The sequence below is a fragment of the Rhopalosiphum padi genome, chromosome 2, assembly GCF_020882245.1.
Source record: "Rhopalosiphum padi isolate XX-2018 chromosome 2, ASM2088224v1, whole genome shotgun sequence".
In the NCBI taxonomy this organism is placed as follows: domain Eukaryota; kingdom Metazoa; phylum Arthropoda; class Insecta; order Hemiptera; family Aphididae; genus Rhopalosiphum; species Rhopalosiphum padi.
Genome location: NC_083598.1, coordinates 39,957,730 through 40,101,908, shown reverse-complemented (window position 1 = coordinate 40,101,908; position 144,179 = coordinate 39,957,730). Strand labels below are relative to the sequence as shown.

The window sequence follows — 144,179 nt, the reverse complement described above, 5'->3', positions numbered from 1 at the left end:
CGTGTATACAATACACATAAATAAATAATATATACAAGGATGCCAATATTTATAATAACGCAAATCACACAATAAGAAAATAAACATTAATACTAAACGATTAAATTTGATTGTTAAAAATAAATTTTTGATTCAGTTATTTCACAATTTGGATGTATCATTAGATTTTCATTTATATAAATGTTATATTAGATATATAACACAATATTTTCGTGTACGGCTTACTATCGTTTCGTTTCGTTTTTACTAACTGTTTTATCAACTAATTTTAATTTGGAAAAATTCAAATAAAACAACACTTTGTTGTGGTTAATATTATGGGTAGGTATTTACTAGAAAAAGATTAAAACGAAAAAGAAAAATATTAGTTAAAGAACTGCGATAGTATTATATTATTACGATGATTGTCGTAATGTCGTATGTCGGGTTAGGTCAGTAATTAATACAACAAGTGACTTTAATCAATGACTGTACAGTGTACATCTAATAATTGTGTGATATCGTATTTAGTTATCGGCGTAGGTATATACGTAAATTAATAAGTTATTTTAATAGATAATAAGATAAACGAAGAAAAATATTATTATATACATCTTTATTCATTGTTGGACGTGGCTAAGATGAATATAATATTGAAGAGAAATTGTATTAAGTTTAACAACTTTATACATTTTTTAATTGTTGTAGCCCTAATAAGATACTTTAATTTGATTTGGTTTCAATGTATTAAACTTGATTTGACATCTGAATACATTTAAAGACTAATTGCTCATAAAAATTGGCATAGTATTTAAGCCAATCTATTAATGATGTCGCTATAAAATAACAAATTCCAAATTTAGAGAATACGGAAATATTGAATATATAGATGAACACGTTTTTCCATAAATAAATAAACAACACAATTATTGACTACCCTGAACTTTTAGAATTAATAACTTTTAAAGTACCTACAGTGTTTACACAACTATTTATTACAAATTTAGGAAAAAAAATTTCATTGTATACAGTTCACTAAACCACATGTTAATGTTTAAATCTTAAATTGTATTTATTTTATGATTGTGTAACAGATTAAAAATTGTAGTAGCTATTAATATTTAATTTTTATATTAGTTCATAATCTTATTGTGTAAAAATTAATTAATATTTATTTATCTCACATTTTAGGTACTTATCGTTTCTAAAAATATTGTTAATTTGGAATTTTACGCGTGTTGTAATATTATTTTCTTGTATAACTACTCTGTAATATATTACCTTTCGAGGGAATTATATTATGGAATAAGATAAATAAAATAAACAAATAATGTTATTATTTATTATACCTTCATCAAAGCGAATCTTTGATCATCGCTCAGATCCAAATCGGTTCTTCTAGACATATTATTGTGTGGTTTGCAGAAGTCGGATGACGATAAAATCGAATGCCGTCTCACAAAACAAGCGATAATGATTATAAAAAAATATATAACACTAGAGACAGCGTATGAAATGAAAACGGAACCTTATTCACATTCACCACGGAGTGGACTCTGTGCGAACTGCCGACCGATCGACGACGGCAGCCACGGCGGCCGACCAAAGGAAATGCAAACGAGGGACATTACGCCCTACCACCCATAGTACGCCTATAATATCATCTATCTGCTGCACTTTCGATACGACCTTAACACACTAATATTAACGCCAATACATACGACGTATTATAGACATGGGCCTAACAGCAATAATGATGAGTATATTTGTGTGCGTATTTGCTTCCTTTGTAATATTGTAAAACAATAATAATAATTGACGACTGAAAATAATGGCTTGTGCTCGTACGACCGGCTCGTGATAATATAAAATAAAAATAAAGTACTAAATAGTCATCGAAAATTCTAAAATGCCTGTAATAGTTGTCGTGTCTGTGCTGCAATTTACCTATATAATAATATAAAGTACCTACAATATCATTACAAGATTCTGCGTGAAGGGCATGTTGTAATAAGGAAAATATTTTACCTATACAAATATTATAGTAGGTATATAATAACATTTATAAATATATTAACATAATATATTGTATTGTAATTACTTATTTGTTATTAGTTTTTATATTATTTAACTCTATCGTGTTAATGTCAATGTCAATGAAAAATTTAAAATACGTTCCGATATTAAGAGGTACGTATGGCTTGTGGAAAAACGGCGAATAAGGGGAAATTGATAACATACCTCGATATAACGGTTGGTCTTAGTTATAATATGTAACGCCCATTACTATATTGTATAGCGTGGGTGCAAAAGGTCGGCGGTAAAAAAACTTTTGGTATATAAAATATGTATAAAAATATTTAACCGTCTAAATATAGAATTTACCGACTTCGATTTTTGTATAATATTTTGTATAATACTATATTATATATATATTAAAAAAACTAATTTATATGTATACCAATGTTAATCACTATTTCTATTATAGATGTTTAAATAATCAAGTAAGTCAGGGTAACTTTAGATTTATAATAATAATAAAAAAAAAAATAGATTCAACACACAAAGCCACAATTGAAATGAGGAAGAGATAGGTTTTAATAGTGAGGTTAAGTCTAAATGACTTATTGAGTTTAAAAAATCTAAAGCGGTATCACTACTAACACTGGACACTAACTTCAACCATGTCCCACTTTCCAAATTGTTTTCCAACAAGTATACATTTTTAATAATAAGCACATAATATTTTGCAAAAACCTAAAGATTAGAATAATTATTATATGTGCCTGGTTTGTTTTGCCGAAATTGACCAAATAGTGATCTTATTAAATGATAATATTGTTGTCATAGATAATAATAAACATTTAATTTATACATATCTATTAAATTTATTATATTATTTCCTAACACTATATAGTTGATATGCAATATAAAATAATACGGTTTTAATAGCTCAGTAATTTCTAATCAAAAAATTCTGAAAATATAAAATAAAAAAACGTTTATCTAGACTTTATAGGTTGGCTTAATAACTAATTAAGTACATACTTTATATTTTCAATTACAGTAAAATCCAAAACATGGCCGTGACGAATAAAATGCATGTATAATGTATATAATAAAATTACGTATAATAATAATAATGGTTCATCTCAACATTCTAATGATGCGATTACTATTATGAGTATTGTATACATTTTGTATTGTTCAATCATAAAGTCTTCATGATTATGATAGTGTAATGTGATAGGTCCATTTTGGTCAAGGTATCTACAGACCAGAGTACTTAATTGTGTTTTCCTCTTGAAACGCGTAAGAACAATTACGTAAAGAATGTTATATTGAGGATAGCATAGAGATTGACGGTCACAGCAAGTATATACATATTTTCATTAGTTATATTTACAAACGTAAATCAGCTAAAAAAAAAGTAGAAAACATAGAAAATTATAGATTTGAAGTTTTGTAAACGAATGCTATTTTGAATATTTAACTATCTGTATAGGTATGCATTTTTAAACAGTAAACACAAATTTATCGAAATAAAGTTTAAAATAATTTCAACGTCGTATCGCTATATGTCATATGTATACGCGTTTAACTATTTTAGGTGTATAACATACATAATAATTATTATTGTTCAAAATATATTAATCATAAATAATAAGTAATGTTTTGAACGAATTCTATAGGTAAAACATGTTATCTACGACATTCTTTATCATATGTTGAGTACGACGCATGTCACACGCGCACTCTTATGACTTATTGTATACTATTATAATATTAAATTCGCGTTCATTTGGGGTGCCTTGGTATAAGCCGAGATCCACGCATTCAATACTCAATATTAACTGCGCAATCTTATTTCTCATTATGTAATTTTAGTATTGGGTTAGTGATTATATTACCCATACCTGGTCGCAAAATATAAAAAAATGCTTTCAAGTTTTAAGATAATATGTATTATAAAATTTATATTTATTATTGAAAGAATAGTTATCATGAATTTAATTGAATAATTTATAGATCTATAAGAACGTTTTAAAATCGATATTAAAGATAATATGATACGTTTAGACTGCACAAAAAAAAACGATTAGAAATATAGCAAAAATGAAGAAAAATAAGAATACAATATACATTATACCACCGTCTCTGAAGTTTTTAAAAATAAACAATTTATATACATATTATATAGCTAATATATCTATAATATGATATACACTATTATACATGTATATATATAAAAGACACAAGCGAATAATAAATTAGCATAATATACTAGGCACACATACATACTTAGCTAATTATTGTTTTTTTTTTTTTAATTTTTCTAAAATTAAAGTGTATATTGCATGTCGTATGACTGTTGTTTATATTTATTATTTATATTAAAATTTAATTAAAAATAAAGTAAAATTTATATTCAAACAATTTTTTGGAAAAATCCATATTTAAAGCGCACTATTTATAAAACTATACTGTTGTTTTATCTTAAAAATAACAAAATATAATTATTTTCATTAAAAATTCCTGGTATTATATACTCGGCGTACAACATGACATAATATAATATAATACTTGTAGTATATTGTTGTATTCTTGGACTATAAAATCGTATCACTGCTTCCCAAATCCGAATTAAATAATGCTATTATGTTAATAACCAATAATTATGCATTAAGATTATATTAAATCATTGTAAAAGTATTAAAAATAAAAATATGTACACAGTTATTTAATAGAAATCAAAATCGAATAAATTAACAAATATTATTCTATGGGTCGGCGTATCGTGTATGAACCATGTTTAAAAAATATTTTTTTTTAATTTTTAAACATTCACAGGTTCACTTATAACATTATACGAAATTACATCGTGTCGTTTATCTTGTAAACACTAAATTAGTGTTGAATGCGTACTTATTCGTTCTTATATTAGCACTTTTATAAAGACTTAAATAACCTCCGACAATTACAAGTAAATAATTGAAACACCTACATTATACCACATTCAAGATTCTTGGGATTAAAAAATTTGATATACACAATGTAAGGAATCATCATACGTTAAAGTATGACGTATTATTTAATATGTGACTATATAAGTGACCAGTGTATATTAAAAGGTGTTATCTTATCAAATCATCTTTTTTTAACCACTTATTATTATTGTATATTATTGTATAATATGATTTATACCACTTTTATCTAACTAGTAATTATTTCAAACTAACTTAACAATTTATAAGCGATTTATAAATATTATAGCAAGGACATTTTTTTTGTTCTCATCCCACAGAAGGACTTGGGTAATTATGTAGAACCTAAAGTATAAAAACTTAATTTATAGGTACATATTATTTTGTAACTTTGGAGTAATATAAAAATAATAAATTAACCGTAATACTTACAGATTTCATATTTCTTGTAGCATTGATAATTTTAAAATTATATTAATTTCTAAGTATAAAAAACTTAAATTTGACAAATAACATTTTTATTTCACTGTGTACTCCAAATACATATGTACTATATTATATTTCAATGAAGTTAATTTTTTTAGTCATAATACAAGAAGTAGGTTAAAACTTAAAAATGTTTTAAAAATTTTCTGAATTAGTATAAATATTTTATGACAATTAAATAATATCATAATAGAATAATAAAATATTTTAAGACTTGGACACCCACAAATATGATTTATAGTACACTACTATTTCTAACTTTGTAAAATAATTTTTATATATATCTTATTATAATATACTTTTATGGATTGTATTTGATGTGTGTATAGTAAACCAAATAATAAGCTTAAAAATTAGATCGAAAGACTGAAATTTTTACATTGTGTTCTAACTATTCTAATAAGTTATATAATAATTGTGTATGGGCACAAATTACTTATATTAATATTTATTATTATACATATTTTGATATATTTTTTCAAGAACAAGTTTATTATTAAAGCTTTTACCTCTTTAAATTTACGTATAGTCTCCGGTTAATTGCAATGATAAGCACATTTTTCCGTGTACTACAGTGATTTAACAAGCAAACTTGACTCACTCATACATACATATACGTCATATACTATATACATACATACATACATACATACACACATACATACATACATATATACATTATACATACATTATGATACATAAATCATATATTATGCACAAATGCATATCGAGTATACAATTGTTACTTGTCAGTACTTATATAGTTTCAATATGTGTTATGAATTATTATCGTATGCCCGTTAATGATGTAAATAAGATTTAAACCATTTAAAAATAGTTTTTAATTTTTTTTAATGTGGTTGACGGTGATTTTTTAATTCGTATAGGTACTATTAGAATATAATTAATAATTATTGTAGTTACCTACTAATTTACTACATTAGTATATTATATAAGTGACTTTAAATTTAAACATGAGGTCAATTCGTATAGGTATTATACATTTTTTTTCTTCAAAGTGTTTTGTATAGTTAAAAGTTATAACACCTATGAACTACCATAATAATATTATACTATTTATACTGTGCATAGATATGGTAAACCGTGTTTTGCTGAAATACGACAAATTAATATTGCAATTTTTAAATAAATATAAAAATGCATTGTGATATTATATTGTATTCATTTTGAAAACTACCCACTATCCTACAGGTTACATGAAAATGAGCGAAGTAAAATGTAAAATTATAATTCCTATCGTATTTGTTTTCTACATATAGGTATCCAGACAGACTTTCTTAGAATTAATAGTAGGTACTAGGTACTATGTTTTATGACAATAATGAATATAGCATTAGTCATATTATTATTTAAATTTTGATTAGTTTGTTCAGTCTGAAGTACCGTTGTTGGATATTCCTTTCTATCACGTTTACATGCTTGTAAAAATAATACTATATCTCTTTGGCCTATTGTAATATAACTGTGTACATTGTACAGACTACAGATCGTTAAACATTCTAGTAAAAAATTAAAAAAAAATTTCTTCAAAAATAATATAATATAATGAATGTCATACCAATAGTATATGCAATGTATTTTATTTAAAGAAATTATTATTATATTATGACTTTTTTTAAAATACGTGCTTTTTAAATATCTAAGTGGTGGTGGTAAAAATTAAAATTGTCTACTATCACACTAACATTCAAAATTACAGTTATGATTATGATTATCATTATTAAACGTGAGAACCAAGCGATTTTATACTTTTCGTCGTATTTTCAAAAATTTGATTGTTTCGGGCGTGAAAATGTTTTTAATTTCAAACAATTTAAAGCTTAACTTTAACGTGTCCAAGTTTTCTAAGTTTTCTTAGGAAAAATTGTAATTGAAAAATAAGAAAATGAAAATATCATCAACGTGAAATCTTACGTGTCGTTACAATTTTTTTTTTGGCCATAATATTGGTGTAAGAGTTTGAGTGATAACTATTATATAATATAAGTAATATTCATCAGATGTTACTTGTAAAATCTACATATAAGCGCGTGCAAACTATATTATACCATAATTAGTATTCGGATCGTCTTACATTTTTATAGATTTTATAATGTGTATAGAAGATGCTATAGTAATATACAAATTAATTAATTTAAGTAATAAACTAGATAAACTCAGAAGATTTTGTTTTGCACTCTTCTATATTTTTTGTAATATCTTAGACGATTAGGGAAAGAAAATATTTAAAAATGATTTGCATTTCAGTGAGATTTAGAATTTTATTATTTTATAAATATAAATATATTACATATTATATCGTTGGCCTCCAATCCATCAGTAGTATCAAAATATTATCGAAAACAAAGAAATTTTGAAGGGATTTTCTAAAAATATGAGTATTATCGACTTATTGTATTATGTTAGTATCCAATTACCTACTTGAGAGGACGCAAACACTATTTCACTACATGAATACGTACAAAAATATAATATAATAAATAATAATCACTGTGTATTCAATATCTGGATCGTAAGAAAATGTCTAAGCAGACGGTACAATAATTTCAATGGTAAAATTGTGCAATAATTATTTGTAATTGTTTTCAAATTCATAGGTATTTTAAATAATACTTAATGATTCATATGTGTATTTGAATTTTTATTCTCTAGAACTTTAGTATATTATAGCTTTTTCCTGGTAAAAAATCTGCATATTTTTGTAATTTTATAATTAAAAATTCGATCGTATTACATTATTTATCGTACACGGATTTTTAGTGCGCTAAGTCCTGAATTCTAACAATCATAATCGTCATACACGACTACATATTCAAATATCTGGATATGTCTTCCGGAATACAATATTATATTATATAACACGAACACATATTATATTATTATATATACACGATGCATATTATCATATTATCGTTGCTGCAGCAGAACAGTGTACGTCGCACCGGACGTATATATAAAACGACACGCGTTCCAACTTTTTAACGCTTTTATAAGGTCACGGACGACGGGCACATTTTCGTTGTTTTTCTCAGAACTACCGAATCTGAACAATAACGCCGGACGGACAGTGTGGCGTCTATATTATAATAATAATAACGTACCCTTCATACGTACACCGCGTACAACCGCGTACTATTGCGCGCGTTATATAACTATTCGTATAGGTACTTATACTTTACACGTACGTACGGCTATGTGCGTATATTACGTATATTATATATAGTCAATAAGAGTGTGTCGTGAGTGTGTGGGGAATATACGCGAGGCGCAAGGTCGCAGCGAACTGTGACTGGACAATCTGTACATATAGCTTGGTGAATAAATTGTGTAACGCGTCCATTATATTATGTGTTTTATGTGTTTAATTCGTCTCTCTCTAATGTGCGCGGAGTGTACAACGCGGCTAGAAGTGCCTAGGTATAACTGGTATCGATAAAATAAACGTGTGTAGTATATCATACTCGTGTATACTACGCGGCACATGGGCAGTATAGGTAGGTACCCTTCGGCAATCGCGTAGTCCGCCGCGACTGCCGCAGGTGAACGAACGAACAGACCGAACAGTATTCCCGTGCCCGTCAAAAACGTTTACTGTGAATGGTGTATTGTATAACACGTCACACGATATATTATATTATGCGTGGACAACTGCCGTTTTCGAATATTAAAATAATATGTGCACGGATAACGCACACGCGTGTGCGTATATAAAGCTCTCTCTTGCATCATAAAATCGTTTTTTTGGTTTTTTTACCGAGCCGGTGGTGAGGTAGATAAGTACGCGACTGTCGTACTTGCTTATTGTATTTATCTATTTTATGCAATTACACGATGAGACACATCACCGGCGGAGGTGCAACTATAAAGGGTGGTTAGAGGGTCAGGGGAGGCGGTTTTGGCAAACCCAAAACTATTTAACTAAGAAGTAGTTTTTATTATCCTCGTGTTATACACAGGTCAATTCATTTTTTTTATTAATTAATAATTATATTAAAAAAAAATACCAGCGAAGTAATAATAATATAGTGGGTGTGGACGGTGTGGTGCTTAGAATTTTGAGTACACTGCGCGACGGTTATATATTCTTATAGTTAATGGATCATCTTAAACGAGAACATTTTTCTCCACGTTCAACGTGCTGTACATAATTCTCAGTGATCCTTTTAAGACCCCGATAAATAGAAAATAGAAAATATTATATCTTTTGCTATATATATTTATGTACTTACTACGAGCTGGTAACCGCGATAAATTATTCCACATCGTCGTGTTTGTCTTGAGAAAAATACGGTTCTCAACGAATTTTTACCCTATTCTATTATCGTATTATCAGTCAAAAAGTTTTCATGTCATTGATTGCAAATACGTGAACGTAAATAGTATTCCTCTGCACTGTGCAGTGCGACGGAATCTCAACGAAACAAGACTATACATAGAACTCCATACGTACCTATAATAGGAAATGATAATGATAATTTTTATATGGACTCAGATTAGCGTTAGTTAATTTTTTTTACACTATAAACTTACCTGATATTGTCATCATAATGAAAAATCACGTTATTGCGCCCCGACATATATAATGCAATGACGAACGGAAAAAAACATGAATCGCTAACTGCAGAAAGGTCCAAAAGTAAAGTTCAATTTTTATACAGTTTTTTAAGGAGAGACGAAAATACATGTTTAAGACATATCTCTTTTTTTTTTTATAAATTGATATTTCCAAGTGTTGACAAGACAGATTAGGGTAGGATTTGCTTCTTTTCTGTAGTAACCGATGTATAAGTGCACTTGGTGCAAAATGATGTAACATTAGAAATAAAATAAAAATCAATAAAAATGAATTTGTCCCCTTTTTGTAGTTAACGGTTTATGTTTTCAGCAAACAAGTGTACTAATGTGAGCATAATGTTCCTTTATGATTAAAATGTTGATATTTGATCTAGCTGAGTTACAAATATAAAAACTGAGAAGAGAGTGAAGTTGCAAATAAAATAGAATCTGAGTTTGAAAGTTTTGGTTATATGTTCGACCTTTATACATGGTGATATATCAACGCATCGTTTGAAAATTACGGTTTTCATATTTTAGGCGGATGCGGAGGTGGTGAATCAAAATTGTATCAATACGGTTTTCTGTATTTTTTACTTGGCGAAAATATTGAGTATAGGGAAAAGATCATTTTGTTATGAATTTGTATAAAAATGATTATTATCAGCCTATTATAAAATACTAGAAATATTTAATAATTAATAAGTAATTATGTTATAGACGTTATAGGTACAGCAATTATTGTTGGTAACTATTTATTTTTTAATCATGAAATTTTTCTAAAACGTCATAATTAAGTATAATTTTTGTGATATATTTAAAACAAAAATGTGTTTATTTTTTGAGAGGATAACCAGACTTACATTATTTTGTGGCATTGCGTCGAGTGTATGTATAGGTTAATCAGTGGCGTTATTTGGTGGGATTGTATAGCTCGTGCGATTACACTCAATTTAGTAAGTTTAACTTCAAGTCGCCTCAAGTCGGTACAATATAAAAATATAAATACACTTTATTTTTAAAGCTATGGATGAATTTTTATAAAAAAAATAGAAATGACTGATAATTGACAAGTTGAGTTAAAGAACGTTTTTACACCTACACAGTTTGCTACACAATATACGCAGAACGCGCACGAATAACAATATTTTTGTAATTTTGTAAAATAAATGAAGATTTATTAACATATGAATTATAAATTACTATTAAATGGTATTTTATAAAAGGTTTATTTACATATTATTTATAGGTGTTTGAAGTAACTGCGAAAACGAGGTAAAAAGGAAGCAAATAATTATGTGTATAAAAACGGCATTATATGTACAAAATTAATCAATAAATGTGTTATAACTTATAAGTTAGTAGAAAATACAAATTACCTACACGCTTTTACCTATATATGTGTATAAAGTGCTAAAGTTTCAAGTTTCGAAGAACTCGATGAAGGATGCAATATGTAATAACGATGGTCTACCTCTGCAGCATTGTATTATGTACCAACGTATTGAATTAAGCATAATGAAGCAGCATTGTAAGTACAACTACACTATATACGGTGAGCAGTTATTTTCAGTAACCTATGTTTGAGAACAATTATTTCGAATTAATTATAGTCTATAGAAATCTTATAAGTCGTATTAAGAATAAATTGTTTATCTGGAGCTAGGAAGTTTTGACAATTTCAATGAATCTATTATTAATTTTTATACACATAAAATTCCTTATTTATTGATTTGTTATTATTATTATAGATATTTGTATTACTCTTTTGTTAAATGTCACTATGTATGCATTATTTAAATTATTTTTATTATAATGAATTTATACAGCAATTTTTTTTTTGCAAGATACTATTTATTTATTTGTATTTATCGTCTTCGAATGATTTTTGGTTCTATGAGTACATAAAATATAATACTACTTAGTTATATTGCAATGTCTTAGAATCGCGACGGATATCATGCGTATGGCGTATCTTATATATTATACGTATATTATTGTTTACAGTAGAAGCACTAACTATATGTTTTGTTGCAGGTCATCCGATTTGATTTCGTGGACCATTTTTTTTAACAAAAAAACGACCATATATATTTATATTTTATATATATATATATACAATATATATGTACAGATGCATGACACGTACAGACTTCTGTAGTTAGTGTTATATTTATATACTTTCTCTTTTTTCGTCTACGACGTCTACGTACACATCACAGCATATATGTATGGTAATATATGCAAGTTTCTCATTCCTTATATTATATATATATATATATATATACAAATTATAAATAAACATAAGTAAATACATGCATATATATGTATATACCTATAACGAGAACTAATAATTTTATGGAATGCTATTTTAACTTTTATGTTTTTGAGCTCTAGACGTTCGGTTAACTGTGTGTAAACATTATAAATCTGATGATTTATATATTAAAAAGACTTTAATATTTCGATTGTGATAAGGATAATAATTGACAATAGTATAATCGTTGATGATAATAATATTATGTGTTTAGATGACGGAAAAATGGAGTTAAACGTGATGATTTATCGTAAGTAATATTGGTAGGCCGGTCATAAAAAAAAAAGATTATATATAATCACATTACATTAAATTCTTTTATCTCTCTCTTCACGCGAACGAAAATACTACTCCAGTACTGCACTAACATGCATACTATGTGAAGTTTTCGGTCTCTTTCTAAAGATATAGGTATATTAACAAAAGATTATTTATTTAACAAGTTATTATATGCACTATATGTTCGACCAATGACATGCATCGCTATTCCTATTAGTTACTAGTTACTAGAGATGGATAAGTACTAAAAAAATATAAATTGAAATGCGAATAGAACGATTCACAAGCATTTGTTGTTTTTTGAAGTTGACGATGATGCTGAAACCCACATAAATGGAGGTTATTAAATGCATCTTTATCAATCTATATCTGAACTAAGTACGAAGCAACAATTTTTTATTTTGTGGGGTAATTATTGCAGTTTATATAAATACATAAATATTCACAACTAAATTTGGATCTATGAAAACTTATCCAAAAATATAACACACTTAACGCAGCCATTCCCAATTTCGCTAGTGTCATCTCTGTGGATTTTAAAGAATTCGGGAGAGCTTATATATTTCCTTCGTGTAAAAATAATGTTGATCCGGGAGAGTTTACCATACAGTCAGAAAAGTGACCATCGCTCTAAAAATGACCAACAGTTTAAATTAATATTTTTGATTGGAAAAATTATTATACACGATTTATACGTATACTACAATATTTATATCGATGTAAGTAAATTTATTTATTTTGGTGGAGGAGAGAGTTATATTACAGTCAAAAATAATATAAATCAAGTATTAAACATCTTCTTGAAAACTATTTAAAATATGTAATAACATAATATAAGTATACCTATCATCGGTTTTATGGTAACCGCACATAAGTCAATTTTATTACATTTTAAAGGGGAAGCTGCAAAAACCTATAACGCAAAGTAAAATGTTCTTAATATGAGATACAAGTTTTTGTACTTTAAATATTATTAAATGAATAAATATTGTGACAAGCATTTTATTATTTATGTATGACCAAAACGTGCGGTATTATATTATTTATACAGTATATTTCAGAGCTTAGAGCTAGTAGACGCACATACTATTATTAATATAAAACTAATTTTTTTCTAAAATTTTTAAATTTCTTTTTTTAAACGAAAACGTACGTTTTAGTTTCCTATTTTAAAACAGAATATTTTTTTGAGAATTTTAGTACAATATGAAAATCGGATTTAGAATGATTAATAGTATAATGGTATCACATTATCATATATCTTATTTATTATTAGTATTATTAGTATAGTATAGTAATATAGTAGATATAGTAATTGTTTTTTATTAGAAGAGCGAAGTAGTGAATCAACATTTTGCGGGATACCACTGTGTATCAACACAGTCCACTCATTAAAACTTTAAATATATAATCATAAGCTGTTATAACTAATTAATTTCGCGTTCAAAATGTCGTCCTGTAAATTTGGATTTTTACAAAACAATAGTGCTGGATGTATTGTAAACTATGAAAACTGTTTTCATCGTATAAATGTCTTCATATTTTGTTTTAAATATTTCAACTCAGTCACTGTTGAAAAAAACTGATCATGGGTTCGAGTGATGATAAAATAGTTAAATGTATGCGAATTACGAATATGCGACTACGCAATCCGTGTGTTTTTACGGCACAATTTACGTACCTATATAAACGCGCATAGGTGTACCTACATAACATAATTATATCGCAGCATGTAGATAATAAAACGTAATGTATAGTTAAGTAAATTGTACACCTCTAGCTGTGGCATAAATACCATACGAGTCCTATGATATTCGCCGCATGGTTGAACAAAACTATCATGTTGATGGACATCGAACAGTGTATATTTATCTTTTATTATATAGTTTAAACTACTGTGTGTGTGCGCGGTGCACAATGTACATAGTGTTATAGCTAGGTGTACATTACATATTGTGTAGTTGTATAATATATCAATTTGTTATTTTTTGTAATTGATTACAGTTAAAACATCGACCTTGACCGGTATAGAGTTAGGTGTATTTATAAATGATAAACAATTTATCTTTTTTTCATTTATCCATTTTATATTATATTGTAAACTTTATTGTTAAAATAGAAAAACTTTATAAAATATTGAGAGAGAGATAGATTAGATAGAAAAAAAAAACAATTACTTCATCAACGTTATAATTTTTTATTATTAATTGAAAGGTAATAGTATATATATTTAATATATGTCAAAGAAAAAAATTGTTTTTAAAGGGATGGGCAAACATCGGTTTAATGGCAACGATTACTGGATAAGAAAAATATAAAAATATAAAATAATGCGACAAACGTAGAAAATTCTTCATTTAAAATCGAAAGTTAAATTCTATGCAATGCTTATATAAAATAAAGATATAAGCAATTTATCATGTACTTAACTTTCATCGTCGCGTATAAACAATATAATTGATCGATAGGTAAAATTAAATGAATAATTTTATATTAAAAACGCAACTAAATTATCTCGGGTAAATTATACTTCAATATACTAAATTAATTATTTTCCTTATGATAGTCAATCATTTTTTAACGTACGTCATGTATCGTTAATTTGATCACTCTGTGCTAAAAATTATTGATAAAAAAATACGTCGATTCTTGCATTTATTGTATTATAATTTATAGTACCTAAAGTGTACTTTATTATTTTATAGTGTGTATTTGTATACAGTCCTCGGACGTTTTCAAACGAAAAATAAGTTAGTGTTTACTTCAAAATTCTACAGCTAGTGGCTAATAAAACACTGATAAACATAATAGTATAATACCCATCCTGATCATTACCTATATATAAGGCAATATGTCTACAATTATTCGAAAAGTGTTACTGAAACCAAATTAGAAAAAGATTTCAACCTTTCGCTTACAGAATTAACGTACGTTATTTTATATTTATGTGAAATTATAAACAAACTCTTGTAAACAAGAGTTATGAAGAAATAAAATTAGTGTAGTCTAGCAGATTGAAAAATATTATTGATTACATATTTCGCTATATATAATCAATGGGTAAACCCGTAACTGCAGTGAACCGCGCGGATCATCGACACTGGTAGCAATTATATTATTGTACTTTCGAAAATGTTCAATGTTTCAAAATTATAGTTATAAGTACGACCACATAATAGAATAAATGATACTATCTCCCAGACGTGATGGATAATAGAAATTTTTGATACATAAAAATTAAGAATTTTTTTCTCATGCTGAAATTCATTTTAAATGTTATCTATATTTTATTATGGAATTGCGTAAGTTTGATTCGATCATCATTAACGAAAGAAAATATTTTACACTATATATATAAAACTTGGGTGATATGATATTCGTTAAAACGGCTAAAAATAGTTCAAAAGAAGAGTAAATTAAAACGTATAAGTTATTGTTTTATATCAATTTGATTGGTTTCACTGAAATAAAATGATTCAAATAATAGAAAACTGTACGTACATTTAAAAAATTTACATTTCACAGAATAATGCTGTAAAAATAATATAACTGTTTACATATATTGATATGTAGTGGTTTTTAGTGAAATAAACATTCACACTGAAACAGTAATACGCACTAATTCACATATTATATGTATACAATTTTAGTTTATTTTTTTAGACGACCTCAAATTCTCGCTACCTACCTTATTAAATACATTTTAATGAGATACAAATAATATAAAAGATATTATCATTTAATTTACCTAATAGACTACATACTTAGCGTTATCCGCATTAAAGGCTCGAGGGGAAAAAGATTCTATTGTATATCTGTCTTACGGCTTAAGCACACGAATGTTGCAGTGCGCCAGTGCATAATTGTTGCTTGAGTGCTTGACACATACTTGTTGTAATTAAACGGTTTAAATAACGATTTAGATATATTTAGAGACTGGATATTATATGCAAAATGCTTACAAACAATAATTTACTCGTCTATTTTGTTAATTTATTATCTTTTTTTTTTAAAAAAAGTTTTGATTTTCAATAACGTTATAGCTAGGTATTAATTAGTGTAATTATTATTACAGATCACAGCTAGATGATATATTTTTTGAAATGTATATTTAATATATATATTTCGATACCAATGACCCATTCACCAAATGTTAGCGCTTAAACACTAAAATAAATATATAGTATATACTGTACAACAAATACTATAAATAATAGAAAAATATAATGACAATAAATTATATTAACAATTTTAAATGATCTTATATAAATGTGTATTGAGGCCTTTCAAAAAATTCCCGATTTAATTCAGCGTAATCTGCACGAAGAATATGTTCCTTACATGTATTTGTTGTACATGATGTATATTTACTATAGTTTTCGATCACTTTTTCTGTAATTAATCATTATCATCATTATTTTGAACAGATATCAATAATATTTAATATTTTAAATGAAATATATTTCAATAAATTACCGTTATGTAGACTTAAGATACCACGGAAAACTAAATAGGTATTAGAATTTAATTGCGTTCAAGCGTCCAATCAGCGAATATAAGGGTGGTAAACTGCGTTTTTTAATCGGTTTTCATAATATTTTATAAGTTAATACCTATAATTATAGTATAATATTAACCACATATAAGAAAAATAGCAAAAAACACCCATCTTTTTCTCAGACATCATGTATCACCTAGTTCTGATCATTCCTATGTAAAATTTGCCACATATTATGTAATATCGAATATAACGCCGTAATTTCAGTGTTGGTTGTACGATAAAGAGATCATGATACACAATTTTAATAAATGAAATACACACGATACAATTGCTGTATTATCTTGTATTTTTGTATGTAATTTATTATTTTATGTATATAAATTATCGAGTCGCATGTTTATGATATGAATTTATTCTCTAATTGATTCCTGTAGAGAAACAGACAAAACACTGTACTCTATAGATACGTCGTCAAGTACAATACGGAACAATCCGTGGTCTTAAAGTAAAAAATAATCGAATCAAAATTATATCGAACCAGCGACAGATAAATAAAAAAAATATTAGACGAGCACCTACTTTCGATTATTTATTTTTTTTTCACAGATGTGTGCGTACACGTAATAATAATAATAATAATAATAATAATAGAAAATAAATCCTATCGCAACTACCAGCTACATATATAGATAATGTGCTACTCGACGCATACGTTTTTTATACGGTATATTAGCAACACGATTTCGACATATTCGTATAGACTATAGATCCCTCAGGGCAACTGCAGGATCCGGTGCTGTTGCAGCCACGCGATATATACTTATACATATTACATATATTATTATCATTATTATACGCGTGTACTGATGTTATTGACGTGTATCATTTACCGTTTTTATAACGTCTTTCAGAAGGTTTGAACTTTCAGCGCGTTTACGAAATGTTTTAAATTGCTCATATATCATGTATATACCTACTTATTATATTACGTATATGCCGCGATATTTAGGTTTAGGTTTATAGGATTCGTTCCAAATTATACTATGTATTATGTACACACACACACATACATACATACTTGTTTTCACTGTACGTCAATATTTATAAGCAAATTTGTACAAATATAATATACGGGAAACGGGAAATTAGGAAATAAGATGAGATACAATTTATAGCACAATGAAGAAGTTTAGCTTTGAAGATAATATATTTTAAAACCTAAATATATTAATGACAATTTCTATCGATTATATTTTAGCAAACATTTTACCTGAAAATACTATTATGGTTTTAGTTTTCAATGGCAGCTATGTAATATGCTGTATAATCGATTTTACATAATTAATTATTATTATTATTATTATTATTAATTATTTTTATTTTTATTATACTTTTATGTATAGACGACAATTTTACCGGCTTCGCTTCGATTTGCTTGTTAAAAGGATAATAAATTAATAAATTATTTAGTATTCACTGTCGTAGTTCTACAAGCTTATATAGACGACATAGAAAATTGGTTTTAAATAATAAAGGTAAAGTATTTACTGTTTTTAATGTTCTTATAGTTATTCAAAAGAGTATTTAATTAGTTAAGGGGGCTGCAGAGTGCAGACCTATAGTTTAGCCTGTAGTATAATACTTTATTCTACTAAAGCCATTTAAAAAATATAAAACTCTGTTTATTAGAATACAATTTTTGTATAGCCATTAAAAACGTTATATATAGTAACTGAAACAACACATTTTTATTTACGTAGAAATAATAATAATCAATAAATGTATAGATTCTTATAAAATAAAATATATTCCTGAGAAATGTGAAGTGCCACCAGTGAGCGGCTTTTCTTCAAGATATTTATGTCACCTTTAAAACCACAAATGCTCATTTTACAAAATTGTATAAATACTATACATGTATATAAGAAATGAATAATTCGATTTTTATAAGAGTTACAAGTTTACGACTTACTAGGTTTAGGTTCATTCTTCAACATTGTTTGTGCTTAGTATATAATCATTATTTTATTATTTCTTATAGGTTATAGAGATATTCTAGTCTATTAATTGAGTGCTTACAATATAGTTTTGTGAATTTCGCCAAATTACATAATAATATAATATTGGTTCGCAAAATATTTATTGGGAAAATTAAATTGCCGCATACCCTCAAGCATAATAACAGCGTAAACTGGATGCGCGAGAGTGGCAAACGTCCTGTAGTCTTTTTATTGTATTATATATATATATATATCAGAATCACAAAGCTATTAATAATTGATTTACTTAATATTATACCTATACCATATGAACGTAATTTAATAAAACACCAATAGTAACGGTAAATTATAATACAAACCATAGTTAGCTACTATATACTTACCTATATATTATGTAATTTCCAATTCTCAAAATTCGTACGTCACTTCTCGCCCTAAAAATCAGTTATATTATATTTAAAAATTTGATAAATCGGAATGTGAATAAATTCATTATTAAAAAAATTTCGGTGTAAGTATGTTTGGTAAATTATCTTGTATAGTTTAATATAAATTATCTAGCTTTGTTTTTTTATAATATGGTAGGAGGTGAAGATTCTTTATGGTACGTTTAATAAATTACACAATATACTATATACTAAATAATATGCTAAATAATCATTAATCAGCAATCGACTGCAGGCTTCAATCAAAGAAAGTAATACAAAATTCAAAATAAAAATTTTTTATTAAAATTATGACTCGCTGAATTCTGGTATATTGAAATATATAAGTATATCGTACATCCCAGGCCAAAAATTTAAAATAGGATGACTGTAATACATCGGTACAGGGAAAGATATTCTCAACACCTCTGTAGTGAACAAAAATCTTGGAATAACCGCTCTGTAGATAAACAGGAAAATCTGTATAAAATATTCCCTTCTATTGAAAACAATTTAAAACAAGTTCAGTAGTATCATCAGAAACATTCTACTTAAAAAATGCCCGTTCTTTAATATATAAAGCATAAAAGGATAACATATAATACTATATATCACAACTCCCAATAGCCCCATAGATCACCCTTAGTATATCTACATAGTTAGACAGTAAATATATTATAGGAACGCAGTTTTAAAAAAATTATTTATGATGTATTTCTTTGTTAATTCTGTGCAATTTAATATTAATTCGTATTTGAAAATCAGTAGTTCGTCTATCATTATAATTTTAATTTAATTTCAAACGAATACACTTTTCAAAATTTTAAATAAATACAAAATAAAATAATTATTATTACTGACATAACAAGCTATTTAGGCTCACGTTCTTATACTAATAAAGACATAATTAAATATAAATAATGTTGAACTTATTTGTTTGGAATTGAACTGAATTTACTCAGGAAAGTTGTCTATACATTATTGAAATTGTTTCAATAATAATAATATATTTTGTAAAAAATAATGTTAAGATACGCAGGTGATTAAAGAATGTACGAGTACCTTTCTGATATTTTATTTTATCGACAAATGATGACCTCGTCGTTCCATGCATAGGCAACATATGCTACATCAGTACATCACTATACTGATTAGAAGTTGGAACAGCTGAAAATAGGTAAAACTGGTAAAAGTTAAGTATCTAACAGGATTGAATAGGCATAAATTACAAGTGAATATGTATATTTATTTACAGGCTGCCAACCAACAATCAGTTCTGGACATCGCCCGAACAATGATAGTCTGAAATATTGTCCGAACCCTTGAGCCACATTTTGTATTTGTTTATAAAAATCCCAATATTTATACATTTTGTTTTGAATTTTTTCAAAAAAATTATTTTTGTTGTTAAAAAAAATTAATAAAATTAACGATTTAGTATCATGATATAGTTGAAACATCATACACTATATGTTAATGAATTGTTCGAAAATTGAAAACATAATTATGTATTTATGTCAGTTGATAAAATAGGTCTAGATCATGACTTTAGATAGAACTATCTAGTTTGAATAGAATATATTTTAATTAATGTGCAGTGCATGTTTTTGTGTTCAACGCAAAAAAGTGCCTGAATTGAAGAAATAAAAGAAGTACCTACCTATCGTAGTATGAAGTATTTTTAATTAGCCATATTCATTCTAATGCTTATTTGTATAACATATAGTTAATAAATAATAAACAACATATTATGCAATGGATATAAATATATAATAATATCAACTATATCATTGATAATAATATATTATGTATCTGAAGATTAATGTATAAAATATAATCTAGTAATTCGGATATAAATAACGTGGTAGCACATAGTGGAACAATACACTATACGTAAACTATGAACCGCAAAACATACTACTTCTCCACGATCCTATTTATTAATAAAATTGTACAGGATAGATTCCGAATTATAATATCGTTGTTGTTACTTAGGCCTTCATATAAATAAACACGTATCCGTGAATTTCTGTTTGGCAGAACATGAAGAATAAACAATAATAATGGCTCACATAAAAATATATAATAATATAGATAATATGTAGAATTTTGTTCTTTTATATTATTAAAAATTAAAGGTTTTTATGTTTTTAATCTTTCGATCGCTTTAATTTGGTTTAACTATATGAACATATTTAACTATAAACTTTGAATTTTGTAAAAGTAAATCTTCATTTCTCACTAGATATTATGTGTTACAAAAGTCTCACAAAATTCTGTATTTATTGAGCTTATAAGTTATAATTATTAAACAAATGTATTAATCCATTGTTAATTTCATGAAATTTAATAAATAAAACAATTACTTACATTCACGACTTTATTTAAATCGTAATTTTTTTCTCGTTTTAAAGTCTCCTGGTTGATTGCAGTTGAGAGGTAGGTACTTAAATAATAATTTGGACTAAAAGTTACAAAGTATAACTTCAGCAAGGATTTGTTATAGTTCTATACCTATTCATAAATTTCCGTCCATTATAAATATAATGCTATAATTTTTTTTATTATTATATCTAAATAATAAATAAATTACAGTGTACTCTCGATTATCCGTTGTCTTCGCGGAATCCTTACAAAATATATATATATATATATCTTTACATTATACATAATTATCGGTTTAATTGGGTTGTGATTGCCAATTACTCAATAACGACGTAATATACAATACGCTTGTTTAATACATAACAATACTTTTTGGTAATTATTGATACGTTTAATTCGTAATTTTAATTTTTTGGATTATCCGCGGAATTTGCTTACCGTGGATGCCCTGCCACCCTATTCCGCGGATAATCGAGAGTACACTGTATCTTTAACAAGAGTGATGACACGCATTTATAAAACTTAAATACTGTAAATTATCTTTATGAAAATAATAGAAAGTGAATTCAGAATTTGACTCACATTATGTATTTTGTTATTGTCACACAAAAAAGTAACAACACATAGTAATACGATTAAAATAAAAAATAAAATGCAAATAAGTAATCTTAATTAAAAAAAAACTACAATTAACGTCAATATATGTGGTATAATCTAAAGAATATTACAATATTATTAGAAAATATTATAATTTAAAAATAGTATAACGTTTTGTGGTTCAAATAAAAGTTAGTCGCTCCCAGTCATTATATCACATATAATAAAGACTGCAAAACATAGCCCGATTTTACACAATTAACATAATAATAATAATAATATATAATACTACCTATACTTTAATATTATTTTTCCATTTTCACTGATAATTTTAGGGTTTGAAAATCACAAATAGGGAAATGTAATATTTTTGAAAAAAAAACATGATTACTTCAGAAAAATGAATTACTTACAGCAATATATAAATATAAAATAAAATATACTAGACTGACAGATCGTCTACGATCGTAATTTTTGTTTTTACATATTATGAAATTCTTGATGGTTAGTTTGTATTAAATACATACACACTTTGTTAAAATCTGTTAAAATCTTTTTAAGTAGAATATTAATATTTGAGTAGGTAGCAACATTATATAGTTATTAGTTATATTATAATCAATTCAAGTTAACTCATTATGTAATAACTAAGGCTCGGCTTTCAATGTATTTGAACTTTTTTTTAGAATGTCTTACAATGTAAGACTTACATGATGTTTTTCAAGCTGCACATGTGTTTCAAGTACTCCAAGTTGTAACTACAAATTTTTTTGCGGCATTTTTGACGTTTTTATTTTTTTAAGATTTTTTTTTACTTTCTCGTATTATGACTAAAAAATTGAAATATAAACATAGTACATAATAAAAATGTATAATACATAGTGAATACAAATGTAATTTGTATAAATTACATTATATTTATACATTATATTGGATAAATTTTAATATTTTTATTTCATTAATACATAATTTTTGTTCTTTAAAAAAAAAAAACGATTTAATGTAAATTTATGTTTAAATTCATTTTTTTGATATTTTTAGAGTTTTTAGGCCATTGAAGTGCTCAGATTTATTTAGTTAAGAAACTTGGACCTTTTAAAAGATAAAACTTATAAGTGCTTTTAAAATTCCTTACCAATTTGATTGTTAAACTGCTAAAACAATATAATATATCTTCATTGTACAATAAACTGAATAAACATACTAATATAATTTTTACCGTAAAAATCACTATTCTGAGATTTATTTGCTTTAAGTTTAGCTTATTTAATGTCTCTATTTATAATTTCTTATGTGGTAGTTTGTTCTGTAATCCTAATATGGATCTGAATAACTGAGTATTTCTCATAACTTCATTTTGTATTCTAAAATATAAAATAACCACAATATTAATTAATAATAAACAAAATCATTTAGTTGTAAGTATCACAGTTTTTAATTCATCATTAATAATGTACACGTAATATTCATCATAATATTCAAAAATCATAAGTAAAATATAATTAAGCCTAAATCTAATATATTTTCTCTTCTTTTTTTTTTTAATTAAAAACATATCACATTTTGAACGCAACACACGGTACATTTGTTAGGCGAATGACATAAATTGGTACATAGTAAACGTGTTAAGATAGTTCTACATGTACACAGTGTAAATAGCGGAAGGTCATACGACTTTTGAGACCATACATAATATAATATAATACATAATTGGCCGAAAAAGACAGGTAACTGAACGACGAGTTTGAGAAAAGATAATAATAATATGTTTAAATGATGAATGTGAACAATAATAATAAATAGAGCACGTTGAATAAAAGCATCAATAATAATAATTAAAAAAAAAAAATAATAAAATAAAATAAATAATTATATAAAAATTACATTGAGCGATTCTTTTAAAATCTTTTTATTATTATTTTTTTTGGTTGGAATGAATATGATGTGATTAACAATAAAAATTGTACGACGGATATTGAATAATTGAATATAATATTGAGTATAATATAATATTTATTATATAAAACAAATAATTTAGGTGTCTTTTACCATATTCTAATTAAACATTATTTTATTATTATCGTTATCTTTATTATTATTATTATATTATTAATATTCAGTAAAAAATATTAAGCTTATCGTAATCGAATATATAATATACTCTCGTACATACATGCATATATATATATTTATATATGGATATGTATATATATATATGTATGTATATATATATAATACACACGCATAACATAATGACTCAAGTCTACGTTTTTACGTTTTATTATATTATAATATATATAAGTGTAAGCATATATTTATACACATTATACATATGTGTGTGTGTGTGTGTGTGTTTTATAAAATCGACGAGTATAACGTATAATATGCAAGAGGAGGTCATTTTTATTGAATTCGCTTTTGTTTTTCGCACGTTTTGTTTGGTTTGAATTGACGCGGATGAAATATAGTTGACGTTATCGTAACGATGACGCACTGTAATGTGTTTTTTATACTTTTTAAACTTGGAAGAAGCGAATATAAACGGTACGCGGTTCGTTGCCGCGGGCTCGTCGTCGATAGACGACGGGTTGGACGAAACCGAGTGACCAACTTGAGTTGGCCACGTAGCTATCATTAACTGCCGTCGCGTTTTACTGGCGACCGTATGACACTGGGCCTGGACGACGACGACGGAGTGGCAGGTGCTGACGATCGTTTCTGCAACGGTGGCGATGATTCGACTTCCACGGGAATTGACGATTGATCGTCGTCTTCCTTGTAATGAGGACCCTCAGAAAGTGTCTCTTCGATGATTACGTATATCTTGTCTTTGTCCGACTGCGAGTGAAAAAAAATCGATTAATTGTTTTGCATTACCTAATGATTTTATAACAATCTATCCCCATCAGGCCTGCAATAGCGCACAGTAGGAAAAATGAGATAACATGAAAATATGATATCTATTCTAAAACATAGTTCACTGTAGTATACACCACTTATAACTTACAAGGATATAGGATATATACTTTATGCTAATTATAAGCTAAGGCCACTCTAATTTCTAGGTTAGATTAGATTAAGAGTGTGTTGCGATAAAATAATTACCCTGCATAATAAATACTCAAAATTTGTGAAAATAATATTCATGCTTTTAAGTATGTTGTATAAAAAACGTATAAATCAGTCTTCAGTAAATATTATCGGAATAATAGTTATATAAATAACTTATAAATGAATCAAATAACTTGTAAAAATTGCTTATCGGTGAAATTTTAATGTATAACTGTATAAGTGCATGCAAAAATAAGAACTCATGAAAATTACGTTTAGTCATAACAGTAAAGTGGTATATGTACAGCATAAACATTTAGAAGTAAACATGGTTAATATATTATTTTTTTCTTAAAAAGGTTTGGCAAAAAATAGATAGGCTTGTTTATCATTCCCCATCCCTCAATGAATTATCATTGTTGGTTCTATGTTTGAATCAAACTCACCTCGTTGATGAAGCCGAAGTGCACTAATTCTTGGGAGAGAGACAACGCAGTGTCCGCGTCTGTTATAGAACACGTTAGTTGACGATTCATTTTGTCATCCATCCGCAGTAGAATTGTCATCTATTTGGAATAAAAATTAAATCATTAACAGTTTGTTCTTCATTTTGAGATCAATTTTACTAAGTATTTTATTATATAAAATATTTTAATAAATTATATGATGCATATTACGTGAATCGATTTATGTAACAACAACACGATACACGAACTACAATCCGCAGTTATATAAACCGATACATATTGTTAAAAATGTCTACCGATAAGGAATCTCTAGTCATATTTTCATACGTGGCGAAATTATATTATAATAATTAATAATATACCGACCATAAAGTCATTTTGAGCATCGTCTCGGGGTTTGATGTTGCACATCGTGTTGACGATACGTCTGACTTCGACGTCGATAGGCCCAGAGCTACTTCTATCCGACGGGATAGACTGATCCATGGAACCGGTCGGACTCTGAGGCTGGTACGTAGTAAGCCGCACAGGTCCCGCTTCCAAGGCGTAAGCAGTCAACGGGTAAATGCCAAACCTATATTTTTGATAAGATAGAACAGAGACAAACGTTATATTATATAAAATTATTTGGAATGCACACAGTTTTCATAAAAAAAGGAACAACAATTAACTTAACATTTTGTGTATATTATGTGTGCATGTGGAAGAGTGGGGTAGAAGTAGGAAGTATTGCTCTATATAGTTATAATATGTTTATATAGGTAGGATGTGCTAATAAGTGGCTTTAGTTTACAATTGAATACAATTTTAAACATTGTTCATAATTTATATACATATAATATAATATGTTAAGTGTTGAATCAGCTTCATCTCTATGCCGCCTCTAAAATGACCACTGTGATGTTTAATAAACGAGGTGGAAAATTTATTTTTGAAATACGACTTCCATCGATTTAAGTTAAATATAATATATAAAATATAAACAGTCACTCGATTCAATAAATAATGTTAATCGGCTATCGTGGATGAGTGATAAATTATGTTGGATAACTATATTTAGTTAAAACATTTAATTATTAAACGGTAAATAATATTATTTTGACGTCATGATTTAATGCATACATAAGTTGTCAAGACTAAGAATTATGCATAGTGAAACCAGTAAAATATGCCAAGTTAAATTTCGTTTTTAACCTTATCGACTTACTTATCATTATATTCTACGAAGTGGAATTTATGTATTAGCCAATACTTTATATTAATTATATACATCATAAGTTTAGAAAATACGCAAAAATAGCAAATTCTATTATTTTCTAGTTTTAAATCAATAATAATGATTAATGATTAATGAATATAGTTATATATTGCTCACTATAAAATATAAATAATAATATTAGGTATTCTACACACCTGACGTCTTCGACGAACTTTTCAAGTTTGTTGCTCTCTGGGACATCAGACATTTTGAACTGGACCGATCGAGTTTCATCGTCGGGGTGCACAATGTCAGCAATTACTTTTTCTTGAGGATATACCTCATCAGACAGTCTGTCGGCAAAATGTTCTAGAAAATAGAATAAATAAATAATATTAATAAGAGTCTTAAGAAGGGGATGCGCTTATTTATGAGTTTATGACAAATAATATAAAAATACTTAATTTGGTCATAAGATAATTATATATGTATATTACATATATTTTTGCTGATATTAATTATTATATTTGGAAAGTATATACTTAAACATTTAGTGTTTATTGATTAATTCCTCATATTGTAAGTATATTAAATATTTATATCAACAGTTATTAGAAGATTATTAGGAGAACTATTAAACAATATTTCAACGCAGATTTTGCGTTAAATTCTAATGTTATTTTTTATTTTTAAATGTTTCATGCAAACCCAAATATACCACAGACCCCAGAAAGCTCAAAACACTTACCAGTCTTGACCAGAGCGTGCGCCGCAAGTAATTTCAACGCGTGCACCTCAAACAGTACGGGGTGGAAGAGTAACGTTCGCGCCGTCGGACGTTTCTCAAAATCAGCCGTTAGACACTGGTAGATCAGGTCCTTTTGCAGTGGATCGTCCAGCGACTCGATCGTGCGATTGATGTGGTCTTGCGTAACAAGCGTACCACTGTCGCCGTTGCCCTGTATCTCCAGCGTGGCCATTTCCAACGCGCACATTCCAAACGCATAAATATCGATGGCGGGTGTCACAAAATCTGAAATCGAACGGTGGTTCTTTTAATAAAAAATAACCTCATAAAAGTAGAGAGAGACGTAGTAGTGTACGAAATTTATAAGGCAAACACGCGTTCTATGATACAATTGATAAATACAAACTGCACACATAGAGGTGATGAATTTTTCACATCTATCAGTCGATATAGTACTTTCTTTTTAAGTATTCTTATATTTTTTTTACGAAAAAAATAATTTCTGCAAATTTTAGGAAAAAAACATTTTGGATTCTAAATCGAGCATTAAAAGTGCGAAACGCGGACACTTTGTACAATTATATACATTAAGTATACATATAATATAAATAAGTCAGAAGTCATGACCAATTTTATTAAAAATGTTATTAAGTTTAAAATATTATTTGGTTAATCTAAGTATCTTCCAAATTTCTACAAATCATACAGATCCAGTAAGTACCTACTATATAAATATTGTATTTCTTAATTATATATGTTTAAATAATTATAGTATATACTTCTTATTGTTAAAAATATTATTTATTTATATTATTTTTTTCCAACAATATAATATACCTATTGAGTATATATATTTTACAAATATTATAGGAACTTACTACTTACATATTATACAAAATCAGTATTTTTGTGAACATTTTTATTAGGGTTTTTACTTTTTAAAATCTAATTATTACAAAGAACTGATTATTTTGACTTGTAGTTAACATACTATATTAATAACGTTTGTAATTTACTTTTTTTTTATATTTAATTTTTACATTATACATATACATACTTACTACTTCATTGTATAATTATAACAATATATACTTTATGTATATAATAGTACAAAGTGTCCGCATTTTTAAACTTAAATTTTTATCTAACCGTATAAAGTAACCACATTATGCAGTTTTAACAATGTACCGTACAAAATGACAGCTTTATAGAAGCTATAAAACTTTTTATTTGTAACCATTTGTAAATAATATGTATAGTCTGTGTGTAGTAATTTAATTTAATGTGGAATTTTTAGCGCATATTATTGGTGTTTCTATGAGAATTGATTCAATCGCTAATAGGTACGTTTGAAATATCTTAATTACTACAGCTATATTGAAAAAATAAAAATATAACGTACAAAGTACAAAATGATATACATAGACATGAAAAAAATGAATCATTATGTAGTTTTAGTGTACCTATATCTTAATAAATATTATTGAAACAAATTAACTTACTTCCGCATTCAGGTGCAATAAAATGCATGTTTTTCATGTTTTCCCGGCAAGTCTTGATGTGCACGTGAATGGTGTCCGGAGCAACTATAGTTTTTTTTTTTTTTTTTAAGAAAAGAATCACTATTAGTATCGTCGTAATCACAGTCGTGCGTCAGCTCGATCCGACCGCATGTACATTTAACCCAATCGTGCCCGGTCCTGGACAACCCACGCGGTCCTTAACGCCGGATCAATGTATACATCGCGAACGCGTTTACAATCCTACACAGAAATATGGGGTGGCCCTAGCATCGTCATTGCCTAGGACCGTCAGCCGGCGAAAAAGTACAGTGCGGAACGTTTCTGAGCTTTGGCACTGAAAACAAGATTTTTTCCGTTTTGTTTTTAAACCATGCTTAGTATCATAACAATTATCATCACCTTCCATAATAATTGCATACTGCGGTATATATATATTATATGTATGTTATAATTTCTAATATTTTTTTTTATATATAAATTGTTTGGTAATGTTCCCTTACATGGCATGTTTCGCTCGTGCGGTACTTTACCTGATCCTATTTTCACGAGTCCATTGTGTTGGATAAATATCGTGTCACAGGTCAGATTCCCATGGATGATGGGCGGTGAACATGAATGCAAGTAACTGAAAAACAAACCACAACTTTTGTTTTTGTTTTTTTTTTGTTTTTTTTTGCTTTTGGGCAGCGGAGGTCTTTTTCACAGACACACACACTACACGGCTGGATAGCACAATTTTTTGCCCCGTAATTTTGGACGTTCGTTATTCTACACAGAAAAAAAACACCAACTATTGGCGGTTGTCCGGTCGGACCGGCGGCGCTCGGGACGACTATATAAATTATTTGTTCTCATAATATTATATAAAATATTATAATCATAAATTATTGCTAGTGCACAACACAATACATATATATATATATATATTAGTTTAAATATATACAATATACATATATACGTATGTACACGTAACACAATAAAATGTACAATCAAAAATAGTAAAAAAAAAAATTGTATATATGTATTATAAATATTATTTTATAACTGAGCGCCAAAACAGCAACAGACGAACATAGCAAGATTTTGTCGAAGTAGTCGAAGAATTGTTGTCGCCTGCACTTGCGACGAGGGAAGCAAAACCACAACGACTAAAACATTCTCCGACAACACGCACGACCCGCGACTATATTATATATTACGACTGTACAAATAATATAGCTGGTAGACTATATTATATTATATTATTATTATAATTAGTAGTAGTAGTAGTAGTAGTATCTAATTGTATTATATACACAGGTCGTGTGGTGGTGGTGACAGCAACAGTGGTGTCAGTTTGGCGAATCATTTTTCCATATTGATTATATCTCGATTTGTTTTTGTCTTATCATTTTTCGATTTAAATCCTTCTGAAAAAATATAATTATACACTCACACACACACACAAATTATAATTGGGCGTGCGCGTATGACGGGAGATTATTGCCATCAGTTGCGATCTCGCTGTCCCAAAGGTAGTCTTCCACATCTTCTCTTGAGTAAAGTGAATATTAGTTCTGCAATCAGCGGCGGCTACGATGACGGCGACTATTCCAGTTATACCAGTGTGATATGTTATTATAATATTATTTTATGTTTATCGAGTATTTACTATACTGTTTTATTATTATACTAGTTATACTCACATATCTATTATTATTATATATATACAACACCTAGCTATACATATAAATGGCATAATGTATATACTATTGTTTTGTTGTTTATATAGACAAAATACATTATTAGTTATAAGTACACGTAATATTTTATGTTGTTACTCGCTATTCTAGAAAACGTAATGTATACGCTTTGCGCCGGTAACGGAAAAGCGCAACGGTAAAGTGAAGATTAAAAAAAAAAAGTAAAATGATCCTAATACCAACAGGATCGGAGTGTCCAGTGCTAGCACATACCTTAGGGCCGATAGGATTTGCGTGCACCATCGTTTCCACGCGGTCAGTGAAATCTTCTTCACGTTGCGTTTGGTACGTTTTAGGAACTGTTTCAACGAGCCAGAAGACATGTATTCTGTGATGAATATGACCTGCGCAAACACACAATAGACGTATACGTCGAGGTTAACAGACGTCATTTATAAGCAATATTGAACAATAAATTATGCACAAGGTGATTTTTTTGTAGGCTCCAGTTTTTTCCGCGATAAAGTAACATGGTATGATAGTATTTATGTGATATGCAGCCGTGACGTAGGCATCATCATGTTGTTTTGTGGAGTGATCATAGCTGTATACAGTATTATACGCATTGAATTGACTAATCAGATGAGGCGCAATTTGTGTGCACAGTCCATCAAATACGGAAAAAATATCATCAAACCATGTTACTTTTATGATAGTTTTTCCCTTTCATTTTTGAAATAAAATGCCTATAGTTTATCACATTTCTGATAAATAACATACAAATAATAAAATATCGAACCAATAATTAGTTATTTATATTATTTATATAAGGATTTTATGTATTAGCAATTTATATGTCATCTTGTCTCCCAGTATTTGTTTCTATCCTTGAAAACACAGAAATATAGAATAACTTTAAGGGTTAACATCAGAAGAAGAAAAAAATATTTTTGTTATTAACATTTACCGACAAAATGATTGCTGAGCGTCTATTATACGTCAACTAAATCACACCGTGAGCACTTATGTGAAACTATAAAGTATAATATGTTATTAAGAAGCGCTTATCATTATTATAATATAATATAATACAAAATAGAAATTGCTTGATGCAATTTCAAAGAGACCACATAATTTGATATCATTGACTGATAGTAGGTTGTATACAAAATTATAGACAAAAAACATAGAAATTTTAGTTAGGACTTAAGATTTTGTACATATATCAGTTAATATGATAAGATTAATGCTAGATGTGTTAACCGATGATTTACTTAACTATTTCTACTGTATATCTTAGTTTTTTTTTTTTAAGTTGGTGGGAGGGGCATGAGGATTTTCGATCATATAGTAATTACGCGTGGTTTGTCGTTGTGCGTGTCCGTCCAGTACCGATGGAAGTTCACGATGTTGGGATGCTGGAGTTGTGTGAGGCTTTCAAACACTTGCCGGATCTTGTCTTCTTGGGCCTTGTAGTTTTTGCGCTCCGAGAACTGCACCTCGTTCCACACCACCTCCACGCCCTCTTCAGTGTCCATGGCCAAGTACGCGCAATCGATTCCGGGAACATCTCGTTGCTCCACCTACGAGAAAACAAAACAGAATGTACCCGCGTTAATTATTATACACTGTCATGATTCTACGGACACAGACACGTGTCTATTATAATATGTGTTTTATATTAAACACTTCCTATGTAATTATGTCGTCCATTAAATAATGTTCAATGGCATTATTATAAATAGGTACCAAACACTCCAAAAATCGGTAATTCTTGAAATGTAAATGCTTGTATCGTACATGCCAAGGACGAATCTATAGTGTGCGGTTTACGATAAAATACAACCCCGGCACAGATAAATGCTATGTATGAAAAAATAAATCGATGTTGATGAATATCAAATGAAGTGTTGTAGACCTGTATAGTATAATACCTCTTAGACCTAATAAGCATGTTATGCGTGACACAATAACCCTCGATTCATCCTTGCAAAGACTCTACATCACGATGGACAACGAACTACATAGACCGCGAAACTTAACGGCAATAACGCAGCAACGGTATATTGACGTTCTGCCAATTGTTACACGACGTGTTCTGACGCAATTAATGACGTAAACGGAAAATCGGAATTAACACGTGCAGAACACGTCCGTCGTTAATATATATATATTATATTAATAAATATATATAAATTGTATTATACTTATCCGAGCTCCATCCCACGAAACACTTTCCGGTTGCTATATAGAGGGGATGACATACTCCTTATGTCTCACGTGAATGTTTGTATTGATACTAAATAAAAAATATGATTTTTTGGAACATTAAGCCGATCGCAGGGTCTCATGTGAAAATTTTTTTAAATAAGACGAAGTTGTCGAGCTTTACAACGAGAGAGAATATATAAGCGTATTTATATTATATTATATGGTTGTATACTTGTAACTGTAAAAACGTGAAATGAATTTTCGGGAACGATCAATACACTATAATAATATAGTAGTAAAACTACAGCGAGAACGCGCAGCAGCTTCATTGCAGAACACAAATTACAATGTCATATTTCTTGAAACTATAATACATTTAAGTTTTTAAAATTTATAAGCAATATATGACACATGAACGATAGATTACAACGAGTGTTCATGGAGTGCAGTACACTTAAGACAATTTATGTATCTTAAAAATTAACATACTCATAATTCGCTAAAAATTTAAATATTGTAAAAAAGGACAATCAGAAGGACGAATTCAAAAAATAATTGTCTATGTTATAAAATATCTGAACACATACTAACTTATTTTAACTAATTTATTCTTTAGAAGACAGTATATTTTATTATTAACATATTACAAACATATTGCATAGTATATTTCCGTTCAGCAAAACCAATTTTGTGTTATTAATAGATTAAACATTTAAATAGTACTCTAATTAAAGTGAATTAAAAATATCTAAAAGTAAAAATATGGTATCTGTTTGTACGGTGACTTTTTAGGAAGTTTTAATTTATATTTTTAAAGTATGCCAAATATTGTAATTTAAAAATGTTTATAATTCACTTTATTATAATATATATATATATCTATAAAAGATAAAATCACACTAATATGAAATTCACCAACACGTATGAGTATGACGTTCTCTTAAAATGTTTATACAAAATTAACTCTATTGGTTACACTATTAAATTAAAAATATAAGTCCTCATTGTGAAAAATATTTGAAAATTATTAAAGTAAAAATATAAATTGTTTTTATAAATACTAAAATTAAATCGAAATTAAATTATTTAAAATTATTCTGTAATTAAAAGTGCTCTTATACTGCATTGTTAATTATTTTATATAATATAATATTATATACGACTGCAATTATGAAATTGTTCTCTACAACGTAGGAGCCGGCATGACACGTGCAGCGTCTTGCACAATGACAATATTTACTTATACATTCTATATTATTATACAACAGAGAATAAAACCCGCTCACGAGTTTGGCATAAATCGATATATTATAATGCGACGACTAACTACTGCGACGGAAAACACCTTTGAGGTACGGATAGAGTAAATTCATTAGTCATAAGTACCTACTTAATATATAATTGGAACACCTCAACGAACACGCTATGTTTAAGGTGTAATTCATCTAACTAATTGTTGGTAAAAACAATAAAAACAGTAAAAACCAACGAGGAAACTGCGTTTTACGATATTCTGGCATAATAATAAAGTAAAAAACGATATAAATAAAAACAACGAATGCAATAATCGATTAGTTATTTTTTTCAAACGTCTGCACGAAAACAAAATAAAAACCGAATAACAATAGGATCACGAAAATGTTTCGAGATACAAATGTACAAAACACACGATATTATAAGTAATGTACAATTTAGTATTAAATATCATCGTTGTACATCCCCTTTAGGTATATCCATAATCCATATCCTATATGTGAACGAACGATATAAAAATAAACAATTTAGTGATGGCCACCAATTATAATGTAGTATATAGTATGTATAATATACCAAAAGCGTTGTCGTATAATCGTAAAATTATCTGTATAATTAATATATTTTTTATAAAGGTTTTTATAATTGTAAATTATTAAGCAGCATAGTGTACAGCAATCAATATATCAGTCTTGGTTATAACTTATAAGTATATAATAATGCGGTAATGAACTTTTGAGAATAACACATTAGACTAGGACTACTAAAAGACTAGGTAGGTAGTAGGTGCATCTACTATGTGGAGACTACGTTTTAGTCCTCGATTATATAGTTTTACAGGTGAATGGATGAAGGATGGAGTCCAAGCTTACACTTTAACGCGTCCCTTGAAATTTGTTTATTATTGTATTGTTTATAAGGCTTTCAATACAAAGAACAAGGATTTTCTAAGCCTAATAGTCTAAATAGATGAAAATTTTAAAAATAGTTTATATTATACTTTATATACTTACGCTATTAATGTTATGTCACATTATTTACTACTTTTGTTTGATTGGGTGACTTATGATCAAAAATATATAGTTAAATGCCATAGATGTTTCGTCCATGTAGTTAAATTATCATTGCAATAGGATATAGTGTGGTTCGGACTCATTTTGATTATAACATATACATATACATTATACATACATACATACATACATATATATACATATATATATATATATATATATATATAGACCGGATATGAAAATTATATTCGTACATTTAAGTCCTAGTTATAATTACGCGGCGCTATTGTTTTTAGTCGGAAATAAGACATCGAGGATGATTTGCGTCATATTAACGGAAACGCGACGCCAGTAATCACTCTCAACGAGTATTATTAATTATTATTTGACACGTTTCGCAGCTATAAGCTTCTCGGCGCCGTATCATATATCTTAATTCGACCTGAGACAAGCTTCGACAAGTTGTCTACAAAATTCAAACTTAATGGTAACAAACAAAGACAACTATGTAGTATGTACACATAAGTTGAACTGATGATGGCTATATCGAAGGAATCAATACTCGAGTATTACATTAATTGGTTTTGAAATGTAAAAAAAAGTGTATACTTTGAATAAAGATAAAAATTGTTTTAACTGGCTTAAAGACTACAGACATAGATGCTCTCCTAAATTCTAGGCGAAATATTATCACCCAACTCTGAGATGACAACGACCCTTCTCTTCTCAGAGATAAAGTTATTCCAAAAATTCGTCTAAAATATCTTTTAATCACATGATTATAAAATAAAATTGACACTATCTATTATATTAATTTAATATCAAATAAAATTAATTTATTAGAAATATCAATAACTATATCAGTTGTAGCGTATATAATATATACAAATTTTTTTAATTAATCTGAGATATTTTACAACGTCTTTATTATTTTAACAATTTATCATCCAGTTCTAAATGTAGTTGCCTATATACGATATAGGTATAATACTAGCTGTAAGAAAAATAAGTTAAAATTCCCGCCGTTGAACAAACCAATTATGTTACATTTTCGCAACGTTTCCTAAACGTCCACTTCAACAAAACAACAACTTCTAACGATAATCGTATGTTTAAAAACACGGTCATTAAAACCGAACATAGGTATGACAATTGTTATCGAGACTACGTAACTTTTGACGTGTAATTTGAACAATAATATTATTATATTTTAACGCAGAAACAGCGTAAACAACAATATGCATATAATACGGCTGGTTTCAAAAACAACTAAATATGAGTGAATTTATAATTGTATACAACCGTGAAAAGGATTCAGAAGTGGCAATAAGATATTCTGCTACCTATAATCTCCTTCGTAGTATCAAGTATACATTTCATATTTTCAAAACATCGTTTATCTGAGCCAGTCACTGGCAAGACTCCGGGGATATTTTGAAAAAAAAATCAATCACAAGCTTTGTGATAACTTTCACACCATTACCGAAATGCTGTAGAAATAGGTAAATAAAAGGAATATCAGTTATAGTATTTAGTAAAAATTATTTACACAAATTATTTTTATAAAATTGATACAAGAAAATAAAACAAATTGATTATTTATTTTTAATTGATATAAGATATTTACGATATTTTTTTATTGTTCAAATTATACACAGTTTAAATTAGCGTTAAGACTAGGTACATGATTTTCTTTTGAGTATTTTTTCGATGGTGTTTTGTTCACGCCAACCCCGAAACCCGACCTTGCGTACACTGTGCTGTTGTTTTTACTTTGATTCCCCTTCCACCCCTTATAAAATGTATAAATATGTATATTTTGTACATACACGGTCCACCGGAGTCAGCCTCGTCACGACGATAATAATATACATGCAGAGACGTCGTTTAATTCGAAAATAGACGTGCGCGCAATTTAATTTTTGCACAAAGCACAATCGGCCAAAAACTTTTTTCCTCTTGCATAAAGTCATATGGTTTATTATACATATATATAATATAATGAATCTAATAGCACGCGATATAACGATCGCGTCGTGATGTCGGCCTTAAGGCATATCCACTGCTCTATGTTGTCGTCATTACTATTAAAACCGTATAGAAAAAAAAAAAAAAATACGCGCAGATGAACAACACGCGGATTTCTATGACAAGGACACAAACTAGCCGCAAAGGCATTTTTTAACTGAAAAAAAAGTTTTTGTTCGTCTAATCGAGCGCACGAATTTATCTTAAATACATGCAACGACGACACTCCTCATCATATTATATATACAGGTCGAAATACTTGCCAAATAACTGTACCGATAAACGACATTCACAACTACTGAATTCAAAACCACTTTATAGACTCGAGAAAACAGTAAAAATATAATATATATTACATGGTATATTGTAGTGATGAAGTCACTATCATGTGAGGAATGAATCTTATAAAGAAAAACGATTTTTCACAGGTCGTTTGAGCACTGTTGGTAGATACTTGAATTTGCTTTTTCAAAAAATTAATATACGTATACGTTTAACCTCAACCCTGAAATCTTGACGCCAGCAGCGCACGGACGATTAATAACATTTGCCGAAAATAATTTCGGACAACGGGTGTGCTTAAATAACGCACGACCATAGAATGAAAAATAAAATGTAAAAAAAAAGGAAACGCGTGAGTGACGAAACTTGGCGATTTCAAGAAAAACACGCTATATATTATGTGTGTACGGTTAAACATATTTACATAATACACAATTTTATAGTCACATTTCGTTTTCGGTTAAACACTTTCATTTATAATAATATCATTATCACGCATCATACAATCCCACCGTTATAATAATATACAATATTATATTTTACACAATACAATTTGCTAGCGTATTCCAACTGTCGAGTTCTCGACGGGAAAATTAAAATTATTGCTACCGGTGTTTGTCGCACACCGTTGCAGTGTTTTATTGCCGAGGAGCTATTTCGAAGAAGCTATAACATATCTGTAGTATAACGTTTTGAATACATTTACACATTATATATATGATAAACCGTTGTTTTTCGCAGAACGAAAATAAATTAAATTTCGGTGTAAATATAGCGTTCTTGGATGTTATAATCATAAGTGCGAGTCTTCTCATTCGTGACTTCAAAACGGCAGCGGTGGCGATATATTATTATACGTATTATTTATTTAAAAAAATATTTTAATAAACAGACAGATTATAATGCGTTTGATCTCAACAACCTTCCCGCGTATATATACTATATAGTATATAATATATATATATATAGAGAGAGAGAGAGTCTACACTCGTTGTAACCGTCTAAACTGATATTCGTTCGTTCGGTGCGAAATACTATAGGTAGTACTATTACCAATAAACTCGTTAAAATACAAAAATATTACCTGTTTGTCGTCATTACTTGTACATTTTATTATAGACATTAAATCATAACAGGGCATTGCGATTTGCGTTTGATTCAGAAATTCAATTACTTTAGTCGAAATGAGAAAATCTCAAAAAACACTCCTGATCGATAAAAGTTAGGTTAGTTTTCCTTTACGCATTATGTCGTAACATACTAACATCCCAATATTTTACATTCGCGTCACAAATCATTAATCAAGCGGGTAGGTAGTAGGTACGTTATAATTAAATCCTCGATTATAATAATTTTCTGCTGTTATATCATCGTATATAATGAAGTGCCACTCGAAAAGTATTTATGTGATATCAAGTCATTTATTGCAATATAGACAACTCTCGTACGTACGGGTTGTTTTCTTCTATATAATAATGCTGGAGCCGAGGACACGCCACTCTCGCATAAATTACACGCCATAACAGTATACACCAACGCCTGTAGACTATAATAGTATACTAAACATTAACGGATCCACTTTTGATAATTAATTTAAAATGAAAAACGCGCCGAAGAGCTTTCCGCAGAGGCGTTGAAAAACTCATGCGTGGGATGCAGAAAAAAGCAAAAGTAACCTGACACTGTCGGTAAAAAAACCAACGGGTATAGAGCGCGTAAAATGACTAATATTCTCCATTCTCGGTCGTTTTTTTTCATTTCCGTCTCACAATATTACACACAATACACATACACATGCGTTCAAACACCAGCAATACAACACCTCGTCGTATAATATTATATATAGTCAGTCGTAAATAACGCAGGAGCGGGGTAGTTACACCTTATAAATAGTATGTAATATACTGCAACAGTTTTGTCAATACACTGCCACCGCGTCGTCGCCACAATAACAAATAACAACATAAATATATTATATTATTGTGTTATGTGCAACTGCGATAAAATCGTGGTAGTTGTGTTTATCCACCAAAAGGGGAAAAAAACTTAATTATAGCATCGAGTTAGGTCCATAATCCTCAATAATATGACGCTTCTTTGTCAAAATGCAGTAAAAAAACTTCCTAATCGATGGGACAGATGAGTTATTGTTATTATTTATTATATATCTAAATATTTTTTTGTCATCAAGATTTCATCGCAATAAATTTCATCTACAACGAACATGTGTTTCATTATCATAAGTTGTACATTGTAGTATATAATATAATTAAATTTCTGTTTATGGATGTTTAATATTTTTATATATCTAATATAATAAAATAGAATCACTATCGATTTACTGACAACAGTGCGATAACTTTTCTGCGTTCTGTCCTATAAAATATTAAATACCTGACCCATATGCGATACGTATCAAAATCAATTATTATCAAATATTATTAAATGTGTACAATGTTCATAACTCTCAGTGGCATATTGAGAATCTTGTCCATAAATCACAGATAACTTAAATAATGTATATTATTATACAATGAAAAAAAAAACAGTTTCTCTTTCCGACGTTTGACGATAGAAAAGATACCCAATATAATATAGTATATATACGGTGCATGCGTACATGCACCAATGCAATAATTTCAAAAAAAATTATACAACGCGACAACGTTTAACGGAACAGATTGCTTATGTTAGGACCGTGTGTTCAATTGACGGTTATTAACAATTTACGATCTCGTTTGTTATAAATTATAACATAATTATTTAAGAGCGGCCATGGGACGACAGATACAGACGACGGTAGAAACCACCATATTGTGAAGATTCAGAAAAATACTGAAAAATAATTTTAGTATTATTTGTGTGATTTAATGGTTTATGTACAATAAATTATATTGCACATTTCAGTCATTACACATTTATCTAAATACTAAAGTTAGCATCTGTCTTGCCAATCAAATAATAATATAATAATATTAATATATATTATATTATATTATTATATACGTTTTACAATGACTTAATTTTTTCCCGTAAATATCTAGACAACAACGTAATATATTCAAAAATCGATAGAATTTTAAAGCCATGATTCTACGAAGAAGTTTGATTCAGTCGGTATTGTATTATACATAATATATGTAAAATCAATAAAAAAATCCGTAATTCCACGAGGACGGAGAAAATGTTTCAAAGGAATATCCTATTCATAATATAACACTTAATTTTGCCAAGTTTCTGTTGAATCATCGTTCTAAGGAAGGTAGTCAAGTCGATGTTGACAACGTCTATTTGAACGCAAATGATTCACATTTCACGAGATACACGGCGTCGTAAGTGCGGGTACGACTGATGCGAGTGAAGTCATCGTATCGTCAGAAGGAAGAATACGATTTATAAATGAAAAAGGGGGAAAACGTTATCTCGAATTACAGAGCGCCACGTTGAGTAACGCGTGTATTTTTATAATATAATACGCTACCCGACAAAATACTATATATTATAATTTATAATATATAATGAAATACTATGCGTATTGTACACATTTATATACCTATACTTATCGTCACGGGCGGCAGACTAGGTTGCAGGTTGTGGTCATGACACGCACTTATTGGCGCCAACAGTCTTTTCGTGATATGTATATTATTTATATATTATTATATATATTCACTCAACAGCTATAATAATAATATTGTTACCAATAATTTATGGCATATGCCGTATAAAATGTCTAAATATAGGTACGTCGTGATCATATCATTGATTAAAGTTATCGAAGGATCGACAGTAGAAAAATTTACTTGTAATAACAACGTTTGAGAACACATGTTCTAGCGACTTTTGAATCGTCCATGTATAAATATTAAACACACTTAGTTAGATTTTTAATTGTGAGTCAATAAGATAAATACAATAAATCAATCATCATAGACCGGTGGGATTTGATCGACTATAAACATACATTTTACAGATATGTGCATTGTGCACGTGGTACATCGACTAGAAAAATGTGCTCGTCCTAAAAAACCTTATGTATTCACAAATAAAAGTTAAAAAAAAAAATCAAATGTTTCATCTTAACTTCAGAAAGTCAAATATATTTTTGTATGTATATAAATCATAACTAATATAAGTGTAGGCATTAAATATTGATATATTGGTATACATTTAGGCGGTTGAATAATATAGTATATATTATAATAACGGGTTAACGATGTAATCGGATTATATTATATATATATAAAAAATGTTTAATATTTGACAAATGTAAATTAAAATCATAAGTATCGTTAACATACAGATTCCCCAGTTGATCAAATAATATTAAAATTAATTAATATTCATAAATTTGATATACAGAGTGATCACCAAACATGCTTAGCCCCTTTTTCTTCGATAATGAAGTTATTAAAAATCTTTGAATTTTTAAATAGGTATACTTAAAACCATATTTCTAAATTTTTGAGATTTTATGCACTACTTAAGATTTAGGAGTGTACAAACTTCTGCACTTCAAATAAAAACTTCTATTTTCTAATGTAAATTATTAGAAGTATTCTAATTATTTAATAAATTATTTTTTCGAAAATATTAACGCATATTAATTACAATTCCAATGAATACTTTAAATACTTATTGAGTTATTTAATTTTGTAAAACCCTGTTTAACTACAACTTACGGGTATATGGTCCTTACTATAAACATTTTAATAACTAACAATAACTAAACGTATGAATTTTTAATTATAGTTACATCAAATTTATTAAAAAATATCCAATAAATTATTGACTGTAAGAAAGCGGGGTTCTTATTAGTAAAAATATAAAAACTGACCATTTTTATTTTTGGAAAAAATATACCGAATGAATTATGTTTAAAATTACCTAATTAAAATGATTTAAAATGTGATCAAGAAAATATAAGGGCTTTGTGTAAAATAATCACTGCATGTACATATATAGCCTAAACTGTAACTAAAATTTTTAGTTACAGCCATTTTATCATATAAATATTCAAAATTGATGAATAAAATGTATAATACAATTTTTTTTATTAAGAAACATCTAAAATGATATTATATTAATTTTTATATTTTTTTACAATATTGGGGATCAACTTTAAACATTTAAATGGGAATATATAAACTTATTATTTTTCTCTATTTTGAATCACTCTGTATTATACATGTACCTATATAATATGACTCAACTATCGTTTTCAAAAATAATTACGTATACATAATATATACATATATATGAGTCAACACATCGCCATCTAGAATAATAACAATAACACTAGAATAATACTAGGTGTATATAGTTTTGATTCTACTACAACGGAAATAATAAGTAATGCAATTCTAGAATATAATAATTGTATTTAACTTCTCAGTGGACAATATACATCTAGTGAGCGTGAGTCCGCGCGCGCGTACCACAGTTTCAGTACAGTAGCTTACGTACACCATCAGAGATACACTATTTTAATTAATAAATTAAAATTTAAATGGGAGAAAATAAGGTACTGACTCAGCTATATGTTGAATATTGAAATCATTACATACGAATAACGATTCTGAGTAACGGTCAGTCAGCTTATATTAGTAAGTATATTTTCATGATATATTTATATGTATAATAAAAATTAAAGTAATTTATTTTACTATTAGTAATACGGTAAATTGAATTAATCCTTGTCAGAAATATTGCATTTAAAAATGCCAATATGTGTTTGAAATATTACCTATACGTTTAAAGTTTACGAATAATATTTTTATTTTAAAACAAAATAAATAAAATTGTTATTTTTCATTTAAATAATTAATTTCATTCAAAATTGATTTTAAAATGTTTATAAAAAACTTAAATTTTTAGAAATTTTGCTTACACGGTAAACTACTTAAGAGGAATCTGTATTAAATTTTTAAGCTTTTTGATTAAGCAAAATTATTTTATCGATATTAATAGAAAACAAAAATCAAAGTTAAAATATTTTGAAAAATATAGCATGAATAAAAAATGCAAAAATAAAAATTCGGTGAAAATATAATGTGTCTACCTATTGTCTTTTGTTTTTGAGTCACAGCAAAATCGATTTAGCATTAAAATTCTCGTTTATCCTTAGTAAATATTTTTTGTCTTTTTAGGTTATTTTGAAAAGTATAAAAAAGCTTTTTCTTTTGACCACCTAAAATACAAACTAGATTCAATTTTTTACCAGAAACTTCTTTCAATGTTGAGAATTGAAGAATTAAGTATTTATTTATTCTGTCCCTAAAAGGGATGACCGACACAAATATAAAAAACAAATTTAAAAAAAAAAGAGAAAAACACATCATTGTATGGTCAATACTCAATACATTCATTGCTCCACTTAGAATCTAAAACCATCAATTAAGCATTAGGACGCCTACGATATTTTATTATTGATTAAAAAAATATATATTATATATATATTGTTCTATTTTACGCGACCCCCGACGATAGTTTGTATATAAACGATACATAAAATCATAAAAAGCGTGAGCCATATCTATAACGAACGTCTTCCGCACTTCCACCGACCGGAAGTCGGGTCACCAACACGATCACCACCACCGCTACCACCACATATCCCCGCAACACGTCACACGATGACGATTTTTATTTCAGCGTTCACTTTTAAACGCGCGGACAATAACAAAATCAATTCATAATATAATTGATATCCGCCGGCGGATCGTAGTCATGCGGAAAGTCACATTCCTTTAGCCAGGCATATATAACATTCTTTTCTTACCGTAAAATATGACACGTAGAATAAAATCTACAATAAGAGTTTTATTAATTATCGTGCTTCGAGTTCTTTGGACAGTATAATAATATGTAGTATAAACTAGAAACTATGACTCGAAACCGTTACGAGTGGCATCGAACAAGAACGGTTTTCACACGCATTCGTAGAATCGATACAATATTGTTTAGAAAACGATCATTAATATAAAATAAGATATATCAAGAGAGTATTTTTTTATTACTTGTGTATAATGACGATTATACTACAAAATTAATTGCGTACTAAAATTACAAGTATAATATATTGTTAAGTATTTACGAGCGTTAAGGGAAAACACTGATAGTTGATAAAACATAATATACTACAATTTTTTGTATCGAGGTAGTTGATATCAAGTAGACTTTACTAGTGATGGTTAAGTTAAAGTGGTTATACTGATGAGCGTGGTGAAATGATATTCGATCATAAATTATATTTTTTTTTATTCTACATCATTATTTAAATTTAATTCACATAACGCGCGTAACGCTTGTTTAATGAATAATACACAGTTTTCAGATGTGGCAAAGATCTAATGATGATGTTTTATAGTAATTACTAATTAATTAATGCAAAAGGACAATGACAAATGACAATAAACACTTGTCCGTGGTTAAGCAAAATAAATTTGACAACAAGATAATTTAAAAATAATCTCAAATTCAAATTGAGTTTCAATAAACAATTGGTTACACATAATTTTTATGGCAAATCGAAAATTTCAAATAAAATATGTTGGGAAATAATACGACATGGCCGTCGCCGAGGTCGAAAAAGAACGTGGGATATAATGACAATCTAAATGACTACACGTCTACACGTTTGTATTGCATTCGATGATGAGCCGATCCGAAATAATACGTTATAAACAGTTCAAACAACTGAGACACCATAAACCACCAATGATGAATGAGTTCACAACGAACAGTTTCATTAAAAAATATCGTATACGTAGGGGTCATAACACTAGTATCTTAAAACTCAAAATCATTGCAAGGACGGTTTTTTACTCTATTGGAATTGACGTACGTACTTAGCGACTTAGCGTTGTATCAAAGCGTTGCAAGTATGTACATTATTGTTTTTATTTGTCTTCGGAAAAACAAAAAAAATGTTTTAACAAAAATATAAAAATATATATAATATTACATACACGTACGAGTATATGCATACTTTTTTGTGTATTGTGATAAATTATATACAATAACAAACATGACGTAGGTCCACGCATTCGGCGTATGTATTCGTTTCTTGGAGTTTTTCACTACACACCTATTTTATTTATTATTGCCGTCTATTGTTTTTGTTTTTTGAAATTAGTGAGACTATTCAAAAACCTTAAAACAAATAGCGGCCTTATATTACTATTAATGATAATATTATCACATAACCACAGAAGCTGTCATAAAAACGTTACACAAATCACAAATTATGTATAGTCCGAGTATGTAGGTATAGGTAAGTATTATTTTCATTTTTTAAATGATTATTTTAAGACTTTAAGTAATAGGAAAGTAGGTATACAAAATATTAAATCAAATGTTTACACCACCGTGATGTACTAATAAACCTTTTTTTTTTATAAAATCGATCTAAATTCATGGAAACGAAGATAAACGTGACAAACAATTCATATCCAATATAAAAAATTAATAAATAATTTTAGTGTCTCGATTAATATTGCAATAGATAAATCCAATAAATTAAATATGTTTAATTGGATACATTTATAAGTTAATACTAGTATTTATAATCAATGTTTCTATGTTATAAATCTTCATTATAATCTTATTTTCCTAAAATATTCTTAAATTAACAAAAAATAAAATATATGATTTTATACCGAACAATAATGCTTACCTAATACAATATAGAGAGCATAAAAGTAGATACCAAGATTAAAAAAAACTGGTTTTTCGTTCTAAATTAGGTTAAAATAGTTTTGATTAATGGTATACCGGTTGTATATGGAAATCGTATAATAAACAGTCATATAAATTATAGGACAGTATTTTGGTTAGTATATATAATATTTCGAAGACGATATCAAATTGCTCGATTTAGGACTCACAACTATTTTGTTTTATAAAACTGAGATCAACTATGATTGTTTTTATATTATTTTTCACCAGTAGAAAATAGGTCATAGGTATTCTGTAAATAAAGAAAACCATCACATCAAGTAATCGAGAAAAAAGAAAATAATAGTTCGCACGGTAACAGTTTGCATATACAAACATAGTAATAACACTTATAACAAAATATTCATAACACAGAATTATTGAACAATTTGTATTTTGTATGTCATTATACTTATAGTAACAGTGTTTTTTCTATATTATATTAAAAACAGAATATTTTAAATATCTTTATTATAAAGACGTTTTCAATAAAATCTTGAATTATACACCTATAAATAATAATTGATGATTGATTAATGAAAATACATTTGCAGAATATATAATAGACAATAAAACTATACAATTAATACGGATGAAAGAGACAAGTAGGAGAAACCGCGTTAAATAGTAACCATCATGAACTATATATATATATATATATCAATCGTTAATTCGTTTAAATATAATTTTTGAGTGAACCAAACAAAAAAGTATTTATTTAATATTGGATGTAATTTTTAACGAATGCATTGCGCACTTGATAATTACTATTAAGGGCATCTTTCCATAAGTGACAAGTATTTTTTCATAATACAATTATGCGTTTAAATTTACCGGTTAGGACCTAACCTAACCTAGATGGTTATGCTAAAACGATATATACGAATGTCGTATTTAAAATTGTGTCCCAGTAATCAAATCAATATTATTCTGCCGATATATTCAGCGTTACTTGAAAAAAATTATACTCGCAAAACTAAAATATATCTGATGCGCAAACAAAGATCAAATATTATTATTTGATAAATTATGAAACATTTAATCCGAACAATGAATCTGAAAACTAATTCTTTCTATAGTCATACTGTCACGAGTGCCATCCGTCGTTATTAAATTCATTACATTTTTACCACGGTGGAAAAAATAAATACAAGTTCTCGGTCAATTTCAGAGTCCTGGATTATTTCACACTCATATACGACGACGACGACTGGATCTGAAGTGAAAATCGTATGATTGACACGGCGTGTATTAGTCCATAATATATTATTATGACGTCTAATAAATGCCGCAGAGAAAATGTTACATTTAATGTTCTTTTAAACTTTCTCCTGAGCAGCGATGACGGACACACGGGTCAATGTCGTAAAATCGAAAGAATACAATTCGCGGAAAATAATAATACGCATAACATTACTTTGCACACCACACACCTCTCTAAACACCGTGGTACGCCATCGCCACTGTTAGACACGACTCTGACCTAGGACAAGCTTTCGTCGCGTTTAACGACAATTTATACGTACATATTCCGTGCTAACCTATGCGTACCTATCTACTATACCGACAGTGCTAAATAAGGGGTGAGACACTAGACGGGTGTTATCGACCAGGCAGCGGCGGCGGCGGCGGCGGCAGACCGGCAGCCAGACGACAGGCGCCCCCGGCCACAACATTATGCGTGTGATTTTCGTCTGGCACTCCCAATTCCCCCCCTCCGTCGCATCTGCCTCACCCCACCATTCGATCCGTCCAAAGCACACGCAGACGAAGGGGTTATTTCTTGGTAGTGGGAGCGGTGATGGCGACGGAGAGTAACGGTTTTGGCTAGCGAATACATACACACACACACACACACACACACACACACACACACACACACAATATAATGTATGTGTGTGTGTGTGTATAATATACGCCGGCCGATGTATTTGCCGCAGACGACGCGTAACAATTGGCACGAGGAGGATAGACGGCGACAACGACGACGACGACAATGGGGCAGAGGGAAATAATTGATCGCCGTGCATTATACAATTATATACGTATTTGTATAATGCCGAATTCCAGAGATCTTTTTTGTACTGCACCCGGACGAAAATTTACCGAAAAATATATATAATATAATATGTTCAACGTACCCGCGTGCTGGCGATAGGATTTGCCGCGCTTCTGTTCTGCTCTACTCGACAATATTATACAGTGACGAATAAAATATGCAAATATATCACGGGTACCTATTACCGCACCAACTGTAGAGTATAGACATAATATTATTATAGGTACAGCATGCACAATGCACATATTTATATTTATTTTATTTATATCCTAAACACGATATAAGATATTACTGGTTATCCATCAAAAAATGATTAACAGCTTCTAAATTTATTTACAAAGTGACTATAACATAAAATTATATAACAGCTGTAAAAATAACTACTGGCGACTAGCGTCGTACGACTTATATGTCAACATTTAGAACTAATCGTATTCTATTTTATACCTATTATAGTATTATATGACTATATACCCTTAGATAATTTATTTATATTATGATACAAGTATATATCGTGTAGTCCGTAGGTGGTAGGTTTACGTTTTATTATACGATACTGTCCTTTAGATTGCTAAGAATTATTTTTTGCTAGTAGTTTCATAAGTCACCTTATCTGAAATCATTAGATAACCGGTGTAATATCTTTAATCGCGGTCCCCAAACACAAATGCAGTATTGTATTTATAATACATAGGTATAATAATATATATGTGGTGATGCGGGACTTTATTTCGGTGACAAAAAATCTAAATGAATAAACGGTTTTCATTCATGACAAAAAAAAACGAAGCACCCCCAAACCTAAGACAGTTTTATAGCTTGTATACCATAGGCCATAATGCACGTTTATATGTAATATCTGTAATAAAATATAAGATACTTCTGAATAATAATAATATTAATACGATATACAACGTTCTATACTATATAATTAATATTATAACTAACAATATCGTATATCCCCCGTTATAATATATATTTTATGACAACAAAAGAATTTTATACAATGATAATAATATTTTAATGTATACGTTTTTATCAAAATCGTGGCCAATGATCGTATTACAATAACTATAGCACAACACGAATTCTTTCATTTTTTTTCACATTTTCTACCTCTTGTATAAACTATGTTATAAATTATAATATTATAATGAACGCATTTACGGTTTGATATTATAACTATTAAATTGATAGATGTAACGACTATAATGTTATCATTTAATGATGATTAAGTATGTAAAACACAAGCAATTTTTTTATAATGTTCTTTATCATACGAACTATAAAGTGTGTTGATGGTTAAGTCTGCTATACTTTGTTTACTTAATTTAAAGAATACTGTGTACCTATAGTATACACATTACACATACACTAAAATAATGTTTAAAATTCAACGGATGTTTTTTTTAATTAAAGGGAATTTATTAAGCGTGGGTTATGTAATCAAAACGTTGACACATTGTAGTAATAAAAAAAGTGTATTAAAGTACCTACCATTTAACATATTATGTATATTTTATTTTAAATTCAATAAAAAAATTTACACATTTTTAATAAATAGTAACAGATTTTTTAATTTGTATATTTTAAAAGTACATTTTGTTTTGATGGTTTCACTAAATAAATTTCTGTACCTAATAAAGATTATTTATTTATAATAATTGTTGAATTGCATATTTATAGTGTTTTAATTTATTTTATTAAATGTATAGTGGTTTAAACTTTAAATATTGATTCTTAATTTCAGTTTGAAATTTATTCTTAAGGCTTTCGAAAGTATCTATAATTAATTCTAAAATACACACTAAACATCGTTCTACGATGCTTTAATGCCATGATCAGAATCCTAATAGTACGAGTAATTGAGTGTTGAAAAGACCGTATGGTACATTGGTACTATAAAAATACTTCAAAATATTTTGAGAATAAAATGGTTCGATATAAAATTAAGATGCATGTTAATTGGCACCAACCAATATTTTACTCTTTATGTTGTTTAAAGTTTTAACTACTAAGCACAAAACCTTTTCATTATTATTTAAATGTTTAAATAATATTATAATATAATAAAATATAAAATTCGAGCGCACATTATGTTACCTATTCGTTCACTTACTGATATCTAATCTATCTTTCTATTTTAATGTAACGTTACTTATTTAATAGCAGTATCATAAGTTGCACATAATTAATTAATAGACGAAAAATTTAATGAACTGGTTAAAATATGTTTTAAGGTAAAGATCTTGCCCCCAATTAAGTTAACCCCAGTACTAGTTGGCCGCGTCTCAATTCTACAACCGACTATAAATACCGCTATATAAAAGTTGTACAAACGAACCGGTTTAATTCTTAGTTTGCATTTAGAAATTAATGGGGATTTCCCTAAAATCAAGCAAAGTACCTATAAATTATATAAAATATACACAATATATTCGAGTGTTATTTTTTATTCGAGAAAATAGTGACGATCAGAATATCGGATAATCAAAACGAAAACTAAATACTATTGTAGTCGTCGACAGGTGCAGAATATGTTAATGTCGAATCTGGGTAATAGAGGTACTACATACAGACCGATAAACTGAAGAGCTCTGAAATCTGAATAAAGTTTACAAATCATTATCAAACATATAATTTTGTACAGACATTGACGAATAGAAAAATAAAAAAAACATGCATAAACAGTTAAACGACGTGCAATTGATGCATTTCGATTATTATTTTTCTATTCACTTGTCATCTTGTACACAATACCGATATTCAGAAACGAAAACGTCTATAATAATATAACACAATAATAAATAAAGTATATTGTTGATTGGAAATAAAATTACTTGGATTTATTTTAAAATATTGTGCATATAAAATAAAAAAGAAATTGATGTACATCGAAAATGTGCAATTGCACGTGGGTAGGCATAATTATTGTTTAGGATTAATTGAAGGACTAGAACTGAGGAACTGTGAAGGAACTAAGCTATCTAAACTTTACAATGTATAATATGTAAATATGTTAAACAAAACACATTGTAAATAATTATCCAGAATTAGTTATAGATACGTGTTTAATATAAATAATATTATAATTTTATAATGATTACGGAAGTAGGTAATAGGTAATTACATGACGTATAAACTAACAGAAATCTTTCATCAGCGGTTCACTCACTATCCAGTCGACCGCATTACAGAAAGAGATGTTAATCTCAATATAAATTATAATGACAAATATAATTATTATCAAATCCGAACGAGTTTATTACAAAGAAGATTCAACGACAAAAAAACAGAGTAAAAGTGTAAAAACTAAAAACTGTATTTTTAGTTGTGTTATGGCTGTTATGGCATTGACATGCCTAATATAATGTGGCACATTGGCATTATATTTATATTAATTCTATACTTTTTGAAAGTCTATTACAATGGATCAAATAATACTATTGTTATATTTTTCAAAAAAAGTAGTTTGATAATTAAAAAGTTCACAACTGTTAGTATTAACTGTTCATATATAATACATAGTCGGTTTGGGATAATATTTTAAATTGTTCATTTCATCATTAAATATTTGTCCTTAAAATATTTACGATTTTAATATTATTTTATTATATGTCAATATGTGTAACTTTTAAATTATTTAGGTAATATAAGTAAATATACCTATACCTAATAAAACATTTTCTTAGTTTATGATTGATAAATGAACTAATTAAAATTAATATTATATAACAAATTTATATTAATAAACCCTGAGCCCTAATTAAAATCGGGCCAGATTAAATATGCGGCGTACAGCTAATAAGTAATAACCTAACATGAGCTCTTCAAATAGTCTCAAATTCTCAATTACATTTTATGTAGCTAGAAGGTATCTTCCAACCCGTTATCATAAATGGCGTAAGTACAACTACTATATTTCTACTTATTATTTTGATAACTTCATTCCATTTTTCCTGGTTTCTAAATTGTACCTAATCTAAATCTTTTGTTTACAGCTATGGTTGTTTTATAATTATCCTAAAAATAGTAAGTCATATTATACGAGCATACAATATCGATTCTTATCATACAATGCACTTAATAATTAATGTATAAAGAAAATAGTACTTCTTATTTACTTTAAATTATATTGAAAAATGTTGTGTAGTTCAATTAAAATAATCGTAAAAATACGTACAAAAAAAACTCAGATAAACAAGCCATTTTTGAAATTTTTTTTTTAGACATATAGATAGAAAAACAAACATAACTATTAACAACTAGTAATAATTAGTAAACTAATTTATATTACCTATGTAGAAAATATTACAACCATCTATTAGATAATGATGTTATCCCCTTGAAAATACTATTTACAAATTTGTGAAAGATTTTATGTTTTAATAATTCATTTTTAAAATGTTAAAATTAATACATTACAATAAATAGTAAGTACAATTAAAAAAAAAAATTCAGAAGGTATAATATTTTTATTTAAGTAATGAACAAAATAACTGAAATTTAAAGTAAAATTGAAATATTGAAGAATGTCATTAATAACACACGTCGACACATATCCAATTGGATTGCAATTATGACGTGCTGTTAAGTTATTCTAATATTAAAATATAAATGATAATTTTTAAGTATATATTAATTATACGATATGCTTCCCAGATGCATTGCAATAACCAAATATGATATAACAACATTTAATTTACTAGAATTGATTCCCGAATTTATAGTATCGATGGCGAGAACTTTTTAAATATAGTATTATGAACAAAATATAACATATATGTAACACTTAATATAAAATAAAATTAATTTACCTATATAAAATATTTATTTTTAACCTTTCACAATCATTTTTATAATAATTATTATTTTTGATAGTCTTAAATTATTCAATTGTCAACAGAAACTTGTATTGTAATTTAAAAGATAATATTATTTTTTATTAATGTCACGTTTAACCTTAATTCATACACACACTACAGTGGGCTTAATGACTCCATAATACATTTTTAAACAAAGGTAAATTCCACTTTTTAATTTCTGTCTACTGTAAATTAACACGTTTATTTAATAATTGTCAAAATGACATAATAAAAAAACAATTAAGTCGAAAAAAGTGCAATGTATACTATAATAATATAAAACATTTCTATTTTATTTGGTACTGATCTAGTAAAATTGCAAAATTATAACATAATATTATAATGTAATTCAAAAACTGGTAATAAGTAGGTACATTATATTATTGTAATAGATAGGCATTACACTATTACGACTTACGAGGCAACAGTGACATTGAAATAAGATTAAATTCCATACATTTCAAATGAAAATGTTTAATTGACACGTGGTTTTAATTAAATAGAAATTGGTCTTAACATTATACATAGGGTTGTACTACTTGTACCAAACTATAAAGAAATAATATCGTCATTTTGAGAAATACAATTTTTGGGAACCAATATAGCACCTATAGGTATACGTTTTTCTTTGTTTTATATTTAACTTATATTATCTTACATCGCACTTAATTACCATCAAATTTTATTTTTAAACTTGGTCGAAAAATTTTAATATTATAGGTAGGAACATTTAAAATGTGTACATACGTGGTACAATGACACTCATATTCAAGTGAATGAGTGAATCATTAACTATATGTATATTATGTTTTTAATAAAATTATAGTTTTAAATTTTAAATAGTTACTTGATTTCATATAATTACAACTAAGAAAATAAATATTAAGGACTTTCATCATTTAAAAATGTAAAAATATTGAAGCAAAATTGATACTTAAAATTTCATTGCAATGGAAAATTTATTCAATGTATTTCTCCCAAAAATAAAGATTTGAAGGACATTAAGTTCAGATTAATATACAATAAATGTATATAAAATATAATCAATTGTAAATATTTAAGACGACATCCCAACATGGACGGCATAAATAAAACGCGTTTAAGCAGTCTGAGTAGAATTCGCTCAATTTTGGTTCTAGAGTAAATACTTATTATAAAATTAAAAGATGATAAAATTCTGGAGGGCAAGACGCTGAGTTTTCTTTCATTATTCCACTATTCATTATATCGTTTAGAAATAGCGAAAATTTCAAAATTTTTTAATTAACATTTAACTTTTCAAAATTTTTATTTTTTAAAAAAACTCATTGTTGTACCCTCTAAAATATTGTCATCTTTTAATTTTATAATAAGTATATTTATTCTAAAAACCAAATTTAGCGAGTTCTACTCAGACTGCGTAAACGCTTTTTGTTTATGTCGTATTTGTGTAAGACGGATACAACACATACGGGTGCGACGTCCTCTTAAGTTTAATGTTTAACTGAATGTCTGAATGCATATTTTATGGTACATGGTTATATATATATAATATATATGTACCAAAATATCACAATTATGTATAATATACGGATAATATACAGATAATATTCTGTTTTTCATAGAAATATGTAACTATATTATTAATATTAGGGAATTTTTACTTTGATTGATAATGATTTATGTACATTGAAAGATTAAAAAAAAAAAAAAAACGATGTACCATTAATGGATAAAGAAGGCGAATGACTAACGCGCAGCTGTTTTTATTATAGACGTCTACGCCTGTCAATATAACTATTTAAAACTTTCACATATAGTCTGGTTTTGTTTAATCATCACTAAGCATTTGTTTTGTTTTTTTTCGAATAATTTCCATTTAATTCTTATATTGTAAATAATATGTGTTGTATATTTTCAACACAATCCTAAAAACTTATAAAATATAAAATATTGTTCATTTGTTCATAAAAACATGTTCAGAGGTGAGAAACTTTACGACCTTAAATTATCTTTGATACTTCCTAATGGTTTTCCTGGCGACCTCGTGACATAATATTATCTACAATTTCTGAATTAATAAACTATTAAAAATATTTCAAAAATAAAGTTGTCTGTTTTAAAATATTAATATATTATAGATAGATCCCTATAATTAAAAAAAATTATTATTTTCATTACAAAATATGAGTGCTTACGAAATTTAAATATAATAAATATGTTTAAAATGTTTTAAATTATTACTAGTTACGTCAATCACTAAGTTAGCATGTTTACCCTCAGCTCCGTCATATGTACCATGTGAATGTTTCATTAATCAATATTCAATGTCTACCAGTTACAGTTCCGATGAACAATGAGTGTGCATTAAACAAAATTGAACAATAGAATAAATCGTTATTATAGAACGCGATGTATTTGAAGCGTAGTTATATAACAACCCTGTACTAGAGTACATAACTGAAGCTTTAAAGTCGAATAATAATGGATAAATAAATTATTTAAACAAAAAATATAAATCAAATAAGTATTTCACAGTAAAACAATTTAAAAACAACAACGTATCACTCGCTCATTTTTAAATGTCTCATGTATAACACACATAATATGTATATTATAGTGAAGTAGTAGCTTCTATTTTGTTGTGTTCAATGGAAAATAGTTAATCACAATACGTAAGTATAGAGTTACGTTTAACTAAAAAAAAATAATATTATCTTGATTCGAAGATATTATAAACTTTGGTACGAGTCAATATAAAATGATTAAACAAACAATTGAACAATATAGTTGTATTACTCATGAATCACTCACTTAAAATAATAAAAATATTAGCATTTTACAATTTATTATCTAACAAACAAAGAAGATTTTAAACACACTCACCTAATTTAATTATACTCAATCGACAATTAATTATGATTTATGAGTTTATGACTCATAATTTATGAGTAAATAACACGTGTTTTATGAAATTTTTAAAATTATTTTACAGATATATCATGGTGGTCATACATCATACAATTACATTATTGATTATTGACATTTTTATATAACGACTTCAATTTTTTGTAGGGGAGTAACGTATTCATCCGGTTCACTTGAATACTCACAATACGATTGTCATCAAAATTTAAAGAACTCGATAGGGGTGGCGTCCAATGACCCCGCCGTCGCGTCGCCAGCCATTTCCCAATGATCGGAAACAGCTGGCAACACATAAACAGACATAATATACAACTCGTGTGCGCGTGCGCGCACATACACACACAGATACACACACGTGCACGCGATTTTACACTTATGATCTACGTAAAAAAGATATATTTTATGTTTTTTATTTACTAGGTTGTACAAGAGATACAATATATAACTTTATACAAATATCAATAATTAAAAATCGATTTAAATGAGACTACACTATCTGACGATAACCATTGCATATCTCAGGGAGGGCCCGTATACCATTTTTAACTGGCCTGGTGGCCCATTCTAAATTTCAAATCATTTTATAAAAATATAAAATGTTAGGATTTTTCTGTTTTATTTTATTATATTTATAAGCTTGATACAATTTTTATTATAAAACGGTAGATATGAATTCTTATCTAGTATTGAACTATAATAAATGTCAATTGAAATTTTATTGACTTTTTTTTTGCTTTCTATGTTTTTTAGCCTACTAAATTCTAAAAATTGGCTATCTAGTAGCATTGAGTTGCCTATCCCTGGCATATATCATTATAAAAGAAGAAATCATATAAAAATATTAGTATAAAGAATTTATATTCAATTGAATTTTATTCAACCCATTACTACTCATAACAAACTTCTACGATAAAACTATAATGATTGATTAAAAATACTATTTTTATTTTTTAACTCATGTAAATAATAAAATAATATGTATATCTAGCAGTTATCTATAAATTTATATTATTTCTAGAGCATAATTCGAATACGATAGAGACGATAATTTTGAGTAAATTAGAAATGAACATTTTACATAATGATTACCTATGTTAAAATAATTCGTTGGCATAGCATTTGTGTTGGCAAATTTCCAAAATTCAATCAACAAGTTTCTTAGCATAATATTCGTAAAGGTATGATTCCAGATCTTTTTTTTAAATTTTATTTAGGTCATTTATACAATTTTAGGTACTTGTTTATTATCGCCCCGCTAGTACGCCGCATAAAATTTATCGCCCCGTCACTATTGTTTGTTATTACCTTGCCATAAATAAAATAAATGATATGTATTATTTTAATAATAAAAGGTTAAAAAATAAATGTATTATACTTATAAATTTAAAAAAAAATATGTATAAGTAAGTATAGGTATAATATTTTATTTTATCATAATTATAAATTAGAATGGAGGCTAGAACTCTGATATATCTTTTAAAATAGTTTCAAATGTATCTTGTTTTCCGAGACGTTATCTCCACATAAATTCTGTCGAATACGATTTCCGAAAAATTTTTTTTGTTCTACGACATTTTTTTATTTCGTCATTTAGCAAAATTGACAACATTTAGATAAAATAAACGATGAACATTTGCATTTATATTATTTATTATTATTTTTTTTTATTTATAATTACATTTTTTTTTAAATAATTTTATATTGACCGACTATCGACGTTTAACTCAAGAAGTATAATGTGGACTGTATTAAATGTTGTAATATTATATGTTTTAATCAGTTTTTAGACGGATAATATAGTTATATAAATTTGGGCGCCCAAGAATTGGACCAGTATTTTGAATTTTCAACGATTTTTATTATTGTATCCGGTAATCGGGCCACCAATAAATTTAAAATTTTTATAAAATAATATTAATATAAGTTTTATTGGGATCAATACTATTATTAGATTCAATCAGAAGTTTAAATTAAAATTAGAAGCATAGGAAACAAATTTAAATTCAAAACAATTATATTCTTGATGAAATTAAAAAATACGAAGATGGGAAAAGGACAAATTTGAATTTGTAAAATCTGTATCATATTATTCAAAAAAATAATTGTATTTTAATGTCCCTATTAGTAGAAAAATTAGTTAATAAACGTTATAAATTTGTATATTTTTATATTATATATTTACGGCCCAATCTATGGGTAGTAAAAGGTAAGCACATATTGTATATGAAGCAGGTAGATAAAATGTGGCCCAATTACCGTCCGCCCATAAAATAAATTCATTAAGCATAAATATATAAAATACGAAAGCAATATTTATAATTTTAAATTGATAAGAACACAGTCTGTATAAAAAATATATTAATTAATAAGCACACTATATATTTGATATTCTTTCTTATACTCAGAAAATATATTAAGTATATAATGCTATATTTTTCATGAAATCGTATTTTTTTTAAATCTATTTCAAATAATTTCGCGGCACCCTGGTCGGGAATCTCTGCTATATAGTTAAATAGTTGAGTTATATCCAAAAACAAAACTTTTTGGTTCGCATAAAAAAATTAAATCAAATTATAATAACTTCAATAATTAATATTTAATATACTATAATAATAACAAGGTAAAAGACCCATAAATATATCACGTGTAGTTATCTACAGATAACATTGTTTGTAACTGTATTTAGTTATTATAATTTACAATTTAACGAAGCACTAAAGTTTAAAACCTCGAATTGACAGTACCTACTTAATTTTTATACAACATATTATGAATTTATAATTTCAATTTTCAGTCTTCGTGCATAGTATGAGGTAATATGACGAAAAAATATTCTTTTACACATAAAGTAATACTTAAAGTATACAAAAGTATACTTTTTCGCAAATATTAATATTTTCTTTGCACACACTTACAATTACTTCATTAAATTATATACAATATCTACTTTATAACATTAATGCACCCGCACACATACCAATAATGAACAAAACAAATCTAATTTGTTTGTAAAATGTGTAATATAATTATTAAGTTATATTAAAATATTTCTATTGACTTTATCTAGTTATGAAAATTATCATCGTGTCTTGCATGTTTTGTGCGGTGTAAATCTCGTAACTTGTAAAATATAACGTAGGTACACCTATATTTTCAAACATTTGTTTCCATAATGATTTCAATAAATTCAATATTTAACAATAAAATGATATAATGATTAATAGATATTAACTTTGGATGGCTTACAGTTTGTGCTGGTTTACTACTATTATCGTTATATTAAGCTATATAAGATATAACCATATGGGACATGGGTACTTGGCTTTTTGTCCTACATTATACCAATAGGCTGTCTCATCGCACCTCTCACGCTGCTACAGTCATCACTGCCACCATACCGTTAGCGACAGTTTAGCCTTCACACAATATGTATGCACGTTATTTTAACACGTATTGGACCCAAAGTACCAAACATAGACGACTTAGATTTTTCAGCTGATTTTACGATAGAGTAAGGAAAATAAAGATTTTTAACAAACTCAAACACCGATGAAAAAGCGGAACAATTCCCAGTTATTAAAAGATAACCAAAAGCACAGACGTTATTACTTCGGTGTATTTTTATACATAGACGTTCATTTATAACTGTTACGTATAATTTAGCGAATAAAATTAGAAAACAGTGGCCGGTCCGAAACATTTCAGACGCTAAACTGAGTATAAATTCAAATGTATTCAAATACAAAAAATTCACAATTACAAACGTTTAATTTTATAATTACGACTACAACCATTTATAATTTTATTATAAAATACCAACTATAAAACAATAATCATGATTCCAAATATGTTAGTTATTTTAATTATTATAAACTAATGCACCTTAAAATATGGTAATATGATATATTTGATATTATAAAAATAGTTATTGGTATATGATAAATTAAATAAAAATAAATTTTACTGATTCTTTAAATACGTCTCAACGGTAGTACTATTTGTAGTACAAAAAACTACTACTATCAACTGGTACACGAAGTCAGTCACATACCATCAAAAGTTATATGTAATAACTATTATGCTCATTTATTTAACGATTTTCTTGAATTGTAATATAATATGATAATGATAAATATACGTTTATAGCATACAATTTATCATAAATAATAGTATACAATGTATCTACAAAAAAAAAATATACAATAATAAATAATTATTGTATCAATATGTAAGTGATAACTGTTCAACGGTAACTTGTCGTTTAAATTAACACGTCAAACACATCAATATTCACGTTACATGGAAGACAAATTTTATCCGATCACTTTAAAAAACTATATTTATATTTGGTTATTGGTTTCTTTATGGAGTTATTACTTATTAATTTTTAATTTTGGAAAAAATTATACCTAGAAAATAATAATATGAGTCTTAAGATAACTTAAAATTAAATTACAATAAAAAGTACAAAAAATATTATCATTAAAATATGAATTTTAGGTAATATATGTACACACTAAAAATTAAAATGTTATTACACATAATATTTGATTTAAAATTTTAAACTCTAAATTGAGATATGCTATTGTAGATTTCACTGCAATATTACGATATTACGTATTCATGGCGTTCATCAAGTCTTTAAAGTTATTACTAAATTAATTAGAACAAAGGGAAAATGTTATACTTAAATATTTAAAAAAAAATAATGAATATAGTATTATTATAATTTATAATAATAATTAAAAAAAACCTTAAACAAGCAATAATATAATAATACAATCATGAATTATGAAGCATATTATATCAGAATATAATATATAATATAAAGAACTAAATAAAACAAAAAAAATTTTCATCTAAAAGGCATTTTGTTTATCATATAATTGACCTATTGGCTTTAATATTAGTATATAAGTAATAACTTATAACACAATGGTAATATAAACACTAAGAAATTTGTACAGATAGCAATATATGATATGAATGTTATCTATACCTAAGGAAAAGGCTAAGCCAACTAGACAATTAGTCTTAAAATTGTAAAAAATAAATTACTTATATTATGACTAAATTAATTTCTGAAACAACAAAATTATTATGGCATATTAAAGGCGTGACCAAACTATACGTACAGACTGTATAAATTATCTGGTTTTGAGGATATAAAATGTACATGGTATTATGTTAGACGTATATGGACGTATATATTCATATTATAATATAGAAATTGTCACGTTTATAATTCTTATAAAATGTTTTGGCAAAGCACAAATAACGACATAGATAACCTTTTTGTTTTTTTGTTTAATTTTAATATTTTTCGAACAATGACCCCAAATGTTCTTATAAATACAAAAAATAAAATTTTAAAGTATTGTGTAGATAGTTTATAGTAATAAATCCAAACAGAAAAATGTATTAACTAGTTCCTTTACAAGCGTTCGAATAAGATAAAATAAGAAATAAGTTTCTGTGACAAATCGTCATACCAATCCTAACAAAACTATATTCATAGTGATATGTACAACTTTTGGCTCTACTATTTCTAGTTTATTAACGTGATTAATTAATACCAATAAGCATAAGTACTGCATGCTACCCTTAACATACATGTACTATAATTGTGCCTCTTTGAGTATTTAAAATAAAGAGTATATTTAAAATATTTTGATTTATGAGTAATGAGTATAATGTACATTTTTTTTTTAGTTTTTATTACTAAACCAAACTCAACTATCCCCATAATTACCTTTATTTTGTTATTTATACTTATTACTGATGGATAAGTATAATAAGTAAATAGTTTAGGAAATATGAAAATGGAAATGTACAATCATGATTGTATACACAGTTATCTTTCTGTATCGATAATGAATGTTTAAAATAACTTTTAACTATCTAAATTATTAGGAAACTGTAGAATGTAGATGATTTTTTTTTAATTCTTAAAAATTGTTTCTATAACTATATAAGACGGATTTAAAGAATAATTTAGTCTTCGTACACCTGACCAAGCTAAATCCTAACTTAAAATCATGCTTATTAAATTTTAAAAAAATACCATTAATTTGAAAACATAAAAATAAAAAGCTTTACGATAAATCAATAAGTTACATCTTACATTGATTGATAATATATATAATATTTAAAACGTTTAAATGTTATTAAGTACCAAAAATATTTCGTTACATTGGCAAGGATACAACAAAATACTATTTGTATTGATTTATTTTGGTAGTTAAAGGAATTCTTCAAATTCATAAAAAATAATATTTATAAATAGGTACATGCAAGCCAAAATTTTTAAAATATCAAGTCATCAAACGTTTAAGAATAAGAAAAACAAAGTACATTTCACTCCTTTACCTCTATATATCTACAAGTTACTAGTTATCGCAATATTATTTATCAGTAATAAAATTAAATAAATTTATATATTAAACAGTTATATAAATATACTCGAAAAAAATACGTTTATACTAAAAATATATTAAAAACATAATATTGATAGGTAAGAAGCTAAAATTTATTTATTATATACCTAAACAATACAACCTCAATATGTTGATGATTTGAAAATAGTATTTGGAACTTAATTTTATTACGTAATAGGTGTACTTTTATTTTTCTGTCATATTATTATTTAGTTAAATGAATTCGAAACAAATATTCACAACACATACTTGCAGGTTTTTTTTTTATAAAAATATAAAACTGGTTAACATTGGATGAGTCACGTAGACGTCGAGAATGTATCTAAGGATAATCCACATAACTTACTGCCTACTTACAACCATTATCCTTAGGGCCCACACATTTATTGTACAACTACAAGTTGTATAATTCTTTTGTCTAAAAATAGACACTACATAAAGTTTCGAAGTACACATTATTTTCTAAAAAATAAAAATTTCTACGTCTATCATATGCCAATATACATCCTTGCAGAAGACGACGAGTATTTTATTGTATGCAATAAAACTTAACCTTAATATCGTTGTTCGAAATAAATAACCGTCTAGTTTAACACATGTAACACATTAAATAATTCTCTCGTTGATATTGGTCATAATAATTATTAGCTACAAATAATTAACAGACAATAGTAATAAATAATAAGAAGAATACTTTAAAATATATATGTAATCAATATATTAACATAGATTATAGATAAATAATTACACAAAAAATAAATAACGACATTTTTCCGAAGTATAATTTAATAATTTAACTTATAAAAAATAAATTGTTGAACTAAAAGTAATTACTAATTAACGCATTTGCGTTTTTTGTTTTTGAATACAACACACTATTAATATCATATTATTATCTTTAAATAGAGAGTATCATTTTAATATTAATATTAGAGCTAACCACACACAATCATTATGATGTACGTTTGTGAAACGGACACAATACATGCGGGTGTGGTATCTTATTAAGAAAACAATGAATTTGAATATTGCCATAGTAAAACTAAAAATCATACCAAGTAATGTGTATTTGTAATTTTATTTATTATCATAAAGGAATTGATTTTTTTCTCGTTTAATCTATTTCATTAATTTAATATAAAAGTAATTAGAAAACAACGAACATAGATTATGTTGATTGATGAATCAAATAAAGTTATGACTAACATATTTAAGTTGGTTCCAAGTCACATTTAACCTATCAAAGTTAATGTTTTTGAATGAATTTGTACAAAATAGTACCTTTTGTTCAAGGTCAAAAAATCTCAATGCGTACATCCGTTAACTCGATTGGGCGCGTCAAATCATAATACAATATACCACATTATAGTAACAGAATTTAACATCCGCACTTGAACCGCACACATAATATCATAGCATCATATTATTAAAGTGTGAAAAATTGTCATAGGACCAATAAGACTAAAATAATTTAATTGTATAAAATTGTTATTTTATAATTTAAATAACACAAACAAAATATAAAGTATTCTTATTATAATTCCAACATGAAATAATTATATGCTAAATAAAATTATTTATGAGTGATGAGTAGATTATACTAAAAATATTAACCAGAATTCTCCAACCTTTTTTACGGAGGGCATAATCTGAAATATTTAGAAATTAATAATATTGAAAATATAGATATATAAACATTTATATTTCAATGAATAATAATCATAACTTTACAAGGCGAAAAAATAATTTTAATTCATTTGATGTCTATAATAACTACTCCGATATATATAATATAGTTAGTATATTGAAGATCAACATCAAAACATTAAAACATCAGTCAGATTGGTATAGACCAGTTCAAAAACATGGAAACCATAATCTCAACAATTTATAAGATTGACGATTCCCTGACTTTTCAACGGTTTGAGGCCATATTTTTAAAATGTCATATAAATCTTAAAAAAATATGCATAACAAAATCTCGATAGGTATAGATACATTTTTAAGTACATTTTTGACCTGACTATACACGGTTGCCGAATGTATACTAAAATATTAAACAAATAATTAATATTTAAATTTCAACACATTTAAATAAGAATAAATAAATTTCTTTTGATTAAATCGCATTTATAATATATACATACTAGTTAATAATAATACTATTGCATTAAAAGTATTATTATTTTTAAATACTAAACTTCAATTAAGATTAATTATTTATTTTATTAAGTAACTTAGTTAATCAGATATCATAATAATTACTGCAAGATAAAAATATAATGATAATTAAATTCAATATGTATATACAAGCGTTACCTATAACTAGTGTGAATTCTTGATAAATTTTTTTTTTTTATTACCCACCCATGTTAATTTTTGAAATACACTGATTCTATAAATTTAGTAACTATTTTTGTTTTTAGTTATAGAAAAAAAATTAAAAAAAACCTTTTTAACTCAGGTAAATTTAGCATATAATTTTCATGACAAGTATAACATTCACTGCAATATCTAGGTTTTCTATTTTCCGTATATGGTGGTTATAGGTTAATTATAAAAAAGCTGGATAACCCTGATAAACAACTACACAAGCTAAACTATCTAACAAAACAACACGCCAATACTGAACGCATCCCCAAACAACCTCCTACCATTGAAATCGGTTCCATTATTATGAATGCAAGGTGTCACGTGGAGATGAGCTGAAGAACCGAAGTTCGTCGGGCCACAACGTGTACTCTCACTGAACAGTAAATACCAATATAATTATTCATAAATTATATCAGTTAAATATCAATTTATATTATCATGATATTCTTAAAATACAAAGATATATTTACCTGTATTTTTTTAAATTAAAATTGAATGTATACACAAATATTTATAACTGAACCGTATAAACGCATACTCTATTATACGAATATAGCAGAATTAACTATTAATATAACATAAAAGTGTACCTAGTTTAGTATAGTCTACACTGTCTACAGTAAATACTAATATATCATCAGTCTTTGTGTGTACGTAGACAACGCCCGCTGACAAGATATTTTCAACCCTATACAATATTTCAGTGTCACCAAATTTAAAAACATTAAATTATAACGATGGATTTGATGTTATACTGATTAACTCTACTCGATTTTGTTCTAATTAAATGGCCAATGCAATGCGTTTTTGTAGAAATTGAATTTATTTATTATACAAAAATCAGTATTAACATAATAGTCCTTTGTTCTAGTTTGATTGGTTTCCTCGACGTCCTTGAGCGCCGGCGTTAGCTTTATAAATTCACCATACCTATTTTTTCGATGTCAGTTTTGTGATAATTATGAAATCATAGGTAACCAAACAGGATTTCGCATTAAAAAATAATTGTTTTTATTTATACATAAGAAATATATTAATTAACCATAATAGTACACAATATTTTTATCGATCGTTTATAAATATAAATTATAATATTAGTTACCCATTAAGACAATAAAGAAGATATGCATGAATTCGCAATCAATGGAATCTCTAATATATACTACGGGTATACTATATATTCATATATATAACAACCAACAAATAATAGCTAACAACTAGTAAAATATAACCAAAAATTAGGTATATTAAATAAAATAATCAAATTTAGTTCAAAATATAAAGTCGAAATCAATGTGTAAGACTAAGACTGTGCCTATTAAAATAAAACTATTTAGTATTTACTAATAGAAACAGAATCCTTATGAAGTAATGAATAATGAATTTCGAGTTTTAAGAAAAAAAACCCTAAAAATAAAGACGTGTCCTTGATATAATCGCATTAGAACTTCATAAATTAAACTAACAACCAATAGGCGAAAATGAGCAAACTATAAACTAAATTTATATAAGGATTTATAATGGGTTAAAATCTCATATCTCTATACACAATATTTTTAAACCATTTAAATCAATAAGAATCATATTATAAGCTTACCTATATATCTCAATCCTATTATAAAATCACTTTAATACCTAAATATTTTATTAGTTTAGGTGTAAATTGCGGTATTCTATTTTTTATAAGCAGAGTTTAAAATTTGAACATTGTAAAATGTATAAATTAAATAAATTATATAGGTACATGCTAATAGAAAAAAAACTGAGGTAAAGCAAAAAAATTGAATACAAGAAATGTAGACAGTAATATGATACTAAGAATAACAAGAAGCTTTGGAAATACGTACTACCTGCAGAATGATATCAATATGGTTTAAGTAATCAATTTTTCCACTACACAATCCGGAGGTTATAACTTATAACTGGCGGTGCCCACGTAATATATCGCGGTCTTCATTAATATAACGTAACCATATTATACATTTAATATTATAAACAAGGTTATGATTATTATACCAAAGCAGTTTTATCACGTTCTGACGAAATTTGATGAGCCCATACTCCAGGGAGCCAATGTCAAAATAATTTGTGATTCAAATTACGTCCCATGATTAAGTTAAGGGCATTTCAATTCATCTTTTTATGGTATTAATGAGTTTAACAGCTCTACTATGTCAATTGCTCAAATTTTAGAAGGTCAATCCAAAATATTTTATTAAAAACTTTTGGGTTGCCGACCCTAGGCCTAGGCAATTCCACTCTTTTTTATTAAAATTTTAATACGATATTAAATATGCATAATTTTTCTAGGGGCACACGAGCAACCACGTTGACCACACAAAATACATAATGCGTCTAAATTATATTGTTAGTTAGCTATTTTTACATAACATAGAGAAATATATTGATGAATTTGCTTGTAAATTTTTTATACATAAATTAGTATCTACACCTCAGTTATAGTACTAAAACTAATTATTGAGAAATATTTAGATAATTACTTCTATAGTATATTTTTCAAGCCATTCATTAAAATATAACTATTAATTTCAAAATAAATGTTGAAAAATATTATCAACTGACCTATCTGGATTAACACACTGAACAATATCAAATAAATCAATGTGATAAAAGTATGAAAGTATGATATATTTTGCATCATAAAAGCTATATCACACTACACACAATTATATCAGTATTATTCTATAAATTAGTGCCAAGACCATAGTAATAAGATGCAAGACTACCTAACCAAATATTTTATAATACCAATTTATGAATAATAATCAACAAATGAACAATCTAATAACGCGATGAACATGTATTTTTAATGTTTGGGCATTTATTTTGGTAGGGTAGATAACTTTATAGGTAGGTATATTACTTGTTGAATATAGATCAATATTGGTAGTAAGGTAACTCAAATTAATTAATTTTAATTTTTAATTTTATTTTTTATTATGGTTTTTAGAATATAATGATTAAACGCTGTTTGTTATTTTCAAAAATATTAATTAAACAGTTTTTAAAGTGAAAAAAATCGAACTTGACATTTATTAAGCTGAATTATAAAAGAAGATTATAATTTATAAACCGTCTTCAGCATTTAATTAACCACGGTTGTAAGCCTGTTATGACATTTGAACACGCTTCTAAAAAATATCCGTAATAATTTCTCATTTTGTAGCATTTGAATATGTACAATTAATTAATTTTTACAATTCCGGTACCAAAAAGCAAATGGTACCACACATAAAACCAAGGTCAAATACATAAAATATATAATTCAATGAGGTATTATTAATAATAGACATGTTATGTAAAACGATGTCCACCATTTTTATGAAAATTAAAACTTCTAGAGCAAACATACAATTATTAATAATTACACCGAACGTAATAATATAACGTTATTAATATAATTGATATTAAAATGTTTTACTTTAATTTTAGGAAATACGTTATACAGAATAGAAAACAATTTTAAGTTAAAATTTAATTATTTATCACTTGTTAATGTGCTGAGAATAATACTGATTACTGATTTACGAAATATAAATTCAACGTTTGTTAAAATGCTGGTAAAAACATTTCAATTACCTATGTAATGTTTTAAAAATAATAAAACTACAAAAAATTCAATAAAATATACAATAATAATTTACAAATTGTGTGTTTAAAGTAGATTTACGAGTAATAAATGCATGGACATCTATTATATGTCTTGAAGTATATTTTTCTTAAACATTATATCTTATTTTGTATTAATAGTAAATATAGTGTATTATACAGAGTGATTCTTTTATCATAAAACACTCATTATTTCAAATTTTTGAATTAAAGAGTGTTTTATGATAAAATAATCACCCTTGTATATATTTTTTAATAATTACGAGTACTTATAGTATATTTTACTTATAACTCAATTGTTTAATATTTCAGTATAAGCTGTTCTTATAAAAGTACAAGAATTGAAAGACTTGATCATATATTAAACTATTTATATTTTATCTATTTCCACTTTCATAATATTAAATTTAAAAAATATATTTACCAGTAATTATCTAACCTTGATAGTAACGAAACATTTATTGGAAGAAAAAAAAATGTTTAATTAAAGATTTCAAATATTTAGTGCGTCATTTTTTAATGTATTTTTCACATTATTTACCGAAATATTATGTATGTTTTGGAATTAAACTAACATCCGTTAAAGAAAACAAAATTAAGATTATTAAGATAAAATGTAGGATAAATATGTGAATCTTTGCCAAAGGTTAGGTTTAAACTAAGTTTAAACTGTATTAACTAGCCACTGGTGTATTTCAATAAAATATACATTTTCGAAATAAATATTATACCTATATCGAAAAAAATACAAGTGTTGGAGTACTGACGATTGCTGCTTTTGATTTCTACTATTCTAAAATTATAATTGTATTATGTTTTTCGTACACATAATAATAACATTTCAGTGTATCAATGCAGATAAATGATAAAAGATTTTAACATTTTTAACTTTAAAATAAATTCTATTACATATTATGTAGGTAAAATAAATTAAATTATGACAAAAAACACGTTTGTTTCAGTAAATTTAGTTAATTCCTATTCAATAAAATTTTTAACAGCCAAGTACCCACAAATTTAACAGGTAAAAAATAAAAATAAATAAATTAAGGCATATTTGATATTTTGCTGTTTTGAACGATACACCTTAATAGCTTAACCGGTCAACAGTATCGTCTTGTCAATCTTGAATGCCAAATGCCGGGCATTAAAAATAGTTGTTTTCGCCTAAATTAATGGATCGTAATAGGGAATGTAATGCTCGAACGCCAACGAGAGTAGTAGTGAAGAAGAACGGATATAGGGTTGGCCATTAACCAAAAATATTTTATAAAATATAAGCTACAAATGAATTTTTCGTTAGTATATTCACAAGTTCTACGATATTCTTAGTAATATATAGAAATATTAGTAATAGTTAACCAGTTCTTATAATAAATCTAATTTTTAAATATGTTATGGAATAGGGAAATAAAATATTTGATTAATACATAATTTAAATTTCAAAGGAAAGAAAACATGCAGCTACTTTTTACCATCAATATTTATAGAAATTAATTGATAACACGCACAGCGTATACAGCAATGCACTGGCAGACACAATATAATTGGCACTATCCAGGGTCTACCATTGGTCAAGAAACACAAAACATTAAAAGTAGATACCCGTGATAAAAAAAGAGAAGTAGTACAGATTTGGAACAACGATTTAATTATTAACTGAATATTTATCTACCCGATTTACCTATAATATAATATGTTCACGTGCACAAATAAAATTATTTTCAGAAAAAACATCAAGATTTTAGAAACTATGTTTGATTTTAAACACTTACCTATTTGAAAAACTCTAATTGAAACAATTTGTGTAAGAAAAAAAGTATTAATTAAGGGACCAGCAAAATAGGCACATGAATTATTTGCGACACAGGTAACGCGCGATCTATGTGTATAATTTAAGTATAACACATTATGTAAGTATTTTTTAATATTCTTTTTCTATAATTTACACGAATGAAAATACACGAATGTAATCTAAATATTCTGAGAATTTGCTTACCTAAAATACAACTTGAATCAAACTGATATTTATTGAGGTTTTTTTTCATATTAAGACAATTTTAACATAATATTATCTATAAGTATTAAGTTTCATAATTTCTAAGAATGCACGAAAATTACGAATGTATTGATTTTATACAAGTATCTTATTTAACTGAATATTTTATAATATTATATAAGATTTAAGAACATTTCGGAAGAAATTGATAAATATTGTGTACTGATCTAAATTATACAAGTAAATGTACTATTATGTACTATTACTTAAGTGTATTCTTTAAAATTGTTGTTTAAGACTTTAAGAGTATGATTTCAAATGTTAATATCCTTAGATATTTGTTTATTTATTTAGAAAATAGAAGCATCTATGTACCTTACTAATCGACGTTTACATAGATCTCTTATTATAAAAAAACAAAACATTGAGAAATAAATAATATTAATGCATGGAAAATGTATTTCAAACTTGGTTAAATATAATAATATATATTTTTAAATATTTTTTTATACTTCAGTCTTGTAAGTCAAGGACATAAAGGACATAATACCTAAAGTATTACTGATAACTAATAAAGTATTGATGATTACCTACCTAAATTATATTTAATCTTAGGACAAAGTTCACTTTGTAAACAATCAGATTCTAAAATTAAACATTATGTCAATAAATGAATTAATTTCTTGAGGTAGACCCCCTTATAACAGATAATATTATTATACCCAGAATAATACATATAAATTATTATCTATATTTAAATAGGCAAATAGAAAATCATTTAAAATCACACATCATGTATAAACTAATGCATATCAAATTTATTTCGCTGTATCTACTGACATATATTTAAAATTAACTTAAACGTTATTTATGTTCACTCTATTTTAATCTCTTACTACAGGTAAGTGAAAAAGTTCATTGACAGTTTTCTTCTTTGGACCTACATACAAAACTTCCAAATCCAAAAATGCTATAATTAAGGTATAATGACAAATATGAGTAATTTAATATTATGTTGATTCTAACTATGAATTAAGTATGTGAAATTCAATATATACCGGTATTTTTCGTTACGTATACAAGCATATCAATTAAAAAAATAATAATTTATAATAGTTTTAAATAGCACTTTTAATTTAATGCATGATAATTTTATTGAAATACTTTTTTTAAACCCAAGTGCAATTTGACTAAAATAAGTGCAATTCGACCATACTCGAAACTGATTAGGGTAAGAATCAAGTATCGTAAAATAAAAAATAATATTCTAGTGATTATACATGAATACTGGATAACATCACCCTTATAGCATGTAGTATGTACCTACTTTTTTTTATAAATTCCTAAAATACAAACGATTTTAGTATTGAGGGTACCTATCTCGCTTATATATGTAGGTATTATTAGATAAGTGATTTAGGTTTATTAAGTTTATGTACTTATCACACGTGTTAAAAATTAGCACACAACTAGACAATCGTGTACACAGTGAACTATAGTTTTCACATAAATTGTTACATAGATAATAGGCAGGTATTTTTTTTTATAATAAAGCAAAATTATAGAATTAAAGCCATTATATATAGAGCTACAATTTAAATAATTTTATACTTCCAATATACATTGCATTATACTTCTTGATCATAACATCGATTCAAATATTCCATTATACATTTAAATCATATAATTGTTAATTGTTGTAATTAACACAATATTTAGACAGCTGTCACGATAACAAGACGATAGTTTTTCAGGACTGGAAATCAAATAATATTATGTTCGATATTATGTCGAACCGATCACACGGGTCAAGCTAACCAACAACGACGTGGAATCGACAAGACAATTATTATCATCGGTCAATAATCAATATAATAAATTATAATATACTTATTGATATAATATAAATTATTATAAAGGGGCGATTTATTATTATATTTAAACGAAAATAATAACACAATGTGTCGGCAATTATATAATAGTGCGTAATGACAATATAATTTAGTCGTGGGCGGACGTTGCCGTCTACTAGTGGCAGTCAGTGGTGGTGGTAGTGGTGGCGGCGGCAGTTGGGCACAGTTCGATTTGGAACGCATGTTTTAAAAAAACCGGCTTATCACGCAATCGCTTATCAACGATTTACAACAACGATCGACGGCGACGACTACTGCTACCTATTACAACTGCCCATTAGAACTGGTGATTAGTGATTACCGACGACGACAGTCACGACTGTTTGGACGGCGGTCAATTTTATAATAATAATAAAAACGTATCATCCTGACGTTATTACGTCAACCCCATTCGTTCCCATCACAATAACAACTAAACGATACCGATCGACAAAACAACTCTGAATTAATGAAGTCGTTTAAAATAATTTAAGAACACTCACCACTTCACGTCTTTTCAGCCACCGGCCACAAGGGCTCTCCTCCAGGATTTCGCTTTCCTCTTCCGAATCGTCACCGCTTTCCAGCGAAGTTTTCTTGATCGCGACGGCTGTTGCTGCTGCTACCGCGGCGGCCGTCGGGTCCAGTCCGCGGCCACTGGCCGGCATCGCTCGGCAAGCTTAATCTGCCGCCGCTACTGCGACTGCTATTCTCACTCCACGCACAACCGTAACAGTTACAGCGGTCACACCCGGACGGATACCGCAGTTCGGCGGCGGCATCACCGTCGTCGTTCGGTTGACGCGCGATCGATACGTGCCAAGTGCAACGAACGGGCAGCAATACCGCAATGGTACTATTTCGACAGACTCTTTTTGCCTCCTAGGAGATCGGGTGTAGAGGGATTTTCCGAGGGATTTACCACGACTGTGGGCCACACCGATCGACCGACCGCATCGTATTTTCACCACAGAGACGCGATTGAAACCGCTACAACGCGGCAAAACGATGGGGGGAGGGGAGGGAAACGAAAAAAGTGAATTTCGTCGGTTCGCACTGGGTAAACGTACTCGCGCACACACTCCTTGAGCGATATAAAGTAATAATAATAATAACTATAATATTATAGATAGTACACGATTTTAACGCGAGTACGCGCGCGCGCAAAACGAACAAACGACCAGCAGGCGCGCGCACACACTCGGACGACGGCTTGCAATAATATGCAATACGTATATCTATCCGATTTAAAACTTTAGAGCAGACGGACGGGCGCGCGCGCACAAAACGCAAATGCGGTGCGACGTGCGAACAAACAGTGACGACGGGTCGGAAGCAAATGATCTGCTGACGGGAAATGCACGGACACGTCGGAGCAGCTAACAGAAAAACGCGATAGCGAGACGGCCGAGACTGACGCTGCCTCTGCGCCCGCTGCTAGACTTCAGTGTCGGCGGTGGCGGCGACGACGGCCGAACGACGGGCGACCGAACGCGAACCAGCCCTCGCCACCACCACCCGCCACGCGATTCGGACCACGTAATCACGCCGTCTCCGTGTGGGCGTTCTCCGCGTGCAGATAACGATTATCGTCATAACCGCGGCAGCCGACACGCCGGAGGAGGGCCTTATCACAAAATAATTTAAATAATCATGTTTCGTGACCAGCTGTTCGTTTATCATCAATCCGCCACCGACCGTTTCAGACCCGTTATCAAATGTGACCGTGGTTGTGTTTGTACGACCGCGGTTCCATTGCAAAGTGCATCGGACACTTCCATGTTTAGACGGTGCAAGTCACTGCGTACAGATAGCGCTAGACATTCCTCCTGGGGGGGGCTGACATAATACTAAATTTCTACAATTTCTGCTGATTTTATATTTTACCATCGTCATCTTATATTATGCGCGGTATTGGTATATGATAGATTTTCAAAGATTTATTACTCGGATCACTGATTGGTGCGTTCTCATTAAAATGTATTTTTCTTTATTTTTTTTACGCCTTCATATAATTTTTAGCTACTCATCAGCTGTGACTTATCTCTGGGGCAAATCTGAAGTCACATTTTTTTTAAATTTTAATCTAAAATAATTAAACAGCATGATTAATTAATGACATCGATAAAATGAATAAATTATGTTATAGATTACTACAGAGCAATAGAAACGCGCATACGCAACATAAGAAAATTTATATTGTTATTAAAACATTATAACATGATAACAAATATTTTGTTACATAAAATAAGTACCTACTTGTATTTATGTTTCAAACAAGTTTTTAACAAACTCTAATTTGTTAATTGTTATAATTTGGAATAAGTAATCGTAAATTCGTAAGAACTTGAATTTTTATAGTATTTATTATACCTACATATTTAGTTTTTTTTTTTTATAACGATATAAAAGTTACGATAAGAAGTAATAATACAATATCATTTAAATATTTTTTTAAACAGTTTTTAATTATTTTGTTTGTATTCTATAAATGGTAATAATAATTGTATTGTATTAATATCTATGTAACTTTTATAATAAAGGTTTACATTTTGAATAAATATTTACACGGGATATTTTGCCATGGAATATTTTTGCGGGGTTATTTTGACTTGTCACCAATATAACTAGCTCTTCTAAGACAACGTTGGCTATGACAAATTAAATAATCATGGATTTACTCCTTCTTAAATCCAATAAATTCAAACTGCATAGACAATAGACTCATTTATACTTAAGATTTTTTTACTTAATATAAAATTTAAGTCTTAAATAATATCCAATCATAGTATTTAATTTATTTTCTGTAACCAATGACTATAATATATAAATAAATAATTTTATAGTTTTTTTAAGACACTATAAAGTATCTCTAATGGTCTAGTTTTATGTGTGTAAATTATATTCTCTATCTATAGGTTATCAGGTTGAAAAGTAAAAAGTAATAATACAAAGTATTAAAGTAATAAGTATCATATAAGGATATTTCTGAATTTATTAACCTATATTTTATGAAAATCGGTCGAAAACTGCGAATTTTATTTAAATGGTTATCTGTTTAAGCTGTTTAAGATCCTTGTATCCTTGATTTAATATAGTAGATTCACCTTATCTTAAAATCAGTTAAATATCAAATATGCATTTTTTTAATGTATTCATTTAGATTGTTTTGAGCAAATTTAAAATATAAGTCCAAAGTGACCAAAGTTATATTATTTAAATATTCGATTTTAATGACTTTTTTTTCGATAATCAGTTGCAATTGTATAAAAAACAAAATATTCAATTCTTGTAACCAAAAGCCCGAAACATGATATTATCTGTGTGAGTTTATCTCAAAAATGCAAATTATTTTTTAATTCGTTTTCATTGCACATTTGAAATTCTGAAGCATTAGAGAAACCACTTTTCCATTTCAAGTTAATACGTTTCATATTTTCTTTATAAGTCAGTGATATTTGACTTTGATATACATAAATGTATTAAAATTACATACATTTCTAATACAATAAAATTGTATACATTTTTATTCATCCGTTCGTTATTCAACCCTTTAGTCATAATTATTTTCCTATAGTTTATCTATGGTAATGAATAATGATAACTTTAATAACTAGTAAAATTATTATTAAAATCATCATAAATGCGTACCCATATAAATGGTTCAAATTGTGACGGCTTAATAAATATAATATACACAATATACCTAAATATTTATACATAATACACATATTAGTCATATTATTTATTATGATAGATACTACGTTATATATTAGTAGTATTTTATAAAATATAAAACCTATCAAAATATCACTAATATAATACTGTTGACTTTTGACATCACACCTTTTTTATTTATGTTGTAAGCTTGTGAATTGTGACTATATGTATAACTTGAGCAAATAGTGAATCATAAATTTATACAAATTTTATATTTTTATATATATGACAAAGACAATAATGCATCGTAAGTAAGGTCTGTAATGGTTAAGTAAAAGTAACTGAATAAATAAATACTTCAAATCCTTTAATTTCATTTTTTAATTATCTGAGTAGTTTTTTAATATCATAATAGTAGCCTTAAGTTGTTTTAACTAATTAAAACAACTATTATTTTATCTTATTATTTTAGATTTAAAGTTTGAGCTTATTTGAAGTTTTGCTTAGCTTTTTTTTTTAAAAATACACTTCTATAAATATTCGTTAGGTTTTATACCGGAACTATTTATTCTATAGTTTTAAAAACGGAACCGAAACTCTGCTAAGTTGTTATTATTAATGTAAAATCAAGATCACGTAGCAAAAACGAGTGTTTTCTTTGTGGAAAAACATCATTACTTTTTTCAATTTTTTCATTTTAACAAGTGCCATCATTCAGAGTAATGCGTGGTTTTTATTTTTTCCTTCGCAACTGTCACATAATAAATGGAATTCCACACCAACAAAATTATTAGTGTAGCTAGTGTACAAAAAGAGTGCACATCATTTGGCGTTTTTCTTGCCATTTCCTCATGCTTAAAAACAACAAAACAAATTATTTATGTTATGTTTAAATTATGACATAAAAAAAAATATAAAACACACCTATTGACATAATATTTTTATAACAATTCTTTTGGGGTAAAAAGGTAAAATATCTAAGACAACGACAAGTGTCTTCTCTAAAATTAATGAAATTTTTAATTATTTAATTCGGGATATGTGCCTCGTTAGCTAACTACTATTTATTTATCGTTATTAAATTTGATGATGTAATGAAGTTATTTTTGTAAAATATTGGACATGTGTCCTTTCTGTATTTAGTGATGTCATAGAAGTACATAATATAATTTATAAAATTAAAATGTTCTCTTTCGAAAAACTGCAAAATAATTTAGAATCTTAATACTTAAAAATGTATAAAAAATAATACAGGTTTATCTAGTTTTTTATAATTATATATAATATTTTCTAGAAAATCTTGATTTTTTTTTATGAACATTTGAAATTTGTACAACGGTGAATCTGTTTAACTTTACGATGACCTTGTTTAATATTAATATTATTTATAATTTTGGTTAATTACGTCAACCACTCATATACACTTATACATGTTTATAATATACTCATACGGTATACAGATAACAACAATTAATAAATATAAAAATTGACTTAGAAAATTAGTGTGGTCAGTTTAAAAAATCTTTTTCTCTCACTACACATAAAAACATATACTCAACACATATCACAATATCATAATCAACCAATAAATATAATGTAATTAAATCATTTTTCAGAATCATTTTCTGAATGCGGTAATGTCATAATATAACTATAGTATATTGTATGAGGTAAAAACTATAATACAAATAATACGGCTAGCTGAATAACGAGTGATTCACAACACAATAATTTTTCAGTCTGGTTCAAACCTTTCTTTTCTATTAAATTGTATTCTTTTAAATATCGAAAACCACTTTCACACTTGAAAATTAAAGTATTTTTACCGTTTCTAAGCGACGTTAGACAAAAAAAAAAGAACACGTCATTAATAAATCACTAAATTTATTGCTCTGCTCAAAATCTAAAAGGGTAATTCTCATTTAAAAAAAGATTTTACTGTTACAAAAACATTACTAGAATCAATCAGATTTTTAATAAATGCATTATTAATTTATATTAAAAAAAAAAAAGGTGAGCATGCTTGATGAATCATTTATCATACTATATTATATATATATGGTTAAAATCGTGACAATGAAATTTTCATTTACAAATTACAAGTAGTAGTAGCTATACAAAATTAATCAAAAATTATTAAATATCTACGTAAAACTACTATTATCAAAACCGATATCTTACGTCACCACATCTGAGATTACAACAAATTGATTGATGCTTTAAGGGTACAACATTTCAATTAAATGTTTGTTTTAACAATAATTAAAAACAATTTTTATATGTTTACTAGTGAAGTTAGAACAAAAATACTTTGTTTTAATATTTTATAATATATACTATAATAAATCATATATTAAATTATAAAACTTTAACAACTACTATTATTAAGAACAACTTCATTCAGTGTTAAAATAATAACTTAAATCTCTAAACTATTTATAGTGATTGTTTTAAATTTTACTTAAAATATCTTATTTTTTATTTGTTGATTAAAAAACTGACATAAACTATTTAAATAAAATAACAAATTCATTAGATTATACACATAAAATAAGACAATCAATGTATTATAATATATTATAAACAATAAAATTGTTCTGATTATAATATTATGTACCTACTAAAAAATTATATTTTATAATTTGAATAATACTAATCAAATACAAATCAATCAATAAAAATGATACATTTTTTTGAAAGACGAAAGTTATTACTTATAATATTATTTTCAATGTAGGTAAACATTGTGATATTACATAATTATAACCTTAAATTTTTTCCAGAGTATTGTAAGTAAATTATTTTAGTTTATAGTTGGGATTTAGTATTATTTAAATTATTGAATGATAAATTCTATTATTTCATTAATGTTTAGAAATTAGAATTATTGCCGATATCTATTATCTAAAATATAATATTATAGTGAATTAGCTGTGTTTCGAAAAAGTTTTCAATTTATGCAAATGTACTAATAATTTAATGTCCTTAAAATAAAATAATATTACTATAATTATTATTTAATATGATAATACGAATTTACAAATTGTATACACATATTAACAAGCGTGTAGGCAGTGTATGAAGCCTGTACTATGTTTGTTCAGGCGCACCGTGCACATAGACATTGCAGACTGTAGTACCTGATTAAGATTTATAATAATATAAGTATTAAGTAATAATAAAAATAATATAATATTGCTCATCCAAATATTTACAATCCAAGTTGTAGAATTCACGTACAAAATCGTTTACTATAGCTATACCTACATGCCTAGATTATTGTTTTTAAAAACAAAATACAAATTTTAATTCATTGTATTATTAAAATTATTCGACGTTTAGGCATTATTGCTGGTCGTACTATTCGAACATACGTGATAATATTTGACTTGTACCATGAGTATTGCATTTGTTGAAGTAGATAGGAATATTGCGTACTATTTTATCGTTTTATGCTTGTATAGAAATAGCTCTAATACTGCTATAGCACCAGCACCACATAATTTTAGTAGTCTAGTAGTGTTACTATTATTATTATTATTATTATTATACAGTATACACCATAAATTAGTGCACACAAATTGCCTCTATCATTATTTGAATTATTTCTTTTCCTTTGTGTAAAAAAAAAGTAGTCATTCGAAATGGATATTATGATTTATGAGTACATTAGAAAAATCAGTGAATACTGAATACTACTTATTGCTTCTCAAAATTATTCTAATAGATAAGTTACGTCTAGATCATAAACATCAAAAACAGTTTATAGCCTATAGTTGCGTCTCATAGTATACCATTTTTTATTGGCTAATACCTAAATATGTTACTTAAATAATATGTTATTTAAAAGCTGCACTTCGTTAATATGCGAATAATACCTATTATAATTATAAATACTAATATGCTATAAACAACAATTATATAAAGTATTAAAATAATATAGAAAAAAAAAATTTTCACTTTCACTAAATATTGCAGACTTAGATAGTATGTCATTACATAAAAATTAATTTTGATCCCCATTAAAATGTAGGTACATATTATATTTAACACATATTAAAAATAATAGTTTATAATTATACATAATAATATATACCATCATAAAAATGATGACTATGATGTCAATTTTATCTTATGATAGAAATATTTATATTGTATATACAATAAATTAATAAAGAATAATTTATATAATTATTGATTTAGCACTCTAACGTGAATATATATATATATATTACACTTCAGTACTTTACCTATAAAGATTCTTTAATCTATAAATTTACTTGTAATTTTATAGAATATCGCTAATTAACGCTATAACTATATAACGTATGTATAAATATGTTGTATGTAAGTTTAATGTTTATACGAACCAGGACATAAAAAAAAAATATTTATATTTTAGATACAGAGTGGAGTGGATGATGGATATATTGATTTTATAATACTATGTTTTTTTCATTTTCATTTTTTATTTTTGTGCTTTATATTACATGGTACAATTTTCAAAATATTTAGTCTGTTTTTCGGCCAAAAACTTTGTATAAGCGTTTGAACTTTGCAATTAAAATTTTAACTGATTTCGTAAAAATTGCAGCGAAAATTAAATGCAAATTATTTTGTAATTAAAAATGAATATAATTTTTAGAATTTATACCTAAGATTTTAAAATTGAATACATGGATCTTTATACATTACATATACCTATACATTAAAATACAATTTCTTAGTGGTACGTCAAATACATTTTTTTTTCATCGGTAAAATAACTATTTTTTCTCAATAAAATTTGTTGTTTTGTTATAATTAAAAAATAAATCAATAGTCATAAATACTTGAATTTTTAACTCTTTTTGAGCTAATTATACATATAATACATTTTCGATATGTTTTTTTTTAGTTTTTTAAGTTTTTTTACTTAAAAATTTCGATGAAAGAGGAAAGAGTATTCACTATTAGACCATAACTCCCAAGCCCGAATCAGAGGTCTCGGGGGGGGGGGCACGGTCCCGGGACCCATTATTTTGAGAACCCATCTTTATCTCAAAAATATATCTTCTTAATGCGTTTTTAAATAGTTTTAAAATAAATTATTTTAATGGAATTAGTAAGTAATTAATAATTATAAAATAAAAATGTTCTTAATTTTATACCACAAAAAATTACTAAATGATTATAAATATTAAATTGTTATTATAATAAATATCTAGTAATAAAATGAGTTTACAAAAAATAAGTGTTCTCAAATATTTTAATTGCTCTTAGATTATATTTAACTATCCCAGTGGTCAATTTTTCGACCGAAAGATCATTTTCTAAGTCGACAAGAATAAAAAATAAAAATAGAACAAACCAGGCTCAAGAAAATTTAACATCATTAATGATATTGTACTCAGAAAATGATATTTTGTAATTGATTGATTTCAATGAAACTATGCAACAATTTTCAAAAGATAAAGCAAGAAAAAAAATTTAAGTTATACATTTTTAGTAACAAATAACAGCGTTATATATATATATATATATATATATATAATATGTCTATGATAAATATGATAAATTATTACATAACTATTAAGTTATATAGCTTTATATTATATATTTTTTTATGTATTGTACAAAATTATACAATACTCTATTGTATTTAAAAGTTTAAAATGCAATGATACAATTTTTTTGAAGTTAAAGTTTTAAGGAGGCCCACTAAGTTTATGGTTTTATGTGGCCCGATTCATCTTTAATCCAGGCTTACATAACTTATAATTTTTAAAAATATACAATATCCCACAAATGTATAAAAATATTAAAAATAATTCATGGGAATAATTTGTTTTTTTTTCTGTGTGCATTTGAAATTTAAATTTGGACAAAATTACATATTTAAATGATGATTAACGATGTTCATTGTTTTTCTCATAAATTATAATTTAAAATCATTATTCTTGGGGACTTAGACTTTAACGTATATAATGAATTTTACTTTAAGCAATGACATTTTCAAAATAATATTTAGATTAACAACTGTAAGAAATTACCTGTTTATAGGTATACTATGAACCTCTTCACATTGTTAGGTTAATCTTACAGTAGATAGTGTTTACTCCAAGTTAACAATAATGTAATATGACATAAATATTAAATATATATTGTTATATTAATTAAATATTAATAATATAATTAATTTATAATAAATGGAATGTTTCAATAAAAGTTAAATCAACTTACCGTTATAAATTACTTTAATAGCAATATATTATAATATACATAATATTATGAAATGTGTTTAGTGGTATATAGGTTTAAATGGTTTAATAATGATATAGGTAACCGAAACGGGCAAAAATATGTCCATTGTCCATCTATAATCCTTTATTATTATAAAATTGTAATCAACTGCGATGTAAAATTAGTTAACTTAGCGCACACTGTCTCGCTATATAATTTATATTACATATTTATATTATTATGACTTCGGATTCAAGACGAATTCGATGAACATTTCATATTCTATGTAAGGTTGTTAGTTGGTACGTCGACGTAATACAAATATAAATATAATATTTATTTTTTATAATTTTACGAACGTTTGAACGATTTCATCTTGTAAAGTGGGCACGTATTCTGCAGCCACGCCGGCTGTGGCCTACTACAGTCCGCAGATGTTTCGCGGCTGGACCGCACTCGTATATGATGCCGTTGGTTGGCGGTGATGAGGAGATATCGAACATGCTTTTGTTCGTCGACCACTTGCAGATGTGGCCGATCAATGTCCACCTGCAATGTAGCCTGCAGCCTGGCCACGGTACACGTGCCGGACGATTATGCAGTGCTGCTACAACGCTCGGCGGGCCGCATCACTCGCACTGGCCGGGCTCAAGGAATAAATAATAACCGGGCCCGATCATCGCTCGCGCCAATCATTCTCGTCAGCGACACGAGAAAGGGCGCAACGATCAGCTTGCGGGGCAGTGTGCGATTGGACGAGCTATAATGTTATTTATCCACGAGACGATCGGATCGCTATATTACCTATCACCAGATCTCGCGAAGTACACAGAAATAACGCAATTCTGGCCTTTTCTTGGTAAAAATTATGATTATTGAAATTTGTTTGACGAATATAACGTTAATGTACGCCATTCTCGTAAACGTGCGAGCTTATTTTTGAAATTCTCACGACAATCAGAAATATAAACAGCGAGCAACAGGTTGAGTGATGTATTTTTGGCAAAAATTACTAATAAGTTATAATAATTCCTATCGTATTATTATAACAGTAAAATAGAATACCAACCATAGTTCTTTAAATATATATATATATATTTATATCATACGATAAGGTATCCTAAGAAATATTTTGACGATCGATTCTGCTTATAGAAGCGTTTTTCGTATATGTATTTACGCAAGTATGCGACGACTTGTCCATTTTTCATCACAAAATAAAAACCATATGCAATAAAAGTAGTAAAAAAAACCAAAATTAATCTTTATAAATTGTTTTTAATCCATCTCATTACAATTATTAAATTTAAATTTAATTATATTAATTGGTCTACTATATATTTACTAATCTCCTTTATTTCTTCCGTTATAATGCTTTTATCGCTAAAGGTACCTTCTATTATGTCTCCCTATAGTCTATTCTTGTTTAATATTTCCACACTTATACTTATCTTCATTATTAGCTCTCATAATAATATTCCTTTATTAGCTTCAACAGTATTCAGTTATTATAACAACAGCCAACAATACAATTATTGTAATTGCTTACAATATTATACTTTATGTAATGTATTTATATCAATGGTTGAGCTGTAATAGTAATAACTAATAACTAATAGCAAATAATAAAAAAAAATTAACACAATCAATACATGACTAGCTCAATGGTGAAGTGCACTCGACACCTAATGTACACTATATGACTATACAGCGAATCGAGTTCCTCGTCTTTATTTCAAAGCAACGATTCCTAATCACACACATAATTTACAAGTTTGTGGTTTCTCCTCACTAGTGGTTTGTTTCTAATTTATTACTATCCGGTTTAAATATTAATTAGACAAGATAGCTTACTCCGTCATTCGTGATAATAACTCAATTCGATATCCGCCACTTTTGTGAGAATCGTGGTTTTTTTTTATCATGAACATTCTGACCATTCTCTAATTACCAAAAAATATTATGGCTTTGTTCACATCAATCCCATGCAAAAAGGATACAGCCTGCTGTAAGCAATCTAGTTCATTATGAGATTATCTGTAAATTGTAATCACTAATCTGTGGTATATTCAATTTTGAAGATAGGTGTTATTATTTTACTTAAATTTCAGTTGTGTTTGTGTTGTACATATAAATCTAAAATTAAATAGGTAATCTAAAAATAATTGGTTTTTGGTAAGATAATATGCTTATTGTTTAATGACGATGTAATATGAACTATTATAGTTAAAAATAAACAATAGTACTTAATTTAATAAAATATTATTTTTTAAGCAAACATTGTTCTGACGATTATGCGAAGGTGTGCAGAACTACAGAATACAACGTGTACAAAGAAAACTTACCAGGATTTGAGATGCAATCATAGAGCGCATGTGTGAAGTATGGATATATATATAGGTGCAACTAGGTTTAATTTTTGCTGGTTTGTGAATACTAAATAGTAAATAATATTTAAATAATTTCAGTTTTAATGATTATCTTGGCTTTAAATTTTTGGAATATTATGTCGATTGCGTTAGCTATTGCTTAAACTAGTTAAATTTGAATATCGACGAAATTAAAATTAGTTAACGTCGAGTCTGGATTCAAAAATAATGTAAATCTTAATACAATGATTTACATAACTGTCTCGCCCAGCGTTGCTTTTTCTCAATCGATTAACCGATTATGTATTTTTCGTTAAAAATAATCGATTATTTGAATAATCTAATAAATTAATCGCACAATCCTGAACATAAAAAAGAGGTAATATTGAGGCCATTAATCGGGATAAAAACTAGGTATCCTATCTTATGATGGAGACCAAATCACACACATTGATCATCATTTCATCAAAATCGGTTGAGTATAGTTTCGGAGTACATCGCGGACATACCCATTGTACACCAAATTTTTATATAAAAAGATAATATATGTATATACTGTAAATGTATTACATATTTTTTTTACAAATTCATGGCAACAGTGGCTATTGGGCATTGATGTTGACAATATTAAGTTATTTAAATTACCTACATATAAATTAGCGATTCACAAACTACGGGCCGCGGGCAGTGTGGAACTAGCTAGGCCGTGGACCATATACTATTGACATTATTAATGTATTTATTTAAAATAATATTATTATATACCTAATTATATTACATATTATATCTATACGTATATAGGTGTGTTATTAGTCATTAGTGGGCCTCAAAGATTTTTTACAAAATTGGTGGTCTGTACAACTAAAAAGTTTGGGAACCGCTAATACCTATAGAAATATATAGAATAGACATCGGCGTAACTAAGGGATTCTAAGGGGGGGCTTAGCCCCCTGTATTTATATTTAGCTCCCCTATAAGGTTTTATTTTTTAGCCTCAATTAGCCTTCAAATTATTTTTAACTTTGGTTTTCTATGACTCTAGCCCATGTATTGGCTGTAACTATTAAATCCTAGTTACGCCCATGAGAATATAGATAGGTAATGTAAAAATATATAAAGATGTACAATGTACAAATAATAATAAAACTACTTAGATACAATATAATACTCGTATAGTCGTATGTCAGGGAGGGTTATATCTTGTTGAGTAGATTGGCAGCAATGATGAACTTTATTGAGACGGAAATAGTGTTATTTTAACTATGTTATAAAAATATCAAAAAATTATTTAATGGATTATATTAGAGAAATCAAATTAAAAAATACTCACGTATAATCATTATAGTACCTTAAAGTTTCGGTTCCAAATTAATATATTATTATTATTTCGAATACACCAATATCATGTTAATTTACTATTAGTAATAAAATATGCTGCAACGACAGTGTACTACAATAGTATAATATAATAATATATTATTACATTTTCAGGGTTTTCACGGCTTTAATCAACTTAGGAGCGTAGATTTGTGGATATCGACCCAACACGTCCAACATATTTGTCGGTAATCTGTAGGACTTTATTTTCACTAAGGGGCCAATTTAGATTTTTACACTTGTCAAGTCCACGTTGGTAGTGCAACTGCAATGTCTGCAGGGTCAATACAATGTTGTAAGTTGTCAAACAATGGCCAACACATTAAGAATAACATGTTTTATTACAAAAAAAATATCCCGACAATTAGTTGCATACATATATTATAAGCTGGTACATATAATATGTCTTGAGTGCTTGACAAGACTCATCTAAACTCTAAACGTGAAAAAAATCTTAAAAAATAATAACCGTGTACTTATTTATATTGGCACGTGCGCTGCACTGTCGTTGTCCGATCTTTACAATGGATTTTGAAACACTATAAATGAAGGACGTCTCTCAAACATTTGCTGGAGTACGAAATTAGTATAATACTTTAATAACAATAAAAAATAATGATATGCGTACATCTATTATATTATATATTATAATGTATGTATACAAAGTGAATTCGATAAAATTGAATTCTACTGCAAGGTCTCACTTTTAAATGTGGTATTAGAGAAGACGGGGCATTGAGAGTTTAAACATTTTGAGATATTTTTTCGCAAAAATATGGAATAAGTTGTTATCTACATTTTTGAATACGAACGTTTTTATAGCATCTAGTTTTTATTATTCAGTCTTATAAAATTTAATGATTTATAGTTACAGCCTTGAGGTATTGCATCTATGTTAATGTTATAATATTATAACAATGTTGAAACTTATAAAGAAACTAATATTAGTTACTATTTAATACATTAATTTATATAATACGAGTAGGAGGTGTCTAGTGATATATATTTTAAGTGTAGGAGAAATAACAATAATGTTATTATTTGTTTTTTGATCACGAGAAATAAACGTATAAAGGTTTATTTTTCTTATTTTTTTTTTCTTTATATTGCTTAAATTATGAGTATCTGCGAACTTAGCTCACCCACTCGTATAACAATTAATTTACTATATTCGAGGCAAAAAGTAAGAAAATAATACTGAATCGATTTCTAAAAGTAGCAAATTATTCCTTATATAGTTAGAAAATATTTTGATCATATATGTTTAACACCTAATAACTTGAACTAAATCATTTTCTAGTGATGATAGAATGATTTGTTATGTACAAGTCGATATGCTAAAAAAAATTAATTTAGGTATTATTTGTTAAATGCTTACAAAAATTGGCAAGAATTTAAGTAAATTAATTATTTTTATATGCCATAGCTAAATTTATGAACATTAATATACGATGGGCCCAAATCAATAATATATTATAATTTAGGTGAGGTAGCAAAAAATAGTAAATAAATCAGCATAATATTTCAGGAAGCGTTTTAAAGGGTTTTTGGAAGGTGGTTATTATTAAGTTTATTCTACTAATGTATATTATTCTATAATTTAGTATAATCATTATGATATATTTACCTTGCTCTTATTAAGACGAATTGTTTAAAATTATGTGGACGTAGTGTATTTGAGGAGATGCCCTTACGTTTACAGGGTTGAGTTTAATACTTAGCTTCACTATGATGTATGTTTATATTATGTAATTTAATTTATATATTTACTCGATAAACTAGTTACGTATTGATAAATATTTCCTGTGCTCATTTTATGAAGCTGACGTTATTCAAACACCGTTTAAGTTAGTTAGCTTATACGATTTTTATTATAAGTATTATAATATTATTATTTCTAGTATGATATTATAAGTTATACATTTCTTATATTATAAGCTAGCTTACTTATAATAGTACTTAAGAGTTTAATTATAAAGTATCTTAGATTCTAAATAAAATTCCTACATTTATGGCTAGCATACGTCATTTCCAGACATTGATTGCCAACGGAATATAATTAATTTAAACTATTCAATACTATTATATTGATTAAATCGTAAATTAATATTGTAAGCTTTTAACAATTCTTGCATTTGTGGTTACCATGCATTATTTCTAGAAAATTGAATGCACCTAATTTTGGTCATGTCATAATTAGCTGTATATGTATACTGTGTTTTTAGTTAAATATAAATACATAAATTAGAAATATTGTATGATACATGCCCACACCTAAACGCTTAATATAGTATTATTAATAACTTTTACAATTTACTTTTCTTTTATAAATTATTCTTCAGTTTTAATAATATGCATTTGTAATAGTGTAGTAATTACATTTAAAAAAGTCGTAACTTAAAATAGTACTCTAGTACTCATCAGTCAACTTGTGTTAATATGACTGATAGAGTAGGTAAAAGTAATGGAATAATCGGGTATGTTTCACATATATAATTGAAGATTAAACATTTCTTCTATTATTTTTGATGTTTACCTTTGATAAATATTTTATTTTATTGAACTTGACGTTTGACTGTTCCACTAATCACATACACATACATTTGAATATAATTATATAAGGTCTACCAACTATGATGATGATTTTATAGAAAATAATACATAAACAAACCATTATTACTTTTCTACTAATTATTCAATAGAAATAAGTTCTAATACTTTACCGATATTAAATTATTAAGTTAAACCTCTATATTATAAAGTGATAAATTGAACATTTTTTATGCTACGATAAGGATTGACGATTGTAAATGAAACGTACAAGACTAAATTAATAATAAAAAGAAATTAGTCAATATAAATTATATTTAACATACATAAACGATAACAAAATCGCGAGGATTACAAAGGTTAGAACACATCGTTTACAATATTTCGGGCTAAGTATCATATTCAGGGATAATTCTGAAATTTTTGGAAAATGTATTGGAAATATAGAGTTGTTAATTATTGATAATTTCAGATTTCTTAAAATGTTTTTGGCATTACGTACAATGCCTGAATTTCGTTCTTTGCCCTTAATATAACACAACATTAATACAAAAATATAATATATATATACAAAATTATACATTGTTTTCTTATTAATTTGTATTTGTGCGTTAGGTTAGGTGTCGTGCTTACTTACAACAAAATTCAAAATGGGCAAATAGGTAGTGAGCAGTGACTTAAATCGTTTGTGTTTCTTTTCTTCCTAATATTCCGCGGTTCGCTGTGTCCGGGCTCGTGTATTACATACACAATGTATTATTACAGTATACCTATACTTATCGGCCGATTTCTGTATATATCGCTTTGTTCGTTCTCAAACAAACGAAAAATGTAGTTATGTATATAACCCACCAGGCATTGCACTATTGCATACAAATTTATAATTTAATGAGTTATCCGTACTAGTAAGTGCGCGCGTATATATAGTGTGTGGGTACGTGTGTCAAGGCAATAATTTTTGCTACAGCTGTGACGTATTATAAGTACACTGGAATCCTTAGGACGAATACAATGTGTAATGTGTATAATAGATATTATAGGTACCTATAACATTATATTATATTATTTATATTATGTATAATACATGTCGTGATGCTCTACGAGGCGTCGTGCGTATTTTGAAGTCAATGAAATTCGAATCGCGTATATACATATTATATACTCGATGAAAGTTACCTAATAGCATAATATATTAAATAACTATTAAATTGGAAAACATTATTTAGCAGAACCGTTCATTAGTGATTGTGAAGAATACACTATGACAAAATTAATATGGTTATTACTTATTAATTTATTATAGTTATTTTATATGAACCCACGGGGACTGAATTTTAAAATTTTAATTTCTTCCATGTTCGTATAAAAGCATTGCATGTACTTTATTCGACACGAATTTTATTTAGGATTTTATCAATAGGTCTAGACGAAGTTAAAATTAAATTTCATAAAAATACGTTCAGAAAGTGCCAGACCATTATATGGATTACTGTGCAACAGGTTTCTTAGTATGCAGTACGCATATTCGTCACATGTACCTATTCGATGATTAAGTGTATTGAGGGAATTTACTGTTATTCTCTTTAAAGATTTTGAGTAATTCATAGTTGAAGTTATAATGTAAGTTTTTTCATTGTACACTTTTCCATAAAAAAACAAAATCATACATTTTAATGTGGCACTATTTTAGATCACAGAAAACGAAACACAGATATATACTTAGTATTGATTTATCATTTATGGATATACCTAAGGCCTAAAACTGAAAAGATTTGCCCGCAGATTAACAATATATTATATAATCGTCTATACTCGATAGAGTCTATAGCGATGGTGGTTACAGGGCTATAGAAAACATATACAGCAATATTCGTTCGGCAATTGGATCACGAAACGTAATCATCGATCTGGGTCGCGTACCTATATTGTCTTATTATTAATAAAAATCCAAAAGGAATTGAATCATAATTTATTGTGTTTTGGCGTGAACGTCATTGTGTACATGATATATCTTACACAAAGACAAAAATACAGTGGGAATGAAAATTATGAAAAATATATATTCATAAAAAAGTATGTCGACAACGTAAAAATCACTACAATATAAACAGTATTTTTTTCTTCATATAGGTTTTGGACACACGATAATATTCTCAACATATGTATTAATATACATACTCATCGTACGTTGTTATGAAATTAATGGTAATTAATTATATTTTTAAATAATGGTAAAAAAAACTTTCTTTAACGTTTGTATAATATAATCGCATATTGTTATAAATAACGAGTTCTCAATCGAGAAAAATATTTTTTTTTCGTTGTGAACCGTGATAATTGTGCGCAAAGGATTCAAACGTTTCATTTTTGTTTTTGTCATATCAAATCGATAAATACGCGTTTTGATTAATTTTTATGAAATAATAAACAACTACTAATACTGTTTTGTATATTATACAATAATAATAACGTACAATTATATACATACAATACGTTTTGTTGCAATCACATGACCACATATGGTCTCGTGTACGATTCGTATAACGCGTGAACGTACATTATACATTATTATTATTATTATATTAGGTATTAGGTACTTTATATGTCTCATGCGTACAAAACCACACACGCAAGCACATTACGAAAATTAATGAATACAAAAAATGTAGAGATGCACATTAATTCCGGTATAATAGTACCTTACCTATAATAAACTACGCTTAACTGCATGTGGTTTATATTATGTCAATTTATAGAAGAAATATATATATATATATATATACATGATGTTTATAGACGCGTATTGACTGTATAAAACGATTAAAAACACAAATACTCCATTTGTACGTATTCGCACTACAGGTTTTAGAATTTATACAGCAGCCCTTAAAGAGATTAAGAAAAAAATCTCATATCATTTAGAATTTAATTTTTTTATAGCTCTAAGGGTTGCCGTAAATATATTCTAAAACCTCTCATCAATATACACAGTGGCGGATTAAGCTATTTGCCACCGTCTCAAATTATAACATAATATTATAACTATTTTTATTTTTAAGTGCGTCAAATTTGCCGCTCCAATCACCTGATTATTTTGCTTGTAGGGTAACCCAACGCTGAATATACATATTTATACATTATATATTATAATGTCCAAATTGATGGCTGATTTTTATTGAAAATTCGGATGCTGAAAGTTGATGATATAAGTTTTAAATATGTAAATATTACATTTTATATTGACTAGATTTATTTTTTAGTTCTTAATCGCCAAAAGGTACAACATACACATATACAGTGACATATATATTATGTATACACTATATATATAAAAATGATATTGCTTATTTGCTGAAATAATAACATAGCGTGACCAACCCCCCTTGTAATATTGACTATTTTTATACATATAATTTAATACAATAATTTAATTTAGCAGATTAATTTTTTCTTCTAGTTGTCATCGCATTTGAAACAATAGTACCTATTCTATAATTATTATTTACTATTTTTTATTATAATACTATATCTTTTATTTATATTTAATTCTTCCATCAACACATCTCAAAATATGCACTTCTAACAATCACTTAACAATTTATGACTTATACAAGGCATACCTAAATATAATAAAAACTTGTATATACGCAGTGACTTTAATTCAGTAAATTCAATAACTCCTATTATTTATCTTTATTTATATATTTTAGCTCAAATATGTAGCTCATCTACTCTTATGGTTTTAATAGTCAACATTTATTATTTTATCATTACCTTTAGTTTGGCTTGAATTTTCAATAAATTTGTTGGTGTATAATTATATTTATATTTTCAAATATGTAAACAGAATATGTATAACTTATACACAAATGTATATTTACAATATGTTTTTAGTGTTCATGTGCGTGGTTGATGTAGAAATTATTCAAATTTATTATTAATATAATTTATAGGCTTCAGCTTTTTTAATAGGTAGAATAAAAATACTTCAGTTGGCTTTATTTGCGAGTATCTATCAATACTACTAATTTAATATATTTTATTAAATTTTAAAAATGGGCCAGTGCAGAGTATTGTTATTATTGTTGGTACTGGTGGTTAAAATTTTTAATTAATCTAATTATTGTTATTTGTGATTTAATTTATTACACTGTTGTTACACAGCAACATATATAAAAAATACCATTGTTGCCATTTTAATAGATTACAAGCAAAGTAGGTACGTACAATGAATTAAAATAGTTACATAAATACATCCTATGTTCTGCATAATATACGAACACATTACACATATTATAAGTATGAGTACACGTACAATTGGGTATTCACTGAAGTAACTCATTACTCATTAGTATTAGCCCAGCAATCTCCACTGATTGAGCTGCTTTAAGCTTACACCCATTGAACCAAATGCATTGTAATTACAGGATTAGTTCAGTTCTGGACACTATAATATCTCATATAACTACATAAGAATAACCTTAAGGATATAAGTATGTCAGAAGAGAGTCAAATTAGTGATCTAAAAAAAGTAGGTACCTACACTAACCTATATATTGTTTTTTGATTTGGGAATCTAAAATACTGTAAATCTTAGCGGGTTAATATATCATTCAGTTCTATAGTCTATAGAATATAAATTACATATTTTAGCACCTGATGAATAATTTAGTTTTCTTTACCAATCGGATGTATTATTGTGTAATTTATATTTAGGTGTACTTAATTAATTTTTACGACAGTGGTACACGGAACGTGTTTTAAATTTAGACGCACATATTTATAATAATAAAAAAAAAAAAACATTAATATTAATTTTTAATACATTAAACAACGCGTGTATACATAGATGCGATGCGTTTAACTAAATCTTTATTATACAATTATGAATTAATATATTAATATATATATATATATTAAATGTATACATTCTATTACATTATAAAATATAGGTATATAGGTAAAAATAGATTATTTTTAATGCGTATAAACTATCGCCGCAACGGAATAACATCGCATTCGACCAACTGCGTGTTTAAGTCAGATTTTTGAAGCGTATATAGACTTCATACAACGTACAAAATATGTTACATTATGTATGTATGTAATATGTGTACAGTGCGATTTCAAGTATAATATTATGACCATTGTTAATCAGCCTTGAATATAACGACAGATTATTATAATATTATATGAAGCACTGAGAGCAGTAACATATCTAATGTTTTTTTTAAATTTTTTTGCGGACGTCAAATTCTGATATCCCATGACATACGAGATTAGACTCTAGAAAACTTATATGCAACATATTGTTTAATTTTTATTATAGTTGAAATTATTTGACAGTTATAAAATTATAATTATGGTTCAACATTTAAAAATATATTACATTATAATTTTGATAATCTAAAAATTCACGACAAAAGGCCTCGAAAAACCGTTTTTTTTTTGTTGTTGAAAAACTACGTTTCATTATCTGGACGAAGGAGTAAGTTTTCAACTTCAAAACTTCACAACCATGGTTAGGTGTGTTGTTAACAATATACGCACATAAAAACGATAAAAATAAAAAAAGTCAATTTTATTTTTCTCACATTTGGCCACATGTGGACGGGTTTTTTTTTTAAAAAATAAGCCAATTTTACGTATTTTTAAGAGTGAAGAGTAATCGCGAACAATTACAAAAAAATCTAAAATGTTAAACGAAACCTCTCCCTGTCATATACAATACGTTTAGACATACAATATACATATGTATCCATTAGTCGTTCTGGACTTCACGAGTGTCGAAAAAATTAATATGGATATATAATTGTTATTTGTGTTGTTCTCGTTTACATAATATGAGCTCGTTAAACGCGTGAATCGGGAACAGACTGGCAAGGTGGGCAAACTTAATATGAGTTACATGTTCTAGGCTGATGAATATTATAAAATGACTCTTTCCTATTAAAAAATTTTGCTCCCTATTTTACAGATTGGTTTTTTTCGTCAAAAAACCGAAAAAAATACGATTTGCGTTTCCACCAAATATTGTTTGGAAATCATACTCAGACGTAAAATAGTCATATGTGCACAATAAAATAATATCATTTTCTTATCGTTGTATAGTTGCATAGGTATAACATATTCGTTACATTAAAATATTTTATATTTTATATGAAATAAATGCAAATACTCATAACAGTTAGATATTATAAGTTAAATAATACAATTAAATTATAGCTCTTAAAAAATCACTGTCTTTAAAAGTCTTATAATTGAATCTGACTTACTATTATTTTTCTATGTATTTGACAAATATATATATTGGACTATACACTACATATTTGCACCCAACGTATGCGTATGAAATGTGAGTCAGTACAATAGGAGATGAGAAAAAACTTTCTAGTTTTGAGAGGAAAATTTGGAGGGAAATATATGGTTTATGGGCTAGTTTAGAATGTTGATTCAGGAACATACGAAAAAAGGAAGAATGACAGGTTACAAAGCCTCTACACTCTACAGTCATAGGCGTGCACACAGGGGCAGCAAGGTGTGATTTTACTACCCCTGGACGGTTTGAATAGATTTGTAACTTTGTAAGGGCCGGACTGGTCCAAGCTGGGCCACCACACCGGTAATTCTCAATAAAAAATAAGTTGGTTATCCAAAAAGTGTATTGCTACCAAGCTAATCTTTTCTGTGTTTAAACTTTAAATAGGTTATACAAAACAACAGAGCGATAACAGACTTCTACAGTATTCTATGTCCATTATTAACATTATTACAGACGTATCATGTATATAACATGAGAAGTTATTTCTTTACGATACTATGATTAAGATAATATAACATTTATATTAAAATATATATTTTTTTTATAATTAAATTTTATATATTTTAACATAAGTTATAAATATTAGTTATTAAATGATCTTAATACTATAAGTATTAACAAAACCAATTAATTTATATTTAATGCAATTCATAACTTTTGAATTATAGACAAAACCTTTATAAATTATAATCATTGATGATTAATCATAGCATTTTTTTGCCCAACACTGTGGTTACACAGTACTAACATACTAACTTTAAAGTTGATAATTTTTTTGATTTGTTTTTGTATAATATTGTTTATTTTAACTTAATTCTATAATATATTATCTATCGTAATTATTTGTTGTAATTTATATATACAGAATTATACATATATCATGTACCTATTGTGTATAAACTATAAAATAATATAGATATATAATTATGTTATTTAGGACATGTATTAAGTGCTATTAAAGTATTATTACATTTGAGGGAAAGATGTAAATATGAAAAATTATATACAAGATGTCAGCAAAGGTCAAAGGTTAAATTTTACTTTTGAACTTAAAAATGTTAACTTAATACTTATGTATGGGCTGTTAAAAATATTCGTTGCCCCCGATTTGAAACTGCGCACGTTTATCCAAGTATCTGCCATCAGCCAATTCATGGCAGATCACGTGTGACGAGCAGATGCCTTATAAAGAAAGTTGTGATGGAGAATCCGATCGGAAAGAGACCCTTAGGAGTGGGTTGATTTGGCGAAGAGAGACCTGTCTAAAAATAAATAACACTTTTAAACACAATTAATGAAGAGGAGTAGTAGAGGCAGCAAATAACCTTAATGGCCTTTATTAACAAGTCAGAAAAACTGTAGAAGTATTTAACAATTATCTCAATATTTCATTTATGTTACATTACTATTTACTATATAGGCACAATAATATACATAACTGCATTGCTTAAAAAATGAAGTCATTGGTTTTCAAACTTTTCTTGGCGGAAACAGTAGGTAATTGTACATTTTTAGATTTTGCTAAAAAAAAGGGTTGTGATAGAAACGGATAACACCTGACAATATTACTAATATATTAATTTAAAACGGATACATTAGAGTTTTAAAAAATTTCTATTAAAATAAATAAGGATAAGTTTATGATAGAAATGTACAGTTTATAATATGTATGTATTGTAATTAGTAAGTATGTGTGTGTAATATAAATTAATCAAGGATACATACCCATACAATTTGTTATTAATCTGTGATAAATGCAAAGATTTATGCCACTATAGAAGTGCCTATGAAAAACTCCTATAGTGCTCTAATAAATTCACAAACTTTTAAACTACACTAGATAACATAATAATAACAACACGTTAAGAAATGTCGATAACAATAGTTATTCGATGAATTTTCTTGTGAAATTACGAGATATTTTTATAATATAATATATATTTACTAAATATAATTTAAAATTGAAATAAATTATAAATCCTTGAAAAACTATTTCAAACTTTGAAAGCAACTGTTTAATTAAAAAAGAAAGTTTGAATTTTACTTATAATAATACATAATATAATTATTAAGCAAATTAAAAAACAATTCGTTAAATATTTTATCTTTATTATGCCCACTGCAAATGGTCTAATTGATCGAGATATCTTTAAAATACATTTTTTTTTCATTAAATATGTACAGTAGACAACGACCGGTAGATACTAAGAAATAACACCGTATATCCACATGGCTTATAAGTGGTAACATACCATTTCATAACCAGGTTAGGCTTTCAAAATAATATGTATTTAATCTAAAGCCAGATGAATATATTCATAGCCTATATATATTACTTGTATAGTTGTATGTATACCTTATATTTATTCACCGTCTGACAGTTACTTAACACATTTAATGATTAAAAGTTAAAATAAATTGTTAATTTATATGAACTCAATTTTAAATGATTAAATATAATTAAGAACATAGTAACATAACACCATGTTGTTTTAAAAATATGAAAATAATTAGTACTGAAGGACAAAGTGATAGGTAGGTTAAGTAGGTACCTACGTAACAATCAGAAGGTCAGAAATATACTATAATTAACCTTAAATTGAAAAAAGTTATGGTACAACATAATATAAGATAATTAAAATCGGAAATGAAAATAGAAAATAATTAATAGTTTACTCATTATAAACCAAAAAAGAATGCCAATTATAAATCTTAATTTAATTAAATGGGAAAAATAAATAAAATAATTTAGCCATAATATGCGTTTTAGTATTATGAGTTATAGCCTTTGATTTTATGTTATTGGTATTTTAGGTACTATAAAATCTATGATATAATCCGTGAATACTAGTAGTACAAAGGTAATAATGTGCCTATCTACGTCACAAAACTCACAATAGTATGACCATATTATACCGCATACTATAAAGTATGTATAATAAATAAATATAATAATAAATGTATATTATATTTTATGCCTATAGTAAATTATATAGATAATCAATTGACAATTAGTATTATTTCAATTTTTAACCTGCAGCTGATTTAATAAAATACGACGCTAAGCGCAATATAAACTATAAAGTTCAATTATTCAATTTACAAATATACTAAATTATCTGGTGAAATCGTCGACGATTATAAATTAGAAACACATCAGAAGAAACTTTTATTACTTGAGATACAATCTATATAGCAGCGAAATAAAGTAAAACAGAATATATTGTGTAGTTAAAAATAATAAATTATGTGTAAACGACTCAGTTAATCCACGATATACCTCATACGAATTAGAAATTACAATAAACTCAAAAGTTTTTTCGATAGACATCATGACATCAAAATAATATGCTGTTTTCGTGTAAATATTAAATATTTGAACGTGATTAATCACTTGTTGTAAGCCATTTATTAATATTTGTATTTAATAGACGAAAACGTTTTGAACGCTATTACAAACAATTATATATTCTTATAATTCCATTTCAATAAATATTGTGACAGTAGTAAACGCGTATCTGGTGATTTTTTTATTTAATATTTGAAAGTTCAACAACGAACTTCACTTTTATCTCGTATTTCATATAGGTAAACATAATATTATATTACATATATATATATATATATATATATATATATATAAATAAACTTTCGAAAATATAACTATAAGGATAGATAATATGCTTGTTACTATAACGAATTATCGCTTTCATTTTTTATTATCATGAATATATTATTATTATTTATGTTTGTATTATAATAACCACTCGAACATAATTCAATAAAAATTTTATGAAGCTTGTGTACATATAATTATACAACCAGGGTTCCGTGAAATGTGACGTGTATTTGATGTGGGACTAACAATGTACAAATATTCAAAAAAGGGAAACTCTTAGAATAGCTCTTACAACTCTTGAATATGTATATCAAGCTATAATAATAACGATCCTAATAAACATTCTGACATAATTATGCTCAAATGCGCACTGATTTCATAATAATGTGTTTTAGATTCTCAGCAGAGCGATGATTTTTTTTGAATTTATAAAGTTATGGTTTTTTTTTCTGTCTATCACAACTTTATAGGGTAGTAAACAATCCAAGGATGAATATATTTGTAGTAAATTGGTTATAGTTGATATTTTGTAGGGTCTAAAAAAAAAAAAATTAGGAAAAACGAAAATCTGTACGCTCAGCCAGTTTTTGATAAAATTGATTTCTTTATTATTTTTTTACTCTTAATTCAAAAACGAATTATTGTTAAAAGCAAAATATTTTGATACTTTTTGAGTTATTTATGGACAATTGAATTTTTTTTAATATAAATGTTGATAAAATATTTTCGTCCAGTTAAAAGCCTTGAAAATTTAATATACAAGGTTCTCATATATTATTATTTATATAAAATAAAAAAAAATTAGCGTTAATTCACAAAAAAAAAAATATATAAGCATTTGAAATTTTGATTTAACAAATTTTGTCAAAGTTGAGAAAATTATCAAATTATTTTGTATTTAAAAATATATAAGATTTTTACCTAAGATTTGAAAATTTAATACAAGGTCCTTTATAAGTTATTAATTAGAATATACCTAAGCACTATTATTTTTTTTTATTGACATTTGAAATTCAAATTTAGACGAAATTACACATCTTAACGATTTTAATTGTTTTGTTATAGGTAGTTCAAAAATATTATTTGTGACTTAAAACTTTTTCGTATTTTATGAACTTTTAATGAAATATTAAAGAACAATGAAGATAATAAATTATATAATATATTGTCAAAAAATCCTTTTATACTAGGTACTGTACTAATCAGACCCGTGTAAATACGAATACGCGTATTTATAAGTGGGCAATAAGGGCATTTTCCCGGGATAGCTAATTCAGGGGACAGTTGGTCGGTTGGTGTAATTTGAGTTTGTTGCAGTACTTTATTATGTTATAATATATATTTTTTATTTTGTACACATTTTGTCATCATCAATGTAAATCGTAAACCGTGAATCTGTAAACGGCTTTTATACTTTTACCGTTTATTTATACTTTAAGTATGTTACGGGCGTATGTTATTAGTAAAGTACTAATATAAGTATATAATTTATAATTCATAACAAGTACTACGTACGAATGGAAAAACAAATAAATAATTAAAGTTTTTATTTTTATTTTAAGAGAACTATATAATAATGATGAATTATTACTCGTAAAACGTAGAATATACAAGCACAATATGCTTGTTATAATATTATATTCAAGGCGTTTATAATAAAGGGTTTTTGTGAATATAATAAACGATGTATCACGAGAATGAAAAAGTTATGTGAGAACAAAAAAAAAATAAACATCTGTTTGACAAGCAGTATAATAATAATATGATTTGTATGATTCATAATTTAAGCTGAGAATGGTCTGAATCTCATGTCTAATAATAAATAAAACATATAACATACGTACATACATATATTATGAAAACGTATACCATGTAATATTAATATAATATTATTATAATTAAAAACGCACTTCCGAACAATTTAAAACTAGTTACTCATTACAAAGAACTTCTTCATTCTCGTCCACGACATTCGTTTGCCGATGATTGCTGTTATAACTTACAATATTCGTAACATGCACACATCGAGTATACCTAATATGAATCATAATTTATATTATTATACCTTTTATAACGCACACGAACACATAGACATAATTATAATTTTATACTTCCATATTGGACATAAATACATAATAATTTACTTGGCACCGAAATTTTTTACGTGTGATCGACCTATAATTTTTTGCTGCTCCGTTTGATACGCTGCAAAATGTGTGGGATATACTGCGAAAAAACCGAAAAAAAAAAGAAATTTATTCAAACTGACCTTTTATTTCTAAACGTTTCCTATAGGCTCGTCTCTTGGGAAACAAACCATCCATATTTAAGCCATATGATCTTTATGCGTTAGTGGACGAGTGTTTTTAAAAATCAAGTTAAATACTCAAATATACATTGTATGCATATTTAACATTCCAAACCTATTAATTTTAATGTTATTAATTTTTTTTTTATTATAAATTACGGTGCAGTGACATTGGGATGTTGTTTGAGTTCAACGGACCAATATGATAAACTATGTATAAGTATAACACACTTACATGTGTAGGCAGACAGGTATATATTTATAATATAATATGTACCTACATTGTACGTACTGCTATTATAAAATGCAATTCAAACGAGGAAATGACTCAAGGGCGAGATATTTCCTCAATAAGAAATCCCCGTCTATTAATATTATATATATTTATCCGATTCTATTATGCGTAATAGTCATAATATAATAATAATAATATGATTGTCAAAAATTATATTTTTATAACGTGTTTACTCGAAAAATTCGTTATATTATTATTATTTTTCATTTTCTTATCAGTTATTACCTATTGGAATTGCACCAACTGCTTACAATAGTTTTTTTTTATAATAAATATACAATTATTATGATCAGATTATGTGAATTAAACGAAGGATGATCCTCGTATAGCTCACGAAGAATAGACGAATTCGTAATAAAACTACGATACACAGGACTGGATTAAAATGTTAAATCTTATTAAGATTTAACACTGCTTAATACACTTATTTTTTCTTGAAATACACAAAATATTTCCTATGCATAAGTTATTGCGTGGGCCGTGGACTGGTGTTATTAATATTATAGTATACCTATTAAATATTATACTAAATATTAATATTAGGTAGTATTATTTTGTTTTTATACGTATTAACAATTTAAATATATTAATACTAATATAATATTTAAAAAAAATATATAAAAATATTTTTATATATTATATTAACTGTTTATTAACTTTTATAAACAAGCCAAACTATATGTAAAAAATTATAAATATGTATATTGAAAAATTAATTGTCTACCCCCCAGCCATAAAAATTCCTACAGACGCTTCTATAACATACTCTATATACTATACTATAAAAAATACTCTATAATGGAATAAACGCCTTAATGGATTATTTTAAATACTTTCAAACTCAGAATTTTGTATTAATTTGTAAGCAACCGATGTTAATTTCACTACAAAATTAGATTTGTTATTTACGTATATACAGCTACAATATCTATACAATACATTTCTCGATATAAACAATATAATATAATATACATTAGACTATTTGAATAAATCGGAAAATCGTCTCACTTCTTCAGTTCTACACTCATTGGATATTAAGGACTTTTTAAGAAATATATACACAATTCAAGAATAATATAATTTTTGACAGTTCACTGGTTCTATTAATAATATATGTATATATTTATATGCTGTACTCATAATTACTTATTTTTCTTTTGAGCATGCAATAGTTCAGACAGATACATATACGTTTATTAAACTGAAAATTATACACAAGAAACGCTTTGCTTTGTACCTGTAGAATTTGCATGTACCTGTAAGATCAGTCGAATCTAGGAAAAAAAAGCCCCGGAAAAAAAGCACCAGAAAAAAAATCCCCGTACCAGCTAAATACATTATTCGTTATTTTATTATGATTTACATAATTTAATGTAATCATTAGTCATTACATTTATCTTTTTAACACTTCTTTAGCATATCTATAAGTATATAGCTGCATTGCTGCAATTTGTATTTAACATTGTCGATAATATTGTCATTTGTATCTACATAATTTAAAAAAAAATTGAGGATACAAATATAATTGTCTATCATTTATATTATAAAATTAAAACATGATTATTAATAATAAACTATTTAAATTATATACAAATGACAATCATTTTATATTTTTTAATTATTTTAATGTTTTATCATTTAAAATTTTTAAATTATGTAGGTAGGTACAAATGACAAATGGCAATTATCGATAATGTTAAGTATAGACTGCAGCTAAACTTTTAGATATGTTAAAGAAGTGGTATATAGATAAATGTGATAATTAAATTTAATTATCTAAATCATAATAAAATAACGAATAATGTATTTAGTTGGTACGAGGCTTTTTTTACAGTTACCCGATGGAATAAATAGCCTATGCAGTATATACTCTATAGTATAATAATATACAATAGTAACCGTAACACTTTGTATACTCTGATTTTTATGTTTCGAAAAGTTCTTATTTTTTACAAAGTAACAAACGCTTGTCAAATGATATAATATAAATTATACATTCAATGATCATACTAAATGGATTTACATTGTGTTAAAATAGAATATATCCATACGAGTAACACTTAAGTATATACTAATAAACTTGATATATTATAATACAAAACGAAATTTCGGTTTGTAATGCTGGTAAATTAATAGAATAAGCTATTATTATACAGCTTTTGTATAATGAAATGTGATCACATTTTTTGTTCAATAAAAGTAGAACTGAATACTTACTATATTTTTTTTTTCAAATAATAATTGAACTGAAATTGCTTATACAATATTTACTTAAATTTTTAAAATCATTTCATTTAAAAACATCAAAAGCGTAAATAAAATCAATTTTATAAAATAAATAGTAAATAGGTTAAGTTCAGAATTCTTACTAAGATGTAATTTAATAACTTTGAACATACATTTGATATTTACATAGAAATATTTAAAAATTAATGGAAACTATTTTTAAATCATACAAATCGATGCAGAAAATGTTCATAAGAATATATATAGCATCTATAAAATATAAACATTGTATTTAAATAGTAATAATATATAATATTTGACAATACATTTGTGTTTTTATATGTTCCATACTTTTCTACAAGAAATTATGATTAAAGTTATTATTATTTATAATTTGCATTATATTTTTGTATTGAAACTTGATACACGTATAATTTTTCACGATCAACGATAGAATTATCAAATTATATTATTATAACATTTGAATATGGAATAAAATCGATTGAACCACATTAGCCCTATTGTTTGCTCAATCAACAAATTATTGTTATATAATTAAGTCATAAATATGTCAAGGTCATAGTAATTAATAACTGCTAATTAAAAAAAAACAAAATATAATATTCACGCAAAAATACGTATACCTATTTGCCGTCGACAGTCGGCAAATAGATCTGAACTATAAAATAATAAATTGAAGTGGCATAAATGTAGACAATGTTTGAATGTTATCAATTTATCATATATATACACGTAATACATTTTAAAACGATTATTTTTATTAATATTATGTGTTAAACTGTTTAAAAGAAATTAATTTCTAAAAAGTATTTTATTTATTTTTTAATAAGCTGGGAATTGAGCATGTCATATTATTATATTAATATTGCAGTACTTAAATACAATTTCAATATCACTTCACTCGATTTATTAAAACAATCATTGTTAACTGAAAATAGTTGATGTATTATAATTTAAGACATTCGTTAGATATCAGTGATATAACTATTTAAATATCATTGTACTAAATGGGCATATCATTATTTTTCATGAATAGCAAAAACATTACACGAATACTGGTCAAGAGAGAGAAGGTAGGTAATTAATTTACAGCAACCAACTTTAACGACATTGTCCTTAATTCGCTCGTATACAATGATAAACTAATTGTTGGCACACAGTTTTCCAATTAATTTTTATTAAATTATTCTTTATGCTAATATAACATCACGCCACTATGGCATGTCATTGTTTATTGCATACACAACATCGTAACATAAAAAGTAAGATATTTAAAAAAAAAATTACCTATGTTACTCGCATTAAACATGATGTATATTACATTGATACCAGTCACCAGAATAATATACCTACAGAACAATATTCAGCTCAGTGTCGAGTGTACCTCATCATTGAGTAGGTCACTGTAATAGATCTGTTAAAGTTAAATTTAATCATAAATCATTGTATACGAAAATCGATTCTAAGCGATGAGTGGAGATAAGTTAGTCTACATGTCTAAGGATATTCCATTAATTATTATATATAATAAATATATTTCTATTAATAATTTATAGCTCAATTGGTAACACGGTAGGATCAACTGATTTTTCATAAACTAATAATATAATAATAAACTATTAAATAATTATTATTATAATACCGTCGTTTTTGACTGATCAGCAGAATATATATTGTGGGACCCACTCACGAGTATATAAACTTAGTTCACGGCTACATTGTCTATAATATCGTGTCTTGTTGCTTGTATCGTAGTATCATTCACTAATCAATGTTGAAAGTGAGTTGAACCGCTCAACTTTTGACACCAACTACGCGACACGACAATAACCACATGGATATGATTCTGCAGGCTTAATGTAAAGTATGTGGATGGCGGTCACCTCGACTGTGATACGATATTCAGTGATGTTGGCAAGGCGTGGCATACAGATTTTACATAACGAAAATAATTGAAAATGATGGGTTGACGTGGTGGCGGACGTCTGTGGCCGTTGCCAGTTAATAGAATATGCAATAAAAATTCGGGACGGCGCGTATACCTACAATGCACGTGATTCGGAATCGAAAATCGATTTAAAACGACACATTGTGCCACAAAAATGTAAAATAGTTATTCTATATTTCCCGAAATATTACCCGATATATGCGATTCAAAAACAGTAACCCACTGGTAATATATAGATCTAAAGAACCGCAGTGACGGACTTCTGGGTCGGAAGACTGCCATGCTTAGCGAGCCTTATGGAATGCCGCCACCGCCACCGCCACCGATGACACGTATCACGTATGACACGTTGTAACGGCCGACAGGATTTCTGTTTCTATGCACAAGAAAATTACGCAATCACGTATAAGTATTGTGGAGTATACCGGGTGATCCATGTAACATAATACACTCGTTATTTCAAAAACTAACTAACGCTTTTGAAAATATTTTGTTTAAATAATTGTAAATCATACATTTTTTACTATTTTATATTGTCATACATTTTTAAATAACATTCTTCAATGACAACATGCATTACTATAATTTCTTATTCTAAAGCAGAACATTTTTTACAGTATTTCGATGTATAAAAATCTAATTTTGGCGAGTAGCTTATGAGATAATTTCTAGCATTTGAAGTTTCGATGAGCTGAGTAGAATGGTATCACGCAGCATGTTAATTTACTACTCCACGCGCATCTACGCATACTTTAAATTCTTATAATAAGTAACTTATAAACTAATAGTTGAAATTTGGTTTCTATTTATACATCAAAATATTCCAGTAAATAATATGAAAATAAAAATGTATGGATAATGTCATTCAAAAGGACCGAGTAAAAATATAATTTTTTTCCTAAAAATAAAATGACTTACAATTACAAGTAAAAAAAATTTTTTGCAAAAATGTTTGTGGGTTCTGGCATAATGAAAGTGCCTTACGTTAAATGGATCACCCAGTATTATATTATAAATTATTGGCACACTCGGCGGTCGATTGGCCTCCCAAACGACGCGTAGTACAACCGGCTATACACGATTAACCGTTATCTTCTACTCCGTTGGGTCATCTTCGAAATTTTTTTTTGCCCAGACCGGTTAGGATGTACAGCAGCACATTAATATGATATATAATTTTATTTGTTCCCGCCATTTCTGCGATTGTTTGTGGAAACATCGCCCGCAACTGTATCATGTAATTAACTAACAAGATATTATAATAATATAATATTATATTTCACAGTGCCAGACTTTTTTTTTTTTAAGAGTGGGAGGGGGGGTGGCACTTAATTTTTTCTCAAATTCTTGCAATGTTAGTTTACATACTTATCACCTATTACTTTATGACCCCTTTGTTTATAAAGTGTTTACTACACATCTACTTTTTTATAGCTACAATTATCTTAACTATGGTACTCATTACCTATACATTCAACATAACAATTACTAATGTAGTAGTATTAATATTATTTTAAACCATAGTTTAATATCATTATATCAATATATATTGTACACACAAAAATTCATTTTTTGTTTGAATGTTATTACTTATTAGTTATTACTATTTGCTAACAAGAATATAAGATCATAGGTACCTACTTTTTAACTTTTATCAAACATATAATATGTAAGAGGCTATAGCTGACCTTACACAAATGGGATAGGTATTTACAATTAAAGAAGATTATGATGAAGCAGCTCAATCAGCTAAATACATTTAAATGATATACATAATAATCAAACTATAATCGTGGTCACAACAGAAATGGGATCCACTAGTGTTTCTCATCTAATATTTGTGCTTATTATTATTATTACTAATTACAAATTATTTATCGTTATCATAGATTTACTTTAAATTATATAAAAATGTATTTTAATGATATAACTTACAAACAATTTGTTTTAAATAAACTACTGCCAACTAAAAATAAAAAGATTTTTGGGGAGGAAGGCGCACGTGCCCCCTCCTGGCTACAACACTGATATTACAAGTATATAGTAATTATATATATAATATAGTAATTTGACATGCAATGTTTAATGGATAACATTTGATACGATATTATAATAAAATACCAAAACGTAATAAACTAATATAGGTACACCCAGAAACGTATTTATGATAGGCAATCCTCCGGTGCGCATTTTATTATACATATAGACATTTTGAATATTTTGATTTAAAATATTTATAACACTATAGTATATGGCTTATTTTTAACCTAGCACTTATTATATGATCACATTTATTTTAAATCATTAGAAATTAAAGTTTTACCATACATAGGCAAGTACCTAGATATATCGAATAACATTGTACATTTAGTTATTTCCATACTTTCGAAATTATATTATATTTATTGTTTAAGATTATTGAAATTTAATAAATTACATTACAGTATATTTTCTTTTATGCAATATTTTTTTTATTCAATTGTATCATACACAATAAGTTATTATTGCAATTATTATTTTCAAATGACGTACTTTGCAAGATTTAAGTAATAATACTATTTTATATACATGGATATATGGTGATTTTTAATGCACGTTAAGGCTAACACTTCACCCTTTTTATGTTTAAATTATACATTTATTAAATTCTGTTTTATATGCTAAAAATCGGTGGAGTACGCTTCATAATGTAATAATTGGATCATGGTTTAATACGGATTGTACAAACATATATGTTTAGACATCATAAATTCATAATATATTATGTAAATATAGTAAATACAATAAAAAAACGTGATAATCCAAAATAATAATACCTATATGAAACTTCAAATTTATTTATTGTTATAAAAATCGTCATAATATAGCGTGTTACTTTACTAAATAACCTGATGTTTAATTTGAATTTTATAGATCTATCTATAGGCAGCATGCATATTATATTATACAATGCAATATCTATAAATACTATAAATTCTAAATGACGACCCAACATTATGGTCATAGGAGTAACTATCCATTTTTACAAGTAACTTATTGTAACATTACATTATATGTCATTTACTCATACTCATATAATATGCGCCTTACATTGATTCATTTGGGCCACATTTTATCTAGCTGTTTTGTGTACAATATTTGTTTAATAATGTTTATGTTTTATTACATTGGGATTGGGCTACAAATTAAATATATATATATTTAAAGAGTACTTGGAGATTGAAACGCAAATGAATAAAACAAATATGTATAAATATATAACATTTATAAATTACAGAATAAAGTCGTATACATTTTTTTCTGGACTTCGACAACGCATTTTGCGTTTATTGACTCTCGTGAGCAAAATAATATTTAAAATTATTAAAAATGTAAAAATCAATAATTTTGTTTTTCTCTCGTGAACTTTATAACTTCCATTCTAATTATTAAAAATGGTTATTTTATTCTTATATTACCGGCTACTGCATTACGTAGTTTGCAATCTATGATCGCGATGTTTTATAATCTCTGTAAATAATTGTGGTTTTGGCTATTTTATCTATTTCATTTGATGACAACTTATATAGCCATCGATAAAGCTAATAATTATATTTCATTTAATGAATCGTTAGCGTTAGCTTTTGATAAGATATGCGGTCGTTTGGAGTAATGATTTCGATTTGTGTGCTCTATAGCGGTATAACAAACTATAAATTTTATATAATTTTATTAAAATATAGCGGTCCAATTACCGGATTCAATAATAAAAAATAATCTAAAATAGTGGCCAAATAATTATTTCTACCTGTTATAAATGTAATATTTTAGTGGTTCAATTACCGGACGCCCGACACGTTTTATACGAATGAGAATGATACGAATAATACGGTTAAGTTAGGTTATATATAATAGCAGTTACGTAACCTAACATAACCTCCCGAAATATATTATGAACATTTATAAATGTCTTCAATGTTCTGTGAAAATATTACGTAAGACGTAACCATGTATTAAAATAATAATATATACGAATATTGCTTTTCAGTTAATAAATAATAATTTGCACTCGTGGACGAAGATGCGAAAATGGTTTTATCGAGAAAAGAATTGAACGACAGGAAGGACACGGGGAAGTGGGCTTGCCACGACCACACGTTTTAAGTAAGTAAAACTTGGATAACCGCAATAATTTGCACTTATAAATTTTAAAAATAAATTCACATGAATGATACTATAAAAGTATAAAATGAGCACAGGTGTGCGAAGATTCTGAATTCAGAGACGTCTCTGCGTATACTGTGATGATAAATATAGTTTGTAACGTCATCACGTATTGTCATGTATTTTAGCAAAATCTCTGAGTTCAAACATAACTTATAATATTTTTTTAGAAGGGAGAGGACTTAATTTAGACCATATATATGTATATATAATAAATTTAGTCTTTTCCTCATTTACATATTTTTTTAACGATACAGCATAAACAATTAAAATATTATAATATAATTTTAAAACAAATTTCTGATTTTTCTTATACTAGTGATACTACGATTAATACAAGTTAACAAAAATCCAAGAAACGATCTTAAGTATAATACACTTATTTTTCAGTTAATTTAAACACTTCTCATTGTTATAAAGAACCGTTATGGATAACAGAACTTCCATAACCTATACGCTATACATATGGTAATGAGGGGCATATATACTAATATAGCCAACGCCCAATAGTTACTACAACTTACGATAACCATTTATAATCTAATTATTTTTTTCATTCTTATTTTTTTTATATTTTTCGTAATTTAGACCTTGTGAAATTTTTTTGAGAGGAATACGCTATAGGCCACGTATTAGTTATTTATAACATTTTTGAGCCTATTTAACTTAACCTATAGTAGTATAGTATAAGTACTCCATTTAGGAAATGACAACTATGGAACTTTAATATTCCTGTATGTACCTATAAAAAATATTATTACATTGTTATTTATAATGTTATAACTTTATAAGTATTGTGTTATATTTTTCATTCATTTTTCCTATTTCATGATGTTTTTATACATACTCGTAGATATTTTGTACTTCATAGTGCTAAAGATATTACGTGTAATGCGTATATTTATATAATAAGTTACATATTGACATGATAAAATAGATAGGTATTATACAATTATTACAGTTTTTTATTCGCACCCCCTGCTCAAATATTTCTTCACTTCACCTATATCGTAGTTCAAAACTTCTTATTGGCTATTTTAATGGCTACAATATTTTTATATATCTAACGACTAGATGAGATTAAAATAGAAAAATTAACGATGACAATAATATATTATGACTTACACTAAATAATCAGTTAGATAGACACAATGAATACTGTGTAGCATATTTTCTATCAACTGTCGTTATAATTTTTAAACTACTTTAACCTATTCACGCAGAAACAGCGTTAAGACATTATAATACACATACACTATAGGAGAATTAATGCACAAGCAATTTTCCTTTGTGCTGTGGTTAAAAAACAGAAAAAATATATACACACGCAAACATTTTTACAATAAAAAAATATAAAATGGTGGTATTATTTCACATCCTATCTAATTTATTTCTGATAATATTAACTCCAGAAAGATTTAAAAAAATTGAACAACGTTATTCAAATGTGAATATAATAATATCAACATCGAAATAATATGTTATATTCGTTATAATAGTGAATGTAAAAATAAAAGAAGTTATAAAATGGCTTAACATTTTCGATCATTAATTTTATGATTATATTGAAAAAATAATGAAAACAAAATATTAACACTGAGCATTTGTTTTATAAATTTATAAATCAAACACATTTGACGTTTGATCAATGTTAATAATAGGTAATCTGATAAGTGATAAACTGATAACTAATATTCAAGTTGAAATATTTGAACCAAAATACTAAATATTTAATAACTCAACGATAATAACTTAAAAAATATATATCCAAATAAAAATGTAAAACAGAATACCCAATGCGATTAGATTTTTATAAAATAATATTCAAATATTTTTAGTATAGGTACATGGAAAATTAAAAATCTGTAACTCAGAAATGCATCGGGAATGATTCAAATAAAACCATCTTAATCTATGTCAATTAGGATTTTGCTAAATTACGTCAGAGAGTTGTCACTTTAATTGTTTGTTATCTTAATATAAACTGAAAATACTAAAAAATCTGTTATTATTTTATCAAATAACTGAAATACCTAGTCGATAATTTAAAAAAATTAAAAATGGACATTTAGCTTTCAAACATTCATATTCTTATTAATTTTTTTTAAAGATATTATAGGTATAATTATTTTGTGTTGATTTGGTAAGATCTGTGGTCTTTGCCATACTTATATTTACATTTTAGTTTTTGAAACGAAAATTTAATTGCCAACTTGATATATTTATAAATACTATATAGAATATTTCAAATTAAAGAATTGTCTTTTCATTTTAAAGCCCACGCTTGAAATAAAAATAACGTCACTGTGTGAATCACGAAATAATTATACATATAGACCGTATAGTAACAAATAATTTCATTCTTGTTGACATACCTATAACACGCGCATTGCGTAAGTACATTTCCAAGTGTTTATAGGGAAAAATAAATTTGCAACAATATTATTCCCAAGCATTTTCTTAACATTAACATTTCATTGTGTTTAAATGTTTTGTCAAAATGGAACTTTTATAAAGTTATTTCTCTACAATTATACAACAAAAAACATTTTATTAAAATTAATTTGAACGTGATAAGTTGCAGCAGAAAAAAAACATAAATTCAATGAATTTATAAAACGAGAATTTTCAGCAGTGGTAAATAATTGGCATTACATTAACTGATATTCTAGGAAATTAGAAAATGCAAATTTTCAACCACGCTGAGTGCAGAGTATACCATTTGACTTTATAATTGAATTCAATAGCAACAAAGAAGTGTAAGTTAAAAGTGTAAACGACAGAACATAATAATTATTAAATTTGTAGTATTTATTCATGAGCGAATAGCCTGGAATTGTAATAAGTACACAGAATAAATCTAAATTATAATATATTATCAATTATGTATTATGTTCATAATTTAATTACATATACATATATCATAAATATTTAACTGATTGGTTGATATTATGATTTAATTTTTTTAGTATAATATTATATAAGTAATTAATTAATATATCAATGTCAACATAAACGTGAGTTTTATTCATTTTAAAATAATGTTTAAAAAACATTAAGTCTACTAAAATAATTATCTCAATCTATAAGACTATAACCGTATAACAAGTATAGCAAAAAAGACGAGTAATATAATTACTATTTTGTTTACCCGTATAAGGTATAATACTGAACGGAAATAGTAATTTTACCAGAAATTAAATCATTTATGTTGATATTGTTTTTAAACGGTTCATTTGCGTTCTTTATCAGTGCACCCCATCTTATTTGAGCGCAGTGAGCGAGTCGATGTGTTAAGATTCGTGTGATGTTTTTAATCGAATATCGTTGGATTCGTTGCGTTAATTGACGGTGGTCTAATCAATTATTCAGATAAGCCATATATTTAAATTAAACAACCGTCAGTTGGTCCGCAACTATTCCCCAAAGTACAATATAAACAACGTTCATAATCGATAACAGTGAGTAAGATGTGATTAATGAATGTTTATGAATTTTAGGCCTGTTCTAAGAGTAATCTAGAAAATCGCATAAAGTAATCAAATCTCATTTGCAAGAAAATCGTGGACTGTAAATATTTACATAGATTTTAATGATAACGTACTATATATCACCGAAATGCTACCGAATAAAACTACGATTTTAGTGCTAAAAATTAACCCTCTCCCAACCCTTACAATTTCTAAGCTTTTCTACTTATCTATTATAGCTTAATAATTCTTTGTCATCAGTTTTTACGGTCAGCTCCCATTTCGCCGAATTTATTTTTCAAGTAACTTAAAATAACTGAAAAATGACAATATACATACTAATTAATTATATTTGTATAATATGTATTTATATACAATTGCATATTATGCTATTATTAGGTATAAATAAAAAAATTGATAATTTTATGATAAAAAAATAATAAAAATAATAAAAAAAAGTTTTTTTTGATTATAAAAAATAAAATTATTATTTTTATAATTACTTTCTGAATTGGTTCAAGAGGGTTTTTTTTGCTCTCAGACAAAGTTTGACCTTAAAACGTTTTTCTTCCATTTTAACTGGACAAGGGCTGTAGGTAATTATGATAACAAAACTTATTGGAATGTACAGTGAATACATTTTAAATCATCAAACGAGCTCCACAGTTTTCAATACACTTCCAACATTAACTATATAATTTTCGGGGATTTATCAATCGATAACTTCAGAATTCAGATAGTTTAGTACTAAAATCGTTTCAAATGATAAATATTTCACTGTGTATATTTATCACTTTTCAAATCACAAATTCATAACCATGGTTTAGAACAAAAATAATTTGAGAACATTATGCGGCGAAATAAAACGGTGGTGAAACGGGATATGACCGTTTTTACACCCCTCCCCCCAGCACAACAAAATAACAAGAATTGTACAAGTGTCACTATTACTGAGAAATAATAAGAAAATTCAAGAAATCTGCATACACATTATACATACCAAACTTTACTCTATCGAGTAAGAATGTAATATGATATATTAATATGTTGTATAGATATACGAGTATAGCACTAATTTATATTAATAAATATAGCAATTTCAAATAAAATACGTAAATTGTCCTACTATCTGTATGATCCATTAATCCTATATTTTATGACTAATGAATAGAAAAAACCCCAAAAAAGCTAGGCAACAGAAAAACGGGTATTTTTACGCACAACCAGTTTTCGACAAAATCGATTTTTTACTTTACTGTAACTCAAAAACAAGTCATTGTAAATACTTGAATTTTTCACAAAATGTTTATATTATCGTTATCTATTTACGATTAAATTTTAAAAATATTTTGACTTTTTTAAGCTATTTATAGACAGTTGAAATTTTTGATTTTTACATTTAAATAAGTATAGACTAGCGTCAATACAGAAAAAATTGTATGAGCCTATGAAACTAAATTTTATACGAAATCACGTAAAATAACGATATATTACAATTTAAATATAGGTAATAATATAATACATCCTACTAATTATCCTGGACTGACAAATCATCTCCGTTCAGAATCGTTTTTCGTGGACAATGATACTTGTAATCGCATTCGAATTTAAAGGTACGATTTCCCTGCAGCGTCCAAACCCTGCGGCGTCTAGCGTCAACTACCAGTTTGGAGATAGGTAAGCGTCTAGACGCGACGTCATGACGCCGTGCTGTTCCACTCTTTGACGCTAAAAGGAAACCGTACCTTAACACATCCATTATAGTGACCTACTCTCCATCTCTACTATACAGCAGAGCTATACCTACTTGCCCACCCTCTTTTATCATAATTATTTATTGACTTTTATTTGCTTAGTTTATTTAATTTGGTTTATCGATTTATTATAGGTATCGGAGGCGATCCCAGTACAATAGGGCCACTACTTAAAATATGAGGCAATTCAAGTGAATGTTAGTTTGGAAATCGGGAGGCGATTCGAGTAACCTTTTTAAAAAAAAATTCATGGGATTGTCTTCGAGGGTCAAATGAGAGGGAAATTTTTTTTAAACATATTTTGTTTAATTACTTGTGAAATTTGAGATTCAATATAAACATTTTTTAATTTTTATAATAATTAACGGTACTATGTTACTTCTTTATTGATTGAAAGTATAATCAAAGTATAAAAATGTTTAATCGTGTCAGAAGACAATAAGGCAGTTTGCCAGTCTCTACTACCTAATATTACTCATTCGGTATACACCTCTCCGACTCGAATTGTTATCTTATTACTCCCAGCAGTTAGTAAAGAGCAGCTGTTGCTGTTGTAATTCCATGTCTCCATATACCAAATAATTACTTAATTATAAAGTATTTATTACTCTCACTTATTATCACGTGATTTTGATTTAAATGTTGTTCATTTATTGTAGTATAATTAGGTATTAAATTTAATATAATACTTGCGCAGGTATATCAGTAAATATTTCGTAATATCTGATGACAAATTATAGAGTTACAATGTATAATTATTAAGAGTATATCATGTATATGGTGACTATAAAATGTATGAAAATGAATTTAGAATATTTATTAATATCTTGACCTATAAAAAATAGTTATGATTGTTAATAATGTAATAGAATAGAGCAGAGGTACCTTTTTTTTTTGTTTGAACCGCCACATGGAGGCTGAACTGTTTGCATATTACTTAGCCAAAAGCAGAGGTACCTAATAGGCCAATAATTAACAATAAAACTCAATTGATACGATTTGATTTGTTTTCGAACCACATTTAGATTTAAAAACAGAATTCCATTAATAAAATCACAAAGAGCTCTTTTTAAATTTGTATATTATATGAACTAAAAATTTATTTTTTAATCGAAAAATTGTTGGTACATACGAAAAACTAATCATATTACTTACGCATATACGCATTTGATGTGATTTTTAGCGTGTTGTTTTATAAAATGATAAAATCAATGTAAATTAAACATCAACAAGAATAAAAAAAAACCGTACACGATGTATATATATTTTATGTCAACGGTGAGTATGCATTGAACAATATTGGTTGTATTATTATGCTAATGTCTTCGGTGCAAAAATTCATCTGAAAATTATGTTTATTATTTATATTGTAAAATACGATTTACCGTCATTAAATGTGTTAATCTCAATCATTTTTATGCGGTAAGATATTGGAACGCTTCATAAAAAAAAAATATGAACTATGTGGTACCATGGTAGGTACCGTTAAAATAATATTATAGCTATTTACTGGTGTCTTATTGTATAGGTCACATTATTATACAGGCTGCAGTAGCCAGTATGACGTATAATATAAGTACAATATGACATTACCTTTAATTAAAAACAAAAGCAAATAAAACAATTAAAAATTATGACGATTTTTGTTTTTAAATTATTTTGTTACACGTTTAAGGTTATTTTGGTACACTCTACAATGTAATTTTTGATTAAATAATCTTTTCATAGAAAACATCATGTACCTATCGTCCTATCGCCGCATTATATCAATTGGAAAAATTTTTTTTTTACTGAATTATTTTGAAACATTTATTATAATATTGTACACCTACGAGGAACTTATAATGTATAGAATACGCATAGAATGATCAACAACTAAACATACCAGGTCCATGCATGAATGGCTGCGCGCATTGTGTAAATATCGCTTTTTATAACTTTATAGTGTTTATTTGATGTGCATGTTATAAAATTACCAATGTTGAATGTATAATAATTATAGATACCAAATACAGATTACTATAATATCAAAGAGAAATGCTCGATGAATTGTTTAACTATCATTAATATATAGTTATTGCTTCATTTATCATTAAAAATAAAGTTTTTGAAGTCCATATCCGATGTACATTATATAAATTATACATGTAGAAATACTTAAATCAACTGCATTTATGAATAAACAGTAAACATATATACTATAACCATATTAAATTTGAAATTTAAATCAATGCAACCAGAAAATTATATTTTTTGTGACAAATAAAATTTCTTATTTAAATTTTATAATCCATGAAAGTTGAACAATTTCTTTAATCTCATTAAATATGCATTAAAAAAAGAGAAAATATACACTTACAATAAACGAAGTATGCATAGATTTAAAATTTACGTAAAAAACGTTTGTTATTTTTAAATTATTTATCTCATGAAATAGAGTTGGTGTACAAGATTCTTTTGCTGTACGGCATTAAATGAAAAAAAGAATGTATACAAATTCAATAATAATACATCTATACATAGACATGTTAACAACGCATGTTAGTGTAGTGTTGTAGGTCTGTAGATACTAGATATATAAATAATAAGTTCGATTCAATTTTATAATTTTATTTTTGTTTTGTAAAAATAAATATACGTATTGCACACAAGAACGCACACACTGTAAGGGGGATAAATCACTCATTATTTTAGTTAATAGTACATTTTTTATTATTTGTAAAAAAAAAATTATAATATGTAGCGTATTATATTCTAAGACAAATGTCTCACAATAAAATTATGATTTATGATTTAATTTACATATTGCAAAATCAAATGATAACAATGTTAATGATATGAATAATATTATGGTGATTTGTATATAGTTTTGCTGTTTTTGCGTAATTATTAATATATTTAGTATTAAGTTTTCATAATTACCATTAGTAATATTAAATAAAACATGTATTGAGTTGAATCCACAAAAGCAAGAAGCTTTTTTTATTGATAGTCTTACTAAAATATCAAAAACTAATAGTAACAAAATACTGTTGATACACATACTATATTAACACTGCAGTTTTGTATATTTCAACAGCTGAAATTATAAAAGAGATTTATCGATTAGTTGGGTTAATAACATAATATGATAAAATTACGATTATTTAGATAAAATTCTGTTTTTTTTTCTATTTCAATAATAGGTAAGTTTAAATTCCTTAATTTTAGTTAATATTGACTTTTGCATTTTTATCGAAAAATAAGTAATTTACAAAATTAAGCAACGTGCATAATAATAGCTGTACAACGTGAATTGCAATTCGATCTACCATGTTGAGTTGCCTGAGTCATCTTAAACCCATAAGTAAACACCAGTAAGTGATTCTCCATAGTAGCTACAGGACTCTACACTTTGAAATTGCTTTGCATTGAGTAAAAAGTCATAGCATAATCATAAAAATATGAAATAATATTATATTATATATAATATTATAGTCTTCACTGATTCTCAAGTACTCCATTGAATTTTACCGCTGCAAATGATGGGAAACGTTATTATTGCTATTATTGTAGTTCGTGTTTTTTTTTTTAACTTTTAACATATATTATATAAGTACCTATATACATTTTATTTTTCGTCTAGGAATGTTCAAACACAGTTTACTGCCGCACCACATTAGGATTTGAATGTTATAAAGTATAATTTTATTATTACAATGTTATTTTTTGTGATTTTCGATCGTAGAAATCGTGATAAAGTAGTTGAAATAATATCAAATTATACACGCGGCCTACGAGTATCGTTTAAAGTTTAAACCGATGAGAGAAGATCGCCTACGAATTCGATAGCTATTATCAGCCAACTCGTATCTCTGACGACAGACTATTTATTTCACACCTACATGGCCATACGTCCAGCCATATGTAGTGCGAGATCTAGTGTGTTAATTTATATCATTTACGATAACGATCGTGTACGTTCCTTGCGATGTTTGTCAATTTGGACAAACTTTGTACATTTTCATTTTTTTTTCGTGGCTGATTGCAATGGTTCGAAGTAATAAAATGTATTATACATAGTATAGTTTTATTATTTAAGCCGATTGCGATCGATTATCGACTGACGGTCATATTTTTCGTTATGTACGCGCCTCAATGGCGTTTCTTGACTTGTTGCCACATATTATAATAATATATGCGTATATAATATATATCATCTCTACATATATATATATATATATGTGTATAGTATATATACAGGGTGTTTTAAAAAGAACGCTTTTTTTAAATTAGCTAAAAAAATATCTTTATTTTTTAATTTTTAAACAAATATAAAAAAGGCTATTTACAGTTTCGGAATGACATCCAGTTTAAGTATGAAAAATAATATATCATTCGATTGTCCTCCCCTAGCTGAAGTGCGGTCGAGAAAATGAACAATAACTACCTCTCATTTCTCTCTAGTGAGTTTCACGAGAACTCTACCGGAGCTTTTGAGATCTACAACAGTTGAACCAGTTTCTTCGAATTTGTTATTAGCTGCCGACGATCGATGACACATTGGGAGTAGTGTCGCACCCAAGTAAGATACAAAGTCATCGCACAGTCTCCGTACCATTTTCGTTAGATTGGTAAAAGGTCAACAGACGTGTTTCAATTGACATTCGGTTCATGGTGACACAAAAAAAAAAACTGATTACACAACAACAAGCTGAAATAATAGATTACAAAAATGATGAGAACAATGTTATAAACATAAAAACGAAAAAATAGCAAGCGATTTTATAAAAAAGCGTTATTTTTGGGACATTCTGTATATATAATATATTATAGCGGTCCTGAACACACGGCCAGTCATGTCCAAATATAACTTGGGACCTTCTCCTGTCGTCGCGGGGTCGACGGACGTTATTTAATGCGCTGGAAAACGAGCCTCAATTACACACAAATGTTAGTATACACACACACATACACACACATATAATATATATATGTAGTTTATTTGGTATAAATATAATATCGTGTGTGCGTACGTTTAAAGTGTGACAAAAATCCTACACAGGCACACAGCTATATTACTACGTGACTACGCGAGGTGCTATAATACTGTTCACAATGAATTAGTCGCCTCCGACGAAACAGTTAAAAATATAAAATAAACAAAATTTTTAAAAAAACTGTTCTCTATTACTGGTCAACGAAAAGACTCGTTCGGGAGACGGAGCTATAGTCGAACGGCGCTCTTGTATTCTGGGCCAGGCTCATATTAAATTATTATAATATGCGTATGTACAAATCCAAATTATTATATATATAATATATAATAAGTAAATATATCATTTATTTAAATGTATGCGTATAATGTCGTCGTATAAGTGAAGGCGAGAAATTATACTTTCCAATATTTTACATTAATTACTATTTGTGTAGTGCAAAATTATTTCAATTATTGTTTTTCTTAAAATAATAGCCAACTTATGAAAATTAATATTATGATTAATAAGTAAATATATATTATTATATATATGATACAAATAATCCATTTTAATTTTAATAATAATAATATAATATTAATATGGATTATAATTTTAGTAACCAATGATCATAATATTATAGTTTCTGGGAATATTTTATTTTGATTTAACGGTTTATATATAAAAAAAAAATTTTAAAAATATATATTTATGTATACAGCAAACTCTCGGACGTTTAATTTTTGACTAAAAAATTTCAGTCTCTCTCGTTGTTCATCATAGTATATTATTTTATTTGTAGATACTACTGAAACCATGTGAAAGACCACATTTTTGGCAAGAAAAAACTAACTTCTCTATTTTAAAAAAAAAAGGATAATGTATACTGAGATTTACCGACCTTAATTTAGACAAAACTATATGTTTTTTATTAAAATTTATAGAGTAAAACAACTACTTTATACAAGCCAGTTGTTTTTAAATTTTATATAATGATCTGCCAAATCATTCGAAGAAATTTCGAAACATTTTTGTTGAAATATTATACCCACCACCAGAACCTCCTGACATCATAGTAGCACCCTATTAAAAAAGAAAAATACATTCAACTATATTATACAAGTCAGTGCAGGTTCAATTGATTATGTCGTGTACCAATTCAATTTGGGAGTCTTATATCTGTGAGTATATGTTATATTAATTTATTTTGTTCTACAATTTTATTAAAACATTTCGTTACATTAAATGTGTCGTTAAAAATAATACATTATAACTTATAAATTATAATAATATACTATGAGTATCTGAATGTTATATATTTCTAGGGGATTTAAAATATAATATCAACTATTGTTTTTTTCTCATAGTTTGTATTGCATTTATATCTAACTCTTTGCACTTAGTTACATATTTGTACAAATGTGCAGGTTTTCTGTAAATCTCTATAAATCTGGATGCGATGGAAACAAATTTAAATAGTCATGGAAAATTTCCTAAATGTGTTATCTAAATTATTTTAGTCTACATACATCTATAAAACCAACCATAATGATATAATATTACTAAAATAAATTTATCATTCAGGACTAAAGATAGAAGTATTATATTTACTTACACCATTGTAAAACATGCCAAACAACAATTAATGCTTGTTGTGAAAAGGTTAAACAATTAACCTAAGATTATGACTTTAGATATTCTAAATGTTTTCAAAGACGTGGCCGGTTTGTAGATGTAGACACAATGCACACTATATACTATATAGTCAATATTATGTATGCATTATACAGTATTATACACACGTCGCACACTATATAAGGACGATTCAACATATAGACACGGGGTTTGGCTTTCGAAAATTAGAAAATATTTTATTTGGATTGTTAGCTAATATAAATATGTATAATATCATTTAAAAATTACAGTTATATTATTTTCTTTTGAGTGTGTCAAGTTGTAAACTATGAAATAAAAATTTAATAATATATTAGAAGGTAAATCAAAATCACTACAACGGGTACCTTAACTATTTATTTATGTTGGATTGTGTAACATTTTGTATTAAAATAATGTGTTATATCAAAATGTTTCTGTACAAAACGAGTACATTTGTTAGAAATATGTAATAATAACCATAGTTCAATTATTATAGGTACCCGTTGATACTATCACGTCACTTGAGAAATAACATCATTACTAATAAGTGACTATCTAGTAACTAATACATCCCGTAACTCGTCATTGTTAGTATACCTATGCCATCACTGTATTAATCAATATAATAAAATAGTATGTAATATTATTATAAAAACACATGAGACCGGATTAGCGAAACGGATTAAAAGTCGTTTTTATTTTTAAATCGTTTCATTTATGTCGACTTAAAAAGTCTACCACCGTCGCTGCACAACGCCTACGCCGCATACATTACTTTCATCGGATATACTATACCGGCTTTCACCGTCGGAACCACATTTTTAAAACTCTCTTTTTCATATTATATTATTGTATTTTCTGGCTGCATAAATCGGAATTCTTAACGACCAATTTCAACAGCATTTTTGGCAACATGTATAACCGATTTTTTATTCATTGAGAAATTTTGAAAAAAAAACTATAATAATATCTGTGGTTCATGAATAAATCGTTTTCCCTTCATACACCTACAAAGACTTTGCGATTTATATTTTTCATATAGCTTAACTTTTGTTATAACACGTGAATACATCATCATAATAATGTGTAATAGTTTGCAGTTTTGCACATCGTAATATTATAATAGACGCTGTGGTGCTGCAGCATGTAGGCATGTAGTGTGTGTTGTAACATTTTATAATTTATAAATAAACAGTATAACGATACTACGATAGGTGCGGTAACATCTTGATCTCAAATATTTATAATAAATGTTTAATTTTATTAAATCTCAAAAATTAAAATATTGCTATCCAAAGAATGGGTAACCAAACATAATTGATAATAATTATAAAATTATATCATACTATTATCGTAACTATAGACAATGGAATCGATGAAATGCATAACTATCGTATTAATATTCATGAAATTTGGGTTTTAAATCTGAGAAAGTTCGTTTAATTTACACGTGTGGCTATGCCCCAGTGATAGATAAAAAGGAAGAGGCAATTCCACCACCCCCCGTTTATCAAAAAACCTAAAAATTTGTGGCTTTAAAATAAATATTATTTAATGACTTTTTTTAGCTTATTACTAATAAATTTCCCTCCTCTTATTCAAGACTTCTTAATATGCATTTTCCTCTTCTCAAAAATTCTTCAATAAAAACAAATTTCAGTTATTAAGAAGGAAGTTTGTACAAATTGGGTACAATTTTGCATCAACAAAATTCATTATAAATCCTCAATTGTTATATTGTTATGTCCACTCATTACAGAGCTCTTAGCAACCACCATTTCTGAGTAGTGTTTGAACATTTTTAATATTTATTATATTTTAATTGTATATAATAGGTATTGCGAATTGCGATCCAAACTTTTAACATTGATTTTGGTGTATACATAAAATATCAATTCAAATTAACAAAGATACAAATCTGAAATCATAAACTTATTATAAACAAAAACTGTGAACTATTACTTCTTTTTTAACATTTAAATATTGTGTACCTATAATATAAAACATAAAACTATTACAATTGAAATTAAATCATGTACCGAAATTCGGTTAGGTTAGGTATTCGGTAACCGAATTGTCATAATGTAAAATATTCGTATAAATAATTAGTGAAAACAACTAGTTTCTATATAGATCTATGAAAAAGTATGTTGAAAAATAAAATTTGGTTTAGATCTCGAACTTATCACTTGCTATAGTTTAAGTAAATTGTTTTGTCATTTTCAAAAAAAAAAAATAGTAAATACAACCATTAAATAATTCTACATGTAGCCTTTAAGAGGACCGAATTCTACGAATTTCGCATACCGACCGATTCTACTACCACGTTGTATGTAAAACAGTAAAAAATCTCTTGTGTAATCATTTTTTCTTTTTTAAATTCGTATCTCGTTTTACAAAAAGTGTACATATATTTACACAATTATAATTATCTTGTTTATACAGATCTTTTTAATAATAAATCATTGAAACGCATTTATATTTTTCACTTTTTTTAGAGTTATAAAAATACCTATGTCTATATTAACTTTAGGCTAGTCGTTTGTTTCGTTTTTATTTATAAAAACGGAAGTAATTATGAATAAATACAATTTTATTTTTTCTTCAATTACTTTACCAAAAATTATGATTTTTAATTAGTAATAGGATCGAAAAACTATCATGGCTAATATTTTCAAATACAATTTAAAAATATATTCGCACTCAGGCCCGTGTTGTGTTGCAAATGATCAACCACCACAATCACATCCAAACCACCATCTATAAGGGTGAAGTACATTATTACATTATTATTGTTACTATTTTTGAATTTTATTTATTTATATAATTATATTATATATAACCAGATAACAGTAAGGACAAAATAATAATAGTTAGATTATCAATTGAAAAAATATTACATGTACGAGTATATTAATATATTATATGGTACACTACAATGTTGGTTTATCGTACCACGCTATTATACATATAATAGGATTACAGTATTTTTGTTTTGTTCGAATTAAAAATTAAAATCTACATAATAATCGCGAACAAACGAGAATTTAATATCAAGTTATATTTATTGTACACCTGTTTGTCCTCGTTAGTCTTAAACATATCTGCAGACTGTAGAGCCGTAGAGGTCATATTATGGAATATTGCATATTGTTTGTTCTCTATGTATTTTTTACAGCAGCCATACGCAATGCTTTTTATAAAAAATAATTACGAGACCTGTAGGCTGTGTGTGCTGTGACAATCGGTTTATTACTCGAGACTTCTGACTACTTAATATAATAAAATCCATCAGTTTTGCGTACTGCAAAATAATTATTTTTTACAAATTGTGTAACATATATACAAAACAGAGAAACGTAATATAACCGAGAAGCATCATGTTCACAATACTATCGTCTAAATTTAAAATATGTTTGTGGTATGTCTGTTAGTTTATAAACGTAGAGGCCTAGTCGACGCTTGGACGTGGAATTTAATAGAAATACAATTTTAAAACAATATTTAATGCAAAGGAGAAAATGTTAATGTGCACCTGCTGTATGTTTTCATTAACTATTTTTAATTTATTAATTATTTAATTATTTTACTAATTTTATCTACCTATACATTTCCCGTGTTATCTAAAAATAAGTCGAATATGTCAGTATGTCATATTCAAATAAATTAATTACATAATATCCGAAGAACCATTATAAACAATTTTGTAATTTGGTCGCACGTGTTCGACAATATTGACCACAAAAACGTATTTTCAATCCGATATTATTAAAGTCAATTATACTGAAAATATGATCTAATACTGAATGTAGAAATTCTCTATGTTTTTTGAAATAAATTCGAGTAAAACCCACTGCAACGTGAAATTCAAAAAAGTAATTGATGTACCTAACATCCCAAAACTGTATACAAATACGATAATACGATATACATATGTATTCAGTATTGACTACTTGTGTATTAGTGTATTAAACATTTATTTTTTAAATCAAAAGCTAAACTATTTTGTATGTATCATTCGTAATAACTTATAATTTATATGCAAGTACACAAATGTAATACAAGAAAAGTATCATTTTTGAAAATAAATAAAATCTTTAAATTATTTAATAATTACTGAATAATCAAATTTATTAAAAAAAAACCTCTGTAGATAATAGATGAATCGTGATAAAAATCATCCATCACATAATCGCAAATTTAAAATTTTAGATATTGATCTAATAGATAAATAAAAAGATGTGTCTTAAAATATTTGAACCCAATGTTCATCAGGATTTTATACTATTTAAACATATATTTTAATTCTTAAGTGTTAAGTCTTTATACTAAAGTCTTATGCAGTTTACATAACGTTTACATTACTAAATGTTCAAAATATTTAAAATATGGCAACTTTGTGTGAGTCACCCTTATATTATATATGTCTGTTTAACATAAAAGTTTTCAAAATAATAAAAACTACGACTTTAGGGCTTAGGCGAACGGCTTAATACTTTAACCATTTATTAATTTCTATGTAATATAATATAACTGTAAAAATAAATACACAGCAATAAAGAGTCTAATATCGAATGACTAAACTTTCATTTTTTATGTTAAAATATTGTATCTATCTGTATAATGGTATTCAGAAAGTTTGCATACACATTTTTTTTATAGACTTGACTTCAAATAAGTCTTGAATTAATGTATCGAAAAAACAAAGTAAAATATATTTAAGACGACAAGATTTTATTACATACAATAATGCCTTCTGTCTTTTATTTTTATAATATCTTATAAGTATCATTGCAGCATTTTATAACAAGCTGACTGCCTTGTGTATCATATGTGATATACATGTTAAACTTTCAATTTTATTATTGGCCTTCATATTTTACTTATACTTGCAAATTTTGTCTTAAGTATCATAATATATATGATAGTCAAAAATTGTCGACATTAGTTATTTATTTATATCTAAGAAATTTTCCATAGAAGAAATTAAAAAAAAAACCTGATAGATATTTGATACAAAGCCTATAGGTTTATAAAACTACTAAGTGCATATATGATAATTTATATTCAAGGCGTTCACGGCAAAATCGATAAAATTAGTAGGGCAGTCAACTTATAAAATGTATTCATAGCAACAATAATAATATATTAGAATCCATAATCGCCTACTATAAAATAGTCGATGTTGATTTCTGATTGCATCAGTTATTATATTACACAGATGTTGCAGTCAAAACAATTATTATAGATAGGTACATTGGGTAGGTTTGATTACCGTTTGCATTTATGGAGTAATAACAAATAATAATCATTATATTATTTTTATCGATAGGTATGCTATTAATGTCAAACAGATCTCGACAATGAAACGAGTATGATATTATATTATGTAAACATTGTATCAAGCGACAATAATTATTCATTATCTAGTTCGAATTACTAGACGATGCATTTATTATAACATTTTTTGTATCCACGGGCGACCACGGTGAAATTACGACGCGTCATACGCACAATTATATAAAAAAAAAAATATATACCACGTACGGATTACGGATTCCTGTAAACATGCTACGATTGCTATTTCAGATTTAAGACGCATATTGTGACAATCATGTGTATCGTTACGAAACTGAACAAAACGTTTGATACGACACGTGTCGTTCAAAAGACCGCACAGTACACATGAATTATGATATAATATAAACGAAAAGATAAAAACAAAGTACGATAAATTGCTCTATACCTCATTGGACTTCATTCTTCCCTCATAGAGTGCTCTTGCTGCTACGAATAAAATAAAAAAATATTTTTTAACAAACTATACCCTTAACGCTCTTTGAAAACGACTATAACAAATACAATCGTTTGTACTATCACGTAATAATTTTTAATTACAAGTGATATTGTAGGATGTAAAAGTCGTTAAAGCAGTGTGATTCTGTTTTGACATAAATTTATTCAAATTCATACCTTCCGTCACCGTTAGGAAAAAAATTGAAGTGTAGCTTATAAATATATACTAAGCATTAAGCAGTAAGCGGTATTACGATGTCATTGCATCAGATAAGTGATAATTGAAAACAATAGGTACAATAATAATATTATGTACCTACCTTTAATAAATTATTATATTATTAATTCGATTTTCGCGAAATAACAATAATAACGGCCATATGTTAAATGTATAAGTAGATCAGCGGGTTCACACAATGTTAGTTATATTAGTTAATAGTTATTACTATATTAATTTCATAAATTACAATTTATTATAATTGCCTTGTATTTAGAACCGATTGGACATCATTGTGCGTTTCCGCTTTTGTTTTATGATTTATAATGCCTTGTATATTCAATTATAATATAAACATTTATTATCGTATTTACAAATCCATGGCGTAAATGTCATATACGTGGTGCCTGCAGCAGTAACTGAAGTGTAGCAATGATATATATAATAAATATAAATATAGACTTGCGCATTATTATACATATTCCCGTAGAATGTACCTATCTCATGTCGGTGTACGTTGTACACGTAGTTTTTAATGATTATATGTATTATGAATCTATATTATAATTTGGAATAAAAAAAAAAAAACCTTTTGTTTATAACGGTACACGGTTTTGTGGATATTTAAATAATTTGCAATCGTATTGTTTTGACAAAAAATTCAACTTTATTTTTATAAGAATTTTTTTTTTTTTATAATGCGAATATTCTTTTATTTTTGAGAGTTTCAACAGTTGATTTATTGTTCACTTCTTCTTTATTACTGCTGCACTCTCCTAAGTTAATTTTTCAAGTTATTATTTTAAAACATAACATTTTTGCATTTAAATATTTATTCTTTCTAATTTAAGTTGACATAATGCTTGGTACTGCAGCTATATTATTCAGTAGCAAAACCATCAATCTTATAGCAACGTATTAGTACAAGCTAAAGTTAGTATAGAATACAGATGATTTCCCATTAACTTTTTTAATCGAGTTATTGTATGAATGTACACAGAATGTATACACAACTTTACAAACGCTTATATTTCCAACTATTAACTCTGAATAAATTGTCAGTCTTATAGGCAAGGTTGGAATGGGTATTTAAATAAATGGTTTTAAAAATGTGTTTAAATTGTTTAAAATGTTTTAAAACATTTTTATTGTATATTATTAACGGTATACATAAGTATAAGTGTAGATAATATAAGAATGATGTTACTTCATAATGTACCTATATATTATACATATTGAAACAAACCATTACTATAAATCAAAACAAAAATAAAACATATTTTGTATTTGATTATTTAAAAAGCCAATTTTTTCCAACCGTTCTCGAGAATAATCTATTTTACCTATGGCTTGCGCACAACTATAACGAATTCTACGTGAATACCATTCCACGCGCAGTAGTCGACGTATTATAAAAGTATATTATACATATTAAATCGATAAACGTTTGAAAGATTTTCGTCGTCGTGGACGTGGTAGTGTCCGCAGCAAAGGCAGTCGATGATACGCTTACTCGGTCGGGGCTCGGATGCCGTTTACTGACGGTAGCGGGCGAAAGATCACGTCTTGTAGATCAGCGACCATCAGCACTGCCTGCCTGGCCACGGTGACCGGCGGTGCTACTACGCTCGGTGCTGGTCGCATTAGGTAGGACACGAAGACGAAAGCAATAACCGCGGGCGAGCACCGGTCACGCGGCGGTCACGTTTCCGCGTCCATGTCCCCGTGGTGGATGCCACTGGCCCTCGCGCGCGCGGCCCCGACAATGAAGGCCGAGGACGAGTTCGTGTTGTGATCGCGAAGATCGTCGCGCTCGGCGGGGCAGCCTGTGCAGCGCGGTAAAAACGGTCGTCCGGCCTGTCCGACCATCGCGGTCGCCTTGCAGCTGTGCGTCAAGCTCTATCGGTCCGCGCCACGAGAATAAAAATGCATGAAGTCTGCAGCTGTTCGAGCACTTCAGCGTCATAATCCCTTTTTACCGATCGGTCTACCGGCACGTGCGCAACGATGGTAGGAAAAAGGTCTCGGGGGAAAAAAAGTACAAATTAGAATATTTTAAATAAAACTTATATAATCACTCTATTATTATTTCTTAATTATTATTATTATAAATGTTAAAATGTACTAGTTTTGGGGGAAATACAAAATAGGACTTAAGGATTTTTTAAAATCTATAGCTCAAAATATTGATTTATAATAATGCGAAATTGAGCGATAATAATTTATTTTATTTTATTAATTTTTTTGTAATGTCAATTTTTTTTTTAAAAAAGAAAATATTTGAGGTTTTACAGAGTGATTTTATAAGTTTAATTAAAAATATTTCAATTTGTACTTTTCTTCCCCCGAGACTTTTTTTCTGTTCCCCGTGCGTAACACGTCGTCGTCGTCGTTGTTCGTGTTTTCTTTTTGTCTATATTTTATTTTTTATTCCGATTGCGGAATGCGATGGCAGCTTTTTTTTTTACGATTCCCGTTAAATGTTTGAATTGTCAATAGTGTGATGGCTTACTACGCGCAGGTTTACGTGTAAAACGCTTTAATTACATATTTCTGCAATGTTATTAAAGTAATAAACAATTACTATTGTCTATTATCATCTCAGTCGACCCTGCGCGGCGTGGTGAAAACCCGGTTCGAAGCCGTTCCTATGTGTATCGGTGTAATTAAAGTTATAACGGGAAAAATTTAAGCGACATGTTATAGTGTATGTCCGAATTAACAACCATTAACTAAGGTACTTTACCAAATCGTTTTATAAAATAACATCGTTCTTTTGAAATCCCATACCATCGATCTATAATCATTAAAAATTTCACGTGTGCAGAGATATGAGATCTAACCCAATCTTTCCTCATCAGCAAAGATTCACCACCCACTTGTGACGATCGAATGCCACATCAACCTCAAAGACCAACACATCATCATTCTTGATTGCACCAAATACCGAGACAGACATTATAGAAACAACTTAGCAATACCACCAAGTATGGATGAAGCACTCGACGATAACAACATCTCCAAAATTATTTCATTTCTAACCAAAATCAATCTTATTAACAAATTTTAATAATTTACAAATCTTTTTCCGTAGTCTTTAAGTCCAAATACATTTTGTAAATTTACTTCTTCTATTACTATTTCTAATCTAATTTTAATTTATATGCTAGGCTAATGACCCGTGATGTTGAAGCTTTACTTCTAATAAAAAAAAAAAATGTGAGATACACCCTGTATGATAACAAACGGAGATTCGCGTTGCGTAATAATATTATTAATTGCAATTGTGCAAACGATTACGTCAATATTATTATTTCAGTTTTCAATCGATGATAATTATATTATTATCGTATTTAATAGACCCCCCAGTCGGCGGTCGAGTATTTATTATATTATATTCACTCGGAAACACGATTTACACTACGCACGCACGTCACTATAGATTATAATATACGCGTCATCCATAGTATGGCAGGTAAACATTGATTTTATAATTTATATTATTATCGTACATATACGTCTGTGGTGTATATCCGTAAATCGATGATATGGCTAACTAGAGTGCATGGGTAAATAGGCTGGTACTGTACGCGGAACTTGAAATGTCAATTACATTTTCCATACGTCCAATGCCGCGGTGTATCGCTATATTCACAGCGATGGACTTTTTTCTCGATATTTTTTTATTTATTTTAATCAAACACCGCTGTTTAGCGTTTTGTCCGTGACCGTATGTGCAATAACAATAATAATAATATAATAGTAGTATAACGACGTGTGGCGTGAAGTATCTATAATATGAAATCGATTGCGTTTGACTATTTGCGAGATCTTCATCGTTAACCTTCGGTATACGCGCGTATATTAAGTTGTCGTTATTATTAAATAATACATACACACATATATGTATATATTATATATATAGTATAATGTTCACGGTGAATATAAGCAAAGTACACTCACGGAGGCAACGTGGTTATTGTTGATAGCCTATTCGGCGTATCCCGTACAGTATACGCATATAATTAGGTACCCACAATAACTATTATAGTGCCGTATAGTGGAGTGGCGAACTTAGAAACTAATAATAATTAGCCGAGACAATATACCATACACCACAGTTCTCTGACGATGTCAACAGGTCCCAAGAAAATCTCTGTATAAACGGAATTTCGTTAAAATTTAAGAATAAAAAAAATAAAAAAATGAAACATCATTACTGAAGAAAATTACTGTCGGAAAATATCTGAATATCGGCACTTGCAGCCAATCGATCTTGGTAATTTATTAAACAAAAACGAAATCGATTTCAAAATATTATATATTTATAAATGTTGTTTATCTATTGAATATCACGTTTTATTTTTCACTAAATATTTCAATTTATGACTTTTGATGGCATTTTGCCGAGGAAATTCCCCTATAACCTTCCAAGGTTAAAATAATATATTATATTTCTGTTATACAAAATAATGTTCAGTGTTTCAGTATTTTAATGTAATATGTTTAAAATATATTTTACAATCGTAATAATTTACCAATAAAACTTATTATTGTGTAACGGAGGATACACAATAATAAGTTACAATACATATTGTATACAATAATAAACATACCTACTTATTGGAAAAAAAAAATGTGTGTTATTCGAGGCTATAATAAACATCATTGTGTTTACTGTAATAATATTTAAGTATTAATACTTTGATTTTGTTTTTAAACCATTTTTCTTGATAATAATATGATACCTAAACAATTATTATATGGTTTATATCATATATTTTTTTTATATTTGTTGAGATTTTAATTTGATTACATTTGATTTAGACATTTTTATATTAACATATATTTTTTTTTTTATCTATTTCAGAGTTTATTGTAGTAAAAAACTACCTACCATTACTGATTTTTAAGACTCCTAACTTCAATAATCATTTTGAGTTTGGTCGATCTATTTTTTATAACTTTAGACTATATTTTATCAAAATCGATCAGTAAAAACTCAAAATTCAGCAGTGGTCGATACAATCTAGGTTTTTACCAGTATTCGTACTTTTATTGTAACATATTTATATATTATACGCGACACACGTATACCTTCCTTCTACCTATATATGTTTATAAGGAAGTCTATACATATGCGTACAACGTACGTCCCATTACCAACTATAAATAGGTACATTTGTATGATTTCAATTCAAGACCAACATACATAACATCTTCGGTATAATCGAAACTTGTCGTCTAAATAATGTGTCTGATAAGTAATATTATTAGAATTTCGGAAGAGTTTTTGAAATGTGACACACGGTCCGTTGAACCACATACGTATAGTACCCACTATAATAGTATAAAATATAAATACAGAATATACCTATATGGTGTATAATATAACTTGAAATAATAATAACCACAGCTATACATAACTTGTTAGGTATAGGTATACTTACGTATAGTAGTAGTTCGTACAATTGTGTTGTTATTATTATTATATTTGCAGCAGGTCTATATCGTACATAAACAAAGTACGTGTATAAGCTTACATCTTTTCACACACACACACACACACACACACACACACACACACACACACACACACACACACACACACACACACACACACACACACACACACACACACACACACACACCGCACGTGTGATGTATGTATATACAATTGCATATACGGCTGGAAAACCTTGAATAATTGTTTGAAAATATTACAGTCGTTGACGGTCGACGCCTTAACGTTTTTCAAATGTTTCATTTCGTCATCGCGAGAAATACAGACAGAACCGTTCGTATACTACCTGTATAATGTACGATATACGACGTTCATTCTTACAGAGTATAAGACGTAATATCGAGATTTATGGTACCGTTTACTGTTTTCGATCGAATTATTTCCATTCGTTTAGTGTAAAAACGTTCGTCGGTCAGTACTCTCAGATGCCTCCCAAAACATTCGCTTCTGTATAATGTACAGGGTGATTTTTAAAGTTTTTATTTAATCGTGATCCAACTGATAAGACATTCTTATTTGGGCATTCTATGGGCTTCGGGTGGTTTATTTAGACTAAGAACATAATCATCTTGGGTTTTATAATCTCTGTAAGTCAAATAAAGTACCTATTTAATATATTATTGTTATAATATGTTTGAAAATTCTAGGTAACTATCCAGTGGCGTTCTCACGGGGGGATCAGGGTGTCATATCCCCTCCCTTTGGATGAAAAAAAAATTAGGGTCTGTGACAAGTAAAAAATGAATATCCCCCCCTTTCAAAAAAGCTGAGCACGACACTGATACTATCAACTTCATATTTTTATATAATAATTATTCTAATAATGAATATAAAAACGATTAAACAGTGAAATCATTTAAAAATATAAAAATTTACTATAGCAGATTTGCGTTTATCATTACCCATTTTATGTTGTTAGCTTTAATATTGAAGTCAATTTATTTATTACCAAACTTAAAGGTAAAAACATTATTTAGGGCAGCAACTAGGCTTTTATTGATTTTTTTTTTATTTTAAAATGAATTACAAGCATTTTAATGTTTTAATATTTTACATAGCTTATAGCTATAATAACTCACTTTAAAATAAAAACATCAATAAAAGCCTACATGATACCCTAAATAATATTCTTACCCTTAAATTTGATAATTGTTAAATTGACTCCGATATTAAAGTTAGCAATATAAAATTGATTCTGCTATACGCAAATTTGCTATAGTAAATTTTTATATTTTTAAATGATTTCACTGTTTAATCGTTTTTATATTCATTATTAGAATAATTTGCTAAATTTGCAACGTACATACACGTTTAACATATACGTTGGTAAGACGTAGATAACACTTATTGCTGGTATGACCGTCATACTATGACGTCCTCTTAACACTAAAATATTATACTTCTGACTTCATATCATTTTTCCACATAAATTGATACAAAATAATACACAGGATCGTGGATTATAAATATCCACTCTACCTGTACAAAAACATATTCTATGTAGTATGTTTATTGTTTATAATATTATATTATTATGACGTATAATGTATATTTGTATTTATTGTGCAGGGTGATGGTATAAAACTATAAATTGTTGTTTATTTTTATTGTTATTCAAATACCTACTTCAGAGATCGCGTTCGTAATAGCCATACACTTTTTGATTGTTAATACGTAACATTGTACACTCTGGTTTACTGTAATCGTCGGAAAAATAACAGAAACAACAGTAATTTCATTGTTGTAATTATGATTTTTATCATAAATTATTTTTGTTTTCGAATTTTCATATAATTATTATTATTATTATTATAGTTATAATTGTTGTTTCATATTAGTAGGTGTAGTGGCATGTTTTATTGTTCTTATTTCGAACCATTAATTCTTTAATTAAGTAAATAAATATTATAGTATGTTATTATATTAATAATCACACAGCCTCGCACACGTATTCAATGAACCACCATCCTGCATTGCAATGGTATGTATTAAAATGTATAAAAGTAAACGAAAGTGAATTTGGACAACCGTAAACAACAATAAAAAATATGATTAATCGCGTAAACCTTATCAAATAAAACGCAATAACCATGGTAAATAATTTACTGTTTAATGTTTACAAGGTGTATCAGTGCAGTAGCTTCTGTATTATAGTGAGAAATCATTAAACGAGAAAATGACAATCTACACAATTAGTTTGTATTTAAAATAATTATAATTATAAAATATATATCAATATATTGCAAACATTTGAATTTCTGTACAAACATAGGAGCTGCATAATTATTGTACCTACACGTATAAACAAATCTTAAAGATATCGTTCACGCAGTTGTGATAAAATCGTTTAAATATATTTTGTAGCTTGTTAAAAGCTCACAAGACTGAACCAAAATATAACGCGTTCATATTATATAAATTATAATATTATAATATATATGACATTGTGTTGACTGCTTCATAATATCAGTGACTAAAAGTCAAAACCATTAATATCATTCGTTAGCAGGTTTTCAATGATGAGTCTCAATTCCAATAAAGATATATTATTATTTCAATTGTATATATTTTGACTTCATATCAAATTTCTTTTCTTGTTAATCACAAACTTGTGTGAGAACAAAGAATGGCTGTATAATTAATTGTTCCTGTCTTCGAGACTTAGTGAATGCTCAATAGTGAGTACCGGACATAGCGCATAGTAGTGGAAGAGACGGTACCTGGTACGATCAACTTCAGGACATTTTTTCTGGAAGATGGTATGTTTTAAACAATAAACTATAATTTTATGTGTAATTTAAAAATAATTTAATACTTATAATTTATAATTATATGTAGAAACTTAAATAAATCAAATATTTTAATAAGATTCAAAGTTAATTTTAACAATAATGTTACGAATAAATTCTTCTTGTTAACTAAATCAACAATCCTAACTATTTACCAGCAATTATAATTTATGTCGTACAGACGGACAAACACAATGAGAATATAAAAAATGAAGAATTTTTTAGAAACCTAAAACCTCTATACATGAAACAAATAAAAAACAATATTGTTCTATGTTTACTTGTCGATTATTTTCTTTTCCTTTAGTTTTTTTTTAGATAATTTTTATAATATATAATTTAATATACGAGTGTACATAATTATTATATATTTATTTAAATTACCAAAAAGAGATCCGTGTTCTACGTGCCGTAACATAACCAAAGTTATTGAACGTAACTAGTTCATAAAAAAAAAACGATCACTATTTGTAATATAATATTATACAGGCCCTGATTTACACACGCATATAGCATTATAGCTCAACATAATAACTATAAAAAAAATTTATTTTTTTACCTTTCAATGCCATGCACGAATTTTAGTATCTAGTAAAATCTTCTGTACTTACACATTTACCAATTGTTTCAAGTCAAAACTAAAAAGAATGTGAACAAGTATTTTATTAAAGAATAAAATCAATTAAATATTTTGGTTTTATGAGAATTTATTTTGTTCATTGAATATCTATTATGTTTAAGAAAGAAATAAGACGTCTTCTTTAGTTGTATTGAATTGTAATGGTAACTGTACTGAGATTATTTTGAAAATTTCATCTTAAATTCTGGTAATAGATATTATAATATTTTCTTAATAACTATTTTAGTTATATAAGTATATGACAATTTAAATAATTATGATTGGTGATGTAGTGTTATATTTGCAACAAATGTATATGCCACATTAATATAAATAAAATAGATTACACATTTTCTTCGAAAACATATTAAATTTAGAATTTTTCTCTGAAGCGTGATTGTCATCATATCGCTTTCATAAAGAAAATCATTATTTTTAATGAACTATGAACATTTTTGGCTAGTGTTTTAATGTAGTATTAAATTTTTCGAATTTGGAAGTGTTTGTGTAGATTAAATGTTTTTATACACTAAGAAACATCTGTAATTATTTTAAGTATTTTTTTTTTGGAATATTTATATTTTTTTTAATATGCATTTTCCCCAAATCGGACTTTATATTTTAAATGTTATCTTGTACGCTATGGAGTGGGAAGAATATATTTTTGCTTTTATATATAAGAGAAAAAAAAAACATAATTATTTCAGAATTATAGTATCAAAAAAAATTGAGTATTGAAGTGAACTATTTTTTATAGATATTTATAGATTTTTAAATAAATAACACTTGCGTTTTTTAGTATAATAGAGCGCTAAGAATAACTTGTCGCAACGACTACTAAGATAACAATCCGAAGAAAAATTATAGATAAACTAATTTATATCCTTGCGTGTTATAGGGGGAAAAATAGTACGGAAATAAATCACCGGTTTTTAGGTCGTGTAATCTCAACAACAGCACGCAAAATATAATAATATTAACGACATTTGCAGAAGTATTTTATTTTATTTATGTATTTGTATTCTTCGCTTTCTCGATTACTTTTGTTTTATTTTTGCTTAATCGAGGACCGTATGGTTCCAATCAAAATTTATGAAATTAGCTACTTCACCGTTTAAGAAGTCGAGACTGGAGCACTTAAATCCTTATTAGTTTATAAAGAGCGTGACGCAAGAAAAAGATAAGGAAAAAACTACAGTGCGTCGATATATACATATTATTATTATAATTTAATATTACGAAGACTAGAGAGTAAAAGCGGTGACACAAATAATATATCGTCATAATACGATTTCAAGACACCGCCATTTCCGAATTCTGCAGATTGAGATCATTTTAATATGTATCAGGTCATCAGGATTCAGGATCAACATCGAATTCAAATTATATCAAAATATTAATTGTAAATTTATTATAATCGTTATTAAATCTTAACCTCATGGGTTGAATGCAGACGAGCGAATCACAACAATAATGTATTATAATTATAAAAGTTACTTTTATAATGATATAGTGTTTACGACAGATATCGAGTCATTAGATTCTCGATCTGACAAAATACTTACACATTATTGTTATCGTTGGCATTATCCTTATCGAAATATAATAATACTGTTTAATATTACATTGTTTTGCTATAACTTATATGTGCCACTGTAGCAGAAGTACAATATGAATTATTTTAATCTACCAATCCGATTTATTAAAATGATTAAATTCTTGTAGTGGCTTATGAATTTATAACTAATGAAATAGGAAATGTCTAAAACTGTAAAACTGTTGAACAGAACAATTTGAACAGAATTATCTATTTATTAAGTAATTATTATAATATATTTTTATACAGGGTAATTCACCAAGTAAGCTCACACTCAATTTTTTTATTTAAAAATGAATTTATTATTTATATTTATATTAAATACACCTACTTAGAGATCAAATTTTAAAATCGCCATAACTCTAATATATTTTAACTCGTTTTCATGAATTTATTGTTCTAAGTAATTACATAAACTACTCGTCGTTTGAATTTTTATTTTAATACACCAACAATTTCAAAACAATTTGCTAAATAATTTAAAGTATAAATTTGAGGTTGTCGTTTGAAAACCCAAATAGTTTATCTCCTCAAAATACTCTACATACATAACTATAATATAAATAATCGTAACAATTTAAAGTATGATCTATAAGTGTATTTGAAAATTCCAAACATCAGATTTTGAATAACTATATAATATTGAAGAAGAAAATAGAGGGTTGGAATACATAGCATGTTTAATCTAATATTTACATCTAGACATGCAGTACAATCTTACAAGAACCATCAGGAAATATGCCCATTTGTTTGCTAATAATATAGCCATAATTTTTTTGATTATTTCACATTTTTTGTGTTTACATAACATCGGCGTTGTTAAATAAAGATCATAAATTATTATATTTTCCACTCTCGATAGAATATTTTGTTTTTTTCTTTCGTTGCGTATACAGTCGTTTGATCACGTCTCATCAACAACACAACAATAATTATTATCTCTTTACAACTATACTAAACTCCTTAAACGTGTTTTTGATTAAAAATTCATTATTACGATCTTTATACGTATTAATTGTGGAGTACAATAGGCTTAACAATTAACATGGTGTTATTGTACATGTTATATTATACCATACATACAATTTTATTTGGCGCTTCCGTTTTTATACTTTATCTCATTTTACATCTTACTACGTCTTTACAGTCAATAAATAAATACTACATAAAGAGATAAAGATTAGAGTGACCATCTAATCTGCTTTTCATTTTTTAATAATGATGAAACAAAAAGTGTTTTTCATATAGTTTTTAGATTCATGATATTTCATAAGACTATATTTTAAGCAATTTTTTATTCTTAAATGAGTATAGATTATGGTACCCATGATTTTAATTTTTTATCTTTAAACTTTGATAAAAACATATCGATGATATTTCAAATAAATATGAAATAAAGATTTTTTTTAGTATTTTTAAGTATTTTTTATATAATATTTATTTAAGCGGAACAGAGCTCTGTTTTTCACTTCTTTTATCAATACTTTAAATAAGCCAATTAGCACAGAAGTACCTACTACAAAAGTACAACTTACATTGAAACTTCTTTTTTTTTATTTTCTAAAACTACAAATTCGAATGAGAAAATCAGCTATATATATATTATATTTATGGGTATGATCGCAGATGGTGTATGTTGACGGTTAATACAACGGTTGAAGTGTATGTCGACATACACCAAAAATCATAGTGATTGTTGACATTTACAATTAATAATGTTTAGTAAATGTCAACCACACTTGAAGCGCTATGTATACAATAAGATATTTTCGATAGTATTAACAATTAAGAAATTATCGTTCTATCATAATATTTTGGAAATTTTAATTCTGTACTCGAGACGTATATTCGGCTATTATTAATGTTATCGTACGAGATAGTAAACTCGATATGCGACAATAAATCTGATTTCGTAACGTTTAATTGCATATTATACTTTCGTGAGTATCGACGTGTATATAATATACAAAACCTAGCGCAACAGCGTGTATACGATGACATTTTATCCGATAAGACGATTTTTTTTGAGACAGCTGTTTCAAAAAGTGGTGGCCAAGGTTTTGTAAAATGATGCCATTGTTGTAGAAAAGAAAATGAACGTACAAAATATAATTGTAATAATTAAGGGAGGAGGTAGGTACTTTGAAACAATAAATGTCACGATAGTTTATCGCGTTGTAATAAGTAATATATAATTTCAACATAATACATTTTTTATTGTAAAACTATATTTATTTATTTATCTATTACACTCCATCTATATCTATTTGTAACTCTAGTTAATTGTCAATATCAAAATTATTTTAATTTTATGGTTTTCATTCGTAGGTATGACAACATTCATTCAAATCTATTATTGACTTTACAGCATTATATTAACAAACATCGATAAATGTCCGCATTTATTTGTAAAAATGTACAACATATTCGCCAAAATAATTATTAAATATAATCAACAATTATCGGTGACTGTTAACACGTCTTATTGCTAGGTGGTTATACATCTTATATTTATATATATATATATGGTATGGTCAAACTGCAGCTTACGTCTTTTTACGTGATCTTAGTTTTCGCATATTTTTCATTATATTATGCGGCTCGCGACTCTCTCATCTCTTATCCTGATAATATATAATATACATATTGTATTTTTGTTATAAAAAACGTTACGCTGTGAAAAAAGTTCAAATATTTCTGAATAATAAAGTGCTATGATAGTGGACAACGGTTAATGATCATTGATCACACATTCACACTATCGGAGTATCTATATAGTTTGCGAAATACATAAAATCTTATTTATAAAGGTGTTTGGTTTTGGGCCCAAAAACAATTTACATTTTACGGATTAGTTTTTCAACCAGGTTTCATTCTGAAACATTTTTGGGGACAGTACACAATATTTTATTGCTTCGGGTGACAGTCTTCCAGAGTATATAAGCAAAACCTCGATTTTACAATATTTGATTATTTTTATTATGCATCAAAAATATTTTGTAATCAACTTTTAAAATACCTAATTGTATTATTTTGATTATTTTTCAATTATGTATCACGTTGTAAAAAATGGAAATAAATCCGTTATAAATAAAATTATGACGGGGCCAATTGTCCAGGGATTAAATATGTCTGTTTACCATACTGACCATGGCCGACCGGCAGTCGTGTAGGTACCTAAAGTATAGATGCATTGAATAACCGATGACCTCATCGTGTTTGACCCACTATGCAGATGTACTCCTAACATTATATTGTTTCTCCCGTTTCAACGAAAGTGGCCGCGTTAGCATTCCTAAACTGGCAAAATCGCCATCGCATGCGGATTCTCTATAAGTCCGGACGTAAGAGACTGGTTTTCAGCACACGATATCGACATTATGTGTTGTATATTTTTTCTATCGGCTGTGACGTAGGTACCTACCTATTGATATACGGAGTGATTAACCAACCATGCTCATCCCAATTTTCCCTTTGATTATGCTTTTATTTAAATTCTGATTTTCGAAATTTTTAAATACATATGGAATAGGTATTTAAAGGCTAAGGCCGCTAAATAAGACTATATTTTCATAACTCAGATTTTACAACGATGTGTGGTTGTTTGTCTGTAAATACGATAAGCAGGTAGTCGATAAAATGCTTTGATTTTAAAAAATGGTAGTAGTTTCTGTTAGAAAATTAGATGTACTTGGTACTTTGATAAGTCGGAAGTAAAAAATGTCCAATACATTTTTTATAATCAGAAAAAATAAAAAATATATTAAAGAATGAAAGTCGTATACATCTAAATTGAAATTTTAAATTAAATTACGAGTTGTTTCTGAGTTGATGAGTTATTACACCTTTTGCGCATTTATAGAATGCACTAATAGTTCATGATAATTAAGCTCAAGCTGTAATGATTTTAAAATTATATTGATTCAAATTTTATAGTTTTTTTAACGTTGTTTGACTATGATGGTATAATTATTTATAATTAATGCTAGATTAAAATATATTCATATATTACATACATTTTATATTTTATGTAAAACCATTATCATGGATTACTATCGTTAGAACATAAAGTGCAATAACCTGAAAACCAATCATTAAACATTTAATTTAGATACACCAAAGACAATTAAACTGTATGATGATTCTTATTATAATAAAGAGGTTTATATCGCCACAGTGCACTACTCAACTTAAATGATATAAAATCTAAGTATTTGGAATATTGTTTTAAATTAGGTTTCTGAAAATCAGAACTTGATAAATGTATTATTAAACTATTAAAGTATAAAAGTGTTGGGGTCGCATGATTAGAGAATCACTATGTATATATTTTATTATAAGATACTAATATCGATGCGAGACAAAACGAAATGAAAACACAAAATATCAATACCTACCTATCGGCTATCACTATCACTTTACGGCGCCGTTCGCGAAATAGATCGATCGGTGTCGTAGTCATTATTCTCATTATACTATAATATACATCACATTATTAAAGATTGGTGACGTAAGTAATATAGGTTTGAAAACACTTGAATTAACTTCTTTTATCATAGAATTATAATCTGATATTGTCATATTGATCTGAAACTGAAACAGGTGCACTGCATTATATTATATGTTATAATATTTCGATCTAAGTTAGCTGTGGGCTAGTGTAACACGACGCGCGACGGTTAGGCATTTTTACCTGTTCAAATACACACAATATTTGGGCATTAAAATCAAAAAAGTGATAGTTGTAAAAATCATATTTATGGCATAGGTGTATTATACATTTTATACTAATATTATAATAATTCATTAATAATATTTATATTAATTAAAATACCTATGTAAAACATATGTTTCATCAAATTTGTATGGTAAAATATTATAATAATTAAAAAAATGTTTGAAAATTCCACACAAATTTTCGATATGTCTGTAATATCACACTTAAAACTGAAAAGCAGCGCACTATAATTTATTATCGAATCAAGTCCTGTTTAACGGCCACGTGTATAAATGGTAATTATACGGTGTTTTTCGATTTATAATATTGTTAACATTCGTACATAACGTCAGCATCATGACATGTTTGCGGATTTCAGTATTAATTAATGTTCATGATATATTATTCAATATATAGTATTATATATATATATATTACTTGACGTACATAAAAACCTTCATATATAATTACTATAGACTTAAGTGCCCAAACATGTTGTGTTGTGTTTTAATATAAAATGACCACAAAACTTATTGTAGCCCAGCAAATATTGCCCGTTATTCCTCCCGTGACTCGTGTTAATATAATGTACAACATGAAAACAAACATATTTTAAGTCTATCAGTGGCAATTATCTGGACAAACCGTAAAATGTGTGATTATTTTTTGATAATATAACAATATGTAACCAATGTAGGTAATTGGTATAATGTAAACACCGCGGATTAAGATATAATTATATCTTAGCCCGTAGTATACTCAAACACAAGTAACTATTACATAGTTCATGCGCGAGACGTACAGACACGCGCATATTATTACGGTCCTCGGTGACCCGCTGTAAAGTCAGTTTGGGTGACTCATGTGGGTGCTTTAATGATGTTGTATTATGTTCTGCGTGTAAGTAATGATACTATAACTGTATAACTGTATAAGTATATAATATAATATCGTATATAGTAACAGTATACATACTGACCATACTGTACATAATATATTTATAATATAGCCTGTCGACGATCGCAATCGATGTATTATACACCCAGTGGTTTTCGAAAGCGGTAATGATCTATATAATATATTCTTATATCTTGCA

At 27.3% G+C, this 144,179-nt stretch overlaps 2 protein-coding genes across 2 annotated transcripts in view; both read right to left on the bottom strand.

Moving 5' to 3' along the window:
* The window catches only part of LOC132921522 (SEC14-like protein 4), an 18,850-nt gene extending 17,288 nt beyond the window's left edge, over positions 1 to 1,562 (bottom strand). Inside the window, exon 1 of the mRNA XM_060984588.1 lies at positions 1,329 to 1,562. Coding sequence (XP_060840571.1) covers positions 1,329 to 1,385 — 57 coding nt within the window. The 5' untranslated portion in view covers positions 1,386 to 1,562. The remainder of the gene's footprint in view (positions 1 to 1,328) is intronic.
* A 22,378-nt stretch (positions 1,563 to 23,940) lies between these two features.
* LOC132919620 (nuclear receptor-binding protein) lies at positions 23,941 to 74,313 on the bottom strand. The gene is made up of 10 exons (XM_060981350.1): positions 73,373 to 74,313; positions 32,557 to 32,781; positions 31,472 to 31,602; positions 30,047 to 30,141; positions 29,496 to 29,579; positions 27,994 to 28,278; positions 27,461 to 27,614; positions 26,414 to 26,621; positions 26,027 to 26,146; positions 23,941 to 25,367 (listed from the first exon to the last, which is right to left on the bottom strand). The coding sequence occupies exons 1-10, from the start codon at positions 73,535 to 73,537 to the stop codon at positions 25,164 to 25,166; spliced, it is 1,671 nt and encodes a 556-aa protein (XP_060837333.1). The 5' UTR covers positions 73,538 to 74,313; the 3' UTR covers positions 23,941 to 25,163.
* Between the last annotated feature and the right edge of the window lie 69,866 nt (positions 74,314 to 144,179).

Bases quoted from the DNA above. Each gene is read 5' to 3' on its own strand.
- LOC132919620 (XM_060981350.1), bottom strand. From the start codon at position 73,537: ATGCCGGCCAGTGGCCGCGGACTGGACCCGACGGCCGCCGCGGTAGCA. The intron at 32,782-73,372 runs GTGAGTGTTCTT...GTTTTCTCGTAG, and splicing joins GGCTGAAAAGACGTGAAGTG to GTGGAGCAACGAGATGTTCC. The intron at 27,615-27,993 runs GTAAGTGTTTTG...TCTATTTTCTAG, and splicing joins GCACGCTCTGGTCAAGACTG to AACATTTTGCCGACAGACTG.